The 102204-nt window shown below is 40.3% G+C and overlaps 2 protein-coding genes across 4 annotated transcripts; one reads left to right on the forward strand and one right to left on the reverse strand.

Moving 5' to 3' along the window:
* Window positions 1–14301: 14301 nt before the first annotated feature.
* EMILIN2 (elastin microfibril interfacer 2) lies at window positions 14302–50663 on the forward strand. Its single transcript, XM_062632890.1, has 8 exons — window positions 14302–14518; window positions 14684–14806; window positions 27868–28043; window positions 29995–31929; window positions 38117–38455; window positions 39034–39072; window positions 44952–45086; window positions 45787–50663. Exons 1-8 carry the CDS (start codon window positions 14394–14396, stop codon window positions 46122–46124), a joined length of 3210 nt encoding a protein of 1069 aa, XP_062488874.1. The 5' UTR covers window positions 14302–14393; the 3' UTR covers window positions 46125–50663.
* Window positions 50664–53957: 3294 nt separating this feature from the next.
* On the reverse strand, window positions 53958–98667 carry LPIN2 (lipin 2). 3 transcript variants are annotated; one of them, XM_062632893.1, is made up of 20 exons: window positions 98491–98667; window positions 84279–84479; window positions 82518–82613; window positions 78805–79103; window positions 74299–74406; window positions 70434–70557; window positions 69191–69512; window positions 68844–68943; window positions 67551–67738; window positions 66077–66170; window positions 65627–65696; window positions 65433–65522; window positions 64626–64708; window positions 63383–63527; window positions 62435–62583; window positions 61881–61967; window positions 60468–60620; window positions 59324–59438; window positions 58522–58625; window positions 53958–58231 (listed from the first exon to the last, which is right to left on the reverse strand). In XM_062632893.1, the coding sequence occupies exons 2-20, from the start codon at window positions 84468–84470 to the stop codon at window positions 58087–58089; spliced, it is 2664 nt and encodes an 887-aa protein (XP_062488877.1). In that variant the 5' UTR covers window positions 84471–84479; window positions 98491–98667; the 3' UTR covers window positions 53958–58086. The 3 variants fall into 3 exon arrangements, with proteins under 3 accessions (XP_062488877.1, XP_062488876.1, XP_062488878.1); XM_062632892.1 differs by lacking the exon at window positions 98491–98667 and adding an exon at window positions 89128–89669; XM_062632894.1 differs by lacking the exons at window positions 59324–59438; window positions 98491–98667 and adding an exon at window positions 89128–89672 and having other exon boundaries at window positions 58091–58231.
* Between the last annotated feature and the right edge of the window lie 3537 nt (window positions 98668–102204).

Below are 102204 nucleotides of genomic sequence, written 5' to 3' on the forward strand. Positions count from 1 at the left end.
GCCCACTGAATCACAGCATGGGAACATATGCTCTAGGCTATGCAAGTCCAGGTCATTTTTTATGTTAATATTTCAGAAATGAAGCAGTATTTTCTAGAAAATAAAGTGGAGAAAGAGAAATAACTGTGGATATATGCCGGGTATGTGTTTTACATACCAAGTGTCAGGTATTCTGAAGAAGAGTTGCTGGTTATATATTGATGCACCGATTCTTAAATCCCGTAATGATATGTTAAATGTTCGTGTTGAATATTTTCCTCCTGAAGCACTCTACTTCCTCTTATCTCAGAATAGCAATGTATATGACTTCCGCTGTAAAGAAAGACTGGATACATTTTAACCAAACATGTTGAAGTGCAAATAACAAATGAACTTCTGAACTCTTTTGCATTCTCTGAGGGTCTCAAAGGCTCTCTGCTGGGCTTGGGGAAAGAGCAGAACATGGAAGCTTTTGTTATAATTTTGGCAAATAGAATTATCTGGAATTAACATGGTTTATTCAGATTTGTTTATAGTCCAAGTTTTACACTTGGAATGCTACTAGGAAATTCAAACTGCATTCATGCTTCATGATGTTGAATCAAATGGAATATTTTCACACCTTTTTTTCTTTTTTTTTTTCATATGGATCTTGTCAATGGCAGAACTGTGTTTTCAAGTGATCTGTCAGAGTTGTTCCATACTTTGGATCCTCTTGCACTGCACAGATAAGAAAACTAGCATAGCCATAAAACAAAAGATCTTTGCAGTGTATTTGCTTTGGGGTCCAGCTTATCACATCAAACTGGATCTCTCTTGAATAAGCGTTACCCATATTCTCTTCTGAAAATTTCCTATATGTAAGAGAGTAACAGTGACCCTTTGTCAAATGCATGATAACGTTATCAAAATAGAGGAATTTGGGGTCAAAGTGTTTTCTGGATAGCTCTGTTGCCAAGACTGACTGTTCTAGGTCCTTATATAGACATGCTGACACATCTATGCAGTATGTCAAGGACCTGATGATATGGAACATTTTCCACAGCACCACTCAAACTGTGACCCTCTCCTTTGTTGAAAAACTCCCACATGTGCAGAGATTGCATATGAAAAATAACAGTGAACACTGTGCCATCTTCGGGGGGGGGGGGGGTAGGTAAGAACTGGGAAGAAATCTGGGCTCTTTTTCTTGAGTTGGCAAAGCAGAAAGGAGTTCAGTGTTCTGCATTAAAATGCAATTTTGCAAAACATTTCTAATACAGTTAAAACTTTGGAAATTGTCAAGTTTATTCGTTGTTACCTCGTTTTTTTGTTCTCAGCTTTCAGAATGTTTCTGAATTTCTGAATCACAGCTATTGCTTTTACGACTGCTCTGTCTTCGCAACCTGTTTGTGATATTTTGCATGCACACTGACTGTATATATCTCCCTTCACTCCATCCAGCAGCGCTTCTGATTCCTAGGAAAGAAGGAAATTTGTGAGTACATTCCTTAGGTTTTAGGCAATGCCCATTATTGCTCTTGGAACAGTTTAACAAAGCAACTGCACAAAGAGATACAAAAGTAGTCAAATCCTGCTGAAATTCACTTAGGTGAAAAATAAATAATGCCATCTCAGAATCCATAACATTTAGAGGTTTCATCTGCATAATTTTCCCTCTCAGCTTACTTTTTAAAAAAGAACCGTTTTCTAACTCCTTCATATGTATATTTAGTAAAGACTGAGAAAGATTTGAGTGTTAAATGTAAATTTTCTCTCAAAAGAAAACAGGAAAACCAGAATATTTAGGATGGAAAAAAGAACACTCATATTATCTCTACCAAAGACTCCAAAAGACTTTGAAGATGAAGTGTTGGATGTCACTTCAGAAGATTAATTCTTTTCTGTCATAAATGTCAGGTTAAGTCTGCTGGTATAAATTCCTCCAGGATGGAAAATAAAGATGAATAAATAGGATTCATTCCGATAGGCAGTGATGCAGTCGACTTCAGTGGGACCTGCTGGCTATTCTGTACAACTGAAAATCAAGGCACTGGATTTCCACCTGCAGAACACAATACGATGGCTCTTTTGGTACCCATTTGTGTACATGATGGTGATACAAGTATACTTGATCTGCTCATCATTGACTGTTAGAACTGCAAAATGTGACTGTTTTGGATGATCTAACTGTCATTTAGTAACCTGCACTCAAGGTTTTAAAACCAAATGCTGTCTCTATTTTAATTTGTTTAAAATATCAGAAAAAGATCCAACATTCAAATACTGACAGGAGAGCAGCTGCATATGGGTCTTGTGTTTTTCAACAGTCCAGTCCTCTGCTACACTAGATAAATGCCTTGACCAGAGGTAGAAGTCATTACTCACTTACACATGTACGGTTCTGAATATTCCAAAAATCTGTATTTTCAGCATCAGCAGGTCCATGCAGCCACATCAGATTCTAATACCTTAAAGCACAGACACAGTGGGCCAGAATCTTCACATCTGAAATAGCTCCCAGGGTGTACCAGCCAAGACATACTCCATACAAACTGATTCCCTGTATTGTATAATTGAATGCATTTTCCAGTAGGAAAAACAAATTCAATTTTTTTTTGGTGGTATTTTGCCTGGTTTCACAGCAACTGCCCACTTTTCTCAATACTCCACAGACCAGTATGGTAGTGGTCTAAGAACCACAAACAGATATACTGTGCATTATCAATAATGTCAGCTACAGCACCAACTGCACATGCACTGGGCAACTTTGTACTAACTGCTTTTGCTCACTTTCACAGATGTGCTTGCTTCACGCAGAGGCCCTTTGCCTTCAAAAGGCCCAAACCAACCTTGTCCTTAACAGCAGGGAGGTTGTGTTGTCAGTCCAGTATCTTTTATAACTATTTTTTGCCAATTGCAAAACAGGACCAGACCCTAGAGATAGTCTGTAGAAAAGGATTGTTTTGTTTCCACCCCTGGATGTGTGTCCAACCCATGTTGCAATGTTTGGCTGTGGACTTTTGTCTTTTTTATTTTTTTTTAACTTGCTAAAATTAAGAGTCTATCCATGCAAAGGATCTTGAATTTTAAGCTGAGATCCTCACACTTTGAAACACTAAAGCCTGGAAGCAATTACGAAGCCTGAACACTTAATCATTTCAGAGGAGTTTTGCAAGTCACCAAGAAGTGAGTTGGGCATTAAGAGCTGTCTGTAGATTTAAGGGGCAGCTGAAATATAAACACCCAGTTAGCACAGACTGAATTGAGGTAAAAGAAGGGAAAGTGTCTTTTACTCTAAGTTACAGTAAGTAGATAGAAGAGTGAATTACTCTGATTTCATAATTGGATAGAGAAGCTAATGAAAGTATTTGTTGCCTTTTAATATGCCACATAGCAAACAGTGCTTTAAAATAATCTGCATTGCCAACTCCAGAACAGCAGCCCAAGAGGACTGCTGAAAGTCAGAAGCAGTTGGATAAAGACAGCAAGTTACTGCAAAGTTCTAGCAATAAAAAATATCAGGAGGCTGGCTTAATAGGAGATTTTAAAAGTATACAATTCTTTGTACTTGCCTTTCTGTTTCTGAGTCTGTAGGATGGTTTTGAGTCAGGTTTTCAAATTACTGTCCATGAAGGAATGCCAGAACTAACTTTTTCTTGCAATACAATCTGAAGTGCTCAAATCACACTGGAATTCCAGGAACCGGAGCTTGAATGGAAAAGCAAAGTGGATGAGATGCTGTAATACTATAAAAAGAAAAAACAAATGCAAAGACAAATGAAGCACAATAGTTGCAGAGATTATTTTCGCTGTCTCATTTTTTAAAGAGAAGACTGATGTAACAAAATACATCCCATTATCTGACAGTGATAAAACATTCCTGTGCCATCAGGATTTCACTGTTGCAACTCATAAAGTCCACTGAATTGATCAGACTTCTCTAGGAATAAGGGTCTTGGGAGCATTCCCACTTTTTCAGGGCAAAAAGAACAACTCATGCAAGAGGCAGTAAATTTTGGCTGTCTCAGAATACAGTCAGTGAAGTGGCTCTTGTGAGTTATCTAAAACTAGTCTAAATCTCTTAAATTATACACATTTGATGTTTCTACACATTTGGCTTACTGTATCTGCTCTGGATACAGATGTCATTTTCTGTGAAAGAGAACTGTCCCCAAAAGTTGTGCTAATCTTCCACAGTATGCTATTTGCAGTAAAATCACAGTGTAATCGTTTGCAGCAACTTCCTTAACTTCCAACTAGGAAACATCCTAATGTGCTTCAGACCATTTATTTTTCCTCTACTGCAGTTTAAAAATATATCTACAGCTTCTGTGACGCTATTTCACTATTAATTACAAACTTCAGGGAAAGAATAGGAATGAGCTGGTGGGACTTACTAATTGAGTGTTTGCCTTCAAGTGGTAACCTATTGTCAGTAACGTTGGAAAACTGTTCAAACTGAATGTGGAGACTGACAGGAAGTAAGGCAGCACCTCATACCACAGATTGTCCTGTTTCTCTCCAATCAAATTTGGAAGGAGAGAAATGATAGCCAGTTTATTTTAAAGAACAAGTATGAATGTCAGCTTTTCATTTCTTTCAGAAAGAGCTACATAATGTAGAAAAGACCAAAACTCCCTACTCATCCTCCTCTGCTTTCTTCCCACTGCCTCCCCCTCCATCCCAGCCTCAGCTGGCCTACACCACTTAATGTGAGTGCTGTTATTACCAGAATACAGGGACTTTCATCTGGCACAGTGTTTAACCACTTCCCAAACTGAAACAGGCTGTATTAGTTTATGTGTGATAACCACATCTGCGTCTACAGATCTCTTCCTGGCTTTAACACTGTTAGCATAACAGAAGTGGCAAAACTCTCTGTAGAGACCAGGCCTTGGCACAAAACTTGCAGCTGTGTAACACTGAAGACAACAGAGCTCTGGTTTGTTCATATTCTCTAGCATCACTGATGGGTACCTATAAAACAGGATCCCTTCCTTAATAATTGCTCATTCTGGAGCAGTAATGACCCCACCGTGTTGTTCTGTAAATGGGAATAAAAATAAAAGCCTAACACCAACAGGCACAGAGACTATTAACAGTCCCTGACAGAGTTCATCCTAACGTTTGGGTTCAATTTTGACTGTAAGAAAAAAGTGTTTTAAATAACACACTACAAGCCTGAAATTCTGTGCTCATAAAAGCAAAAGCGAATGCTATAAATAATGCCAGATGCCCTGAACTGAGTCCATGACTGAGTTCATTCTTGAGCACATGCTGCTGTACAGAAACTTTTCATATCTTATGTTCTCTTCAGTAAATTCTAAAACTATGAGTTCATTTCACCACTACTGCATATAGCTTTGTTGTTCAGTGAAAGTATTACAGTCGTTTGAACCACTGTCTTTCAGTCCACCATACAGGAAACACACCAGCCACATTCACCATTTTTAACTACTTCTTCCTCAGACATCATCCCTGTAGCCATAGCTTTTCCAAAATGCCATAAAGACACACCCTCTTCTGGCAATGGGTATTTCCTTTAAGCAATAAAAGACAAATTAAAAAGGATACAAGTCCGTGGCTGATCAAGAACACTCATCCGTACAGCCTGCAGCAGGAAGGATGCTGAAGTGTAGGACATGTCTGAAAGAATCGGAGGAAATGGTGTCACCGGGAGGTTTTGCTCTCAGGTGGGAAAAAGGAAATTCAAGACTGAGCTAGACTCATCTATTTCACAGATGCTGAAATCTCTGAGATGTTCTAGAATCTGAACATTTTTCAATATTTATAAATACTTAACTAAAGGATATAAAGGTGCAGAATGGAAATGGCAGTGGTGAGTTTAAAAATGTATTATATATATTCCTCACTCTCTACGAATTGCAATTAACTCCATGGCTATTGCTCATTAGGAGGCATTTATTAAAACCTACCTATTAATCTCTCCCAGTACTGAAAAGAAGCAATCAATAAGGAATATTGATTAGGAATAATTATAGGCTGAGAAAGTTGGGGCTGTTCAGCCTGGAGAAGAGAAGGCTGCGTGGAGACCTCATAGCAGCCTTCCAGTAACTGAAGGGGGCCTATAGGGATGCTGGGGAGGGACTGTTCATTAGGGACTGTAGTGATAGGACAAGGGGTAACAGATTAAAACTTAAACAAGGGAAGTTTAGACTGGATATAAGGAAGAAGTTCTTTACTGTAAGGGTGGTGAGGCACTGGAATGGGTTGCCCAAGGAAGTGGTGAATGCTCCATCCCTGGTGGTGTTCAAGGCCAAGTTGGACAGAGCCTTGAGTGACATGGTTTAGTGTGAGGTGTCCCTGCCCATGGCAGGGGGGTTAGAAGTGGATAATCTTAAGGTCCTTTCCAACCCTAACGATTCTATGATTCCATGATTCTATAAGGCCATTGTCTGTGGAAAACACTTCTGTACTTCCCCATTCTCCAAAGAATATCTAAGACATGGAATGCCTTTAACCCAGGATGTCTCAAAAAATAGAATATTTGGTTTTATTTGATTAAACTATTGATTTTTGCCTGAGATTTTTGAGAGAAGGTGGCAGAATGAGGCACACAATGCACACAGGTGTTATCCAGCAGAGGTCTGATTGAAACAAACCTTGGGTGCTTAATGTGTAGTTGAGATGGACTGTTAACTCTATCAAACTCAGTGCTAGTGAAGTACTTACCTACTTCAAGGATGTGGGCCTTGGCTCATTTAGATTGGCTAACTGATCAAACCAGAGCACTGTTATCACAGTTTATTTAATTGCAGCCCTGGGAAATTCAATACAAATGATAGTTTCCTCTACATTTCACATTATGACACAACAAGATATGATTTGTCACAATACAATAGCGGAGTTTACAGGTGTGATGAGAAACTGGCAGTATATCATTCGTTGCCTGAGTCTCAGTTGACTATGTACTTTTTTGAGTAGAAGCTATGTGTTCATTTTTATGAATTAGATTGTGATAGCCTTACTATTTATATAGGAAATCCTGCTCCTCTGGTAGGTCTGTGCACATGAAAGTTCCTCATCCTGTATTTGTAGGAGGTTGCCAATGTCCTTCTACACAAAAGCACCTTTGGGACTCAGTAGGTGAGAAACGTGCCTTGGAGAGGGGTGAAAACAGTGATCTGTTAGAAGGGACTCTTCCCTCCCCGCCCTCCCCACAGTTTTGTATTTCTCATGAGCAATCTCGCTATCTGCAGGCTTAGAGCTGTCATTTCACTTTGTTCACCAGCATCTGCAGTCATACATTGTGAGTTGTAGTGTTTGAGATTAAGGACAGCCACATATCATCATCTTCTAGTGAAAATATAAGATTGGAAAAGGCAGGTGAAAAAAGAGAATTTGGGTTTGTTCTTGTCTTTTATTTATGTTTGTGCACCTTCAAGCTGCTTAAGTAACCTTAATGAGAATTTACGGGACAAATAATGAGCAGTATATTCTACCAGGGAAAAAACAGGGAGAAACTAGAGAAATTTGCTCAGTGTCCAGATGGCTGAATTAGAAAAATGAATAAGCCTATATAAATCCTCTTCTAAAAACATGATGTGACTGCAGAGGGGCATGAAGTATTAGCAGCCATGCTCTTCACCTCATGAGGTCTTACTTAAAATTTCTTGGCCATTTTGTGTTTGATCAGCTCACTTTGAAGCACAAAACTTCTTCAAGAACCCTAAATCTTCTTCACAGTGTGCAAGGTGAGCAGAAGTTAAATTTAACCTGGCTTCTGAATGCAAAATAGGTAAGAATCAGAAGAAATTAACAGAAGGCTTCCTTAAAGCCAGCAATCTTTTTTTTTTTTTATTTTTTTTTTAATTGGGAAATAATAAGGCCAGGAGTTATTTTTTACAAGGGAGCAAGAACAATGTTATGAATACAGTTTTAGGTCTTATCAACACCGAGAATTTCCACCTCCTGTTTTCAGGAAGAGCTTCTTAAGTGGACTTGCTGCATTTTTAATCAATTCTTTGAAATAACCCATCACCTCTTATGCCTAAACTGAAATGATAATGTCTGGACCTGTTGTGGTTAAACTCAGGTAACTCTTTTGCTTAGTTCAAACACCAGGAACTTCAGCAAGAGACTGGATAAAATGATGAAAAAAGAATTTAAGGTCCGGAACCATGTAATTTTCTATCAGGAGCAATGTAACTGAAAATCTGTTGACAGCTTTGTCCCAGACACTATAAAGTCATGTGCCACTCCCTTTCTCTCCTTTCCAGCTCATCTCTAAAAAATCTGGAAGCTGAAATCAGGCACATTCAATCAGAAATAGGCACACTAAGAAGGGCAGCACACGCCATGGAACTCTGGAAGCTGCTGTGTACTGAAGGGAAAGACCATGCAATAATTAGTGCCCTCAGGTTTATTCTTTATCCTGAATTATTGCATCAGAGGTGACATATCAAAACCAGTATGACAATTCAATTTCGTAACAGGCATGAAAGAAACTCTTTAGAGCAAGGGTAAACGATGTATACAGTTTCAGACTCAGTCTTTTAAGTATGTTTCAACAACTGCCTGCAGGTTTCTTGAAGGGTCAGTGCAGAGGTAGTAGATGCAGGTTTGTTTGAACCACCTTTGTGCTACTACTGTATGTGCAGGTTAGAGCATCACTACTTGCAGAAAGAACAAAAGAGCATTACGCATCTTCTCTGCTGAAGTTATTTGACAGTTCCACCAAATCAAAGACAAGCATACACAGACAAAACCTCTCCCCCATACCTCCTCCACCCTTCTACCCTCAACCCATCTGCCAAGAAATGCAATGTTGTCTGATGTTATTGCCAGTATTCCAACTTCTTCCACCTTTGTTCATGTGTCAGCCAGCCTCAGACTCTTCACCAAAAGATTCTGCAGAGCACTAAAATGTTTTGTTCTGATTATCATCCTAAACTCTGATGTCTTCTTTCTGCACAGGCTCTACACTTGCTGTGCTAGGAAGTCCATGGTAACTCTGTGTAACAGTATGGCATCCAGTCCTGCCACATATAGTCAGTAACACAGCAGAGTGTTTATCTTTCCTATGGAAACAGCATAGACCTTAATCACCATTTCTTTAGTTATGACCATTCAGTACAAAGTAGATAGGACATTCCACAAGTGTGGCACACTTAAGGTTTATGACGCTCCAACACTCAGGAGGATCATTCCTTCTGGTGGGGAATAATGTACATTTATCTCTGCTGTCTTGCCTTGAAGCCTTGAGCAGATTGTAATAGTGCACTCAGATAAGTGTTCCCAGGGACTAGCCTTTGCTTATTTTGTTCTCTAGCCAAAACCATAGCTATGACAATAAAGAGCATCAGTTTCAATACAAACGCTTCATGCATGCCACAACTGAGCAATGTTTGGGCTGTTTGTAATACACTGATTTGTTTTTCTGTTTAAGTAAGTAAGTAAACTTAGCACAAACATTTTCCTTCAAATGGGAAATAACACCAATAAAGAAAGGCTGGAGTTGCCAGGTTGCTCACCCATGCACTGAAACATCCCTGAGCCTGTTTCACAGAGCTCCTATGACACCACACCATAAGTGCCTAGATAGGCAAATATGGTACTTCAGCTAGGTGAATATGTGGCCTAAGCACTGGTCAGAAACACATGGACTCTGCATACTCCATAGCTGCTAGTGCGGATCTCATTTGTGGACTTAACAAAATCTTTAAAGTTATGGCCCTCCAAAGTGGCTTTCCAGTAAAAAGAAAGCCAAAATCTTCTGCTCTCCTTTCTCTCCTTTGCTTATTTACTCACTCCTCACTAGGGCTTTTATTTTTTCTTTAACATGTTTATAAATAGTAATTTTATTAACATTTATTATTCACTTATAATCCGGTCATTAATTTTCATTAAACATTCACAGCTAGTATGTGTCTGGCTGCCTTCAGTGAGGTGATTACACATAAAATATCAAAACTGAAACCTGGCTTTTGCAGTGGGGAATTATTTTTGAAAAGATGTGGCAAAAAAAAGCTCATGATCTGATGTGAGAGGGGAGAAGTTGTCAGACTCCAGTCCTAGGCTTGAATTAGAAATCGTAGAATCATAGAATCATAGAATCATAGAATCGTTAGGGTTGGAAAGGACCTTAAGATCATCTAGTTCCAACCCTCCTGCCGTGGGCAGGGACACCTAACGCTAAATCATATCACCCAAGGCCTTGTCCAACCTGGCCTTGAACACTGCCAGGGATGGAGCATTCACAACCTCCCTGGGCAACCCATTCCAGTGCCTCACCACCCTAACAGGAAAGAATTTCCTTCTTATATCCAACCTAAACTTCCCCTGTTTAAGTTTTAACCTGTTACCCCTTGTCCTGTCACTACAGTCTCTAATGAAGAGTCCCTCTCCAAATGTTAACATTAATTCAAAGACTACTATGTAGTGACATATACATAAGTGTGACGGAGCTGTATCATGTCCCTGAAAAATAGTTAACAGAGGAGCTTGAACTCCTCTTTCCCCACAGAGTGCTTTTCCTGGTATATCCAAACCAATATGTGTCATGCACCTCAGTTCAAGCCTTCCTCTGTTAGCATAGAGTTTCCTACAGCTTCCTTTCAAACTTTTCTTTGTTACCAGTTTCATCTTTCCAAAGGGACACTGTGACCTGCTTTGTCCTGCGGACAAGAGTTAATACAGTGCCAAATGTAAGCCAGACTATGCACTAGCTGTAGGCTGGCTTCTCACATCTGATGTTTGGGTTAGAAGCACCTGAAAGGCCCTCTGTGCAACAGACAATATTTCTAGACAAGAGAGCATTTTTATTAAAGAGAAGTGTCAAGAGAGTAGAAACACCTTTCTAAATCCACTCACCTCAGGTTATGTTGGCAATTTTTTGAGTAGGTGACCTTGAAGGAAAAGAACCCAGAATTCAAAAAGCAATTTACAGCTGAAATCTGAGCTTCTACATAAGAGGGGTAAACTGCAGGGAGAACATTTCCTCCCCAGGCACCACACCATTAAAGACACATTTCTCTTTTGCAGTTCTGCAGTAAATACTCTGATAATAGTATTTCTGTTTATCCTGCCTGCCTGTTCTGTGCACCTTTCTCTGGCTGACCCTTGCACATGGCCCTAGTTGTTTCCCCATCATTATCCTGCAGTGAAGTATGAAAGTGCAGTTGATCTTGGTGCTGAAAATACAGCCAGACTGCTTAGTAAAGAAACAAAACTTTAAAACAATTTAAAAGGATTTATGGACTCACATCTGTGATCTCTGTCTCTCAAGGATGTGTGTACTGACCTCACCAGTCATTGAAGCCCTCCTCAGTGGAGGAGACTACATGCTCCATTTGGAGGGAGGGGTGGAGAGATGCTTTCCATGCACTGTAAGCATCATCTGTCCTGGGATTTCTGTGAATTTTAGAAATGAGAGGATATAGCACAGAAAAGGGAAGTGTGAGCATTGCTGTCTCCTTGAGAGCATGATTACCTTCATACTTACACTCTGAAATAAAACCCGTTACACCCATAGAAAAAAATGCAGCCATGACCAGAGCTTGGACTGTATGTTGTGTGCACCTGAGCTGAAGATTCTCCCAGCACAGCCCTGTTTCTTTACTGGTTGTTGTTGAATCAGCTGATATCATAAGCCCAGTGTGAGTATTAGAGGAGCTGAGATCAGCCCTATGCATCTGCCCAAATTAATTTGTTTCTATTCAGCTCAATACTTCTCAGCACAAGTCATCCTCTTCTGTTACTCCTTACTGAGCCACCACACAACCACACATAAAACTTCACTCCCTGCAGCAGTGCTTGCATTCCCACAGTTCCCACAGAGCTCTGGTTTCAGCAAGGAGAAGCGAATGGCCCTGGAGGATTTTGTTTTTCATTGTTATGGTTTATTCTAATTTAAACAAACTCAACAATACGCTGTGCTTTGCAGTGGAAGAAGTCTCACACACCCTTTTAAAGAAATGGCAGCAATTACTTCCAAAGTCCTTTTTCATAATATTTACAAAGTAGTCGATCCAGACAGTAAAGGAACAACTCCTGTATGTCAAAAATCAAGAGAGAGACTTTCTCACACAGCTCTTGAGTGAACAAACGTGCACAGAGTCCTTAAGTTCCAGGCAACTCCTGACTCATTATCTGCCATATCCATGGGGCAAGCAAAGGCTGTAACCACTCTCCTTCCAACAGAGCTCCATGTTATGTTTGAGTCCGTGGTTCACAGGTGAGAAGGGTGCCCTCATGGCAAATCAGGTAACATCTGCTTTATCTCCCTTTACCACAATATAAGGTCAATGTTTTGCGTATGGAAACAGAATTGTTCATGCTCATTTTATTTACATCTGCCCATTAATTTTTGTACTATGCAGTCATTCTCAAGCCGGGCATGACCTCAGTCTTTCATTATTTAATGACTTTCCCTTTGCGGGACAACATACAGCTCTTCCATATAGCTCATCACTTTTGGAAAAGGACCAACTTCGTGAGTTCCTTAACTGTATGAGGAGGAGAAAAAGGAAGGGCAAGCCTTCTTTACTGCTTTTTAGGGACTGAACTGTAGACTTGCTTTCTTCAGGCTGGAGAAACTCCAAGTCATTTCTGCCGGCACTATTAATGATGCCTGACTGGCATGCTCTTGCAGATGTAAACAGTGGCGCAGCAAATTGTTTAACCTTTCCCTGAAGCATAATTTCCTAGACAGTGAGGTGCTGACCTCTCCAAAGCAGATGCAGAGGGTTAGGAGGGTGCCATTTTTCCAGCTGAAACTGGATAGTTTGAAGTGACAATCTCGTATTTTCCCATTGCTACTTATCCCCAGCAAAGTGTTTCTACATATATGTAATGGGACACATGTCTCTTGGGGTCAGAAAGCTTTAGTGTGAGTTTCCAGTGAAACAGTTACTAAAAACCAATCTGAAAGCATAATTTTGACACCAGCATTTAAACTTTAATTCCCTGTCAGACCTGGAGGTGAGCAAGGCCATTGGGCGAGACCAGCTGTAAACCCGGCAATGAAACCTGCCTGCTTCATCAGGTAGGGGCAGCTGATGAGGTCCAGGTTCAGCTCAGGCAGGCTGCTGCTGACAGCAGAGGAAAGGGCCCTGCACGGCTGTCTGCTTTGCCCGCATGTGAGACATAGCCTGAGTGGCTCTGGGGCCATGGGAGGCCTGGGCAGGGTTGGGAGTGGTCAGACTCAGCAGCAGCAGCAGGCACTGCTCCCAGATCTCCCACCCCACCTCTTCGCCACCCAAGCACAACTCTCTCCTTTCCCTTCCCTTCCTTCTGGTAGGAGCAGGCTGATATGGCCTAGCCTCGATGCTTTGTTCAGTTTTGAATCATAGAATCACAGAATCATTTGGGTTGAAAGGGACCTTAAGGATCATCCAGTTTCAACCCCCCTGCCATAGGCAGGGACATCTGCTAGACTGGGCTGCTCAAAGCCCCATCCAACCTGGCCTTCAACACTGCCAGGGATGGGGCAGCCATGGCTTCTCTGGGTGCCCTGTGCCAGTGTCTCAAAGTCCTCACAGTGAAGATTTTTTTTTCCTAATATCTAATCTAAATCTACTCTCTGTCAGTTTAAAGCCATTCCCCCTTTGCCTGACTCCAAAGCACCATCTTCAAAAGAGCTGGAGCTGAGGAGGACAGAGGGGCCTCCCCTGTGGTTCAGATCGTGGTAGGACTGACTGCAGACAGGCTCACGCAGGCAGGTCACTCAATCAAGGGGCTCAAGTTAGATTTGAACGCCCAAGTGAATCTGAATGCCCATTGCTCTCTCTGCCCAGTGAATGTTCTCTGTATGAATAATGGCCTACTGCACAAGGCTTGCAGAGATGGCCACCAGCAGTCCTTCCAGTCCAAAGGGCTGGGATGTGCCATGGGGCCCCACAAGGGAATGCTGACCATGTCAAGGTATGGTGACAAGCTCACCTAAACCTCCTCCATAGGAGTCCAACACCACTTGAAGGTGAACCCTGTGCCCCATTCGCCCAGGGTCTGTGGGCTGCCCTGCGCCCCAGGACCCTGGGGGGAGGGCACAGTACCCTGCGTGCCCCGTTCTCAGCATGCCAGTGGGAAAACCAGGCTCGGGGGCAGTCGCCGACCAGCTCGGTCAGCGGGCGGGGAGCGGGGTCTGCCCCTCGGGTACCACTCTCATGGCGGTCGGACGCCATGTGGGGCCGGCGGCTGTCCCTCCGCCGGCGCGCAGCGCCGCTCCTCCTCGGCCGGGGCACTACAGCGGGGCCGGGGCTGGGGTCGGGCGGTTGGGGGTGGAGGGGAGCGGCGCCTCGGCCGGAGGGGGTGCGGAGTCGCCGTGGAGGGCGGAAACGGGGTGGGGGGGATTTGCGTCAGTGAGGGAGCTGGGAGCGGGCGAGGGCGGGCGGGACGGACGGACGGACGGACGGAGCCAGCGGACAGGCACCCGCAGACCCCACTCGCCCGCTGCCGCTGCCTGTCGCCCCATGGAGCTGTGCCCGGGGCCCGCGGCGCCCTCGGGCTGGGCGCTGCCGCTCCTCCTCGCCCTGGGCGCCGGGCTCAGCCACGCCACGCCGCACCTGCGGTACACCCGGCCGGGCTCCCGCAGCAAGTGAGTACCGCCCGCCCCGGGAGGGCCTGCGGGAACCTCTGCCGGCGGCGGGGCGAGCCGAGGCGGGTTGGGGCAGCCGGAGTGCCGCGGCGGGCGGGCTGGGGCGGCGTGTGGTTGCCCTCACGCCGCCGCCCGACCGTGACGGCCGTTGTCTTTTCGCCCCAGGAACTGGTGCGCCTACATAGTGAACAAGAACGTGAGCTGCTCGGTGCTGGACGGGACGGAGAGCTACGTCCAGGCCCAATACAAGTGTGCCTGGAACCAGTTCCCCTGCCAGCCCACCCTGGTGTAAGTAGCCGAGAAGGCGACCTCGGGCGGGAAAGCGCTTGGCCATCCGCTGCCAAGCCCCGGAGGGGAGGTGATCGCTGCCGCTGCTCTTGGACTGTTCCCGGCACCCCAAAAAGCACCCGACCGAGGCGGGAGCGCATGTACCGCCTCCTGATCCCAGCACGCCCCAAACAAAGCGCTGGGTTTCATTGTGAACATAAGGCTGCCGGAGCTAATTAGAGCCAGGTTGAGCGCGTTGTTGGTCCGCACGGGCAGTGCGCTGCGCGCAGCCAAAGGGGAGCAGCGCTGTCACAGCACCCTGCTGGGCGCCGTGGTGGGGTTGCAGGGTGGTAAACGCGCAGGCTGCCTTCCGTAGGCGGTGGGAGCGACAGCACCTGCTGGGGGCACACCTATGCACCCTGCTCCGGGTTTGGCAGGGTACGGCGGCGCTCAAACCCGGTTTTATAGTTGCTCTGCGTTGCTGGATCGGTGCGTAACAGCAAGGGAGAGCCAGGAATGCGAGCCAGCACATTTACAATCTGTGTATCCCTCCTGTCAGTTGTCCAGCAAGGAGAGCGGCCACCGCAGAGATTTTTACAGGGGGTTATACAAAGTTACTGGTTTGATTTTAAGCTTCATGCTGTTCAGTGTGACCGTATGTCAGTCTGTAGGGTGACCACCTAGTGTGCTGTGTGAGCCCTGCACGTACAGCAGGAGTCAGGGAATGGCTATATCTTGCTGTATTTTAAGACTAATCTCAGGTAAATCCCCTTTCCTCAGTTTCTCACTTGAAGAGCAGTAATATTTACATTCTTCTGTTTGAAAGCTGTAAGTGATAAGCACGCTCTGAAACCATTTCACTCAGAAGTTATTGGAAGGACACCCGTACGTTTTTGTTGGTTAGGCTTAGAGTTGGGCTGAGGTGATGGTGAGGATTCTTTTACAACAAAGAATAACTAGCTTTTATTTTGACATGAAATGGTGAGGATGAGACTGATATTGCTAGGTCCTGGGTGCTACTGAAACAAGTCTACAGGCATCAATGACACTGGGGCCTGTGACAATAGGTGTCAGGCATTTGGCATTCAAATGCACTGCTCTCTGTTTGGGTTGTTATTTTTGTTAAAAACACAACTTTTTCTCTATTGAAATATATAAACACTGGAATTTGAGGGAAATAACAAAGGCAGCAGACAGCTGACTAACACGGTCTTGTGTAATTTCCCTTGTTTCTCTTTGGAGTGTTGAGCTGGCCATTTTGGACTTCTGACTGAGCTTATGGGCTGTGTAATGGGGTGTGCCCTCTGTTGTGCAGAGTCTTAGGAAGGAGTGAGGAGTGGTTGAAACTGAGCTCTTTGAACACATAAATCACCAAGCATTAAGATAAGGAATCTCAGAGGCAGTAAATTAGGATTTTCTTGGACTGTCTGCTAGTAGATAAAAAAGAAAGTGCAAAGGCATTGCTTCTAGCCCAGGAAATGCCTGATCGGAGAACTGCTTGAGCGGGTGAGACCTTTGGCATGAGCCAGATGGGGAAGCCCAGCTTCAGCAGGGGGCTGGACTGGATGACCTCCAGAAGTCCCATCCCTTCCAGATGACTCTGTGGTTCTGTGAAATGGCATTGTCTGTCCTTGGTTTCTGAACATCTGGAGTTGGCTGCTGTCAGAGAATATGGGGCTGAACAGACATTTGGTCTCGCCTGCTGTGGCCAATCTCATGGGGGCTTTTTGTTCTTTTGAGAATGAAATTAGGTATTTGTCATAAGTCTTTGTTTCTTCAGTTTGACTTTCTTTGGTGAACACCGCTGTTACTTCTTTCTTCATAGCTGTAATGGCAATTGTAAAATCATTCCTTGTTCTTCACATAAAATATTGTAAGTACCTACCACAGCACCAGCTGATTAATACTGAAAGCAGATGGAATATTAAAATCTTTACATTGTATTGTGTCCAAAACTCTCTGTGTATAGGCTGTGACTTGCATTTTTCTGTCTGTTGCTGGTATATACCTTTTCTTAGTAGCAGAGCAGGAAAGGAACTAATCCAAAGCATTTGAAATACACTGTTCAAATCCTGTAAACCCCCAGCTTTAGTCCTGTGAAAAGTATTTAATTCAGTAGGAATAGTGGTCTGAGTAACAAAATGTGCTTATATATATTTATTAGCTAATGTTGACAAAAATAGGACAGGAAAGAGATACAAAAGCAACAAAGAAATAACTGTGAGGACTCTGAAATTATTCTCTTTTTCCTTTATGCACTTACATAGGCAAGTTAAAAATGAACTAAATAGTAGATATTCATCAGAATAAACTGCGGTCCCTGTGTAGTCTTCTTTTGATACCCGTGGTTCATCTAAGGGCTCATTCTGCTGCACACAGTGGAGACAGTGAGACCCAAATAAAGAAAGAGCTTTTTAACTGTATCAGAGATGTATTGGTTTTATTAGTACTTAAGTACTACTAGGGCTTTTTTTATCAGTCACTGGATTTATTGTTGATCTGATATATTTGAAGACTCAGTTTAAAGAGCCCTTCTGATGTTTAAGTTCAGTCTAGGTTATGCATGACAAATTACTTAAATTAAAAAGCTCACTGCATTTTATATGGCAGCATTTTGCTGCCTTAAACATAGAGTTGTACTCTTGACTTCCACATGTTCTTCATATACAAGGGAGTGTATATTGCAGATATGGATTATAGTCAGCACTGATTTTATTGTTTTTAGAAATAGAAACCTCTGGTGATCAAGCCTAAAAATCATATGCGTGCATGAACCCTTTTTACCTACCCTTAGGGGCCATTAAAATATCATTTGTCTGAAGTAAAGCCCCACTGTTGGAATGACTGCACTTCTAGGAGCGTTAACTGTAATTTCAGTTTGGCTACAGGGTATATTTCCAGAAATGTTAAGTTGAAATTCAGGAAATTATTACACTTCATTGTTTAGTTGTTTTATAAGTATGTGGGCTTGATTGTGCATTTCCTTGCTGAGAAGTTCGTGAATGCTTTGGCTGATTAAGGTGTCAAGGATAAATGTGAGTTGAAGTGTGGCTGCTTAAGAGATAGTAAGAGAGGGAGTAGAAAGAAAAAGCAGAAAGGCCCTTTGAAGTATGTTCCCTTTGAAGTGTGGGGGGCTCCTGATTTATTTTTCTTAAAACTGTGACTAGCAAAGGAGGGAGGAACTTTTATTAGTGGGTCGTTGGACAGAAGGTTACCTACACAAAAATACTGTTTTTTTTTTCCCACTAAAAAGAACCTATATGTTTTGAAATTTGAAAGATTGATTCACAAATAAGCGATCCCTGCCCACTTCTTTTGTTGTGAATTTCCTTTCTTAGGCTTCTTATGGATGATTTACTAACTAAATTAGCATTATTAGCAATTTGTAACTAATAGTGCTGTCTGATGGTAAAAGTAAAATGTATTGCTCTTCTGCCTAGTTTATACACACTCATTAGGGTTGTGGCTTCTCTTGAACTTCCTCTGGTCAATGCTTCAGGGCAGGGTGCTGTTACACCAGTTGCTTGTTTTGCTTCAAGTACTGTAGAGCATGTTGGGACTCCTGGCTGTACCGTAGATGCTCCAGTTTATGGCCCAGCATTTTTGGGCAAAGCCGCTTTCACTAGTAAGGTTTTGATTGTAAAGTTTGAAGTGAACTGAAGTGGGTGAAGCAGAGGGATGTTTTCTGGGTTTCCATCTTTGCTGCAGAACTGCAAACGGGGCTTCCCTGTATGAGGCAGTAAATCAAATAGGAAAAGATTTAGACTGGGAGGAGTCTCTGGAGGTCATCTAGTCCCCCTGTAGCCCCCAGCTGGCAATGGAGCCAGCTTCAAAGTTAGATCAGGTTGCTCAGGGACTTGAAGAAAGGATGTTTTGTCAGATCCCCTAAGTCAAGTACCAGCCCCCATTAATTCTGATCATGTGGGTAAAGATACCTGTGTGCTCAAGTGTGTAACAAGTCAGGTCACCTGTCCTTAGCTTGTGGGATGTGAATTCATGATATAGTGTGAGCTTCTCATGTTAACATTAATGACCAGTGTGTAATAAGTGCATGCTTAGAAAATGGTCAAGAAAATGATGAATGAATCAATAGCTAAATTAGCAAGCCTCTCCAAATCTCTCATTGAGCAATAATTTCCAACTTCTTGTCATTTAATACTTTCAGATGACCGTAAATAAGCCCACTGCCAAACTAATCACAGTTTTAATCACTGCCAAGAGGAAGATTTAAGGGAGAAGACTGAAATAACTTTAGAGGCTCTTACAGCTAGTTTTCTGCAATCATAAATACGAGGATAGATGGCTATACTTATGAGTAACACACCACTCTTAGTAAGCAGTATTCAATGTTTATTAATAAAATAATATTGAGTAAAAGTGGAAATTTTATTACCACAAAAGAATGTATCAGACTTCCAGTTAAATGGCTGCATCGATTTACCATTTTCTGGCAACCCCAGAACAAGCTGGGTGGAGTACATCAGCCCCAGTCTAGGAACATACAGGAAATCCACATGTAGTTTTCAGCCTTTCAACACTCCCAAGGTAGTTTTGTCTGAGGCTACTCAGTTGCTAGAAATTAAGCGTACAGGCCAGTGTCAGAATGCTCAGCACTGGGTAGGGTCAAACCTGAGATACTCAAGTTAGCACAGACCAGAGCCTATGCTTGCCACTGGCTTCTAGCAGTGCATATCTCATAAGAAAAACTTTCAGGATGCACAAAAACTTGAAGGGAGAGTGAGGACTGTTTTAATGTTCCCCCTCCAAAGATCTAGAAAGATCTTCAGGATTTTTTTTTATTCCCTTACTGTATTTTGTGTGAAGCAGAATTTCTTTGTATAGGCTCCAGCTAGCTAACTGCATAGGGAGGCTAGCCTAAGGGGTTGTGCATTGAAAACAGTGAGGGAACTTGAAAACCTTCAGAGCGTACTTCAGTTTCCTGGAGTGCTTGTTTGAAAAGATTGGAGCGCCTGCTGGGTGTGGTAAACTTTCCTGGCTGTCTCCCTGAGCTTCAAATTGTGCATCTCTGCCTCCGGAGTCTTTCTTTGTGAAGCAGACAGGGACGTTTCATAGCACACATCACTTGAGTTTGTTCCAGTAATTAAAAAAAATAGAAAAATCACAAACTGCTCTTCAGTTCACATTAAGGCAAAGAATGAGAGCTTTTATGCTTTTCTGGTTTGAGAAACTAAGCATAGAAATGTTGCCAAAACAAGTTGTTATTTTTAGGGAGCTGCTGACCTGTTTAAAGCCTATTTTGTCATAAATCACCCAAATAGTCAAGGAACGTTTTGCACCCTTAGAAAGCGGGCAGTGCCAGGTTTACACATTGCAGATAATTGCTCCCGTTTGACTTCTTTGCATTCACATCTCACCTTTTCTCTCCTTTCTAGTTCATTTTTGACCTGGTGTCTTGAAAAGTATCAGCTCTCAAAACAATGCTTCAAGTTATTCTGAAATCTGGGGTGCCAGCTAATCCCACCGGTTAGCTCTTGCAATCATGAAAGCATTGCTTATCTATTCTATCTGTATATGTTTTCAAATAATATGTCAGCAGTAGCTCTTTCTTGGAATGATCCAAGAAATAAACTTATTTAATGGGCAGAGAACCAGAAGAGATACTACTGGAGCTCCCTTTTTCAGGAAGCGTTATTAGGAGCTGCATCTGTGCTTGACCTTTCCACTGCTGTAAGGTGAGAAACTTGGTCCGTGCTGCTAGAATAGGCAGGTGAAGGTGTTGCTATGTGTTGCAGAGTTGCTGCCGTCCCATCACTGTTAGACTACATCATGGTGCTGCTCTTCAAAATTATTCTGAAATCCTATTGAATGGACTCTGTTTTCAAGGTTCTTCTATCCTGTTTTATTTAGTGGAGTTTTAGCAGCTTGCTGTTGGTCTGTCCACATGTGGATGACTGTCATAGGTTTATCTTGTGTGATAACCATCTATGATAATTTAAGACTGTAAATCCCAATGATGAAGCTGTGCTTTAAGCCTTGCCACAGGCTGGTTGTGCCTCCAAGTTACTTAAGTGCATCCCATGTCTTGGTTTCTCTCCTCATAAGAAGATGCTTACCTAGTGTTCAGGAGTGGTAGTTCATTAACACAGGAGTATTAAAATTTTAAACCTGAAAGATATTTTTTTAGTATTTCCTACTGGACTTCAGCTGTCAGCTTTTAAAAAATAAAGTCCTTGGCAGCTGAGAGAGAGGGAGGTGGAGAGAGAGAGAGAGAGAGAGATAAAGAGAGAGATAGATAGATAGGTGTGTGTGTATGTACATACAACAACTAGAAATAACTAGTATGACACATGGGGAATGTTTCAGAGTTTCTTCTTTGCAGGAAGAAACGCTTCTCTCCCAAGAGAGAAAATCTGTGTTTTGAATCCCAATGTTTTTTTATGGAAGAATTCTGTATGAGATGGGTGGCATCAAAATTCACTGTATAAATAATGAACAATGTCACTTCTGGAGATTTTGAATGGAAAGTGAAACCCTGTGGTGTTGTCTGAGGAAGAGTTGAACGTTTCTGTCTTCTCCGAGTTCCTGTAATCTTCTGCCCCTCTTACTGAAAAAAAACATCACCAAACCAACCCAAAACCAAAACCAACCAAAGCAAACCAAACTAACAAAAAAACCCAAAAGCCAAACCCCAACATAAAACAAAAAATAACAAACTCTGCAGTAAAATTCAGCCAGATTCCCTCAGATATATTGAACTAATATTCATCATCAAAGAGAGACCAAGCTGTACTGAGCTACTCTGGGCACTATGATTCTCTGCTCCTTCCCTGGCACTGATAGATGAGGGGACAGTGTTCTTCAGGTGTAGAGGAAAGCAACTTTTTTCCTGCTGTCCTGAGAGTTATATGCTGGGGATGTAGCAGGAGGGAGGAATACAATCACCTGTGCCAGGTCTCTGCCCCCTAGTAATTTCTTCCATACAATAGACAATATCTGCTCCCATTGTGCTTTGCAGGTGGTGTGCAGGCACAGAATAAACAGTGAACACTGGAAAAAGTCTCTAATGCTCATTCCTAAGTTATGACACATTTAGTAGAATTACAGTGCTGATAGTCTGATATTAAAGCACTCTTTGCACTGACCTGGATGGGTGATTTCTTGGTTGTGTACACAACAGGCGGTTGTGTTCCTACAGATGCATAGCGCTTTGTCTTGTTCTCTTGCTTTCCTTCAGTCCCTGTTAATGCTCTCGGCCAGTAGCAGGATTTAGCTCAGAATAGATCTGGTGCAAATGCTGGCCATATTATACATTAGTGCAGACTTTACTAAAAGCACGCTTATGTGCCTATGAGAGCCCAGAAAAGCTGAGCCTTCTTGGTTGTATGTGCTAATGGAGGTCATCATACCTTTATGTATGCCACAGGGGTGCCTCAGAATTGTGTTTTTCCCAGTGCAAACAATATTAAAACACTGTGCTTGGTTTTGGTAATGTGTATTAGAGCCTGATTATTATGTTATATAAAGACCTGACCATAGCCTTTTGGGAACTTCAGTTGAGATGTCTGTGGCTGGGCTAGCGGGTAAAGTCAGTGGCATTTTTTTGAAGAACAAGTATTTCCCAGACCCCAGTGCCTGCGAACACATGGACTGACATTCTTTATACAAATTTTGGAAAGCAAAAATGCCAGCTAGAGGAAGATTAGAAGTGGAAAGATGAGACTTTCTTAAAATCTATCTGTAGGAAGCAGCTTAGTGTCTCAAATGTCAGATCAAAATCAAAAACTATTTTGGGATTCACTAGGACTCTTTTTTTAGATAGATTTTTTGCTGCAGTATATAATTGGGATTTATTACTGATTCCACAGTTTGCTTTTACTGAACACCTATACTTCTGAAACACAACGCAGGGATGTCCTGCATGCTCTTCAGGTAACTGCGTAGATATAATGACTTTAGGATGAGATGTGGCCCTGTTTTGACTCTACTGGCTGTATTGACTATATATTTCTGTTGGCCATAATGGAAATGCTGACAACTAGTGCCTGTCCATACCTACACAGTAGGCACCTGAAATTGAGGTGTCCTGAAACTCATTGCTAGAAACAATCACTAAAAGTCTTCCCGATTTCAGTAGAACTAGGATTTCTGCTGTCATTTATAGAGGTTGGAATTAGGCCTGTACTCTTGGGAAACAGAAAACTTGGGAACAACTGGTTCTAGTTTAGTAACTGTGTAGTATAAATGGTCAACAGGTATATTTTCAGTGCAAGCCTTTGCAGCCTACAGAATAAAAAGTGCTTGGTCAAAATATGACTGCATCTAATTACATCTTCTAGGTAGTATTTTGTGGGGTGTCTGTGTGCTACTTCAGCACTCCCCTTGCAATATATTGAAGATTTAGGTGTCTGGGACATGCAAGAGCAGACTATGTAATTTACAAAGAATGGATCCAGAGTGGTTAGAGCAATAAACAGTGACAATCTGTTATCTCCTATTCAATAAGCCTGTGATTTGCAGGCTGCTGAAGTTATGGACCTGTTCCAGTGACTACAGAATTTTGGACCAACTCTGAAGTTTTGTGCTCAGAATAAGCATTTTATACACTACTTATGTAGAAACATATGCTGATTCTGCAGTCCCTTGCTCACAGTGAGGATGTGGTGGCACTTATCTCCTTGCATTTCACAAAAGGTTGAATGTTAATATCTAGTTACAGAACTGAGCCATATGTTTTCCTACCAGTTTTGTCCAAATGTTTCTGATTTGTTTTATCGCTATTAGGTGACATTCCAAATATCACTGCTAACTGCTTCCTTCTGTGGTTTAGCACAAGAAATTTATAGCTCATTGCCTAGTCAAAATGTCTAGCATTTGCAGCAAACATGTATTTTTAATCAAGCATTTTCCTAAGAAAATACTTTTCTTTCAAAAAGGAGAAATATTTCCACACTATACAACTTTATTTGAACTGTGAAATACTTGAATATTAAAAGTGGAGATTTGCATAGTGTTCTGAATGTGTTTTCTCATTTGATCGGCATGTTGAATTCATGGTGAAGGTAGTAGGTGTTGGTAGTTGTAGGCCTGTTGTGGAAAGATTCCTAAAACCCAGATGTTCTTATTTTCTCTGGTGCAAGGAAAGATTAGACTGTTAAAATCACCCTTTATTCATGCATTCTAAAATAATTATTTCATTTGTAGTATTTGTGAACCCTTTTGACCGAATTGTCTCACTAGGAATCTTTCACACCTACAAGGTAAAAAGATGTGTGAAACTTGGGCATGTTATGTTTTGTGTGTTTGTACTTGTATGTAACATGTTTGCTGTGACTGAGTGAGCAGTTGGATCCAGAATACTGCAAATATATATAAAGACATGTCTGGTTTGTATATTCTAGTAGCTCCCACTCCTATGTCATTAAAACATGTAGAATGACAAATTATTCTCAGGATGCGGTCCCTAGCAGAACTTTCTGGTTTGTTTTGTTAGAACTGTAACCAAGAATATAACTGCATTCACTGCTGATAGACTGTTACATCCTGGCAAGATCCTGGAGGTCTCCAGCTCCTCCATGGAAATCCACTGAGTGAGAGAAGTTCTGCCTTTAAAAAACTTGTATGATTGAGAAGCTGGATGCATGCTGGTGACTGCCATTTATGACTGCATCTGAGTCTTGCTGGCACAGTGACACCATTCCTTGTATGAGCAAAATCCACAGCTGTGTCTGAAGCATATCATCAGCACAGAAGCTATAGCTGTGAAGCTGTGATATTTAAGAAACTTTTATGTGACTGGATTCAAATTAGAAAAGTGTTAGGATAAGTTCCTTGTGCCCAGCATTACATGATTAGCTTTGCTGAAGTAAATGGGACTAGCTGTGTGATCCATTCAGCTGCACTGGCAGTAGAGAGGAGCAGTAGTTCTTGGTAAGTAAACCCCAGTTTAATTTATGAGCCATCCATGAGCATAGCTGTCCTGTGACCACAGTTCAAGATGTAAAATGTAAAAGCTGTTCTACATCCAGATTTTGAAGCATTTTGATTCTAACTTAATTTTTCTCCAGGAGAAATGTAGTTTAGGATTCAGGTTGGTCTGCATTTGATGTGCTGTAGCTGAAATCAAAACAGATCCAATTCATGTATTTGCTTGAGCTCTCAGACTTGAAAGAATTTGTAAGGAATAGACTGCTACAACATTTTTTAAAGTTGTAGATGCATTCTGTTCATACTTTGTAACTTAGAAGGGGAGAATTCTTCTGCATTTCAAATAATTTTTGTATTAAATCATATGAAAACATTTTGTGCGAGGTGTCCCTGCCCATGGCAGGGGGGTTGGAACTAGATGATCTTAAGGTCCTTTCCAACCTTAACTATTCTATGATTCTATATTATGATTTTTAGGATCATGAAATTATGAAATAAAGAGTGAGAATGTCAAGCTTGCTTATTTTTTAAGATGGAGTTTGGAAAAGTTTTATAATTTGCCCATATGGAAAATACTAAGCTTAATTTCTTTTAATTTGTTGATAATTCTTCTTTTGCATTTGGTTATATCATCTGAAGGTGTCCACATTGATGAACATGACTATAGAGAAGGTATAAAAAGAATGGCAGAAACAGGACAAGGAAAACCCTCCTGCCATAATTTGAGTGTAGATGTGCACAATTTGCATAAAAGTATTTCTTGCTCCTTTTATAAAATGTTTCAGCTATATTCTTAAAACCTTGTTAAGAAAACATGGAAAAGCATAATGGTGTTTGAAGATAATCGAAATACTGTAATTTTGAGGAAGGAGTTTGGCCCTGAAAGTATAGAGAGAAACACACACAAAGTTAAGTATTTTATGGAAATCAGAGGAAAGTATGTACGACCATTTCCAGCATGTGAAAATTTATCTGGAAGTTCAAAGTTTGCATTTCAGTAATGTGGTGTTGTGAGAGAGCTTGTAATGACTTTCAAAACCACTTCCAAACACTAAAGCATCTAGCTAATCCTTTCCATCCTCTGACTCTGGCAGCTGGTTGGAAGGAAAGGGATCAAACCCAAATTACCTATACAACATACAGTTTAATACTTTAGCTAAGGGAGAAGGAAGAGGAAGTTCCTGGGTGGCTGGGATGTTGTCCTTCCCAGTGGTGCCCTCTACGTTGCACTTCTCAATTTTTAAAGCACTTGACCTTGGGGATGTCTGTACTTCACATTTGCAGGCAGAATCAGCAGATGTTTTAGTGAAAACTTTAAAAGAAATGATGAGCTGGAGTGCAGTTTACTGCTGTTTCATATATATGGTTTTGTGAAGGTAAAACAGGATTGGAAACCTGCTCTTGTGTTTACACGCTTCAAGTCAGAATCTGGAAAGCTTACAACCACAGCAAACTACAGCAGTCACAAGCAGCTAATCGACAGAGCTACAGCGTAGCTTGCCCCTGTCTCCTTGTAAAGATTGACAAGGAGAAGGGAATCCAGAGAGGTTTATTAGAATAAACTACACTTTGGCCCCCAAACAGTTGGAAAAAATATGACAGTCTCTAGTTAATTTTTTCTCCCTTAAATGAGAAATCGTAGATAAAGTGATAGTGGTAGCAAATGGCTATCAGATGTGAGATATTATATTAAAATTATGTCTCTGAAGGTGAAAGGTGAATAAAAGTATACAGAATTATTTCAGTAATTATTTACACGCATGGCAAGAGAAGCTTTGAAGAGTAGCAGTTTGACTTATAATGTGAACTCTTTCACGATCAGTGTAAGTCTACATTTGGTAGCTGATTGCTTATTATTTTCTGCAGTAACAAATTTTGCATATTAATACAAGGCAGTGTTTAATGAAACGTGTGATTGATTTTGGTCTGGTTCGCATGCCTGCTTCTGGTGCCCATTCTGTTCTGTATTCTCTGTCTCAAAATACACTTCCTATGAGCCTGGCCAGGCTAGGAGTGAAATCTGTTGCAGAGCTGAGTCTTTTGCTGCTGTCCTGTATTTGTTCTGCTGATACCACTACTTTAGGGACACCTCAGCTGTGAAGTGAGCCTTTTGTTCATTAGTGCATGCAAACTGTTGTCTAATCTGAAATAACCTTAAGAAGATCTGAAAAGGCCATAGAAAAGTTAGTAGTATGATACTAATTTTATAAAAGAAAGGAGTTAATATGAGAAATTGAGATAACTTTTTTGTTTCTTACATATTCCAGGTATACCAATTTATAGAGCTCATGTGGCAAATTCCTGTTTTACTTATATTCCTCCTCTCTCAATCCAAAATGGTACCTTAAATTGATTTAGTTTTTCTAAAACAGCACAGCCTCTGCCTATGGTCTGGTGGGATACCTTGGTGTGTGAATGCAGCTGAACATGGGGTACACGTGCTGGAGCAAAGTTATGGAGTAAGTCTGTGGTTAAAGAAAGTTGCACAACCAGAATCAGTTTGCCATTTATTAACTTTTGAGTGATTAGTTGGGGTAACTTAAGACTTATGTATGTAATGTGTGCATAGGTTTGTCTGCAAGACCATTTTCATCTTAACTAGTGAAGTAGGAAAGATTCCTTTGTTGGTTGTGGCATTTCATCTGACTCTTCATGTCCTTATCTGACTCATGCTTTCACCATTTTGTCTTTTCCTGTAATATTCCTCTTAGTTTTGACTGCTCCTTACATATGGATTCTGAGGAATGGCTTGTGTGGAGACTGTGGAAAGGCAGGTGGGACAAAGGCAGAAACAATTTTTGATGTCCAGAAGAGCTGCTGCCAGAGCAGCCCTGTGGGTGGGTTTGCAATGTAAAACAGTTAGAGGAAAAAGGTTTTTGAATTTATAGAGTAATACACTGGTGGTCACTGTTAGCAGTGTCTGATGAGTTGAAAATTCGCTTCCCACATCATATTACCCCTCTGCTCATACATGAAAGCCCTTGTTCTATGGCCATATTTGCTCTCCCTGACATGACTGTGTTGAGGGCAGGTAACTTTAAAACCTAGGTAGAAACATTTTTTCATTTGATATTTGAAGGACAAAATAAATCATAGATGAAAAGAATTATTTTTAATAAAAAAAAGTTTTAATTTTTGTTTTAATCTAAATAGCAGATTAGGTTATGGATTGTTTAAAATGCTTTCTGTTTCGGCAGATACCGGACAAGTTTCAGACCTCGGTACACAGTTGCATATAAGACAGTAACAGAGCTGGAATGGAGATGTTGTCCTGGGTACAAAGGGGAGGACTGCAAAGAAGGCCCAGCAGAAAAGCCAAACACTGCTCGTCGTCCCACAACACCAGCAAAAGCTGTTGTGAAGAAAGGCTTAGGTAACTTTTTGTTTGAATTTTGGTATGCATGGTCATGTCTGGTTTCTTGTTTTGTCTTTTTAAGTATAAGAGCCATTATGGTTTCTATTAAACTCAGCAACTGGCAGGTACAAAAGCCATATGGAAGACATGGTGTGGTGGGAACATAATAGCCAGGCAGTAACAGCCTTGATAGAGAGAATTTCCTGAAGAATAATGGAGGGGTGGCTGTAGATCACTGGCCATAAATACCAACTGCCTACTCATGGTTCAGGAAAACCTTTGGGTTAAGGTTGGGGTTTTTGTAAGACTTTACAGGAGTTTTTTTGTGGTTTCTTCAGTATTCAGCACAGAAGATGTATTTGAGAGGGACTGTTACTAAACCAAAAAAGAACAGCTACTAATTTTAATGATATGTAATGCTCCAGAGCAGTTTTTCCTTTGTTCAAGGGCATGTGCAGATTTTACAGATTTATGTTAAATTACTTACCTTACCACTGAAGGGGAATGATAAACCTTGATTTCTGAAAAAATACCTTAAAGAGTGAATAATGTTTGTTTGTGTAAGATAGTGTCTTTTAAAGGAATAAGAAGGAATGCTGTTACTCAGTCCTGTGCTTTTTCTGTACTAACAAAAAATGACAAACAGATGTTTCCTTCTGAAGGACTTCTTTGAACATCATTGGAGGTTAGTGTCACGTATGGTGCTTAGTCAGATTTCCCCTTGTGGTTTTGTGTAGTGGAATGGATTGGGACTGAATACATTGTGTCAGACCACTCCTATAGATTATATATGTGCTTTAAAAATAAGCTTTTAAAATATTTTGTTATCCCACCTAAAGTATTATTTCCAGAAGATAATAATAAACCACAGTGATATCTTTACGAAAATTGCACACTGCTTATGTCTACAGATTTTCTTTCTGCTCTGACCCTAAGATACCCACAATTTAATGCAAAAATAGACCAGTGGGTATCTAGTAGCTACACTCCGCATACTTTTTTATTATTAAAGGAATCTGCCACCCTGCCAGTCTTGAGAGTACATCTGTGACTTCCCTCCTGCTTTGTAATGTCTTTAAGCTGAAATCCAGTTTAGAACTTAGGAAAAAATCCATCTGTATGTCCTTCAGACCCTATCTCAGTGATGCTGTCCACTATATAACTAGCTTGGAACCAGTACCAAAATTATTTTGTCTGAAGATTTAACTGTTAACCCCACTTGTCATTTGAAAGAGTTATTCTAATGGTAACAATTTGTGTGTCTATTTTCTGTCATATTTTAAGAAGTGTATTTTCTTTTTAGCTTCTGCTTCTTAACTCCGTTTACTTTTTTGAGGAGAGTGCTGGTGTTATTTTATCTAGTCATTTTGGATGTGTGAAGCTTATGCTTTTATACAAATTTTCATTGCCTACTTAAATATGTATTGAATAATTATGTATTTTTGAAGCAATTTGATAACTGGAATATCTTCTTGAACCCCATCCAGTATGTGCATTTGGATTCCAGTTCAGCAGAACACTGAAGCATAAACCCACTTCAGGCACATAAATTGTTGCCACTTAAGTTTTCAGTGGGAATTCAGGAGCAATTATTGTTATAGGTGTTTGTACCTCCCGAATTATTGTTATAGGTGTTTGTGTTGTGATGTGTATGGTTCTATAATGGTCTCATATATGCTATAGATTAGATTCATTGCTGAACAAGAAGGGGGATTCTGCTTGCTGATTTTTTGTTATCGCCATTTTGTCTTGGTAGGAGTTGGTCAGTGCGCTAAAATTTTTAGTTTGTAGTGTTCTGATAATGTTTTAAGTATAAACTACTGAAAACAGGAATAGAAAAGGGAACAAGAATTATGCAATTTAAACCATTCTTCAGTTTAAAGAAAAGTGAAATTAGCCTCAGATGATTAAAACAGATACCACTGTTAGTAATTACATCCAGGCTTTGTCTGTTATTTCCATGAAACAGATGCAGAACCAACAGAAGAGCCAGAACCTCCACCATATGAGAAGAAAATGCAGTTTCTTGAGGATGAATTGTTTAGGCTTACACGATCGGTGCTTGAACTTCAGTCCTCTGTGGCAGGTGTGAATGAAAATCTAAAGTTGACTGTCCAAGAAGATGCTAGTAAAATGTTGGTCACTTGGCTGAACAACCTTTATGACCGCCCAGAGCCTGATAGTGCGGTTGGTGGTGAAACAGACACTATTCATCTGCCTGGACTGCTCAACAATAAAGATCAGAAAGACCCTTTTATTGATTTTGAAATGGAAGATCTAAAGTCTGAGCTAGCTGATGTCAAAGAAGCCTTGAAGATGAGGAATGACAAGCTGGAAGAACTAAATGGAAAAGTTAAAGACTATGAAGGGCAATTAAAACAACTGCAGGAGGCAGCACAAGGACCTACAGTAACAATGCCCAGTGACAACATATATCAGGAGTATATAGACTCCAAATTTGAGTCCCTCAGACAGGAACTACTGGAAGGATTTGAAAAGAAAATGGCAGATCTGAAGAGCTCCTGTGAACACAAATTACAGGATATCCAGCAGCAGTGTGATGACAATGACAGTAACTGTGTAGGAATAATTGATGTTATAAAGGGAAAAGAGAATGACTTGAGGAAAGAAATAAATACTCTCCGAACTCAGATCCCATCAAACAAGTCCAGTTGTTGCAAGGAGGGTGAGAGGAATGACCTTGACCAACAGATACAGGATTTAGATAAAAAGATTGAGAGAGTTGCGGAAGCACACAGGATCTTGAATGTCCGAATAGATAATGAGATCAGTCGATTATCAACTCCAGATCTAGAAGACATGTTTGGTGAGAGGTTGGAGGAGCTGGATGCGAGGATGAATGTTACAGAACGAAATGCTGAAGAACATTGCTTTTACGTTGAGGAAACTCTCCGTGGTGCCATAGCTGCTGAAGTAGATGAATTGAGAGACTTGTTTGATCAAAAGCTGCGGGCACTAGAAGATAGGCTGGGTGGCACTATATTAGAGATTGCTAATACCACAGACCCAGATGGAATGTTTGTTAATCCTGGGCTCATCTCGCCCAGTGATGCAGGATTCACAAATAAACAATTTACAGAAGAAATAGATTTCCTGAAGAGCAAACTACTGTCACTTGAACACCTCTGCGGACAGAAATGTCAGTCTGCACCACAGGGTATGGAGGACATTCAGAAAGAGCTAGAAAACTGTAACAACAAATACAATCATTTGCTTTCGAAAATAGATAATAACTCTGTTCTCCTGCAGTCTCTAAATAGCTCTCTTAATGAGAAGCTCAACTTAATTAAGGGTAACCAACGTGACATCCAGAAAATGCAGAGAGATGTACGTGTATTCCGGTATAGTCTAAATGTCATGGATAAAGATATGAAAAATCTTCAGGATGGCTTGAGTAGCTGCAAAGAGCAGCTTCTGGGTGTCAATTCTACCTGTAGAAAAACACAACGAGGTGTCTTCCGGAAAATCGATCAAATGCAGAGGACATTTGCAAACCAGACTGCTCACCCCAGTGATAACTGCTGTGGTGAAGTAAAAGAGAGACTAGAACAGTTGAATGACCATATCCTGAATGATCTTAGCAAGTGCAAAGAGAAGACCCAGGGTATCCAGGAGGGTGTTTCGGATGTTGAGAGCAGAGTCTCACATGTTGAAAAAGTCTGCAGCAAGCTGGACTCTGTCTCGGGTAACTTGCAGAAGATAAAAGAAGGTCTGAATAAGCATGTGAGCAGTTTATGGAACTGCATCCGTGAAATGAATGGGACTATAGTGTCTCATTCCACTGATATTTCTGGCCTCAAAAATTCTGTACAACACTTTAATAGCCAGGTCTCCAAAATCACCACGGACATTGAAGGCATGCTGAAATCTCAGTCTGACCCAAGTAAGTTTTTTTCTCTTTTAAATGCTTTTTGCTGTTTGTTTTTCAGCTGCCTGTCTTTTCTGAATCATTTAGAAGGGAACTAAGGAGGGAGGAAAAATGTAATATTATACAACTTTTACTTTGTTTTTACAGTGACTCTAATTTTGGCTCTTTGGTCTAGAACACCGTAGAGGGCTTTGGGTCCTTATAAAAGTATTCTCAAAAGAAAGAAGTCTTACATGCTTTCTTGTTTACTTTGAGCCAGAATAAAGAGAGTAGGAAACTAATATTACTGGATAGTGAGTTTAAAGTGTGTTTTAAGTAGTAATTATCTGTGGATGTTATTCCAGGTAATTAGGCTAAATTTTGTTTTATTTTCTTGTATGATGTTATTCTTGATTCCTCAGGGGAAATTGAAAAGTAAGTAGAGAATATGGAAGTCAAAGGAATTCAGATTTTTGATAAGAAAGATTCTCTGGAAGCTGTATTCTTAGCATGAGTTAATGATTGTAATTTAACACCAACTCTTTGATTCAGGACTTTCACAAACAAGCTCCAGCCTATCTTGGTGTGGCATTGTAAGACTTCTCCTTCATAGTTCCCCCAGAAGTTTGCATTCCCACAATGTGGTTGGCAAGCTGGCAATAGGCGCACACCCCTGCTGGCAGTGTTCTTACACCTCAGCACTTCTGTTTGTAGTCCAACATGTTAGTGCAAATCTACCTCTACAGGTGGTTTAAAGTTTGCGTTAGAGTGGCTGAGAAGCAAAGGCACATTCCCTTTGGCCTAAGATGCTGTGAAATGGTAACCTCAACATGTTGGTGAACCTTGCCATGAAGGTTTAGAGACCTTGCCAAATGCCACTCAGTACCCTCTGAAGGAGGGTGTAGTTCTTGCAAGAGCTCTGTAGTTCTTCCTCCAAATTTCAGCAAAGGGTTGTTTTTCTGAGAGTCAAAGTTTACAAAAGGAAGCTGAGTTCCTGTTTCTGTCAGCATGACACAAAAACACAGGAATTGGAGGCTATTTTGAAACCGCACTCTTCAGTTGGTTTATGTGTCTGGTTTTAATTTTGTGCACCTATGAGATAAATAAGAGGCCGATTTCTGTGACCTGCCTTAAATCAGAAGAAGAGGTGCTGAGGGAAGAGGCTGTGGGCTTTTGCAGCTGGTGGTGGTTGGGGGGAGATCAGATGCAGGACTGTGAGTGCTCTTGCTTGAATGGATGAGTTGTGCTTCATGCAGTAGTTTCTTTGGTGAAGAATATCCTTCTTATTCTGAGGTGGAGCCTGGAAAGCCTCTGATAGATGTGTTTCTTTTGAGCGTTTAATTGTTTAAAACCAAATGTATTGCAGTACTTTACATAAAAATCCCTCTGAGATGAGAAGCTTTTGTGTGAGATTAAAACCATAAATATTTCTCTTCCTTTAAAGGAAGAAGTGAAGGGGAATGGAGGGAATCCATAATTCTCAGATAATTCACTTGGTGAAATCTTGACTTAAATTCAGCAGGGTTAGGACCTTCACCGCTAGATCTTGCAGAAGCAGACCTAGTCCCCATTAAAATGCAGTATGATGTACCTGTGTAATCCTATTTCTCATCCATCTTGCCCAGAATAAATTTGCAGTAGGGACCAACGTTGGAGAAAGGTCCAAGAAACACACAGTAATCTTTTGTGTGTTATTTAAAGCAGGTGTTTGAGCAGCCTCATGGGTGGTATTTATCTGCCCTCTTACAATGTTGTAATGCATTAACAAGTGTCAGCATGCCTGGGTTTCCATAAAATAATGCTGTTTCAGGGCAGAGCTCTCGATCCACCATTGGGTGTTGAGAGCCTGTGGAAGGATGATGCTGCTGCTGGATCTGAGGAATAGGCACTCTGAGCAAACCTCCCTATGATGGGGTGCGTCTGACCTCTGAAGGATTGGTGAAGCACACACTTCCGTCCCTAAATGTTTCCAATTAAAATAGCGCTGCCTGGCACAGCAGTCTAAGTAAGTTTTGATGGCTGGAGTTGCAGAAAGATTTTGGCAAAAGAGACTTTTTTTGACGTAGTTTGGGAACCCAGTTATGTGAGTTCAGGTATGACTTTAACTGTTTACATATCTCTGATCTGCAGCATCATCACCAATACCGACATTTGAAAGGAAGACTGTCAGTCCTGGCCTTAGATGAGTGTAGAATTTCTTATTCACCATTTGCCAGTGTATCGTAGCATTCAGATGATGTCATTTGACCTTAGAAGGGCCAAAACAGACACAAGCTGTTGCTAATAACAGTTGTAGAAAGCAGTAAGGCAAGGATATGTTGCAAGAAATACGATATAAAATCTTACCAAGCAGTGTAAGCCCAGCTCACTGTAAACCAGAGCAAAGTCAAATGACCCTGATCTTATGAATATGCCTGTGTTTTTTTCCCCAAATCTTTAATTAATGGGTTTCAAGTGCCTCTATCCAAAGTGACAAGCCAGGTTAGTGACTGATTATGTGTCAGATATGGACCCAGGGGCCAGAAATTTGTCATAATTTCTGATGAAGAATAGTACAGCATCCTGCCATACACAGGGTGATGGTGGCAGCAGGCAGTGGTTTGCTCTAAGAGTGTAGGGAACCATGCATGTGCTCACCAAGGTAATGTAGTCCAGCAGCTCTTTGTCCACATTAGATGGTGACCATCTCCAGCTTCATGTCTTGTAGGATTAGTTGTTCTCACTGCACTCTGTACCTCTCTGCAGGTACGTTTGCTCTTCAAATGGCAAGAAAGTGAAAGCCATGTTAGTTAGTGGTCTCTTTTAACTTACTGCCTATTCATACAGATTCATTAAGTTTTCCAGGAATCCCAGCTGTGGTCATGCAGCCAGATACCGTGCTGGGAGTGCAGTTTGCTTTGGTTACGGTTATTTGACCTGAACTGCAGTTCTTCTGGGAATTGTGTCTATAGCTGGGCTTTGAAAGCAACAGCAAAATGTCATCTGCTGAAGTTATGGCCTAAGAAACCAAATGTGTGCTCTGCATTACAACACTGATGAAGGACAACGTAAAATCTTAGTGTTGTAGGGCACATAGCCATAGTAAATCCCCCTAGGCTCCCTGTGAGCTTGTACTTTGTAACTTAATTGTCAAATCCTTTTGGTATCCATAAAAAAATTCCAGTAAGGTCTGTTTGGCTTATTCTGAGTGCAGTGACAGATTCTTTTACTTGCTAGTTTGTTCTTTGTGCTTCGTTTCTATGTGTTCTGGGGGCTCTGGAGAGCATGGTTGGGGCAGGATGATACTAGAAACAGACACATCCTGAAGACCCACCCACCTCATACATCCAGGTCGCTGCTTGTAAATCATTCCTCCTTCTTTGAGTAAATTTTCAGCCGAGGAGGGAAACCTTTTGTTCTGTTTCACTTGCAGATGGGCATCTGAGAGCAGAAGCTGTTGTGTGACATGGTAACCAAGTTGTCACACCAGTGATGATAACCAGAGCAGCCAGGATGCTACTGCTGAAGGCAGTGTTACTGTTCTCAGCTGTGTAATGAGCTCAGCTATGCTCTTTGCCTTCCCAGATAGTTGGGAAGATGACAGGGAAGATTTCTGTTTTGCCTGTTGTTCAGCAAAGCTTAAGCAGGTCCAGCTAGATTCACTCCAGCCTTCGTCAGGGCTTCATTTTCTCACTGCCTTGTGAATTGAAAACATGTGTGAATGCAGCATCAGGATACGGTGGCTCCGGTGTTACCATCTTTGTCTAGTGATTTATCGGTGCTGTGTCTTGCTATGATGCATCCTCAGCAGAAGAGGCCAAAAAGGTTGGCAAAGATGGCAGACCAGATCCCTCTCAATCCACACATATCTGATTGCTGGTACTTTAAGTTGAGCTTTAGGCAGGTGATTTTGGATTTAATTTCATGGAGATGTAATTGGACAATTCTGAATATTACAGTATTGATGTTGCATACAAGAAAGCAGTTTGCACAGGATATGGGATTTAAGCAGTTGTTATTTGAAGGTTTAGAAAAGCAAGCAGAGCAATGTATTCATTTTCCCTGTGTCAGTCCAAGTCGTTGTCTTAACAAAGCTCAGCTTAATTGACTAGAGCAATGACAAGTACTTGTATCCCAAGGTGTAAAGTGTTTTGTCGATTTATGTTTTGAATGGGGTTAATCTGAAGCTCTTAGTTGATGGTCTAAATCTATGCTGCTGTGGACAGAAGATGTCTCACCAAGTTAACAACTCTGTTAAATAATTCACTTCGATACTTTAAGCTTTTTATTTAATAAGATTTTTTTAATCCTTGGATTTTTATGAAGATAACTGTAATCTGTATAAAGTGAACATTTCACTCCTTAGTTCTCCGCCTTGTGGATAGAGTTATGAAGTAAGCTTCAGTGCAGTTTATCAGTGCATTGCTTGTGTTAGTTTCGACTCTCATGACAGTTAAAGTCAGCCAGCAAAGTTCAGGGAGATTTTTTTTCTAGCAGGCATATCTAGTAAATGAATGCAGGTGGTGTGAGGCTATGACTTCAGGCGGCCTCTCTGGAAGGCTTATGTGGACTTAGATGAAAACAAGGAATGAGATTCACAAGGGTAAAATGCAGGTGTTGAGTAGTCACGGAACAGCATGTGGGTTGCCAGCAACAGTGTCTGGCCCCAGCCATGCGCATGGACAATACCTGCATGACTTGGTTGTAGGCTCTTGCCCAAAGGTATGGGGTAAAGCACTCCTGGGTGTCCCCAGCTCTGCAGGAGGGCCAGGGGAAGCTTTGCACCCTGTCTGCTGCTAGACAGAGCCAGTCTGTTTAGCCCTAGCCAGTGGCAAATTTACCCAGGATGATTTTGGACTGTGATGAATGGAAGTGTTTATTTTGACCACTGAGTCCTCAGAGCGGTGGTCTCCACTGTGGACCATCGCAAGCATCTCTGGTGTGATGAGTTGCATCAGTTAGATTTGCAAGGGGATGTTTGTCCATTTCCGCAGAAACTCCTTTCTATCCCTGCACCTCAAGCTATAGTCTGAAAATGCAACCAAAATAACCAATGCTAGTGTTTAATTTAGAATAAAATTCTAATTATTCTGTGTAAAAGCTGACATAGCATCTGAAATGACACATTACTCTGTAAATGTGTGGATTGCTGAAATCTACACATTTGTGAATTCCTGTTCTTAGTGTAATTCAACTTCCTTCTTGGGAGGACATTGCATTCTTATATGTCATATAAGACTTCAGTTTTATAAATAAGTTGTAATTCCTATAAAGAGCTTAGAACTGGAGCAGATACACAAAAGTAACCATGTCAGCAGTATTAAATCCTGATGTCATACGTGTTGGCTGCCCTACTGGAAAAGTCTTTTAATGGTATCTCTTTAAGCAATAATGGCTTTTCTGGTGGATTATATTGTAGGGTTCTGCCTTTGTTGTCAGAAAATATTAGTAATGGGAATACTTGGAATTAGAAGTTTATTGCTTTTCAAAGTAGGGGAAAAAATCTGTTAAGTCCCTGTTCATTTACTCAATTTTTTTTTTTCTGTGGATACTTTTCGGTATGGTAGTGCTAAAGGGTCAGCCTTATGCTAAGTGTTGTGTGAGTACAGAGTCAAAAGTAGGTGCGATGGGCAAGAGGGGTTCAGGAACACTGAAGTGAAGGTAGGGAGAGAACATGCAATGGAGATGAAGGCAGCAGAGGAAATAGGTAGGATACAAGGCCCGCTTGGTGCAGCAAGTCAAAGCTGGACCAGCAGGTGAATGTTCACGGTTGTTAGACTTAGGCCAGGTTATTTTTCAAGGCCGGATTGGACTGAGCCTTGGGTGACGCAGTCTGGTGTGTGGTGTCCCTGCCAATGGCAGGGGATCTGGAACTAGATGATCTTAAGGTCCTTTCCAGCCCTAACTATTCTGTGATTCTGTGACTATGACTGCTGCTTGTCCTGTCTCCAAGCTGTCTTCATTCCTTTCCCTGTGTCTCAGGCTGGGAAAGAGGGGAGTCTGTAGTACTGCACTTGTGGAAAGGAGTTTTACCTCTGCAGTCTTGGGTCTGAGGGAAAAGGTGGCCTCAAATTGAGTCCTGTTTTATTTTGAAGTTGTTTTTTGTTTGTTTTTTTTTTTTTCCTTGTTTGTTTGGGGTTGTTTTTTGTTTGTTTGTTCCCCCCCCCCCAAAAAAAAAGCAATTTTAAATGCTATTTTAGGTGAATAATTCTGCATCTTCCTTTCTGCTTTCATCATTTCAAAGGGCAATCAGAAGTACCACGGCAGCCATTGCCACCAAGACCACCCCTGCAGCCCCAGCCTGGCATATCCTTGCTTCCATCAAGGCCAAGGATACAAATACAACCCCCACGACAGAGGACTCCCCTCCTGCCACCACAGCCGAGACCTGCTCCGCGCCCAGCACTACCAGGGTCAGGAGTTGTGCCATTTCTGCCTGGAACAACAGGGATCATCCTGGAGACTGGAGAGGCAGGGCCTCCTGGCACCGTTTTAATGTCAGGAAGAGGGCGCCTTAGAAGTGTGGATGGTCAGGCTGGTCAAAGTACTATGCCCATTGCTGAAGGGTATGCTGGAGCACCAGGTGAGAGAACCAAACTGACAGTGAATCATTCTCATTTAAGTGCAGTGGACAAGCCAGGTCTTGTTAAAAGGGTGGCACTGAGATCTATTGTGCTTCTCCAGCCACCTTTCAGCTTTAGTGGATGTCCATTATAGCTGTTGCAGTTGGGAATGGGCTTATGGCAGAGATACTGTGAACAGGCCTTTGCAGCCTCCAGCTGGCTACAGAAGTAAGGAAAACAGATTCAGTGCCACTTCTGTTGCCTTTGCCAAGGCTGCATAAAGCATGAGGTCAACGGGACTAATGTAAAATCATTGGTAACAACAGCGGCTTCGCCACTAGGGGAGCTTTAATGATTTTTTTTCTTGCCATAGTGCATAGTGATTTAGTGCACTGTAGTAGGAATTTGGTTTTCGTTACCACGACCACTCCCGTTTAATGATAATTGAGCATTTCATAAGAGATGCTATTTAGTAGCTATTTCAGTAGGTTGCTGTTAGGTAACAAAGGATGCTTTTTAGAAGACTGCATTGGTATTTTGTAATAATGTATTCCATTACATTATATACTGTGTCACACACACTACTTTTCATTTGTAGGATATCCAAAGTTATCTCCTGCTACCACGGAGTCACAAGGTAAGGCAGTTGTTTCCTAGAAATTCTTTACACAGGTACTTAATGTTTATTTCAGTCCCTAGGAGGTTATGGTTGAGACATTAATTTTTAGTATTTAAGTTTAGCATTGAGGCAAATCTGTCACATTTTTGCTGTACCTAAGCGTTTAAACATTCTGCATCCTTGCAAGATATAGAGGTTTTGGGAAATAATTCATTTGGGTTATTGTTACTTCAGTGGTTTTTTTTTTTAATTCAGAGGGTTTCTATGTCCTAGTAAAAGTTAGTGCTGACCTTTTTATTTTCCTTTTAAATGCTAAAATACATATTTCTTTCTGAAAAATTTAATATTTCTTTAATAAGATAGGAATAAAGCTGAGACTAAGATCTTGAACCACTGCTAGTATCTGAGCTAGTGCATGTGTTAGTTCTCCTTGTGGGACAGTTTCTGTCTTTGTTAGAATAATGAGGTCTCGTGTTCCTGACCTCTCGGAAAGCAAGAGTGCTGCTACAGACAACCACAGCTTAAAAACATTCAAAATGGAGTTTTCCTGCTTTGATGTTTAATTTTTATTTTTTATAATTGTTAATTATAAATAAGCTCATTTATGGATTTGTATGATAAACAGGTATAAATCTTGTATGGGACATGCTATTTGGCCTTGATAAATGTGTTGATTGGGTGCTGCCTGCCCCACAACCTCATACTCAAGATATTATCTGGTATTCTGGATCAGAGTGAATATTCCCACACCCTCTTCAAAAAGAATGATTTCATCTAAATTTGTTTGAGGAAATATGGGAAATAGATGAAAATAAAACATTAGGGCTTTATGGCATCCAAAATCCTACCCTTGGGACTTAGTTTGAGGGCACATCATAAAGAGTGGTCCGGGTACTGACAAAAAGAGTAGTAAAGATTTGACACTGAAATCCTGATATTTATGCTTTCTAATTAAAAGTCTGTCATAGCCTTAAAGCAATCTTCTTTGCATTTGGTGGTAAGAACAAGCAGCAATAGGTGAGGCTTCTGGAAGAGGATAAGAAGTAAAGAAATGTTTATCTTGATGCCAGCATAGCCGATATAGATGTCTAGATTTCTGTGATAAATGGATTTCCTGGGGGTTTTCTTCCACTTTGTACAATCTGTGCCATTCATAGACAGCAGTATTTTAATCAGTTTATGTTAAAACTGTGTGAAACAGTAGGCGGATGTTAAGTGTTGAAAAGGCAGGGCTTGGCAGGCAGAGTGCCGGCTGCTGCTTGGTGGAACATGTTGTAAGTAATGTTACCACCTGGGATCCAGAGAGGGGTGGGCTTGACCAAGCTTTTCCTTTTTCTGATCTCTGCCCCAGAAGACCCATCTAAATATAAGATGCACCTTCTGCTCTGTCCTTTAACTTCCCCCAGAATGCTTTGCAAACCCCACTGGTAGGTAAGGATGATGCAGATAACTATTGGACTTCCTGTGGAGTTAGAGCATTTACATCCACTGTCCATAATGATCAGTGTTTGCTTGCAAGCAGCAAAGAAGGAGCATCCTGAGGTAGCATTCAGGAGTTAACAGTGTTGAGGTAGAAGTGAACAGCTGGGGAAGGCAAGATTTTTGGCTTATTGGAGGAAGAAATTAATGCTTAAATAAGGCATCACGAATCCTTAATATCTGATTTGTGCAGGACCACAGTTTATGATGTCTTTGCCAGTCTTCACCCAGTGCATTTTGTAGCACTGAAATTCAAATTTGAAAGATCAGACCTTCCTGTTCCTAAAATAAGCAGCTTGTACTATTAAATTGGCCTTCTGAGTACTTCCTTTCACTTCTGTTTCTGAGTAACTTCTGTTACATAAAAAGCTCTTCTCAGGAAGAAGCTGAGGGCTCCAACTCTCCTCTGGGATTAAACTATCCCACTTCAGTGCTCTTCTTGAATGCTGAGGCACAATTTGCATACTTTAAATAGCAAAGTATTTCTTGAGATTTTCAGATGCATTAGCTATCTCTTTGCACGCATCTCACAATACAGTGTGGTAGGTAAAGATTTTTGAGGACCTAACAAGTATTAGTGAGAGAGTATAAGGTACAGTATTACATACAAGCTCTATTTTTACAGGCAAGGAGTTTATGAAAAAGGTGAGTTAAGTGTCAGGACCTCAGTGCATCCAGCTAATCCCTTTTAATACAAAAAGAGTTGAACCAGTTATTATTTAAAGAAACATCAGCAGGAAATGTTTTTGAAGCATGGCATTTTTACAGTTATGAGAATTTTTGTTTGCTGAAGCAAAGAAAATTGCAGAAGCAAATTGGCTGATGAACTGGTGTAGGAACTGATGAGAAAATGCTTGTAAAATCCCAGGTCACACAACTAGGCAAGGACAGAGCCAAGAAGAGGATTTGGATTTTAGCATACAGAGGGTCACAGTGAAAAAAAATCACTGAAAGCACAAACTGCTTTTCTCACCCTCCCCCTTCATGCTGCCTTCAGTGTTGCTTGTGTCCTTAACCCTGCAGCTTCAGTGGAGGCTGTTGCACCTCTCTAAAAGAAAACAGCTGATCTAGTGAGTCCTATTGCTGTGTGAATGTTGCTGTATGGATATGTGCAGGAAAGGGCTGATTTAGTCTTTTTTAATACCTTTTACTTGTCTGATACTAAGCATCTTTACTTTTTCCATGTGACTCCAGGCAGCAAGCATATAGGACGTTTCAAATATAAAGGCACAACCTTATTTTAATGTAAGATTTATATTGTTGTAGGTGGTCTTTGATTTGAAGAAAGAGTTTACTGAATACATAAATTACTTTGTTGTGCTTGTGGCAGGTTCTGCTCATGTTTAGCTCTTTCTTTTAATCACTGGACAGGAAGCACTATTCTCATTAGTAACATCAGTGCTCTAGCACAGGGGAAAGCATGTTTGCTGACTCTGAGGTAAAGAACATGTTGCACCAGTGTTTGTGTTTAGCTGCTGCTTGCATGAAAGAACTGCACAATTCTGTGTGCTGAAGGATGGGGTAGAAGGTGGATGGTTGTGTAAGCAGCAGTAGATAAGTGCTGGGAAAAACCTCTTGCTGAAATCTGGGAGGTAGGAGCTGTTAGAGTCGAAAGAGCTGTTACCAACAGACTCAGGAGAAAAGTAGTTGTGTCTTGCTAATGCACTGAGTGAGTTACCATTGGCATCAAAACCACTGTGATTTAGCAGAGTAGAGATAATGGGCCCAGCTTCATTGAGCACTGGCTAATGGAAATCAGTGTGGCACTGTGCTGCTCTGCATGGCCTTCCCACAAGCAGAGGGAATGTTCATGAAAATGGGATGTTATGTTAAAAATGAAGAGTTTAAAAAAAAAACACAAAACCCAAAAAACAAACAAACAAAAAACAAACCCCAAAAATGGGAAAAGGGAGCAGGGAGGTGATAAATTGCTGATATTTTGTCCCCTTTAGCTTGACTGAAATGATGCACTTTGCCCTCATTTAGATTTAGGGGTATTGGCCAAGCAGAGGAAATCTGATGTATCGTCCCTACTCCTGCCATATGCAAGGAGTCATAAGTGCATACTGACAAATGAATTATGTATTTATGGTCTCTCTGCTGTGTAGATTCTTGAAGAGTCCTTGTTCCAGTTGCTGTGCAGTTGTCAGCAGTACCATCACACTCTTATTTTTTTTTCTCCTTTCATCTTGATAGAAAATGTCTGTGCTGTGCACTGTTCTGTTTTGGTTGGGTTTTGTTTTTCTTCTTCTTTTTCTCCTTCTGGCCCTTGGGCTCTGTGGGAGGCATGAACTGTGCTGGGAAGTTAAAAGGGAGGTAGAGAACCAGAAATACAGCTAGCAGATGGGTGAAAGTAGATGAAACCTAACAAAGGCCACCCATGTTATCTTCTCTCGTCTTTTGACCCCCCAGAATGCATTACACTAGCTTAGATTGCCTTGAACAGGCATACCTGTTCCTGCTGGCATATATGAAGTGTTTACAAGTGAAGACATGTAAGACAAGGTAGTTCACCTGTCTGTGAGGCTCTGCAAAAGCACTGCTGAGAGCTGGTGGTAGCACTTGTGAAAGCTTTAAACTGGCACAGTTCCAGCTGGGGGCAGAGAGGAGGGTAAGAGAACATAGACACACTGCATTGTTACTGTGCCTTCTTACATTGCCCATTGAACTGATCAGAATACTTGGACAGGTTTAAGATTTCTCCTTTGGACAAACCCAGTTGGTGTGCTAAACTAGGCTGCTGATCTGAAGCCATTTTGGCAGCAAACTCTAATAACTATGCTAGTAATTAGTGCAGGAAAATCTTGAAGGAAGCCAGGGCGAGCCAGGGGAGGAGTCGCTCCCTTGTTCAGATGACACCAAACCAGACAGAACTGGAGTTACTCCAAACAGAGAGGACAGTGTATTCTGGGCAGGCAGCAAATAGCATGTGTCATCTGTGCAGTATGACTGCAGGGGAGAGAAACCAACAAAAAGTTAGTTGAGTGCATTTTCAGTTGATTTGAATCTCAGGATAGGCAAAGAATAGAAAGAGATGCTTTCTATAAGTAGTGTGGTGTTAAAATAACAGAGCGTTACAGAAGCTTCTTAAGTAGACTTCCTGCAATTAATTTTGGTCCTTTCAAATCACCTCATCTTAACCTACAAGAGCCCCTGCAGGCGCACTTGCAGGTAGGAGTAATGAAAAAGGGCTTCCGTCTGTTTTCAGAGTGTGAGACAGAACACTGACTAAAGAGATTTCCAAAGATACGTGAGGCAGCTGGTTACCAGCCCCTCAGGGAAGTCAAGGTAGTTATTTGCCATTTCTGAAGTTGCAGGCATGTCTTCACCTTGCCTTACCCTCCCACCCCCAATGCCAAGTTATTCAGACAAAAAAGGATAGCAGAGCATTTGCATATCCACATTTTAGTTGAAGTTTTGTCACTTTTTAACTTCAATTTTTACGGGATACAATCTTAAACATTGGTTGCTGATGGGCATCTCAGATTGAGAGCACAGAGAAGATACGGATCCGAACCTGAACAGCACAGAACAGAAGGAGCAACTGAGGGCAACTTTAAGTGCATTTGTGGTTTACCTAATAGCCCAAACAAAGCAACTATAGTTGACTGCTTCTAGCAGTGTGTCCTACTTTAGGGGAAATGTTTAGAGCAAAAGGAACTAAAGTGGAATGCACAAGTTAAGTGATCGATCACTAAATGCCATTAAACCAGTCTGTTAAATGTAAAAATCTGTGTCAATTGTCCAAATTGTATTTCATCTAGTAGCAGTGCTTAGGTAGTAAGCAAGTAGCCACTATAAAATACCGGAGTGACTGATCTGCTGAGAAAATTAAAACTGGGATGAAAAGTCCTCCAAGAGAGAAGTGCTGGAGAGAGAGAAAAGCCCCAGTGATGATTCTCTTTGCTATAATGCCGATAATGCCGAAGTGTTTCTTCTTGTAGCTATTTTCACTAACGCTTCAGCAGAGAGGGTGAGAGATCTAAGCTGTGTGCAGCTTCTCAGCGTGACTAGGAAAGCTGACCTGTTGTCATTGTGATAGTGATGGAGAGCGGAGATGTCCAAGGGCAGCCTCGATCCCGAAGAAAGTCCATGGCAAAAGCATTGCTGAACTGAGAGGTGGCAGGATTTCCACTGCCAGCATTTACAAGCCATGTACCTTTTCCTTAGAAGGAAAAAATAACCCAACCCAAACCCAGGGATGCTGTGGTCAAGGCAGCAATTCTGTGGTGCTTAGTAAATTTTACAGTGAGATACATGGGACCTGGGCCAGCAGTTAGTATTCTGCTAATTCAAGTGACAGGATTTATCCAAGTGGAGTATGTGCAGGAACAGAGATAGTGGATTATAAACCATCACAGGGAGAGGCTGTGTTGTCATCCTGATGTGACTCTGACTCATGTTGTTACCCATTTTAGGACCTGCTGCCGCTGCGGCCTCTCTGGTGTCATTTTCTGCTGGGCTCACACAGAAGCCTTTCTCCAGTGATGTTGGCGTGGTTCACTTTAACAAAGTGCTTGTGAATGACGGGGACTATTACAACCCTAATACAGGTAACAGCCAAAGAATGGACCCACAGAGATGCCAGACAGGCAGTAGCGTGGGTTACCAGTGTTTGGTGCCATCTCAGGCCTTGCTGGCGCATTGAACAAACAAGTTAATCTAAACCTGCAATAAAAGCTTCCTATGGATGTGGACAGGCACACACTTTGCCACTGCTGATTTTCTGCAGCTGTCTGGTAATTTTGAGGCCCACTCAGCACTGTGTCAGCTCTGCCAGCACAGCTGGTTTTGCTCCTCGCCCACCTCAGGCTGGCTGAGCCCAGGTAGTAGAGGTGAGGTTCCTTGCTAACCCACTTCGCTGCAGCTCAGCCAGATGGGTCACCCGGGGAGAGGCAGTAGTAGTACCTGCGGGTTGCCCCCTCCTCAGGCAGAGTCCTGTCACTCAAGGGTGCTAGGTGTGCCTTAACCTACTGAGGACTGGCACAGCGTGTGGGTGCCTCTCACCTCATCACCCAGCTCTGAGTCATGGTGGTTGCTTAGGCCAGGAGGTTCCGAAGGACCTGTGGGCTGTAGTATAAAAGCAGTAACCCTTTGTCTTCATGACTGCTATCAGCTGGTCTGCTATCCAGGCTGACCATGTCACAGTTATCTGTACATAGCAAAGGGTAACCCATGTCATTTTATGTTTGTCATTGTACTTGGAGCAATTAGGTCTCTCCATTCTGAATAACTCTGAGAACTCTTCTGCAGGCATTTTCACATCACCGTATGAAGGACGCTACCTGATCACTGCTGTGCTGGCCCCGGAGAGGGATGAGTATGTAGAAGCAGTGCTTTCTGTCTCCAATGCAAGCGTAGCTCAGCTCCACACGGCTGGATACAGAAGGGAACTGTTGGAGTATCACAAACCCTACTCAGGGAAACAGACCTGTGGTGGTCCTGGGACGTTCCACCTTGTTCTTCACCTCAAAGCGGGAGATGAAGTAAACGTCGTCGTAACAGGAGGCAAGCTGGCCTACACAGACTCTGACGAAATGTACTCCACGTTTAGTGGAGTTCTCCTTTATCCTTCCATTTCTCATGTTTAGGTTTACCTGGAACAGGAGAGAAGGGTAAGATATTCAGAAGAAATTAAGTGTAATAAAATCCAAAGCTTTAATATATTCAGTTTATATATTTGATTTCAGTGATGGGTTTATAGTCTATACTGAGACCATTTCCTTGTCCTGTTTCCAGATGTAGCTACAAAAGACATGTTTCTGTAGCTAAACTAGTTCCTTCCCAAGTTCTTGTTTACCTGCACAAACAGAACAACCGTTTAAACAACAAATACGTTCTTGATAGATACTTCTCCACTGTGCTCTTACTATTCTCTATTAAATTGTCTTTGCAGTGCTCTTCCTAGTTTTCCAACTTGTCCCTAGTTTATCAAAGTTTACATCTGAAGTTTACAATCGTGGTCAGCTATTTTTATGTTTTCAGTAAAGCAGGGCCAGGAAAGTGAAATTGTATTGGACATGGTCAATAACTTTTTGTGTTAAGACTACATTGGGTCAGCTGCTTTCTTACAAACAGTTTGTTCAATGCAGTTGCTAACCGTGATGGTGCAGAGCAAAAGGATACTCACCTGCATCAGGTTTCTTTTTCCTTTAAGGCCTAAACACAGTGTTTAGAGACAGGTGACTCATTCCAGTCAAGTGGAAGCAGCTGCGCAGGGAGAAAGTTACCTGGCCTTGGATTTCCACGTGCTTTTCTACAGCAGATGTGAGCGCAAGGTGCAGGTGCTACTACTGAAAGCTTCAGAACAGTTATTTTAAATGGATACAGTCAGAGAGACGATCAGTTAAGCATGGTGCTCTTGAGATTAAAGCTTGCTGCTTGAAATTAATAAAACAGGTCAGAAGAAAATGAATTGTGTCTGCTTAGCTAGAAAAATGAAAAGTTTAAAAACTTTGTTCCTGGCACTCTTACAGTATTTGCATTAAAAAGGAAGTTTTCTTCTTTGTAAAAGAGAAAAGATTGTTGAGAGAGGAAAATAAGTCTTACTGTCAAAGGCATAAACCAGCCATCTGCATCAAGTTTTTGCTCTAGCCTCCTGCATTATGCTTTTGACTGAGGTTTGTTTTAACATGCAGCATCTGTTTATATGGATGAAGCAACTTTCTTAGTTAAAGCAGTTAAATACGTTTGGGACAACAGTATTTTACTTCTCATACTGGCCACTTCTCTGTGGAGATAACAGAAGTGATGGTTTGGCTCTTTTGAGTTAGATTTGATCTCTTTTGTGGCTGAAAAAGAAATCTGGCTGTGATTTACTGAGAGCAAGACTGTTCCTTTGTCACTTACATATTTATATAAACTGATGTTCTTAATAGTCTGTTCATGCTGCATAGAGTTGTATTTATCATAGAGGTTTGTGTAATATTTTCTACTTCTTACAAATGCAGAACAGCTTTTTATAGTATAGCCTCAGAACAAACAATTCTTTCAGGTGAAGGAAGAACTCCCTGTGCTGTAAAGCAGCACAGAATGTTTAGCTGGAGCCCTTCCCATCTGAGGAGGTCAGATGAAAACTTAGCCTTGGTTGCATAAGTTTGGAATTGATACTCCCTAATTACTCTGTTTCCAGGCGATGAGATGGGGCCTTCCCACAACAAACTGTCACATCCTGGAAGCTGAGCTGCTTTGGGGAAAAGCAGGCAGAAAAAGCTTTGTCTCCACAGAGGAACTCTGAATCAGTCCCTTACAGCTAGGATTGCACTGGGGGAGCTGTGAGCAGAGGGGGAAAATTGAGTGGGGTTTTAGTTTAGGATCTCTTGGCACCTGATTTTCAGAAATGACGGTGTTACTAAGAAGCAGAAGGTAGGACTGGATGTATTTTGTTGCAGGAAGGCTGTTTCTATGAGAGTAGCCAAAGCTGTATGCTGAGATTGCACTTCACAGCATGATAAAGGGAGAAACGAGCCCCAGCTCATTTCCCTTCGCATTTGTCTTGACCTGCGCTGGAGCATGAGGCATTAGCATGCAGTTAGCAGCCGCGTGCTTGTTCAAGGGGGGCATGGGGGTTCTTTGTCTTAAATCAACAGCCCCTTTCTGTCCCATGCCTTTTTAGGTCTCAAATTTGAGGGGATATACAGGAAGGATTGTTTTCTGTGTTTTCAAAAGCCAGTTCCATCAACCACTTTTTAAAAAGCAGAACTTCTTGTAACGTACAAAAGCTAGAGAGGCACTTCTCCTTTTAGGCTGTTTTTCCACTCTCCTCAGGAAAGCTGTGTTCTCTAAGAAGTTGGCGCTGGAGTACGTATGACTCAAGTATTGTTAGATTATTGTTGCCTATTCTAAAAATGACTCATGGAAACAAACAAAATGAGCTGAGCGCTTAGGGAGACCCAGCTGGCAAACACAACCCCTTTTTTCTTTCCCTTCCCCCCTCCCTCCAAATGAGGCATTTTTAAGAATGAATTTTTAATGCTGATGCTGAGATTGTTTCAGCCCTCATAATGCAGCGTAACTGGTATTTGTACACAGGTATAAGCTATGTTACAGCAGGGCCCAATCTCAGCCATGTATTTTGAGGACAACTTTCAGAGCTTTTAAGGGTAGTTTCCCATCTGCCATCTCTAGCAGCACAGTGGCTAATGCTATGACCTTCTACAAGGAAAATCTGTCTCAGATTCCTGCCTTTACTGAGGGAGACCTGACCCTTAATTTCCACTTCTTGGTAATTGCTGTAATCAGGGTTAGTGGCTCGGTTCTCCTGATGAGCTTATTTTTCCTGGGTCTTACAAGGTGGAATGTTCACCCAGCTGGGAAGAGGGCAGTGTTGTGGCCCCTGAACAGCAAAGGGAGGGGGGAACCTGAGTTCTGGCCTCTGCTCCAGTGATTGTTTAAATAAAACATCATTAAAGCAGCAACTGGAAGGGACTGAAGCACACACTGAAGCCTGCTGAAGGTTTGCTCCATATAGAACAGCCCAGCTTCAGAGGAGGAAGCAAAGCCCTGCTCCAGGGCACCCAGAACCCACTGATGGAGCATTTACATCTTCAGTGAGAATCTGCAACAGAACAAGAAAATACGTGCACTGAAAGGAACATTTCATACTGGGCTAATGGTTTGACTGCCATATCCAAGAGCAGACACAAGGTCAAATATGCAGCATCTGTTAACTGAGAAAGCCTTAGAAAACCAAATAATCCTGCAGGTGGGAGCTGGAAGGCAGGTATGCTGCCTGGTTGTAAGTCATGGTGCTGCCTTTTAGATCAGCTTTGTAGGTACCTTTGTGGTGCAGTTTACGAGGACTGCAAGACTCCAAGGCAAAACAGTATCTGTTGTGCCAGGTGCTTCCCCCTTGACATTGAAATGGGAAGAAAACTGAACAATGCCAGTACCAAAACAAGCGGAGTCCCCAAGAAAGCATCACATGTGAGACAGGTAGATTGGTAAATGCCCATTGCCAGGTCTCTAGCAGCAGAACATCTTAAGACACACCAGCATGCTGACAAGCCTGAAAGGCTCTGCTCTGGCCAAAAGTGTCTCCTACAGCAGCCATAGGGAAATGCAACCATGCCAAAGATAGAACAGTCATCTCCCCAGCACAGTTTGGAGCAAAGCAGGAATGCCAAATGTGTAAAAAAACCTACCTCATTATTTTAATTTGCTGTTAAGCCTCCAAACACAGCAGAAACATTTCCATACTGACCATGCCAAGCAATGGGGGTTTTCTGGGATATCCCACCATGTACCTTTTTGGAGCACACCAGGTTACCTGCAGCAGCTTTGTGCAGTTCTACTGAGAGACTCTAGCCAGCGCAGTGAGGCCGATCAGCCAGTTGGGTGAAGTTGTAAGTACTCAAGGAAATAGAGTGAGCTGTATGTGGAAAGCACAGGAAGGCAACTTGAAACAAAATGCACATCACCACCCAAGGCGGTTTTAAAGTGCACTTGGAATGCATGGAAAAGGGCTCCCTGGCTGCAGCCCAGAGCTTCAGATCAGGATTGAACTGTCTCCTGAGGATACATTGAGCATTTGAAAGTGAGTTTTAGTTGCTGAATAAATAAATCAGTCTTTATATTATGGCCCAGTAGTGGATATGGATCAATTTCACCAAACCTACAAATGCAGTTACCACCTCGGGTTGAGTTGGAAGGACTATGTGCTCCTCTGAGACTTGAGCAGAAACACAACTGCCAGTTGCTCCCAGGTATCAGCATAGAGTTTCAATAGTCAGGTTACCAGGAATACCTGGGGGATGTGTCCCCTGTCATCACAAGACAGGCTTGTGCTTGAGCCAGCACCAATCCTCCTGTGACTGACCCTGCAGACGAGACAAGATGTCGAACAAGAGCTCTGCAGATTCCTTGTATGCAGGAGACTTCAAAGAACATCTTGCAACATGTTAGTACATAGATAGGCAGGTTTTGGTATTTATCCATTTTGCCATCTGGATTGTGAAAAAAAAGGGAACAATTTTTCAGCAAAAAAGAATAGTGCATTTGAGAGTATGCTTTATATGTGCATGTGTATACATATATTCATGTATATATAAGAGAGAATATCCAGGAACATGAAGAAAACGGTGCGATGGAAAACTGCATATATGTCCAAATAAAGACTGCCTCTTCTGTGATGTGCTGATGCTCTTTTGCTTTCCAGTGAACACAGCAGCACTGTAAGCCAAAATTTTTGCTCTCTCCTCCACCACCTTTAAAACTGCAGTTTCACAGTCAAGCTGGCTTCTGTCAAGCTTGCAAGTGTATTTTAAGTGTTTATTGAGTCTCAAGCACTGTTATTTAGGCTTTGTGGCACACACAAGTTCTGTCAACAGAGTTCTTGCCCATTTTAGTTGCTCATTCGGTGCCCCGATTCCCAACATGTAGAATAGATTGTTTCAGTTGGAAGGGCCCTACAATGACGATCTAGAAAACTGCCTGACCACCTCAGGGCCGACCACAAGTTAAAGCAAGCTGTTAAAGGGCGTTCTCCCAATGCCTCTTAAACACTGACAGGTTTGGACACCGACCACCTCTCCGTTTCATCACCCTCTACATAAAGAAATGCTTCCCAATGTCCAGTCTAAACCTTCCCTGGTGCAGCTTTGAACCATTCCCATATATTCTGTCACTGGGACAAGTGGAGGCTTTATTAAGGAGGGAGGGATCAGCACCTCCTCTCCACTTCCTCTCCTCAAGAACCCATAGAGAGCAGTGAGGTCTCCCTCAGCCTCCTTTTCCCCAGGCTAGACAAGCCCAAAGTCCTCAGCCCTCAGCCACTCCTCACAGGACATTCCCTCCAGCCCTTTCACCAGTTTTGTTGTTCTCCTCTGGACACATTTAAGGACTTTCACATCCTTCTTAAACGGTGGGGCCCAGCACTGCACACAGCACTCGAGGTGAGGCCCCACTGAGTACAGTGGCAGTCACCTCTTTTGACTGGCTGGTTCTGCTGTGGGTTCTGCTGCACCCCAGGGTGAGGTTTGCCCTCTGGGCTGTCAGGGCTCCCTGCTGACTCCTGTTGATCCTGCTGCCAACCAGCACCCCAAGGTCCCTTTCTGCAGGGCAGCTCCCCAGCCATTCCTCTCCACATCTATACTTGTGGCCAGCATAATTCTGTACCAGGCACAGAAACCAGCATTTGGACTTGTTAAATATCATCCCATTAATCACTGCCCAATGCTCCAATCTATCTAGATTTCTCTGCAAGGCTTCCAGTCCCTCAGGAGAGTCAACTGCACCTCCTAGTTTGGTATCGTCAGTGAACTTGCTAATGGTGCATTCAACTCCTGCATCCAGGTCACTGATTAAAATAGTGACCAGAACCGGCCCCAGGATTGTGCCCTGAGGAACACCACTGCTGCCTGCTCAACAGCCAGGTGTAGCCCCATTCACCACAACCCTTTGAGCTCTGCCCTTCTGAACAGCTTGGGCCATGTTGCTTATGCTGACCAGAACATGTACACATGAAGTACCATCAGGAGTGGGTAACAAGATTACAGAATAGCAACCTAGGAAAGAGAAGGAAAAGACGGCAGGGGAAGACTGGAGCAGAAGAAATTACTAGGAAGGAAGCACCATGTGTCCCAGGTCTCAGTGCTAGGGTTAAGAGAGAGTGATAACCACTCAGTCGTTAAAGCTGAATTCAGATTAATTCAGTCTAAATGTGAATGTTTAGCCAAAACTGTAACTACCCGGCATGCTTCCTTACAAGCCAAAGGCTTCTGCAGCACTCCCAAGGCAGTGGCTTACCATCACTTGTAATTCTCCCAGTGCACAGTTAATTGTGCCCTGTTCAAACACTATACACAAAAGCCATTAATGAAAGCCCTCAGTCTCATGTAGTTCAACATCTGTTCTCCCACCGAGCCACAGCCATTTGGCAACCACTTCAGCTGTGAAGAAAAACACCACACAGGGTTACAGCGCTGGAGTCTTTGTGCTGTTCCTTGCTCCATCCCCCTGTGAGGGGTCTTGGGCATCTCTGGTGTGGGGCAGAAACATCAATGTGCTTTTGATTAACTTCTTTAAGGTGAGCGGAGAGGAGGAAAAGCAGTGGGTACAACACATTGCACAGAAGCAGCCCCCCTGCCAGAAGACCTCGACAAACTTGCCCTGCCCAGCCATGAAACCTGCATAGCCCCTGAATTGTTCAGGTCCCTTCCCCTGTGTGGCACCCAGGGCTTCTGCTGAGCAGCCAGTGACCCACTGCCCCGCTCAGCACTGGCCCCAGAGCTTGGCTGGCAACTGCAGGAAGCGTGAGTGCGCACATACCAAACCAAAATGGCTTCCCAACCACAAAGGTGCAGGGCTGCACAGGAGGTCCTCCTGGGGCCCCTGCTGTACCGACTGCATGGCACGACTGCAGAAACACCGCCCTGCACACACAAAGTGCCTGTTCTTGGAAACACTGGTTCTGTCTTTGTGCATTTAAAGGACTGGTGCTCCATGACAGAAAATCCACCCACCAAGAACTCCACTGGACTAAGACAGAAACAACACCCACAGAGAAACCTTTTTGCAACAGACCTGAACACTTGGCATACATAGGACATGCCACCCTTGTATTGTGTGCACCCACAGTTTCTCACTGCATGAGACAAGCAAGTATGGAGACCTAGGAGTAAAAGATGAAGTGGCAGTGAAAAGAGCATAGTGTGAGGAATGAAGTGCCCTGGGTGTGAAGAAAAGGGCACAGACCCACAGGGGAAACCAAACAGAATTCAGATGATGAAACCCCAGCAGTAAGCTGTGTCTGGGTGCAAAGAGAGCGCATAGGTGCTGGGGGCAGCGACACAAGTGACACCCTGCAGAAGGGTCAAAAGCACAGCACAGCTCACACACTCAGGCAGATCTGTCATACCTGTATGTGTGACTGCAGGAGCTGGAATTTGTAAGGTAGGCTGCTGGCTGGTTGCATTTGCCAACAGCAGAGCATGTTTCAGCTGAAAGCTGAGGCCCCCTTCTCAGGATGGTCTCACAGTAATTGCCTCAAGCAATTTAGCAACTGTGGTGGAAGACAGTACTTTCTGCCTTGAAAGGAAAAAGTTAACTTTGATGGAATTAGCATAAAACTCCAAATTAGGGCAGACGTACAAGGGCTCAAACTATGCAGTTGAAGGATTTTCCTCAAGGCAGCTTGTGCATTCCTGTCATGTATCTGTTACCTGATACTATATTAATAATGCATGTTTGCTTTTTGTCATAACCCAATACTGGTACTAGCATACAATGCAAGTTTGATGACAGCAATTATTTATCACTTGTATAAATACTCTGAGAAAAGCAAACCGAGTATGAGAGAGCAAATGTATCATAGATAAAAAGAAAAACTTGAATTCCACGTGAAATCTGAGCACAATATAAATAATCCTACATTTACTAAATTAGCAGTACAAGAATGGAATTCCCAAGTACAAAGAGAAGAAAAGTTGTAGTTTAAGTTTGTTTATTGTGATAACATTGTTCTGAACATCAATAAACATTGCACTGAAGTGTGGGTTACTGTACCCAAGATAGTCCAGTCTTAATGAAAAATCACTGTATTGGTATGATCACAGATTTGACAGTTTTAAACACGACTTTATTAGTGATTGGGTTGCTTAACAATCAGGTATTCCACATCTTCAACATAAAAATGAAACAAATGGTTCAAGAGTTTTCCCACTCTCAAACCAACATTTTAACTTTCATCTGGAAGTAATTAACACTGTAAAAAAATCCAAACCAATTCCATTCTATTCAACAGATTTTAATTTTGGAAAGTAAAACTTCTTCAGGCAAAAGTGACTCTTTAAAGGCATCTCAGTTTAACTCTGTATTTTTGATGTTGCGTTATAAATTTGTCTTTACCATAAACAGATTTGGGAGTTTGCTTCAGAAGTTCCAGAATGGAGTTGACACAAGTGTTAAAACTTCTCCAGTTGGAAAAAAAAACAAAACAAAACACAACAACCCAAAAAAGTTTTAGGAGGAGTATACCGGTGATGGGAAGCTAAGGATACACAAGCCAGGACTGCACATGCAATTGTATACTGTTAGGGGTGAGTGCACAACCTTTGAAGTACAAACATGCTTGGTGCAGTAAAAAAATCCCAACAAAATTCCCAGAAATGTGTACCACTTGAATTCCTGATCTTTAAATCATTATAGAAATGGGTAATGTCCAAGTCACTAACAAGTTTTGAATTGCAATGTTCCTTGTTTACTCCCAGATAGGTATCACTGACTCCGCCTTTGACAGGGTGCCAATGCTGAGAGGCTCTGCATCTTCAACAACACAGTCTTAACAGGGGGGTGCATGTGCCCACAGACACATGCACGTAGAAGTTCCTCTTTCATAGAAAGAATGATTTTGCTTGTGCTAATTCTAAGTAAGTATAGCACAGCTTGCTCTCAAACATTAGTTTCAGGCCATTTCTCTCAACTAAGGTAACAAATGACAGGTTACTGCATAACTCCTATTTATTCCACTTCATATTAATATTGCAGCACAAGCCTACAGTTTTGATAGCAATGAGATGTCTTTTATAGAGTCAGTAAAGTGCCCAGCAGTCCAAATTACACAGGTAAGCAGTGACAGGTACAGTGTCCCATATTCTGCCCCTAAACTAGGTTAACAAGCAATCTGAAAAGCTTCAAATACAAGCCAGATTTAGAAAAAGAAAACAAAACAGCCACTCTGCCCTACTCATATCAGAAGTACTCAAGAACACTTTTACATTTTGTCAAAAAAACAAATATCAAAACTGTAGCTGTTACAAAGCAAAAATATCAAAATTTTTAACTAAGCATTTTTTTGGACATCCCTATAATGCGAAAGATCAGGTTAGCAGAATAAGGAGCTCTCTACAACCACACAACCCCCATACTCAGATCAGCTGAAATGATATGCATTTGGAAATACACCTGATACTGTTTTTCTTCATACTCATTTACTCATTTTTTTCATTATATTCATTCAACTCAAGTCCCCACTTTAAAATCCACAGCTCATCATTATGACAATCTGAAAGGATGCATGGGATGGAAGAGAAAAAAGACCAAGTAGTAAGAAAAAAAAAATTAACCAAGAAAGATATGGCCAAAGCTTGGCAACAATCTGTCCTGTTTGGAAACCCATCCCAGTTTCATTAAGCGCTCTTATTTTTCGAAAAGCCATGTAAAAACAGGGCCACTAAGAATAAGCTAAGCACGGTAAAGAAAATTTCGACATCCACAAAGGACTGTTTCAGGAAAGGCAGCTTCACTCCCTTTATGTAAAATAGAATCTTTAGATAGAGTATTTCATCTTGTAATTAAAATACTTTATTATGTTGGACTCTTATTTATTTAAAGTAGTCAAGTGACTTAAAAGCTCAAATTCCATTGATATTCAAAGCACTTGGTGAGCATGAAAAATTCAGTTTCTAATGAAATCTATCGAATAAATGGCAAGAAAAACAAGACGAATACATGGGAATGATGTTTGTAAGCTTCTGACAGTAAAAAACCCCAAACAAACAAACAAAACAACCCAGTATGAGCAAAATATCCTTTGAGTTGAATCCTGTGAAATCCACTTAAGCACAGAGTAGACTGGTAACACGACTAAGAATCTGCTGAGAGAGTCACAGAAAGTCTTGTTCTCGCTGTACAAGAACAAGGATGCCTTTCAGTTCACTGACATGCATGGGACACCATGACAGATAGGTGTGTTTTCTTTTCCACTCTCACACTCCTGCTTTGAAAGAGGGGTTCTCTGTTGATTTTGCTTGCCTCCACTCTTCAGTTAATGTTTTATAAGCACAAGAATACACCAGAGTTTTAAAACGGGGTAAAAAAAAGTAATTTCATTTATATAGTGATCTAAAAGTGATACCCCCAAGCAGTTCACCAGCTGTCTAGCTGGTGTTACATCAGAACTGTGGGTTAAGACTACTCAGCCTGATAAAGAAAATATTCCTGGGGGGAATATGTGTGCAAAACACTCTAAATGTACTCTTCTGCAAGTAGTGAAACCAAGAGAGCTCCTTTCCCTGCTCCCACTGGGAGCTGTGTTGGGGGAAAGCTCACCCCAGAGCCTGGTGAAATTAAGGATGTTGCCACTGGAAGAGTAATGCGAGGCCCCAGTAACTCACATAAGGAATGACAGAAAAGACTGTCCCCAGAAAGCAGAGGAATGATGTATCAATGACTTTAGTCCTTAAGCCCTTTGAGCTAGTAGAATGATACATTCTCACCACAGACTTATCTGAAGGAGGTTAAATGCACTAACTCAGCTTAAAAAGCAGAACTACTGTATTTTTCAAGTATTTTTCGAGAGAAATACTAGCTGCTTTTACAGCTGATAAACACTGGACTTGGAATGCAATTTGTTCACAGGCTCTGATGTGAACCTGAGGAATGACCAGCATGATGTTGATGAATAACCCAAAACATAAAGGAAAAAAACCCAACAACAACAAAACAAAAAAAAAAAAAAAAAGAAAACAAGAACAAAAAGGTTTTATTCTGCTCTGCAGTATTTAACCATTCTCATACCTGGAATCTCATTGAGCTGCATTTCCTTCCAGCTGCTGAAAACCTGCAATACAGAATTCTGGAAAGACCTGCAGTAGACAATTAAAAAATTAAATATTTTTTTTAGTATTACAATTCCCTGAATATAATCTGTACATACTTTTACTGGCCTACACAGCAAACACACATGCGTGCATCATCTCCGTGTTGAAAAAGGAAATTAAAATGCCAGCTCCCCAACTCTTACAGAAATGTTCAAGATTTTTCTTGATGGAAACTGAACATGACAAAGTGCAGCCTGAAAACAACAAAAGCCATACAAATACCTGAAGACAACTTTCATTTTAACAAGCTCATGAAAAAGTTGAAACATTGCATGTAAAATAAGTCGTAAGCAGAGTTAGTCTGAGTGTGAATTGTACAAGCACAGCCTCGTACATGTGACAAAAGGCGTATTTACATTTAAAGAGGAATTTTATGTCTTCAGAGCCTGTCAGGCTAGTAATGCCTACACATTTTCTGTATTGTAGCTGAGAAAGAGCACACTGGTCTTAGGTTCTGGCTCCTTTCAAAAATGGCCTAATTACCCACCTGAACACTAGACCACGTTTTTTATTAGTAGGTCTGACATTCAATTTGGCAGTTTCCATACACTTTTTGGCTTCATTTTAGAAGATATACTATTAAGACTAATAAAAAAAAAAAAAAGAATCTACGTTTACAACAAGGTCTGTATTGATGAAAACACAAAGTCATAGTTTACCTCAGCTTTAGTCACCCTGAAGCACCTGGGTACCATGACCATCAATGACAGGCCAATTTCAAGTGCCTTAGAACAGGTATATAAAGACAAGCAATAAAGAAACAAACAAACCTTAGAAAAAAAAAATAGTAGCTTTGCATTTTCTTTGTTTTAAACCAATGGAGTTAAAGTGATTTCTTTAGTAAGACTTATGGTACCAGTATATAAATTAGCATCTTTGTTAAGAAAGTTCTTCACATTTAAACTGAAGTTGAGTAGCTGAGTATGAAATTCCATCTCTAGGTGAGAAGTGTTTTTCAGGCCAAGTCGTCCATGTTAAGGTCAGGAAGAGGCTCTCTCCAATAGCAAAAGGAGCTGAATTCTGGGCATGGAAAGGCAGAACTCTGTTCTTTATTAAGCAGTGGGAACACATATTCCACAAGTTCACTTAGTCTGTAATACCTATATTAAAAAAGAAGAAAGACCATTATTTAACAGTCTGGTCACTGTTCAGCTGTTGCCAAAAAAGAGCTTAAGAAGTCTAGACCAGAAAGCTATAGTCAAATATAGTCAAATAAGGCACCACTTCTGCCAGTTTACTGTTCATGAAAAGTTTCAGTTAAGTATCCAAAGCTGCAAGATTTTCATGTCACATGTAACAGGAGATTGAATCATCATGGTGACAAATGCAATTATTCTGTAATCCCATTTCAAAATACTTTCTTTAGCTGAAATAACAAAAGTGATCTTACGAAGATTTGTTTCCCTTAGTCCGTTCTTGGATCAGTTCACCCTTTGGATTCACAGTAAATATTCTGCAGTCTGGAACTCCCACTTGCATATAGGCATATACATCCTGCAAAAAACCACGAACAAACGCACATGCTTCGGTATTTGCTTACTGAATGTGATGTAACAAACAAACAAAAAAAGCTGATCCTAAAATCTTACAGTAAAACTATCCCTTAACAAAATACCCCCTGAACAACAGCCAAAAACCCCCAAACAAACAAAAACACACCAAACATACACACACCAGAACAAAATATTCCTTCTGCACCAAAATGCTTGATTCCCATTCCCAAGCCTGGGACCACAAACACACACAAAATCTGTACCACAAAATACCATTTCTTGTGACAACATTTTTCTTACAATACCCTCTCTCTCTAGCTTAATCAATTACAATAGCATTGAGCTGCACAGAAAATACAGGAACCATAGAACAGGAAAAAGGATTCAAGACTGAAGAGCACTGAATTAATTTCCTTAGGTTAGAAAGCTGTCAAAACTGCTGAAAAAGAATATGGAAAGGTATCATATATTTAATAAAATTTTAAGAGTACAAACACACCTTTGTAACCTCTCTCATACAAGCAGTTCTAGCAGCATTTAAGGTATCTGCATGCGAGCTTTCCTGACCAGATCCATAAAAGCACCAGTGTCCCATTTCCTTATTCAAATTTAAATAGACACAAAAAGAAAAGCCTTTTTCTTTTGCTTCCCAAGTACTTCATGCATTTTAACCCTTCAATTAGAAAGGGGCAGACTTACATTGGGCCTGTTTCCAAAAGCAGCATAGAAAGGCTGTTTACTGGGAGCAAACAAATTCTTGATATCATTCAAACATTCGATTTTGAACTTTTCAGGCTTCTTTTCTATCACTTCCCTAAAATAAAATTTCAACAGTCAAATTCTAAACCATGATTTGATAGAGGATATCCTCCTTCCCCCATTTATCTGATATTTATATTCCCATTACTTCCTGTTGCTAACATTGGTAGTTATATAGACATTGGTCAGTAGTTTCTAAAGAATGATAAAAGAAACATAGAACATTCGCTGTTTTCCAACATCCATAGTAAAAAATAGGTAAATAGTCTTGCTTAGGCTAAGTATATGGGATGAAATTCCCATCTGTGAATGAAGTTTATGAACTGCTTTTTCTGTAGATGACTATCTGAATCAGAGGACCTAATCAAGTACACATAAGCTTGTTACAAGTGCTGCCTCTGACAATAGAGTGCAGAAGGCCTGCCAGCGGACCTAATGGAAGTTGCTGTCATTGCTAGCCATGAATCAGGTGTTGTTACTAAAAAAAACAAACCAAAGCAAAACACAGAAGCAAAGCCAAAGAGACCTTTCCACTATTAGCTCTTCCCATCAAGAAGAGGTAGCCTATGGCTGGTTCAAAAGAGCAACCAAGTTGAACCACAGCTAAACTCCATATTGCTTTTTAACTAGTCATATATGAAGCACTCCCAATATCACAAGATCATTTAGTGTGACAGTCTATATTCCCCACCTTTTTTTCTTTCTTTTCCCTCTATTTGGTGCAGTAGCACTGCATTACAATCTTTGTAGCTATACTTGAAAAGACAAAATTTTACTGATATAAACAGAAACTAGCATTAATCAGTCATGGACTAGAGGAATGAAGAACAGGCAAAGCAAGCTGCTGACATTGTGTGTCTCGCAGCCAATTCTAACATGCCCACAGAAACAGAAGATTACTAAAACTGAAATTCAGACAAAATAAATAGTTTATAAATGATCACTAGAAGGACATCAAGCCTCGGCAGTCAATCTAGCATAGAGTGTTAAATTTGGTTCCAGCTGTAATTGTTAGCATTTCAGATATTTTTAATCTGCTTCTGAGGTGGGGAGGGAATGGATGTATGAAATCCCACATGTTTACCTATGAAAGGCAGAAAACAAACTGCTGGGGGACAACATCAGAGGGCCCCTGGGGAGAATTGTTCCTTTGTCATTCACCCAATGTAGATATCCTCTGGTCATATCTGCCATCCCAATGGCACGGGCAGAACAGTACAGAAACTTGTAGCCATTTCTAGAAAAGAATTATCAATTAGTTAGTTTGGTTATTAGCAGAACTTGTAGCACAGAGGGAAGGATGGATAACAAAAAGTATTCATCAAGCCCCTAAATTTTTCCTGCCGCTTCGTTTGTTACACTGATTTGTACATAGTTACTGCATGCACAAAAGGCTTGATTCAATTTGGCAAATAATTCCAGCTCTTCTGTTATGCACAAAGAAAAAAAGTTCAGGTTATCTCCCAGGACTACAAGGTACCACAGACAAAATTTAGCCACAGAACGAAGGCCACAAGAACGAAGGCCAATAATAGATTCTAAACCCCAAATATTTTTGTGGAAAGAAAGACTACTACACTTTTAAGTGGATCACAAAGTGTTTAACAGTTGATCATCCTGTGATCCCCCTAAATAAGCAAGTATTTCTGGCATCACTATACTTCTGGAAAAAGTTTGCTAAACAAAGGACCAAATCTGAAATGGGAGGAAATATGTAGGTTTAAGTTACTGGACAAATACTGTGAGGCTATACACCTCTTCAATGAACATTACATTTATATAAGGATGCAGCTCGTAACACTTCTGAACTGAGCAAATACCTCACTGCTGCAAGAGGGAAGCTACATGGGCTGTTTCTGTAGGTTCTTGCACATCACAAGGTAAGCCCACTCCGCTGACTAACCCAGAAAAGTACTTTTCTATTGAATTGCATCATCTTACGTCAGAAGCACAAAGTGACAGAAAACCAGGCTACCAACCTTCCCTTTGTGGCAGTGGCAAGTTGTTAATTATGCGTATGTCAGAACAAGATCTGTCCTAAGCAGCATTCACTTGAATTTGGTAGCAAACATGTTAAAACACAAAATATTTATGCGCTGGAAGGACACAACTTAAGTCTGAATTTATACTGTATCATGTTTGTAATAGACTTTGTGATCAACTCAAGTTGGTGGAAACAGACATATGCATGATTGACTGAATTAACTGTTATTATGGTTCTCTTTTGTAGCCAAAATATTACAGTTTTTACAAACTAAAATGCATAATAAACGATTTGTGAAAGGAGCTAGTAAAAGTTGCAGCTTCCGTTCCTGTAAAAATATACATCTGGGGAAAGAACTTAGTTTTGATTGTGAATGACAGAAGTAGTTCACTTCCCAACATTTAGACCAACAAACTGTAATAAGCTGCATAATTATTAACAACAATCCAATTACCTGCCCATTAATTCCTGAATTCCAGAAAACCCTGATTGTTTCATAGATAACATACTTACTCATTTATGGAATGATAGAGTTTTGCAATGCCCTGATGCGTCCAGTCCTTGCCAAGATGAGGGAGTATATGTCCTAAAGCATCAGACCTAAAAGTGAAATCAGATAGCTGATGCTAAGTATCTGAGTTTTGTTAAAGGCAACTACTGATAAATATCATAATGAGTTTTTACAGAAATACCTCTACAGCAGGTCCTAATGATTTTAAAAGAGAATTGGTAACTACTCCAGACAGAGCAATTAGGTGCAATACAGCACAAGTCGGTTCCTAAGTTAACCTGCAGCTGCTAAATCTGGAGAAGTTTAACTGAAACAGCAGCAGTCACATGGTAAACATTATCACCTTTTAAAAGACATTTTCTAGTCTGCTGTAAATACAAATTCAAATCAAAGCAACAAGTTTGCGGTTGTTTTTTTCCACTACTGTTAATGAATATTTAAGAGTCTTCTTAAATTAAGTTTATTTTATTTTGAAGAGCAGAATAGGATCAACAAAGCAAGATTTTTAAAAAAACAAACACCTCCCCCCCCAATAATAATAAGAAAAGATACTTACTTGGTAATTGTTCCATCAATGTCTGATATGATGATTTTATCATTCCAGTTCCAGAGATATATTGTTCCTGCACAACGGCAAGTCCCTTGATATTGGGTTGTAATACTAAATACAACATCATTAGGGCCATCTCTGAGCTTCAATTTTGCCTTTAGAATAAAACAAAATAATTGAAAATGTAACTAACTTGCTCTCTCTATAAGATTTTTAGAATCATAAATGAGCTACAGAAAATGGTTAATATGCTGTTCCTCATCTATTTTGATTAACTCATCAAAAAGTGAACCATGATTTAACGCTGACACAGTTTTGCTGACAAGGTCTGTTTTGTAGTCTGGACACATGTATTTGTCCATAGCTCCTACATCTGCTTACAGCAGCAGATATTTAAATCTCTGCTACTGTAATTCTTGCTATTACAGGTGACTTACAGTACTTTCAAATGGAACTCCCAGTTTGCTATAGTATGCAACAGTATTTTCTACTTAGTGGATGCTTCCCTCAAAATTTTCCCCTGATAAAGACCATACATATAGACAGTAACAGAACTAACTTGTAAGTTAGACTGCAATGAATGAACTGCATACCAATTTAAATGTACATTATTAGACTGTTCAGATCCCAGGATATCCAAATTGCAGAAACCAACAATGTCACTTTTTTTTTAAGCGTCTTTATATAGAAGTCTGATTATAGAACTTTGGATTAAAAAAAAAAAATAAAAATCTTACAAGCATAGATTCTTAAAAAACACAACAGAAAAAGAAAGTTAATCAAAAATCCCCACAGCTGCTCACACGAGCACAGGAAAATACTTCAAATTTCTTTTTGAATTTTAAATTTATCCATTCCTTTCTGCTACTGCTAGAAAAGCAGGAGAAAGCCCAACTCTTACAATCAGAGTGGAATTATGAAGCACTCTATGTACTAGAAAGGCATGCTACTCACTATTTGGTCCGAAGACAGTCTAAGTGACTTCTTGTAAGATGTAATGTTCCCATGGGTTGGATGCTCTGCTGGGGGAGAATCTATTTTCAGGGATTCCTTCAACTCCTGTGATGCTTCATCACTAGAAGAATCATCTTCTGGAGGTCTAACACGACATCAAACATAATAAATGTAAGCTACAGAAAATCCCTTCTTTAATTGTGTAAGATTCCTATTCAAGACTAATTTCTGCTTGCACTGAGGATTTGCAGCTAGCCTAATAGCACAGATTAACAAAGTCCATGGTCTAGTGAATGCCCAGATAAAGCTAGTATATGCCAGTAAGCAAGTGAGACTTGTAAGGCATGCTAGTATTGGTGGAGATCTAATGTCACTATTACTAGCTGGCTCCACACATGATGGGTTTAGCAAAGACAAAGCGTCAAACGGCCACTAATACTGTGTGGATGAATTAGGTAAACTGCAGGTGAAAAGGGATACCGAATGAGTAACAGTGATTTGTTCTTCAAAAAAGCTGCCACAGTTACTACATAGTTAAAACTGTGGGTGATAAGTTAGTGGAGTAGCTCACCTTTTAAGGCTATTCACAGACTTTTCTGCTAATTAGAGATTTCAAGATTAAAAGCAGCATTTAATTTCTCTGAAGCATTAAATTACAACCTATTTAAGTTTTTAAAACGCTTAAGACACCAACAACATTCACTGGTATCTTCATAAAATCACGGGAGAATATGCACAATAAATTACCTAGACTGGGACAATTTTGTGCAAAATACCATTAGTTGTCCACCACAATCTTGAGCAACTTCTGCACTGTAATGAATACTATTTTATTGTTTCAATTATTTTATGTTACAAAAAATTGCACATGGTTTGTATTATTCAGAAAGTGTTAGGCTTTTACAAGAAAAAAAAAAGACAAACAGTATGTCAGAAACAATAACACTGTATTTACAGAGTAGCGGCTCATTGCTAAAGGTTACCATATATGTCTTTGCTGTTCTGTCAGTTATGTTACTATTTAAGAAGTAAACAAAACTGGATTTAAGAAATAATTTTAGTGTGTTTGTAGTTCCTACAATGTTTGCTGCCACATTATTTTGCTAAATACATCTGGTTCCTCTTCAGTAGTTTAGAGGAAAATGTTTCTTCCCACAGTAAATTCCTAATGAATTCTTCATTGAAAAAAAATAAAAAAAGACACTATTCAGTCCAGTAAATAAGTCTTCAGGCAGGAACACACCTGCTATTAACTTGCTCTTTTATAGTTGCTGGCAGTTCGTTTGCTCTTTGCGTCTCAGTTTTCCCCTCTTTTGTCTCTGGTATCTAAAGCAACAAGATAATAAAAAGCATATTGACATTTTAAATATTTTAAACTGATCCAAGTGAATTCACAGTTCACACTTAAGCAAATAGCTATCAATATAGTACATAAATTTTATTAAGTCTTAGAATTGCTCATTCCTTAAATTACTTAACAAAAGGATGCTTATGAAGAAATGATCCATTAAAGCTTTTTTTTTTTAATTTCAGGAAACAAAGCTCTGCATGCCAGAAGTTGAAACTGCTAGTTTAACACATTAAAGGAGCTGTCAACCTCTAAGCTTGTAAAATTCACTTGGGGGTGGGGAGGGGAGTAAATTTAAGGCACACACTCAAGGTTTAGAAAGCTTACGTCTAAAATGGGGTGTCTCAGCATAACATTTATTATGCAGTACAGCACCTACTAATTTATTTGCGTGTACATTCCTAAAACATACTGCAGTGACTGAAGAGTAGCTCTAACAATTACTTACACCTTAGAAGAAAGAATTTTAAGTGTATTGTGTAACAGCTGAACAGAAGGAATTCTGCTGAAGCAACTGGTAATCACAAATAAAGATGCGGCACTTAAGACTAAATATACAGAAGCAGCTACAGCCACTGTAATACTGAGTAACTTTCAGCTCGCTACCACCAACACAGAGCTATATGAGCATCATTCTGAGGCCCTTCTAAAAAATCAGTCTTTTAAGTTAAGGAAAAAAAAATCCAGATAGGTCTCAGTTACCTGTTTAGTCATGCTTTCTCTCTTGCGCCAGAACCACCACCTTCCAGACTTCTTTGGCATCTTTTCTTTGACCCAAGACTCAACAGTAGCCTAAAAAATCAGGCATGTTTTTCATTTGTATAGAAAAAAATCCCAAAGAGATAATCATGTGTAACTACATACAGAAACTTAAAATTTTACCTGTACCTACTTACCTTAGGCAAGCTCTTCTGAAACACCTGCAAACTCAGGATCATTGGAGCAGCCAATGCCCAGTTATAATACCTGTTTTAAAACATGTTATTGGTAAGATTTTACAAAACCTGACCAAAGGTCAATAAACATCAGTATGCAAACTACCCTTTTTTTTTGAAAAAAAAAAAAAAAGTATTTATTGTCAACGACTAATATTAAAGCTCTCTGCAAGCAGAGTTATTTTAAAATATACAAATCAACAGCAGTAGCAGTTGCTGAAAAAAACCCTCACTTCAGAGTTAAAACTAAATTTAATGCGAATATTTAGTTCAAAATAATTTACTTTGAGACTGAGAAACAGATCCATGAAAACCACAAACTGCAGCGGAAGCTGAGACATCTACTCATTTTAATGGGTAGATTTTAAATGAGATCTTCTATGACCTAATTACATGACACAGAGAATTTACCTGTTATAAATCCTTATTACCAAATTAGGATTGTCTATGAGTCCAGGATTTTCAGCAAATTCATGATAAGTAATAATATGTTCCATGAATTTTTCTGCAATAGAAGCAGATTTTAATTAAAAATTAGAATATAAAATCCCAAGATGTCCAATTCATTTGTATCTAGAAAATTCTTCTGTCATTTCAGAGCCTTTGCTGATCTTGCAATATCACTCCAATATGTTAACATGGCCTGTCAAGAATCTTGTGACTGACTGCTTCCTTAGTTAAGAGGAAAAGCCTCATACCACTTCAACAGTCATAGTAATGAGAATTAAGAAATTAGAAGAGGCAGGATGACGATGAGGTAGCAACTTAACTTTGAACTTTGGGTTCAAACTTAAACATGGGAAGTTTAGGCTAAATATAAGTTCTTTACTGTGAGGGTGGTGAGGCACTGGAATGGGTTGCCCAAGGAAGTTGTAAAGGCTCCATCCCTGGCACTGATCAAGGCCAGGTTGGATGGAGTCCTGGGTGACATGGTTTAGTGTGAGGTGTCCCAGCTCATGGCAGGGGGGTTGGAACTAGATTATCTTAAGGTCCTTTCCAACCATAACTATTCTATGATTTTATAACTAATTCAATTCACAGCCTGGAAAGAGAGCCATGCTTGCTTGAAAAATTATTATGGCAGGTAGAGGGCCTACATGCTACACTAAAAGAGAAGGGGGAAGGATGTTGTCAGCTTTTCAGGTTTGTTTAATCACTGAATTCTAATAGCATTTTCATGACTACTGACTATGCAAATTTGTAGAAATTCATGATTTAGTTTAAGACTCCTACAAGGAAGACATACTTTTTTTCAAAGAAATCCAATACTACCACCACATTACCAAGAAAGCTGTTCTGAGCTTTTATTAATAAGCATTTAATTTTCACTTGATGCATTAGAGACTTGGATGACCCTAAAAATAGTAATACTAAAAATGTTGCATACATGTTAATGAAGATAATGCATACAACTTCAGTATTAAAATTAACCAGATCATTAAAAAGAAGCATCAGATGTAAAAAAAAATCTAAAGGTTAACAAATATTTAGGATAGAAAAAATAGAGTACAACAGGCTTTTTTAATTGCTTTTTTTTTAAAAAAAAAAAAGAGGAAAAATTATCAATTAGCAAGAATATGACTTAAGAAATTATACAGGACTTGGGAAGTAACTGCACCCCGAAACAAGAACTGTTGGTCAGATAAGCAGTATGTAGTGCAAAAAAGGAGCCAAAAAGCTTCTTGAGACATCAAATGCTCTTGATTAATTTGAGGTTAAATTCTGCTACCTCTTCCTGGGAATTTTAGAAAATGAAAGATTATTCATTCCGTTTTCGCAACATGAGCGTAGAACAAAGCCAAAGCTGTGCAAGGTTGAATTGAAGCACTGAAGCCAATTCATTTGTTGAGCTTTATTACTAGTTATGTTTTAGTCTTTCACATACCTTTAGAAATCTCTCCATTTTCACTGAGACCTCCACAAAGTGATAGTGTAACATCAGGCAAGTCCATAGCAGAGTCAGACATGCACTCTGTACCACTGTCAGCAGCGGCACTTCCTACTGATTGGGGTGACTGCGAACCGGAAAGGGTATCTGACTCTGTCCACTGTCTGAAGCCTGGATCAGAATCACTAAAAAACAAACACAGAAGTGGACATTTTTCTTAAACATTTCACTTAAAAGCATAGATTTTCAGTTACAGAATACAGTATAGGATTGCTTAAAAAAAAAAAAAGAAAAAAATCTTGCTGCTGCATTTCTTTTGGGTGCTACACCATTTTGCAACATAAATTTAAAACCAACCAAACAAAAACCGGACACAAGCACACCTCCCCAAACTTTTATAATACTGGCAGAGTGATAATTTCCAGTTCCCTAACATTCCCTTAAATTGGGAAATAAATACATTTCTCTTGCCTGAAACAAAACTGGATTTGAAGGACAAAAAGCTCCTTTACATTCTGTGCTCCTCAATATTTACCAGAAAGCTACAGAATAAGACTAAAAGGAAAAAGGACATTGCTTGATGTTTTAGAACACTCTGTTTTGAAGACGTACAACAGAGAAGACAAGTGGCCTTTTAAATTAAAAAAAAAATAAAAAATCAGTCATCTAAGATTAGTTATTAGTTTAATCCCAAGTAATGTAATAAGTGCTGAAAACCTTACAATTGTAGTTTTAATAAACCAATAGACACTCCTTCATTATTAAGTTGCATTTTCAAAAAGGTCTGCCTTTGGAAAAAGTTATTTGTAAAAGTCATTGTTTTTAAGAGTATTTTAGCAGTACAAAACGGTTTATTATAAAAACCCAAACAAAACAAGAGTGAATTTTGAGACTGAGCTGCCTTGCATGAACATCTTGTGGGATTTTTCATGTTGTGACATTTTTCATATTAAAAAAATAAAGTTAGAAGGGATGTACAGGGAATGCAAAAAATAAATTGATGTGTGCTTATCCAGAGCTAGCAATGTAGCAAAAAAAGTACTGCTGCAAATGAAATGTGCACTTTATACTTACTCCCCCTCTACGCTTGCAGAACATACAAATTCCACAAAGATGAAAACTCTCAGTAATGACTTCATACATGATCTTTAGATGTGTTTTTTGTCAAATCAGAAAGAAATTTTCACAATGAGACATGAATACCTACCTAAATGATACCTAAGTAACAGTAAATCACATTGTGCAACTGCAATATAACCCCAGAGCCATAGGACCTTAATTCAAAATTACCTTTTGGGAAAGTAGAGTGCTGCAACTTCAGGTTCCAAAGCCTTTAGGTCCTCCAAGTAAATATCGTCAGGCCCCTGATGATGACTTCGTTTGTGCACCCCTGTTAATTTCAACAATTAAGATTACTCAGATGAAGCTACCATTACAGACACATTAAATACAATCATAATTGTGGATAATTGTGAGACTTACTTGTAGCATTTATAAACCCAAGAGTTTAATTATAGTTTTAATCAGATAAGAGTTTAAATAGGAAAAACTGAAAAGGCACATTTGTATTTTTCCCACTATGGCCTTAAATTTAGTAGATCACACTGAAAGAAAGAATCAACAACTTTATTATATACCTTTCTTTTTTGAAGGAGAGTCAGTTTTTGCTGTTGGCTTTGTTTCTGGTAAAGGGTCCACCAACAGTCTGGAATGATGATCAGCATCCAACGGAAATGGGTCTTGTGGTTCTGTGATTGCAGAAGCAAGAGAATCTTTAACATCCATCTGCTTAAGCAGAGGATGAGTTCTTGGCTCAGGTTTCAGTACTGTACAGACAGAATCTTTCACATCATCATCATCTTCAACTTCATCAGAGCTGAGGATGACCCTAAAATGAGTCTTCTCTGATGGAGTAATGGTAGCTGTTCTGGGATGATCCAGTTTCTCTTTCTTGCTTATCTGAAAAACAAAACTCTACTCAAATCCTCTCATTTCACATAGAATCATAGAATAGTTAGGGTTGGAAAGGACCTCAAGATCATCTAGTTCCAACCCCCCTGCCATGGTGTCCTGGGTTTAAACCACGACACATGGGCAGGGACACCTCCCACTAAACCATGCCACCCACTGCTCTGTCCAACCTGGCCTTGAATACTGCCAGGGATGGAGCATTCACAATTCTGATCTAAACATTAAACTTGTACTCCTGGTACAAGTCCTGGTGACAAGTAAACTGGGTAAGAATTTAAACGTGTTTCAGCAACATAAACCACGCCTCACGTAATCAGCAAAGTTCCCTGCAACAGAAGCTTCATACTAGCTTATTGACAAGTGAAATAAAGAAACAGGCATAGGGGAAGCGCTGACATGATCAAACCACAGCAAAAAAAAAACAAAAATAACCACACAAAAACAAACAAACAAAAACAACAAAAAATAACCAACACAAAAAAACAAACAAACAAACAAACAAACAAACAAAAAAAAACAAACAAAAAAAATCCCAAGCATAAATGTAGATGTACCAGGGCTACTGTCACCAGCTGTTAGATAAAAATTTACTGTATCAAGGCAACAATTCCTCTGGAAAGAACTGTAAAATAGCCTAAACCAAAGGACTTTAAATCTCTAAAGTTGCTTTCTGCCATTTCTCACTAAAAATTCAAAAATGTCAGACTTTTACCCTAGCTTTTCTGGAATTTGCTGACCAGCTTTCAAACTCCACAAATTCGACTATGTGCCAGCCACAAGGGGGTGCTACTTTCCTGCTTCAACTGAATTATTCCAAACAGTGGCAGGGAATTCCCAAACTTCTCCTTGGACACAATTTTAGATATGCCAAAACTAGTTCACAAATTGACAAACAACACATAAATTTACCTTAGTCGATTCTGGGAATCCTCCCCATGTCCATTCCATGTGAGATTCAGATCGGAGCAAGCTCTCAGCAGGTTTAACTTCTAGTTCTGAATCACTTTTCGGGCAGACTGGCTCAGAGAAAGGGCTAGCAAATCAACAAGAACAAGAAAAAAAAAAGCGCCACAGTGTTTAAAATGCATTTGTTGTGCAGCTACTGTTGGTAGAGTTTTCTACAGCTTAACAGAGCTCCAATTATTCGGCAACATGGCAAGAAGCCCAGCAGGGTTTTCAGACAGTAAGAAAATAGGTTAAAACCAAAATCACATTAAATGACTTACATAGCTATCATCCTAAAACAGATTCCTCCGCTACATATGCGGTGTAGCTGTAGCTCTCCCCTCAGCCCATGTTCCATTTTCCAAACAAAACAGAATAAAACAAAAAAGTTTATCTAAAAGACAGAAATTAGCTTTAAGTTTCTTTCCTCTGTAAAAATATAGCATTTAAGCTTTGCATGCCGAGACTTGATTAATAAAAATCCTGTAAATCTAACCCACAAATGCACACAACACCACCAATTCCTTATGCAGGAAAAACAACAGGATAACTCGGGAGAGGGAATGGAGATTACTTGACAATTTCCTTCAGATGTATCAGGACTACGCTACCTTTTAAACTCCACCCTATTTTTCCTACAGTGGTGATTATCCATAAACAGAAACAGGCGTTTGAAACTTACTTTACCCAAGACTACTTTTAAGCAAAAGAACTCTACAAAATGCTAGAAAGGTGTGATTTTGAAATCATTTTGCTCTTATGATCTTAGGGAGTGTCCTGGGTTCAGCAGGAAACACAAGAGGTTGGTGTTTTGAAGTAGCATTTAGTGTTGAGACACCTCTGAGTTTATCCTTTAACAGGGCAATTACACTGCATACTACAAAAATGCCACTCTTTTTACATTTTGACACTCATAGCATATTCTGGGTTGTTTAGGGTTTGCTTATTTTATTTTGGTTTAAATGTGTATATAAACCTCAGTATTTAAATTAAATTGTAGGGACTAGAACTGGACACAGCACTCCAGGTGTGGTTTAACCAACACAGAGTAGTGTGGGATGATCACATCTCCATCTGCTACTAACAGCCCTGCAGATGCAGTGCAGGATCCCATTTGCTTTTGTTGCTGCAGCAGCACTCTGCTGACTCATATTCAGTAACCCCTGCAGATATTTAATTTATGGATTTCTTTTTTATTTCCTTTCAAAATTCCTACAGGAATTAGTTATCTAATACAGTATCATATCTAAAATTTCCTGGAGGTTTGCAGAGCCAGGGCTTTTGCAGTATCCTATGAGACTAAACAGATCACAATTCAGATATTAAGAATCCCTCCTATTACTGAGGGACACCAAAAAATCCAAGATAGCAGGAGATTTAAGCATTTCTACAGTGGTGATTCATCATCTTACTGTCAACTTCCAGCACTCATCACCCACGGAAACAAAAAGGAAATGATTTAGAGATTTATCCCCTTCAGTTTTCTTTAAACAATATCCTACAGACATTACTTTTTCTGTACTGTTAGAAGGGCTTAAAGAAACACACTGATGAAAATACATGTATTTATTTGTTTTCAGACAGAATATGAACTCATTTTCCCTACGTGCCAAATAATTTCTTCGGCCTATATCACAAGTCAATTGGAAGCCATGCAAAAATATTAACCTGTTTCTAAGCCTAATTCTTAATATTCAGCAGCACCTGCAAAAGTTTGAATACAGAACCTGCCTGTTCCACTTCCCCCAAAGCATAAGTCTTCCATTATCATTCTCAAGGAGAAGTCTTTAGTCAAAAGGTCCATACTTGTGATAATGACCTAGTCATGCTAACACTGCTTGTTAAAACAGGAAGAACACTGATGTTATCAGGTATCAAATAATTGATAGTTATGCTTTTGACTTGGGTAGGACAAACAGAAGTGTTCTCATTGAAAAGACCTAGTCTATTATCTTTCCTGTAGCTCCCTGCAAGGGTTCTGAAGAGCAAGACAACCAACCTCAAGTCAGTTAACTTTTCCAGATCCCCAAAAAAGAGGTTATTAAAACCTCCCATTTCTCTTTCACTGCACAATGGCTACATTGTACAATCTTTCTTTGGTGGCTTCGGAGAAATAATTTCATACAAAATTTCTCTTCTCCTAGATGGCTCGTGTAAGAGACAATCCCACACCCAACCACCCTCCCTGAAGAGGGAAAGGAAAATTGCCAAGTTCTCTGTGGTACTGCAATCTGTACCACATAGCTTCTTGTTAAAACAAACAAACAAAAAACCCACAAACCTCAAACTATAAAGAGCTGAGGTATCTCACATGATGCACAAGTTGTTAGGACAGACTATCCCCTAAATACGTAAACAAGAAGAAAGACATGAATCATATCTCCCAGTTGTAGCCTACTAGCCTACGTCAGCTAGAGTTTTATAAACTAAAAAGGAATATCAGCCTCTAAGCTACAGTTATCTAGGTGATATAATCCACACAACATCCGTGTCAATCCTCAGGGTCAAACACTGTTGACTGCTTTTCAGTCACAAACCACAAACCTTTGGGGAACATCTGAAGACTACATCTCATCAAGTACAATTGAGGATGTGGTTGTTAACCCAAAAACATACACAAGAACAATAATGGGATTTCCTGTCCAACTGCTTCTGCTCATTAACAAGTTATGCACTGGGGCAATTAGCAGGCACCAAGCATGGTATGGTACATTCAGACTCTACTGAGAACAGTGTCTCAGAAACACCCAAAGCAGAGAGAATATAAGCACTTTAAAAAGTATTTTCTGAAGGTTCATCTCTTCTATTCTGAACTACCAACTACTGATACAAAGGGACAGGTACCTGTGCACTGTGTAGCTAACTGCAGCAATGGCTATCACACAGGGCTGAGCAGTAACCCTCACTGGCACTGTGAATGAATCTGCTACGAGGCGGATTCCTCAGCCAAACTGAAAAGCAGTAAAACTAGACACTAATTAAAGAGTTAAGATGAATCAAGATACTGCTCATCATGTTATGTGCTGTATGTATGTTCTTCCCTATGTCCAAGGTTAAGGAAAAGTACAAAATTTATCTCAAGTGCTACTGCATATGGACAGAATGCTTCCTTATACAAATAGAGACTGATGTTAGAGTGGTGAAATCCAAAGGGTAAGCCTTAAAAAATCTGGAAACTGACGAGGAATATAATAAAATGAACATCAGAAACTAAAGAGCTTGAATGTATAAAAAGAAATGCTATAGTCACTGTAATTGAAAACTGACTGGTGAGCTGTATTATGTCATTTGTGGAAATCCACAATCAACTAACCTGATTTATCAGAACAGTACAGAACTCCAGTAAGTAGCAAATCCCCTGATCTGAAGTGGAATATGATTCAAGTTAGCACCCAGCTTTACCTCAAGTAATCTGCATTACTTCACCTGGCAAAAATCTTACATACTCAACACTTCTTTACGGCACATCAAGTGTTGCTTATGCTAGGGTAAAGAGTGAATCACAGGGAACACAGTAATTTTTCATACACTTCTCACCCTAAGGAAATCTTATTAACTCTATTTTCTTTCTTTAATAATGAATTTTAACATGAACAGAGTTTCTTTTCTCCATTTGAGGGAAAAAACAAAAGACACAAATATTTTTTAATACATACAGTAGAGCAAAAGTTCCCAAAGTTGAGAGTAAATATCAGATGCTGCACTTGACATCACAAAAGTTAGGCATGTTTGATAGTTTTATATATCGGGGTGGAATTAAATACAAGGCACATTTTTTTTTAAATAATTATTCACCATTACACTATGATGAAATTGCAAAGTGACTTACTTCTCCCGAGGGGACCAGTCTCCATCAGATAATGGGTAATGATCCTTCGAGTGGTAAATCAAAGATTCTTTTTGTTCTTCACCCTTTGGCGATGAATTTGAGGATCCTCTGTGAAGATACACAAGATATTAAGTCAGCTGTAAGAAATATGCATTACTAATTCAGTTAGAAAAGTTACCTATGTTATTAAAAATCAGAGATAAAAAGCATATAGCTTCAAGAATTGTTTGCAACACACCTTTATATAACATAAAATGCTTATAGAAACTATTAATACTTGAATTACTGCAACTTCAAAAAACTATTACTCTTGACACATAGTAATTTAGTATCAAAGAAGTCAAAACAGCATAAATGATGTTACATTATATAGGAAGCTAATATTACTAAAAGCCAAAGATGAACATACAGATTTACACATAACCTTTCTAGTACCTCTTTTGAGGTACTAGCCTCAGAATTTACACAAGAATTTACAAATTAACATGAACTACAGGTATCTAGAAGCACTGCACTTTTCTGAACAGTGGGGTTTGTTTTGCACTGGGAAGTCTACTCAATAACAGAAGAAAACACCAAACCAAACCAATGAACAGCAAAACACACTGAGCATGCATGCACTCTATTTTACAAAGAAGTCCCTTCTGAATATTACCATCACAAGTACTCCAGATCTTTTTACAGCTTTCTGGATCTAATTCAGTAAATAGCTATTCTCAGGATACAACTCGTTTTGAGGTTAGATCAAGGGCATCATGCATATACAGTGGATACAATACAAGGAAGATAAGCCTGGAATTTGAGTCTAAAATGCAATACACGTTATTTTAAGCCATTAAGAAAAAAAAAGTATTTTTCTTTCATTAACAATACAGTTGCACTGGACTTGTTTTGGAATGGTAACACTAATTTCTCTCATGGATGGAGAAAAGATTTTAACATTACCTATTGTTGCGGCTTAACCCCAGCTGGCAACTAAGTACTATGCAGCTGCTCACTCACTTTCCCCTCCTGAGGCCTCTCTCAGTGGGATGGGGAGCAGAATTGCAATCCATTGGATTAAGAACAGTTTAATAATTGAAATAAACTACTACAGTCACAGAATCAACTAGGTTGGAAAAGAACTTTAAGATCATCAGGTCCAACCTTTACCCCAGGACTGCCAAGACCACCACTAAACAACGTCACTACAGGCCTCATCTACACATTTTTTGAATACTGCCAGGGAGTGATTCCACCACTTCCCTGGGCAGCCTCTTCCAATGCCTGATCACCCTCTTTCTGTGAAGAAATTTTTCCTAATACCCAATCTCAGCCTCCCCTGGCGCAGCTTGAGGCTGTTACCTCTTGTCCTATGGCCTGTTACCTTGGAAAAGAGACCAGCCAGCTCCTTTCTCTACCCTCCTTTCAAGTAGTTGTAGAGTGATAAGGTGCCCCCTGAGCCTTCTCCAGACTAAACAAACTCAGTTCTCTCAGACATTCCTCATCAGACTTATTCTCCAGAACATTCACCAGCTTCGCTGGCCTCTGGATCCACTCCAGCACCTCCGTACCTCTCTTGTAGTGAGGAGCCCAGAACTGAACACAGGATTCAAGGTGCAGCCTCACCAGTACCCAGTACAGGGGGATGACCACTGCCCTGGCCCTGTTGGCCATACTATTCCTGATACAGGCTGTTGGCCTTCTTGGCCACTTGGGCACACTCTTGGCTTATGTTTAGCCACTGTCCAGCACCCCCATGTCCTTTTCTGCCAAGCAGCTTTCCAGCCACTCTTTCCCAGGCAAATAATAATGGGAAAATGAGAGAGAGGAATAAATCCCCAAAAAGACAAATGATGCACAGTACTACTGCTCACCAACTGCTGACCAATACCGGCACCTTGGAGCCCGCTCCCCCCAGTTTATATATACTGAGCATGATGTTCTATGGTATGGAAATACCCTCTGGCCGGTTCAGGTCAGCCATCCTGGCTATGCTCCCTCATGGCTTCTTGTTCCCCTCCTTACTGGGCAGAGAATGGAAATCTGAAAAGTCCTTGACTAAGTACTGCTTAGCAACAACTAACACACCAGTGTGTTACCAACATTATTCTTACATGCAAAATACAGCACTGTACCAACTACTAGGAAGAAAACTGACTATCCCAGGCAAAACCAAGACATTTATTAAACTATGTAAACATTTGGAATTTGCATGCTTACTCGGTACAGCCCATTAAACCCCAAGCAGTTAAAGGAGCACCTCATCTGCACAAATCTTTCATTTGCAAGACAGTTTAGACTGTATTAAATACTGAACTCTGAAAATGTCTTAATAGCTTCTTAGTCAGTAGTAGTATTATGAAACTTGGGGATGACATCTTGACTTGTGATGTGAGCTGCAGAGACTGCATGTCCTTTGTATTTGTAAACCAAGCTATGACAAAAATACTTCATACTATGTTTGTCTGTACACAGTGCTATCTCCAAAAGAAAGCGGTATTAGTGAACAATTAAATAAACACAGAAAAAATTATTACAGAGAGATTCTCAATACCACCACTTCAGGGGGAGCAAGATGACACACAGGTAGTACTGAAGAGATTTTATTCACATGTGAACCAAATGAGTTCACATGAAGCATCAAAACCAGCATATTTCATCCATAAGTGAATGAATCTGAAGGTTAAAAAATCCAAATGCAGTCAAAGATCATTGACAATAAGAACAGAAAATCAGTATGTATCAACTTACAACTTCCAGTCCCATTATCAATTCTAAGCTATTTACTTTGCAACATTTATAAACAGTACTATCATTTCTCATCTTTACCCACTTTATACATGGTCTAAATAAACATGTAAAATTTTAGAGACAGATCGCTACTTTAACAGTCTTAGCCCTGAGAAGTAATACCCTCAGTTTCTGAGTTGTACGCTCTGCAATCTCAGTCCTCCTGGTAAGTCAAGCACCACTCACATAACTAAATCAAAGCTAGGAACTACAAAGGACATGTTTTTTAAAAAGCTAAATAAACACTTCGAAAGGGATTTTCCCAAGGAACGGGAAACAGCTTGTTTTCTATGAGAACAGAACTAGATAAGACATTTTATGCTGGTACCTGTGGCTGAATTTTTGACCTTCCGCTAGAACATCAGCCTCCCTTTACCAGACTCCCTTTGAAATCTGAAGCTACATCTAGTAACAGTTAGTTACGCTTCCATATTCTCTTTTTTCTTTTGCAGAGCCATACATTTATAGCTAAGAGAAAACCTAAACCCAAACAAACCTGCTAATATCACCTTACATCCCCACAGGATGCAAAAATAAACCTTCGGAAAAAAGTGTACTCCTATTGCAAGGTATTTTATTTCTTGCCGTGGTACCCAATATTTTGGCTGTATACAAACTCCACCAACACATACATAGCCACAAATGTACTGTCCCTGGGCTTCCATTACTACAATGCATTTTTTTCACTTCTTGCTAGTGACAAAAAAAACAGCATTCTTTTACAAAAATGGTCTTCCTTTCAAATCACAACACTCTCCTCTGACTGAGGATGCATTTCTACTGCTGTTTCTGTTTATACAGATATGCAAAAAAAAAAAATGTGGCTTACAAATAAAAAGCCTTTTCAATCTTTAATTCTAAAGGGCACAAAATATAAAACCAGAGTAACCTTTACGGAAACACCATGTCTGTTCAGCTATGACTAAACATTTGACATTTCAATCAAACCTACAATTTTTATTCATCTTTAGTCAAATTAAGATAATTGCTAGAACAGTAGTTCGCATTCTAAACACTGGATGAAAACAGCCATTATTAGGGTGACACTCCTGAATTCTTTATGCATTTGTAATAATTTATTAAAGAATAAACAATTCATGGATTATATTTTCTTTCTTCCTGTACTTGATGGTTATTTTTATTTTTTGACATTTCACTATGACAACTTATTGTTGTCTTGATACTCTTAACACTGAAGGCTGAACAAAGACCTTGCTTTTCTTAAAGAGAAAAAAGGAAAAATCTCAAACTAAGCAAAATTCCCAGTCCCAGACTTAAACAGAGCAGTGAATATCTAAGTGACAATTCACTGACATTAAAATGACAATAAACAAATAAGGCAAATAAACTAAGAAGCCACAAGACATATGAAAAAAACACTTTAAAATCCAAATTTTCTCTGTTGTGTTTTACTGGTCACAGATGTGGTAACACTCTGATTCAATGTTTTTGTTGCATTAATGTATTTGGTACTTATTAAATTTAAGACTTCCTTGAAGACCCATACTGAAGGAGAGAAAACACTTCTCTACCAGAATGGGGTTAACTGGATTTCATATTCATAACAAAATGACAAAACTTGAAGGATTCTGAAAGATCTGGAAGCTAATGATCTGGAGTTGTTTGTTTGAGCCCACTGAAACATGCATTACTCGCGTAGAGGAAAGGTACAAGTCACATTCTAAATGTTCAGTGATAACACTGAAAGCAGTCAGCAAGTATCTGATAGTTTACCTTATGGGTTGAACACTTTTTTCATCATCAGAGCTTATTTCCATTTCAAAAATCTCTTCCGTCCCAGCAGAAGATATCTGATCTTCCTTCCTGCTATCTTGTTTGTATTTCTTTCTTCTTCTTTTTTTCTTTTTCACAGAACCTGGGGTGAATACTATCTCTGTTTCCACAGAGTGTGGAATTTCAGAGTTTGCACATGTCCTCTCATTTTCCCCCGATTTCAAATGACTGTCAGTGTCTTTAAAAAACTGGTCTTCAGTGGGTATTGGAGATGTTGCCAAATAAGCAGGAACTTTTTCCTAAACAAATAACGAAAATAAGTTTTGTTTGTGGTTTTTAATTTTTTGGTTTGTTTTGTGCATACCGGACAGTTGTCAGCTACGTATTAATTCTTGCATCTATATTTAGACACAAAAACCACACAAGCCCAGTGGTATGAAGCTGATATCCAGAAAGGAACCAAGTTCACTAGATGGATTACAAAAAAAAAAATCAGAAAAATATTAGTATTCTTACAGTTTCAGACATAAACAACTGATTTTATTAGCAAAAAAAAATACCTAGTCAGTGGAATGTTTCTGAAATTATCTACCCTCGAGCACACCAGTCCTATCCATGCTTAGTAAAGGTGTAATAAAAATAGGCTAATCCACTGCTGTCTGTTTAATTTGAAACAGATTCATAGAAAGGTATAGGTTGGGAGGGACATCTGAAACATATCTGGTCCAATCTTTAGCTGAAAGTACGGCCACAGATTAGGTTATTCAGGGCCTTGTCAAGCCAAAGGTCGAGTATTTCTAGTAAGGGAGAGTCCACCACTTACCTAGGCAACCTATTCCTGTCTTGTTCTTACAGTGAAGGATTTTTCCTACATGTAGCTGGAATTCCCCCCTTTTGTCCCTTGTCTTATCACCAGGCATCCTTGTGAGAGAGTGCCTGTCTGCCCTGTAACTACCTTGTAGGTATTGCAAGACTGGTTAGATCTTCCCTAGGCTGAAGACAGCCAAGTTCAGCAGCTTTTCTTCTCCAACACTCTGATAATCTTTGTGGCTCGCCACTGGACTCCCTCCAATTTTCCATGTCTTTCCTGAACTGGGGAGACCAGATCTTGGTAGATCAGAGCTGTGTTCCAGGTTTGCCCTGACATATTCTAGGGTGAGTGGAACAATCCCACATCCCTCCATCTGCTGGTTGTACCCCTGATAATGCAGCCTAGGACACATTTGCCTTCATTGTTGCCACAGTGACAGCCTTTACAGCAGAGATGTATTTCATCCAGTCGGACCCCAGCCTGTACTGCTGCGTGGGATTCTTCCAAATCAGATGCAAGACTTCACACGTATGTCGGTTAAACTCTGAATGAATCTTGTTGGTCTAGTCTTCCAGACTGCCAAGTTGGCCCTATGCAATGGCCCTTTCTGACCTGTCTACCTCTTCTCCTAGTTCAGTGTTACTCATAAAACTGGTGAAGGTGCAGTCAGCCTTGTCATCCATGTCAGACATTATTTATGTAAAGCATCTTTCCAAAATAAAAACTCAACTATAACTTACCTTAAAAAAAATCAACAAATAACCTTCAGTTACCTGAAGGACTAATTCAAATGAAGGAAAAACTTTACCACTGGACTGCCCACGGTTTATTTACATCAAAACAAGAAACTTAAGATACTGACACCTAAACTGAAGGAAACTCACTGAGAAGAGACAAAGTGGAACAAAAGTAGAAGAGAATGGAATGTGCATAGCGAGGAAAATGAGAAAAGGTTATGGAGCTCGATTTCATGGTAAGAACAGAACTAATTACAAGATGCCTGTTATTTTACAGGACTCTTTTGCAGATTATTCAGGAACTACACTGTGATCAGAAACAGTCAAAGCACTGATCCTACTTTTAATGTGTTCAAAGTCTTAACTGCTTTTATTTAATATTAAATTCAATTTTTCCACTGAGTTGAGTTACACACAAGTTTTTTTCCAACTGGTAGGAGAGAGAAATGGAGAAAGGAGAGCAAAATACAGCCTTATACAGCACCAATGACACACAGGGATTTTGCACGGTGAAAACCTTCAAATAAAATTATAGCACATAAAGTTAGTATTATACACAATTAGTGACAAATAAGCCAGAATAACAAGAGAAAATCTAAAAAAGTCACAGAAAAGTTAAAAGAAAGCTGGCAAAAAACAAAAGATGCCTGGAAGTACATTGTAATAGTCCCAATTTGCATTAATTGGGGCGTGTGGTGTTACTTCTGAATGTCATCAAGATGTGAAAACAGCAAAGACTGACCACCTGAAAGCACTTTTCTGAAGCAATCAGGAACTAGTGACAGCTTTAACATTTATACCTTAATATACTTTATATATATACTTTATATATATACTTTATATATATAAATATATATATATATATATATATATATATATATACTTTATATATATACATAATATACACACGGATCAGTACCAGAAATACTGAGTGGGAAAAAAAATGTCTAGAAGCACTAAATACAAATCAGTCCTCCGCTTTGTAGCTATCTAGTTTTGGCATGAACTACAAGCTTTCCAGATCACATTATACACTCTTGTTACAAATCAAAATATACTAAGCAAGTGCAATAGTTACTTTAAAACATCACACTGGGGACAAAGGTAGTGTTTATCACTCTTCTTTCTGAAAGTCTTAAGACTTAATGGCTGACACTGCTTTCAGTTTTGATTTTAATCATGAGGTATGCTAAAACAGAACCCAATCTTCCTTTCTCTTAAATGTTATGAATCCCTATCCTAAGTTACCATTTAGAGTCTTAATGCTTATTTTCACCTTCCACTTCAAATTATATTTAACTCCTTTCAACAAGTGAGCTTCCACCAATCCTTCATGGTAAACAAGTAGCACCCTAAACTAAAAAGTGGATCAAGCTCACTTCCTTAAAGGATTTTGATTCCTAGTAACAACAGGAAGCTGGCACTTCATCTTTTACTTCACTGAGACAAAGTTTTTTCTTCTCTCTTCTATTTTCATTAAACTGTTTGTAACTCTCTATTGAGTATTTCTTTCCTTCTGTCTTGCTGAACTATGCCAATAGATTCAAAAGCTGTCAAAATCAAAGCTCAGGACTGACAAATATTGTGATTTCATAGGTCCCATATCCTTAAGAAATCAGAGTGAAAATGAACCGTTATTTCTGTTTTTCAAGGGCTTCCAGCTGCAATAGGTTCTTGGGAAATTAATTACTGTACTATAATACAAGAATAATTCTCAAATTGAAGAAGTTACTGAAGAAGATTTCATAAATAAAATTGTTAGAAATGGTGCTAAAAATAAGACAAATTAAAAATATGCCAAAATAGACAACTTTTATTAGTACAGCAATCAGTAGCACAAGCTATAAGAACCTGAGGCAAACACTATTATAAGGCACTGCAATATGTACAACTGCAGTCAACGAGAACAAATTTACTACAAAGTAAAAAATAAAATAAAATGCAACAGATCTTTCAAAAAAAGCTCTTAAAAAAAATAGTTACTTTGTTACCATTGGTAGCAGAATTGTACAAGGCACCAAGCATCTTGCAGCATGTGAAAGTGATGTTAAGATTCAGTCACAGAATATCTAGCTTTCATAAAAGTTACAATATTGGCAACACTATATTAATAATTAACACATTCCTCTGTTAATATTGCATTGTAGCCATCACGAAGCACTTACATTTTCTTCCTCAGTTTCTTGTACAAAGAAAGCTTCTCCATTGTCACCCAGTTTCATATGAAGATCAACAGCATCACCATTAATTTCTATATCAATCTGTGGAAGAAGACAATTTAATGCAAATAATCCATCATAAGGGAAAGCACTGACCTTAAGGCCCACTTATCTCAGAGTAAACTTTGTTCCACTGTATTATCATGCCTCTTTCTCCTTCCTCTGCTTTTTGAAAGAAGTCTGTTATTATAATCGTCTTTATTTTCTTAATCTGCAAAATACATCAGCTCCTAAGCAGACAGCCTAACACCTGCAAAAAAAAATAAATCTGAAGACTGAACCCTGTTCAACTAATTTGGAGAGCTAGAAGCATAAATAATAATCATTCATCTAGTCTTTATTTCTGGGAAGAATGATTGAGACTGTTCATGTTCACATATTTAAAGCTCAACCTGAACTGAGGCCTGGTATGAATATGAATCCTGAATACCAAAAGTTTAAGATGAGAAACCAGAATTCTGCTGGAGGCAGGGTTTGTTTCAAGGGAATAGAGATTTGCCACAATTATTTTTGCAACTCAGTTAACCCAGTTATTTACCTCCTGGTAAATTTATGGGGATATGACATAGGACCACAACCCTTCTGCAACCATACCTTTTTCACCAGAGGAAGAAGGTTTTTATTCTCATAAAAAAGTACTTAAACTGTTATCAGCATGCTCATTAAGAAAAACACTAGCAAGTGGGAAATCAAAATTAAAAAAAAAAAGAGACAAGAAAACTGCTGCTAGCCTGTGTTATTATGATAAACTTAAAAGTTTAGTACATGTAGCTCTCAGTATGGACCGTAAACAAAAACAGGCCGTGACATAACCACTCTTTTAGTTGCACTTTAGTCTCCTTTTACAACCGAGATATAAAGATGAGGGCAGTTTCCTGAAGTGTTCTGTCACTTCTGTGAAAAGCCACATATAATCCTGAGGATTTATGATCTGTTTAAATCAATCCATCCTTGGATAGCACACCCACAGGCAATACTGTCATACACAGTACTCCCTACTGACAGTAACGTAAAGTCGCCTCCCCACAATAGGTCTATTTTTCCATCATATTTACAGTCCATTCCAACTCACTCCCTAAGCATGAGTACTAAAGCCTATGGAAAGGGGATGGCAGGACAATCTGGTCAGGTAGTGCTACAGTCTCAGACTGACTGGACAAGGATATGTATCAGGTTCTCTTTCAAACATGCCCACACAGGAATGCTTGTGGATATTAATAACTGCATTTTCTACTGCATATCAACCTTGAGCAGAGCTAGCAAGGAACAATATTTATGATAGGTCACCAACCCTTAAGATATGCCCTAGCTGTCCTCCAGATATTCCAAAGAGATGCTTGCAACATCAGGGATCAGTTAATTGGCACTAAGCATTTCTTTCCCAGCATACTTAAATAAATAGCAATGTAAACATTTTAAGACAGTGAAGTCTCTATGTTTGTACTATTCTTTTTGCACAGCTCAAGAGCTGTCAAAACTTTTCTTTCACAGTATTTTTGTTTTGCAGAGTCCTTAGATTAACACAGGAAGTTCTGTTTTATATTCCAAAACTATCACTCTATACGTCATGTATGAGAAACTGCTCTGTACTAAATTAGCCTGCTAACTGGGTATGTGGGGGGCTGGGAAAAGAAGGAAAGGGGGGAGCGGAAATAAAGGAATGCATTGGTGTCCAAAACTTTGGCTTGGCTCGCTTTCTGAACTTACCACTTTTTCTTTAGAGCGCAGTACACCAAGCTTCCCAAATCGGACATGAAAAGGAGAACACTGGTATGTACCATCCTGTTGCCGGACCACAATGACATCAATGCATCCTGAAAGGGTGGCCTGATTAATACCTTTGTACAGCTCCTTCACAGTAACCAGCACTTGTCCTGCAAGTTGTCCTACGTAGTTCATAGTCTGAGACTAAGAGAGAAGAAGGGGGAAAAAAGGTAAATAAACTTAATAATCAAAGTTTTTAAAATCAATTTTATGTCAAGTTTACACACTCACGCACCCCATTATTTTAAGTGTAAAGAGTTATCTTACCCACCACCTACTTTCCATAGGTTTCTCAAAGTTTCAATCAAGAGAAAACAAATCTTTTTACAGTTTTTTTTTTGTGGTTGTTCATACTCCGGACATCAGAAAATTGAAAAATAACATGTAGTCTAGGTGAAGTAATCTTACTAGATGGGAATAAGGAGCTGAGAACAGAATACAAGGAAAGGAAGATGCATGCAGTAAGAAGATTATGCTATAGTCAAACAAAAAACCCCGCAGAATCGCTTATCAAACATTCTGCCTACTCCATTAAAAACACTTAATTGAACAAATGAATTTTGAATGACTGCAAATCTTTCAGACTAAGAACACAACGTGAACTATGACTGCCAATAACCGATGAAGTCCAAAGACTTCTCAGAACATCTAAGCTTTAATAGAAAGAGGAGAGAAAACTGTTCTAATGGAAACCTAAGCGCAACCCCTTCTCATTCTGCTGTCTCCTGCCTCCCACCCAAAAGACTGCTACAAGCTCATTTCAAATATATCCAAGCAATTACTTGCCTCTGAAGCTAAGGGTATTATTTGGAAGACCAAAGAGCCACTTCAAAAAAGCAACACGTAACAGGGCTCAAACTGTAGAAATCCTATTTGGGGATAATATTCCTAAAAGTAAAAAAAAACTGCAGTGAATTTCTTTGTATATTTCCTAATCTATTTTTATTAGCCCCTGAACAAGGTTTAGAGTTGTTCTTAATACCTCTAAACAAAACAATATTGCACTAGAAGAGTTTTTCCTCCTGATACTGCTTTCATTATCTAGATCATTAGTTACTTCTGTTCTGAGACTTCAAAGTCTTCTTTACTGTAACACAGGGTATACTGCATTCATTCAAAAGGAAGCTACTTTTGTAGCACCTAACAGTACCAATATAATTTTAAGCACGCAGGAGATTCAAAACTGCTTTCACAGACTTAAGAGCAGCTACGGAAGTATTTTTCTTCATCTCAGGCTTCTCAAGCCTAACTTACAGTACCTAATCATATTTAGATTTTTTGAAATAAAAAATAAAAAATAATCCTTTCTCTTTACAAGACTCAAAAAAGAAGATGGGAGTTTTCCAATATAGATGTAAAACTGTTTGGAAATTACCCACAGAATTACTATGTTAGGTAACATGCTAGAGAATTTTCTTCTGCAGCTTTTGTACAATAGGGCTGATGAAGACAGAACAGCCTGCCACTGAGTGACTAATAAGATTAGCAGAATGGACTCCCTAACAATGTTAGTGATTAATAAAATTCAGTTTCATCTCTAAGTAGTTTCATGGATAACTATAAAATTGACTGCTTGCTAATAAAATAATAGCTCATCCTTGAGTGAATAAGATACATAGCTGGGTGAATAAGGGGAAGTCTCACTTCAACCTTTCTTCTCCTGACCCTCTTAATGAACTGATTTTAGCTCCCTGGCAAAAGTCTACCTATTTTTTGTTATTGTTGTTTCAGTGGGTTAATAATTTAGATTAGCTCAGAGAAGAACATGACAAACACCAGTCACGAAACACATGGCAGTACCAGAAAGCTAGGGAAAAAAAAGGCTGGCGTAGGGAACCGAACACCTTTCCTTTTGACAAGTGAGATATTTGCTGCATCTCATGGAACTGTAACCCAAGACAGAAAGCTAGTAACATCTCTGCTTTACTGTTTAAGCAATTAGTCTTCTGCAATGACAATCATCTTTAGTTCCAATCTTAGGAAAAATTCTCTAACACAGGCATTATCATTCATGGCTATACCTTGGCTGCTTCCAAGAGGAGTCTACGGTATTGGTTTACTAAGAAAAGTTGATTTCATGTCACCAAGGAGACTGAATTGGTTAAAAAAAAATGCTGGCATTATCAGTAATACAGTCCTTAATAGAGTGTCTATTCGTATATTTCATTTTAGGACTTGAGAAGTGGTCATTAGCAAGGAATTTAATTAAAATCAGAATTTAATTAAAAATCAGAATTTCACAACTGCTAAGAATTGAGTTCAGTTGATGAATAACCTACTTTTTCCTCACATACATGCTAACCGACCCTGTCTAGCCACAGAAAAATCACAAAAAAAAAAAAGACTGAAACATTCACCTATTTTTCATATATTCTTGCTTTTGTGTAGCAAAAGTTATCTCTCTTACAGATCTCAGTTACGTTTCTGTAGCTCACTGCACAGCCATAGAACATGCTAAACAGAATAACCTCTTTTGTGTGAAAGTCATGAATTGATTGAACCTACTATTAAAAACATTGTTTATAAGGAAAGTAGCTTTTTATGACACAAGTCTTAATACAAACGTTGCTTTGTGTATTGTAAGTAAACAGAATTGTTGATCAGAAAGTAGTGTGCATTATTGCTTATCAGGTTGTAGTTCAACTTTTAACATAAGGGTTCACTTTGAAAGATAAGAAGGGTCAAACTGTGGTAAGCAAATGATCAAATAGAAATGAAGTGCCACTACATACCTGAAAAACACGAGATGTTGAATTTATCTCAAATGTCAACAGAATTGCAGCTAGGAAATTTTAAAATGGGGGAGAGAGGAACTGCTTTAAGTTTTATTGTACATTGTTGGAAAACTTGTGGTGAGCAATAGAGAACCTCACTATAGAGCTATAGAGAAGAACAGAGTAAAATGTTATTGTGCTAATTGTTGCAAATACAACAGAAATAGCCTTATCACAGAATAACTAGTAAGACCAAATATTTCCTCAATAACACTATTTCATGCTTAGTAAGCATTCGTTAAATAACACTGTCCTGAAAGCAGAGAAAAAAAAAGAGCAGTATGCCTTTACAACCTACTAGAAGAACCTAAAAGGCATGCCAGTTTTCAGTTCTGAAACTCAAGACAGAAGTCTGATGGACAAGTTAAGAAAGGACAACGAAGCAATATTTCATAATACCATTTAGCTTTAGGTGTACTTTAGGTTTTATTTATTTTGCTATCCAAAGTATATATATTACCTGAAGCAGTCAAATTCCAGAACTCTGATGAAGTTAATATAGCTCACTACTATTCTTCTAGGATAGCAAATTAAAACGCTAGCGATACCTAATATACTAGCTAGTTTGCAAAAAAATTTATAGCTGAATATGTTAATACTGCCAAGATAAGTGCAAAGGTAATTGGAATGGGGGAAAGGATCTCTCTGTCCTATATCACAAAAAAAGATTTTTTTTCTGGCAAGAAGCCATTACATTGCAGAATAAGTCAGAAACGGAAACTGCCTCTTTTCTTTCCCTTTGAGAGACAGCATAAAAGTAAATACAAAATAAGAAAATAAAATATCTATGGCAGAAGTTTAAGAACTGAACATAAAATTATGTGCCTTCATCTATAAAATACTCAAATCAGTTAAACTAAAATTAAGCTTGCATATACTGGTTGACTTCCTTATGTTACAGCAATGACTAATAGAATGGCCCTCAGAAATAACAATCAAACAGTAATACAACTCAGATTAAGTATCTAACATGTTCTACATGATAGCCAAATTTTCAGAGCTTATCACCAGGAAATGTTTACATTAACATAACCTGAGCAGGACATTTTGTGGATAGGAATTATATCTATGTACTATTAACAAACATGTTATTTTGGCTGCTACAAACCCAACATGTTTTCTTGAATGATTTTTTAATCTTATTCAGTAATATCCATATACAAGTGCAAGACACAACCAAAGTCTGTCCACAAATTTGTGTTTTCTGTGCATTTAGAGTACTGCTTTAGTAACAGTAAGCTACATTTTTGTGTTCTTAAAGCTAACACCTTTTGTACAGGTGAACTCCTATGAACACGAACACTACAAATACCCAATTCAACAACAGAAAAAGAGTGCAAGTTACTCAAAGACAAGCTGTCAGATTGCTCTGAAGACATACAGCTTCAGGGAGCATGAATTTTAACTATCACTGCAAGAAAAAGTTATTGAAACATAGATCTTAGCTTGTAAGAGGGTAGATGTTCATACATCCCATTTATTTCGACATACATTTAGAGGATTAAAAGACAGTCTAATACCACGTGATGTAAACAGTAAATACATTGCATTTATTTCAAGGGATTACGTAGAAAACAAAAACATGCATAGCAAGGGTTTCCCTCAATTTATCTCATCTTGCCTATATTTGCATTTATATATGTATTTATGAGTGGGGCACTTTCCTTAACCAACGAAAATCTTTAGCAAGCATTTTACTAGTCTATATTTCATACCCTAAAAAGATGGAGGAGTGGAATAACTATGTGAAACAGGACAACTATACCATCAGGTCTACTTGGCAAAAACAGGCAAACACCCCTTTGCTCCTAAGTAAAGATTTTAATTTGGGTTTAGGATTGCTCCTGGTACGGCACAGAGCACTTAAGAGAACAAAAACGGGAAACAAAGTAAGTCTTTTGAATGCCTAATTAAAGTCTTGCACACACTATTTGATATAGGCTGTCAATTTTTACGCATTTTAACTATGCAACAGGAAATTATATAACCATACTTAACAATAAATCTGTCAAACTCACCAAGATTCCAGAAGGAAGTCTTTCATGGGCAGCAACAACTCTTCTACTAAAGTCATCTTCAAAACCATCCTTTTCTGAGAAATGCATCTCAGAAGAAGGGAAACTAACTTTCCACAGTACAGATAAATACAAATCTTACAGCCATAACAAAACGTTGTACCAGCATTTCTTCTCTTTCCATTGAAGCAGAAGAATTATGTAAATCTTCTAGTTTCAGAGAAAAGTGTTTGGTATATTTTCCCATGCAGTATTAAGATTAAAAAGGAAGCACTTCTTTAAGAAAGCTCACACAGAAACTCCCTCACCAATAGGCTTTGCTTGAAATGTCACAGCCCCCTTGCGCTCTTGGAGATAAGCAATAATACGGGCACACTTGCCATATGTTTGCACTGATAGGTAATGATCTTGTTTTACACCAAGTCACGTGACTTTAGCTGGAGCTCCCATGGAAAGAAACAGGGATTTAGTTAATGATTCTTAAGCAAAGTCTACATTAGCTCACTTGGAGACTTTTTGCCCACTGTTGCAACTCTAGCACCTGTAGCAGCATTCAAAGTCCTAGTTCAGCCTGCAGCACACCTAATTCAAGAATGCCTGCTGCCACTCCATGTGCCTGCTCCCTACCCTAATCGCTTCACTGGGCTAGCTAGTCACATTTTATGGGACAAATTTGATGACATTTCAGGGTCTAGTATTTATGGGCTATTTCTCCCCCTTTCTGAAATTGCATTACAACAGTAAAGAGAAAACTGACCTGGTGCCAAGCTTATATTAAACCACACAAAACCAATGCACACAAAACTAAGTATTTTTCCTGAGAAGTTTTCCTGCTTTCTTTAAACTGAATTGATAAAGCAGTACAATTCGGATGTGTGGACAACACATACATGCTTATTGTGTACGTAGCTCCATGACTGAGAACAAGAATCAATTTTCAATCTGAGGAATTTCGATATGTCATTACTTTTCAAAATAGTATTGAGAATAGGTGCAATAACTGAGGGAGTGCAGGAGTATAAGGAAACAAGTCTACCCTGAATGTGAAAGACATTCTCTAAAGACCATTAATATTCCCTCAATGTAGACATATTCTCATTACCTTAAACCCAAGCATATCCTCCCCACCCTCAAGGTGTTACTTTATGTCTGCTACAGAAGATGCTGGAGGAATGCTGCTTGAATTGCAATCTAAAAAATAATTTAGGATCCTGCTACTACATTCACACTATTCTCCTCTAAGTTTTGTACCATTTATGTATTAGGCTCTGATGCAAAGACAATGAAACACATTACTGGCTGCAGCCAAATGTAGGTTTCCAAAATAACTAAAGAACTACACTCAAGACCAAAACTAAACCAGTCTTGATGACACACTCCTAAATTGAGTGTTGGGACTGCTACACCTGCAAGTAAGGCTGCATAAGCTGCTACCACCTCTGGGCCCTTTTCTATAGAATGAATGTTTAATGTAGCTCTTCACAAGAAAGATTACTGATTTTGTAAGCAGACATGACAGGTATTTTCAAAAAATATTAAGAATTAATAGACATACTCTCTGCTTGTTCATCACTACTTTATCATGAGTGTTCCGTTAATATATGGTAAAAACCACACAGGTATGAGAAGGATGGAAGCCAGCTTTGCAAGATGGTGCTTCTTTTCAAACACTTTTTACTTAGCTTTATGTTCATTGGTTTGTGTGTTGGGTTTTTTTCTGTACAATGTTTTATCCATTCTATATTAGTATTTCAGATTGATATTATTTTCGTCAAAGCTTCTAAAAGCATTTCAGAAGACAGACTTTCTCTAATACAGATAAAACTGCAGTCACTGCAGTAAGGTAAAATTAAGCCAGGTAATAAGCTTTGCACATTTAGTAATCCTCCTTGTCTTTTATTTCTCAAAATTAATAAGGTAAATTTCAGTTCTACATAATTTGCTTACAATTGACACAAGAAAATTAGCTTTAGTTTTGAAAAGCAAGTGGGCCAATATGGAAATATTAGAAGCAATGTTTTTCATGCAACCTTAATCAGGTCTTTGGTGTGAGTAAATTTTAGTGTGGTTTAGCCTTAGAAAGCACATGAGTTTTTTCACTAGCTTCATGCAAGTTAATACTGCTAAGAAAGATCAGTCACCATCCTAGGTTCTTTTTTTTTTTTCCTCTGCTCCTTGCGGATCTAAGCATCTTATCGCATTGCTCATTAGTCAAAATCCCTGGTGGGAAGTACGATACCATTTTAAGTGCTACTTTTCTATAGTAACCTTCATGTCAACCTCATGAAGTTTAACCATGCCAAGTGCAAGGTCCTGCACCTGGGTCGGAGCAATCCCAGGCACAGCTACAGGGTGGGCAGAGAAGAGATTCAGAGCAGCCCTGCAAAGAAGGACTTGGGGGTGTTGGTTGATGAGAAAATGAACATGAGCACGCAGTGTGTGCCTGCAGCCCAGAAAGCCAACTGTATCCTGGGCTGCATTAAGGGGAGCGTGACCAGCAGGTCAAAGGAGGTGATCCTGCCCCTCTACTCTGCCCTTGTGAGACCTCACTTGGAGTATTGTGTGCAGTTCTGGTGCCCTCAACATAAAAAGGACATGGAACTGTTGGAACAAGTCCAGAGGAGGGCCATGAGGATGATCAGGGGACTGAAGCACCTCCCATAGGAAGACAGGCTGAGGGAGTTGGGGTTGTTCAGCCTGGAGAAGAGAAGGCTGCATGGAGACCTCATAGCAGCCTTCCAGTATCTGAAGGGGGCCTATAGGGATGCTGGGGAGGGACTCTTCATTAGAGACTGTAGTTACAGGACAAGGGGTAACGGGTTAAAACTTAAACAGGGGAAGTTTAGGTTGGATATAAGAAGGAAATTCTTTCCTGTGAGGGTGGTGAGGCACTGGAATAGACTGCCTAGGGAGGTTGTGAATGCTCCATCCCTGGCAGTGCTCAAGACCCAGGTTGGACGAGGACTTTGGTGATATGATTTAGCGTAAGGTGTCCCTGCCCATGGCAGGGGGGTTGGAACTAGATGATCTTAAGGCCCTTTCAAACCCTAACCATTCTATGATTCTATAATGTATTTGATTGCAATCATTCAGTTTTACAGCATCTCAGAGATACAGTATTACTTTTTTCAGCCATGCAATGGAAAACTCACACTAGGAGATTAGAATGAATAAGACAAATCCTTCTCTAACTAACATATCTAATAGATACAGCAAGTATGGGGCAACATTTGTTCATGCTCCCTATGTTTCCTTCACCCCATTCTGCCCCAAATCATTTTACTCGTCAGCTATGACTTAAGCACCACAGAACTCAGCCTCCCACCCCAGCCTAACATTAGAAAAGGTCCCTTCTCCCCAAGCCTCAACTCTGATTCCTAAATTCCATCACAGTTTCATGCACTTTTTTTTTACACTTTTCCTACTGGGTGCAAAGTGGAAAAATTCCTAATTCTCCTATAGAGATTAGGAAAATCAGACTAGGACTGAAAACACTTTCCTGTGCCCAAGTTCTCTATCCTAGCCCTGGTCTGAAGCATCTGCTTACTGAAACTGGAAACGAAGCTCTGCTCATTCCAGCTTGTGGTAAAATACAGTCAATACAGCACCTGTTACTTCTAACTGCAAAAGTCCATCCATTCCCAATATAGACTTTTAAGCCTAATCCAAAAGATAGTAACTTTGCCAAAATAGAATAAATTCAGACATAAATGATAGAAGACATACTGAATTAAGACCATTTGGGCCTCAGATCTCTTCTGAAAGGGGCATAATTCTTCTTCTATGAGAAAAAATCTAAAGCTTTTCGTCTAGTAGAGTGGAAACATACCACCAAGCTTTGCTTCCAAAAAAAAAAAAAAAAAGTTAATATACTTGCTAAAATTTTCCATATAAAAGCTGAAGGTAGCTTGGATGAAACTGGAATGAAATTTTCCATTTTAGTAAATAAAGTTCTGTGCAACTAAAAATCAAGCTCTGCTCAAAAATGCTGAAAAAGACTAAAAGGCAGTTACCTGCTTTTACCTGCAACTCCAGGCTGCCAAAAACCTAAAAATAATTAAAAAACCCTATCACAAGTACAAGAATCCCAGGAGTTAATAGATGCTAGAGTACACCAGTGATACAAAAGCAGTTCATTGCCCACTAAACTGGTGGTGCAAAAATTACAAAACCAGATGTCTAGTACTCCACCTATGATTCAAGATGGTATATTCAATGCTTTCAAGATCCCCTATCAGATGGGAGTCAGGAGCCCTTCAAATTAGGATTATTTTTTCAGGGCAGCTCAAGTAGGTTTTTTAATCTCCAAGGGTGGGGGTAGAAGAGATAGCAAGACAAGACATCCACAGTTTATTTGGACTTGGCCCTTTTGTAATGGGTCAATAGTTATATGGTTTCCGATGACTCATCTGATTCTGGTATTATGGCATCTTTCCTTCTATTAATCTAAGCTTTTTTTTTAATATATATTTTTTTAAGTCATCTTTTTTTTTTTCTGATTGCAATGGAACTTCAGCAAGAACAAAGAATACTTTAAGAGTCTATAAAGTGAATTTTACTGTTAAAATGACCAGTTCAATCAAAAAGTTTGGTTACATGCACGCAAAATTTCCATGTATATTAAGACCTTAACTTCTTTCAAGGCACTTAAAAGAAGTAACTGGCTAATCCAAAAGCACAGCACTTTGGAATCTGCATGGGCATATCCCACACAAGTGCCTGACACACTTCACGTATCTGTTTCCAGGCAGACACTTTTCTACTGCCATGCAACATCCTTGGTTGAACTTACTTCTAGACACATACCACAGAAACCACAGTTTCTGAATAGACATTCCATCTATTTCATTTTTACATGAGATGAGAGAAAGTAGATGAAGGTTTTCCTGTATGTTTCTAGAAAGCACTAAGCATTTCCCTAATAAACAAACCCTTTTCTTTCTATTTTCTCCATTTAAAAAGGTTTATTTCCAGGCACTGATCTGCTCCAGGTGAACTTATATTTTCTGATAACCGTCCAGGATTTAGAAGTCAAAAAAAAAGGAACACAGTAATGTATTTAACCATGAAATGCATCTTGATCTACTACTGGTGTATAATTTGGTTATTTTTAGAATGTAGACATGAATATAAGATCTGAAACTAGTTCAGATCTTCAGGTTGACAAGAACAGAAATATAGTTATTCTGAGAAACAGATACATGGAATATCCCCTAAATTCTAAATATAATGTATATCAAGAAGAAACCTTCTGTTACTTTGTAGACTGTCCTTATTGTTGAACTGATAAACATGTACCAAGATAGAACAACATCCATAAATTGAATTTGCGTATAAGACTTGGCCTTTTTATTAGAAAATTGGGTAAAAGTGCCAGTCTTACAGAATTCCCACACAAAGGTATTTATAGCATGAGATGCTGGGAAAGGAAAAATTAGATATAGCTGAGCAAAGCAGCATATGCTTACTCATTCACCAAACACAAATCTACCTGCATTATTGAGTTTTAATGAACACAGAGAACACATCTGTCTGAAGGATCTAGCTGATCACCCCCAGCACACCATAGCACATCTGCACTACCTATATGGGACATGACAAACCTGTAAGGTAGCCCCGCAGATTTCTTGTTTGTGTTAACATGCACACTTTTGGTTTGTGGAATGAACAGTTTTAAGTCACCATCAGGTAATTTCTACTTTTGTTTTAATCACTGTATTTCAGTTCACATCACAAACTAAATGTTATTGTCAGCCATGTGACAGACAACTACTTTGATTTCTAATGGAATCTCAGGTACAATTCATTATTAGAAGCACTTCTTTGAAAGAATCTTGCAAAGAATCCTTTAAATATTTCCTCTAAAGGGCCCTTCATAACCATCAAACCAGAAGCAGCACATTTCCTGAAGAGACAGTTGTGCAGTCTAAAAAAAGACAAGTAAACCTAAAGACATGGCCTAAGACTGACTTAGCATGTGGTGCCTTCAGCCATGCAGACCAACACAAAAACATCACCTGGTACACTGGAGGCTTTTACATTATTACTTTGCGTATTTATATTTCTGATACAGAACTTAAGCATTTTGGATAAAGAAATGGGCCAGTTCCTATGGCAAAAGCCTTGTCTTTTCACTCAGTACAGAAAGCAGCAATGAGGAAGTGTCCCTTAATTTGGGGAAAAAGTGACTCAGGACAAACTCTGATGGTTAATATCAAATTACAGGACTGCAAAGCTGAAAGAAACTGATAACAATTAAATCCTTAACTGGGAAGGGGAAGCTAGCATCCTTTACTTGGAAATTCCCTTGAAATAGACACAAGAAAAAAAAATTCTATTTAAAAAAAAATAAAAATCCCCCAAGAATGTGCTTAAGCTCTGTCCTCAGAGTCTGGCTTGACTTGTCATGACAGTTTCATATTATATCAGCCTGCCAGCACAAACTGAAATGTAAACACTACTGTTACTACATAATGGAGTCTGTAGTAAGATTGAGACAGCAGCTATGCAAAATAAAATGCTCATTTTTAAGTGAAACATTCTTTGCAAAAGCAGCAATATTTTTACTGCATTTGAAGTGAATAATTTTATTTACAATTAAAAATATTAAAATCTCTGCTTACCTATACAACAGTGAGGTATTTACAGAGCTGACATTTTTGGGTTACTGTAGAACCTTAAAATGCAACTTCAGTAAGATCAAAGGCTCATAAAGAAAATACATCAGCACTGCCAGATGCAAAAATCATTGGGATACAGTATGCCACTATGTTATGTTCTCAGTATTTGTGCAGTATGGGATGAAGACATCTAATGCATATGCCTTAGACTTGAATTTGACCACAAACATATCACTCACTGTTTTGCATAAGTCTGAAAGCTTTTTCACTGTGGATATATGTAACGCAGCACTGAATCTCATACCAGAAGGTGTCCTTTCATACCATTTCAGCCACTTACATACAATTTACTTGCAATGCATGAAATAAACAATGATTAAGAAATTACTTTATACACAAGCTAAAGCTATTTAAAAAAAAAAAAGTAGCTTTCTAATTCAGCACAGATACTCTATGATCACACACAAACTGTGAAGAACTGGGTTTTCCTGTATTTTGTGACCTTGCACTTAAGACACAAGACTGAGAAAGAAGACTGAGTACCAGCCATGTGAACGGTTACTTCCAGTAAGAGAGAAACAAACGTGCCTGATTTAACATCTAGCTTTGACAGAGGTTCCCAGTGTGGCTGTGAACAAAATTCTTTCAGCTTTATCTGATCTAGATTGCAAGTTCTCTGGGGCAGAGATCAAGGCATGAAACATGTAGCGCAAAAAACAGCTATTCTGGACCTCCAGATACATAAGGAGGTGTCAAGTGAGTTGATATTTCCCCATAACTGATCCAGACTTTACATGCTGGAAGTAGGGAGAAAAGGACAAAAAGTTCTCTGAACTGTGGAACTGGAACATTTCACACATATGCCTTCCGAGTATATAATAATGAAGAACTAAACTTAGTTTTGTAACAAGACGAAATATTACATATGGTTCATACACCACCTCTTTTACAGGCCATTAAAAAACCCAAACATTTTTATATGCTTAACTGAAGTTATGCTATAAGCTTAAAAATAAACACTGTAATTGCTTATGAAAGCATTGCAGCACTATCTAGTTATTCCTACTATAAATAACAGTAACAGGTAATAAAGCATATAATTCAAAGTTCCTGAACCCTGAGTTCATTGAGAAACTTTTTAACTTCAGCTCATAAGTTTAATATTCTACCATATAATAGCAATATGTTTTTACAGAGCACCTCACAGTCATTCTCTTACTCTATTCAAGTAGAGAGATTTTCCTTGTTTTCTGTAAGGGATGAAGTTGCTTACATTTCTGTATGTTCTGGGATGCAAAGAAACTAGAGCTAGGAGAGAAGGCACAACTCATGGTCCTGGCTGGAGCTAGCAGCCTAGCATGGTTAGGTAACTACTGAGTGACAAGCCTGCACTTTCAGTAACACAAAGAAAGCATTTTGTGACTTGCAATTTTTCACTGTGACTAATGAATATCTGTATATTCTTACAATGTGCATAATGCTACACATTTTCCTTTTTTCAATATTTTGCAAACATGAAGAACTCAGTATCCGAAAGTGTCCTGAGAAATGCTATTATAAAGTATAAAACCTCCAAACCAACCAACCAAAGAAAACCAACAACCAAACAACTGAGTTCTGTAGGATCATCTCTGTATCCTGTATGTGGATCATCTGTAGTCATCATCTCTGACAATATCCTAAATAATACCACATACTAACAAATGTACTGTTTATAGCCATATACTATGTAGTATAGCTATGCAGTATAGCCATAAACCGCAAATATACTATGGCGAACAAATTCTTGTGGCCACAATGGAATTTTGCTTGAAAAAAAAACCTCCTCAAACGATGTGCACATACAAAACCCAGGCATATTTATCACATTTTGTTGAATGGAAACGCAGACGATTAAACGGCATACTGTCTTGATCTATTAAAAATCCCTGATGTCTGCTACGTGTACTCCGCAACCACTGGGTAACGAGAGGAACCATGCAGCTTACAGAAATTCAGACGTGCGCTTGCGAAAAACTCGCATACATACACAAAAAACGCCCAGCGTATTTCCAGTGATGAGCACTTCATACTCCCCGCACCAGCGGGGATAAACAGAAAAAAAAAAAAGGCGGAGAGTCCCGCAGGTACGCAAGTTAGCAGCCCGAGTTCAAGCAACGTATATCCGCAAACGGAAGGCGCTAGCCCGGGCAGCAGGGCACGTATCGCGATTTTTAACATTTGAGAGTCGCACCGCCAAGCAGAGCCAGTAAAACAGACGTTTCAAAACGGTTCACCGCCCTCCTGTCACCGCAAGGCTGGCAGGCAGCGCCGGCGGCCACCCCGCGCTGCCCAGGCACAGCCCATAAGGGCATAGGCACACCGCAGACCCCCACTCCCGGTCTAGCCCGCGCACCGAGCAGCCAGCGGACGGGAGGGGACGGCTCTCCTTCCCCCTCTCCTCGCCCCATCCCGCACACCGGATCCCAGGGCAGCGGCTGGCAGCGCAGGCCCTGGCTGCGGGCAGGCCAGCCGGCTCCGCTTCCGAGCGACGGTCAAGGCGGGTGTGGGGGCTCGACGGTGCCTGCTCAGCGCCCTCTCCGGAGAGCGGAGCGAGGCCGGGCCAGGCCCTCCGCCACCCACCTTCCCCTGCAGCCGGCCGGCGCGGCCGAGAGTGTGACACCCCACCCCGCCCGCTTCTCCCTCACACAGCCAGACACCGTGCGCGCCCCCTCGCCAGCCGAATCGACTGCCTCTTCCCGCTTACCTTGAGCGGGGCCCGGCCTCAGCCGAGCGCGGACGGGCGGATGGCGGGGGGAAGAGAACAGCCCGGGACCAGACGTGGGTACGGGGGCACAAGAGAGCCGCGCTGGGCGGCTGGACGCGAACTGCGCCAAGCGGCGGCCGTTGGTGCACCGCCTGCACGTCCGCGACACCGCGCGCCGCCGCCGGGTTGCGGCGGGGGGGGTGGGGGGGAAGGTTGGCGCGCCGCCGCGGCGGCGGCGGCAAGCGCGCGCCGCCTCAGCGCCGCGGTCCCGCCTCGCCCCGGGCGCCACGTGACCTTCGGGGAGACGCAGGACGCGCGCGGCCCGCAGTGCGCGCGCTGGGAAGGCGGCGGCGGTGGGAGGGGGCGCGGTCCCGGTCCCGGTGCCGGTCGCGGCTTGTCCGTCCGCAAGGGCGCGCGTAGCAGCTGCCGTACTCTGTGCCTGCCCCGCGCAACTCGCGCCGGGTGGGGCAGGAGGCGGCCGCGGACGTTTTAACCGGCGAAGGGGTACGGAGGAGCAGAGACAGTAGCGGCCGCGGCCTTGCTGAGGCAGCCATCCACAGCCGGGTGCGGGTGGCTTCGTTCCCCCCCCCCTCGCCCTCCCCGCCTTCCCCTGCGATTCCCCTGTTCGGCCCTGTGTTGGTGTCGCGAGCTCGGTTCGGTCGTGGAGCTGCATCCTGGGCACCTACCGCGGGCACCAGCCCGTTCCGCCAGGCGCGGGGTGAGGCGGTCGGCAGTGGAGTGCGCTCTGCAGCTAGGCGCAGCAGTCTGAGCTGTGTCTCGGAATTAGCGCCTCGTGAGGAGGATGTTCAAGAAGAAGCAGAGTTCTTCGTGCTGGTTTATACATCTGTCATTGCATCCTGTTGAAAGTTATCGGAGTACCCTAAGGGGACTGGAAAACTGGGGGGGTTTATTATTTTTGTATTTTTTTATTAAACTGTAGCGTTGCAAAATCAGAACGTGTCCAGCAGGCCGGGTGTGCATTTCAGTTCAGCAGCTTCCTTGCCCATTGGTTTTGTGATTCATGCCGGTGCTCACTGAAGCTGGTTTGATAATTTGCTTGAGTCACGCTATTGCCCAGAGGCCCTGGGTTATATTGAGACATCATATATACTGGAACAGGAGAATAATCTCACAAAAATCTTGCAGTATAAGAAAGGAGGCAGAGAAGTAGCATAATAGGAAATAGAGCTTAGGTTTCGCAAATGTGAATTATCACTATCAATGTTACTTCTTTATTTTACTGGACTTCTGTCTGTCTACCAATTACTTTGTCATCTGTCAATCTGTTTACAAGAGTTTTGCTAAGAACTGGCTTTGCCCCAATGGTTGTTAGAGCCATTTTGGGCTGTTGCATAGGTTTTATATAATTGTCACATAAGAAATTGGGCTAGTTAACAGCATATTCACTGCAATTGACAAAAGATGTGCTAGCTGGCAGAGTAACGTATAGACAAAGTTAATTGTGATAGTCCATGTATCTATAAAAATATCCTTAATAATCTTTTGTATGAGTCCTACACAGAGATGAGATCTTTCTATTTGTCTGTACCTCCTGGGACAAAGTTGCGTAAAAGATTATAGTCAGTTAGTTTGCTTATTTGCAAATAACATAAATCCCTTTGAGCACAGAACTAAAATCTATCCCTGCATAGCTTGCAGTTTGGATTTTTAAAGGAAGCTGTTTGTGGAAGAAGACACAAGCTCAGGATTGCATGGGTAAGGTGACTATTTTATATATATGCAAAAAGAAAGGTCAGATTTCGCGCCTGTCCATTTTGATAATGTTGTTGTGTCAGAAATTCAGTCAATTTTGGAACACTTTCCAGGCCTTGGGATATAAAGATGTAACACAGATTAATGAAGCAATTTTCTACCCTTCAGCACAATCATGTTTCAGCTGGAGCAGTTTTCTGAAGAGGCCTCTCGTTTGAATATAATATAATAATAATTACATAGCCACATTAGCATAATGTCTGTTGCAAGCACACAGTCTGTGCTTCAGCAAATAGATCATTTCCCTTCCTTAGTTGGCATCTAAGTTGCTCAGTTTGTGAGGGCAGCCACATCAGTGGTTCCTTTAACACTAATTTTGTGTTCCTGTGATCTCTTTGCTGGTCGTGACAGCGAGTGATTTTTTTTAGTTGAGGGGTTTCTCCTTTCCAGCATTAGACAGCCCTGTTCACAGGAAGATAAGAGGTAGGGGCTCAATCTATCGTATGTCCTCAAATATCATTTTTAAGCTAGATCCTATTATAAAATTAAGCCTAATCCAAAAGCAGGCAAGCTTCTTAGGGGGCAGAAAAATCTCTTCTTGTAAAGGGGTAAGAAATTGTTAAGTCTTACTTGTCTATTTCATACTGGAATGGGTGTTTCTGATTAAAGAGCATTTATTTAAAAATACAGTGTTTTCGCTTTAGGTAACCTTTTCATTCCATAATTATCTCCAGACAATCAGAAGGCTACAGAAGTAGACAGCCTTCAGTGTTCTCCTTTTGTATTACAGTATCACAGTATCACAGTATGCTGGAGATTGGAAGGGACCTCAAAAGATCATCTAGTCCAATCCCCCTGCCAGAGCAGGAACACCTAGATAACGTTACACAGGAATGTGTCCAGGCGGGCTTTGAATGTCTCCAGGGAAGGAGACTCCACAACCTCCCTGGGCAGCCTGTTCCAGTGTTCCGTCACCCTCACTGAGAAGAAGTTCCTTCTCAAGTTTAAGTGGAACCTCTTGTGTTCCAGTTTGCACCCATTACCCCTTGTCCTATCATTGTTTGCCACTGAGTAGAGCCTGGCTCCATCCTCGTGACACTCCCCCTTTATATATTTATAGACACTTATAAGGTCACCTCTCAGTCTCCTCTTCTCTAAACTATAAAGACCCAGCTCCCTCAATCTTTCCTCATAAGGGAGATGCTCCACTCCCTTAATCATCTTGGTTGCCCTGCGCTGGACTCTCTCCAGCAGCTCCCTGTCCTTCTTGAACTGAGGGGCCCAGAACTGGACACAATATTCCAGATGGGGTCTCACCAGGGCAGAGTAGAGGGGAAGGAGGACCTCTCTCGACCTACTAACCACCGCCCTTCTAATACATCCCAGGATGCCATTGGCCTTCTTAGCCACAAGGGCACAGTGTTGGCTCATGGTCATCCTGTCGTCCACTAGGACCCCCAGGTCCCTCTCCCCTACACTGCTCTCTAGCAGGTCGTTCCCCAACCTATACTGGAACCTGGGGTTGTTCCTGCCCAGATGCAGGACTCTACACTTTCCCTTGTTATATTTCATCCCGTTATTCCCTGCCCAACTCTCCAGCCTGTCCAGGTCTCGCTGGATGGCAGCACAGCCTTCTGGCGTGTCAGCCACTCCTCCCAGCTTAGTGTCATCAGCAAACTTGCTGATAGTACACTCAATTCCCTCATCTAAATCATTGATGAATATATTAAATAAGACCGGTCCCAGTACTGACCCTTGAGGCACTCCACTAGTTACAGGCCTCCAACTAGACTCCGCCCCATAGACTACAACTCTCTGGCTTCTCTCCTTCAGCCAGTTCGCAGTCCACCTCACTACCTGGTCATCCAGTCCACACTTCCTCAATTTAGCCGTGAGGATGCTGTGGGAGACTGTGTCAAAGGCTTTGCTGAAGTCAAGGTAGACCACATCCACCGCTCTGCCATCATCCATCCACCGTGTTATTTCCTCATAAAAGGCTAA

Source organism: Pezoporus occidentalis, unplaced genomic scaffold (genome assembly GCF_034315485.1).
Source record: "Pezoporus occidentalis ecotype Australia unplaced genomic scaffold, CSIRO_AGI_Poc_V1 ctg4, whole genome shotgun sequence".
Classification (NCBI taxonomy): Eukaryota; Metazoa; Chordata; class Aves; order Psittaciformes; family Psittacidae; genus Pezoporus; species Pezoporus occidentalis.

Coding starts and splice junctions, on each gene's coding strand:
- EMILIN2 (XM_062632890.1), top strand. CDS start 14,394: ATGGAGCTGTGCCCGGGGCCCGCGGCGCCCTCGGGCTGGGCGCTGCCG. Junction 14,519..14,683: donor CGGCCGGGCTCCCGCAGCAA/GTGAGTACCGCC, acceptor TTTTCGCCCCAG/GAACTGGTGCGCCTACATAG. Junction 28,044..29,994: donor TGTTGTGAAGAAAGGCTTAG/GTAACTTTTTGT, acceptor TCCATGAAACAG/ATGCAGAACCAACAGAAGAG.
- LPIN2 (XM_062632892.1), bottom strand. CDS start 89,214: ATGCATTTCTCAGAAAAGGATGGTTTTGAAGATGACTTTAGTAGAAGA. Junction 82,614..84,278: donor TGCGCTCTAAAGAAAAAGTG/GTAAGTTCAGAA, acceptor CTTCTTCCACAG/ATTGATATAGAAATTAATGG. Junction 58,626..59,323: donor CTTTTGGAAACAGGCCCAAT/GTAAGTCTGCCC, acceptor GGTTTTTTGCAG/GATGTATATGCCTATATGCA.